This window comes from Rana temporaria, chromosome 9 (genome assembly GCF_905171775.1).
Source record: "Rana temporaria chromosome 9, aRanTem1.1, whole genome shotgun sequence".
NCBI classification, from domain to species: Eukaryota; Metazoa; Chordata; class Amphibia; order Anura; family Ranidae; genus Rana; species Rana temporaria.
In genome coordinates, this window is record NC_053497.1 from 168,160,978 (window position 1) to 168,282,659 (window position 121,682).

At 47.3% G+C, this 121,682-nt stretch overlaps 1 protein-coding gene across 2 annotated transcripts; it reads left to right on the forward strand.

Annotated features, from left to right (window-relative positions):
- Positions 1-13,249: 13,249 nt before the first annotated feature.
- LOC120914307 (chromosomal protein D1-like) lies at positions 13,250-81,517 on the forward strand. Of its 2 annotated transcripts, XM_040324950.1 has the most exons (11): positions 13,251-13,375; positions 28,074-28,184; positions 30,509-30,700; positions 34,532-34,651; positions 43,661-43,750; positions 47,646-47,789; positions 52,050-52,220; positions 55,635-55,796; positions 62,926-63,126; positions 65,993-66,139; positions 81,369-81,517. In XM_040324950.1, exons 2-10 carry the CDS (start codon positions 28,080-28,082, stop codon positions 66,113-66,115), a joined length of 1,308 nt encoding a protein of 435 aa, XP_040180884.1. In that variant the 5' UTR covers positions 13,251-13,375; positions 28,074-28,079; the 3' UTR covers positions 66,116-66,139; positions 81,369-81,517. The 2 variants fall into 2 exon arrangements, with proteins under 2 accessions (XP_040180885.1, XP_040180884.1); XM_040324951.1 differs by lacking the exon at positions 55,635-55,796 and having other exon boundaries at positions 13,250-13,375.
- Positions 81,518-121,682: the final 40,165 nt, after the last annotated feature.

Here is a 121,682-nt window from a genome sequence, read left to right on the forward strand (position 1 = left end):
GCAGACATGTTCGGTCGTGTGTACGACCAACCGGACAGCCAACGGCCGACGGTCGTCTGTACAGACTCACCGTACATGTCCGAGTGGCCGCCATCCCTCGCATGCGTCGAATCACTTCGACGCATGCGTGGAAGCATTGAACTTCCAGGGCCGCGCACGTCGCCGCGTCATCGTCGCGGCCTCGTCACCGGGTATCGTGTACGCGCGGATTTCTGTATGATGGTGTGTACAACCATCATACAGAAATCTCCGGCCGGACATGTCCACTGAAAACGGTTTGGCGGACCGTTTTCAGCGGACTGTCCGGTCGTCTGTACGAGGCATAAAGGGGAAAAAAAGTAATTTAAAACTACTCGCGGCTATAATGAATTGTTGGGTCTCGGCAAAACAGAAAAAAATCATTGAAAAAAAATGGCATGGGGTCCCCCCAGGCCATTACCAGGCCCTTTGGGTTTGGTATGAAAATTAAGGGGAACCCCGAACCAAAATTTAAAAAAAAACTGCGTGGGGGTCCACCCGAATTCCATACCAGGCTCTTCAGGTCTGGTATGGATATTAAAACGGTAGTAAACACGCTGTTTTTTTTTTTCTTTACACCTGTAAGGGAAAAGGCATAATGAGCTAGTACTAGCTCATTATGAAATACTTACCTTAGAACGAGGTGTCAGTGTCCCTCCCGGGCCACGCCGAGGCAGCTGACATTTCCCCTCTGTGTGTCTTCCGGGTATCGCGGCTTCAGCGCTGTGAGTGGCAGGAGCCGTGATGTCGTCACTCCCGCGCATGCTCGTGGAAGACTTCTTTCCGGCAAGGTCTGGCGGCTGCCGGGCCTTAAGCCGAGAATCCCCTGTGTGTATGCGCCGCTGCATTCAGCGGCTCATTGCGAGGGGAATATCTCCTAAACTGTAAAGCATTAAAGGCTTACCTGTAGGTAAAAGTAAAATAAATAACTTTACTACCACTTTAAGGGAAACCCTGCTCCAATTTTTTTTTTAAATGGCATATGGGTCCCCCTCAAAATCCAAACCAGACCCTTCAGGTCTGGTATGGATTTTAAGGGGAACCCTGTGTTAAAATGAAAAAAAAAATGGCATAGGGGTCCCCCCAAAAATCCATACCAGACCCTTATCTAAGCAAGCAACCTGGCAGGCTGACAAAGATTCTAAAAGTGAATAAAGCAAAAAAGGTGAATATGTGTATAATGTCCATACAGATGGATAAATATCATGGCAAACAGTCCAAAGAAGATGGAAAATCCCAAAGAATAAGAAGACACGCTTCAAAGTGAGAAATCACATCACCCACATGTAAGGTTAACTACATACCAGAAACACTGATACCAGAGGACACGTGACGCCTTGCTGTCCCATGGTACCAACTGTTTAGACACACCACTCTAGGTATGATCCAGTGTAGATGTGCTCAGCACAGAGGGATGATTAAGAGCAAGAAGGGACCACCAAAGTACAGTAATTTTCAAAACATGGGGCCGGATTCACGTACAGCCGCGTAAAATTGTGCGGGCGTAACGTATCTGATTTACGTTACGCCTCCGCAACTTACACGGGCAAGTGCTGTATTCTCAAAGCACTTGCTCCGTAAGTTGCGGCAGCGTAGCGTAAATCGGCCGGCGTAAGCCCGCCTAATTCAAATTTGGATCAGGGGGGTGTGTTTTATGTAAAACTACTGTGACCCGACGTGATTGACGTTTTTGCGGAACGGCGCATGTGCCGTCCATGGAATTTCCCAGTGTGCATTGCCCCAAAGTACGCCGCAAGGACGTCATTGGTTTTCGACGTGAACGTAAATGACGTCCAGCCCCATTCACGGACGACTTACGCAAACAACGTAACTTTTTAAAAATTTCGACGCGGGAACGACGGCCATACTTTTTTTTTTTGAAAATTATTTTTATTGAAGAATTTTGTCATACAAAAAACACAACAATAGACAAGACATGACATAAACAGCTCAACTCCGTACATTACTCAAGGGAAGATGGCTGATATAGCAGGTTAACATTACCCTCTGCAGTGTATACATGTTGTCAGGATAGTGCATACAATAGCCGGCATACATAAATTCGAACAAAACGAGAATAAAACAAGGGGGAAAGAAGGGAGGGGGGCCCGGGGGGAGGCGGAGGGTGCCATCCCAGCAACTATGTTTTAACCAGCAGTCTCGGATTCCTCCACCCAAGCCCGCCAGACCTTATCGTATTTCTGTGGGCATCCGCGATTGGCATATGTGTCTCTGTACAGAGGAAGGCTGGCGTTCACCAGTCGCCGCCACTGCACCAAAGATGGGGTTGAAGGTTTTTTCCAATGCATGGTGATGTTTTTACGGGCGTAGAAGAGCAATAGGCTGACTAAAGTACGTTTGGCTGAGGTTCGGACGATGTTCTCCACTATGCCTAAAAGACATATCTCCATATTTAGAGGCAATTGTGTCCCAGCAATTTTGTTAGTCAATTCCAGCACCGCCTCCCAGTAATGTACCGCCTCTGGGCACTTCCAGAAGATGTGGGCGAAGTCACCTGGGGATGCGCCACATCTCCAGCACTCCTGGGGGTGCGTGGGGTTCATTTTGTGTAGTCTGTAGGGGGTGAAGTATGCCCTGTGTACAATTTTGTATTGCACCAACCTGTCTCTAACTGACACCAAGGTAGTGAAGGGAAGGTCCCATATCTCATCCCAGTCGTCCGTGTCTAATGTAGGGATGTCAGTGTGCCACCGGGATCGCAGTCCGTCAAGGGGAGGGAGGGACACAAAGAGTAGATAGGAATACAGATGCGAGGTGGGTTTCACAGCACAATCAAATCTGAGTGTCCTCTCCAACTCCGACTGGGCCACGATGCAGGAGGACTGAGGGAATTGAGCTGAAAAGGCATGGGACAATTGGAAGTATCTGAAAAGATAATGGGCAGGCAAGTTAAACTCGGACGAGAGCACGGTAAAAGGTTTAAGCGCGTTCTGCGACACAATATGGGAGACTAGTTTCACACCGTACTTCGACCACGCAGAGGGATCTAGTAACCGAAAGAAATGGTCTAAGGTGGGGTTTTTCCAGATCGGGGCATTGGGTGAGATTTCAGTGGGCTTACACTTTTCAATGGCGAGACCGGTTCTCCACGCCCGCAGGGTGGTGAGCATAGAGGGGGTCAGGGAGTAAGGCGCGCGGGGGCCCCGGAACAGCAAAAGCTGGAGGGCCTCCAGCGAGCCAACTACCGAGGCCTCAAGGGCGGTGGAGGCATTTGTACCATCAGGCCGCAGCCACCAAGCCGCCGTTACCAGCTGGGCAGCGAGGTAGTACTTGTAGCAGTCTGGAAAAGCCATCCCACCCTGCGTCCGCGGCCTCATTAGCGTAGTTAGTTTATACCTCGGCGGGGCGGATCCCCAAATAAAGGAGGAAAAAGTTTGGTTCAACTTATTGAAAAAAGACTTGGGCACCCACTGCGGCGAGTGGCGGAAGAGATAAATGAGTTTGGGGACAATTTTCATTTTGAGGAGATTTACCCTTCCCCAGACCGATAGAGGGAGGTTGCCCCATGCCCTGAATTTGGATTGAGCTTCTACTAGAACCGGGGAGAGATTCTGGGGGATAAAGTCAGAGGCCAGGGCAGAGACATGAACTCCCAGATATTTAAATGTATCTACCCAGCAAAGGGGGCTATTAGAGGGGGAGGTAGATCTGGCCGCTTGGTCTATCGGGAAGAGGAGGGATTTGGACCAGTTCACTTTAAGGCCGGTGACCGGGGCGAATGTGTCCAGGACAGTTAGCGCGCCCTGCAGGGAGGGGCCCGCGTCGTTCAGGAAAAGCAGCATATCGTCTGCGTATAGGGCCACCCTTTCCTCCAGCAGACCCAACCTGAGCCCCCTAATATGGGGCGATGTACGGAGAGCCTCCGCCACTGGTTCTATGGCGAGGGCGAAAAGGGCCGGGGAAAGAGGGCAACCCTGCCTAGTGCCACGAGAAAGCTGAAAAGGGACGGATAAACCACCACCCAAACGCACCGACGAAGTGGGGGCCTTGTAGATCACCTGGAGCCATGTTATGAAGAGCAGGGGGAATCCCATCCGACGCAAAGTTTCCCATAAAAAAGGCCACTCGACCGTGTCAAAGGCCTTTTCTACATCCAACGAGGCCACAGTCCTCGTTCCTGTATTAATGTGTTGGGTATGGATATTAGTAAAAAGCCTCCTAAGGTTAACGTCCGTAGACCTCCGGGGCATGAACCCCGTCTGGTCAGAGTCTATGACCGTGGGCAGCATGGGGTATAGCCGAAGAGCTAGGAGCTTAGTGAGTATTGTAAAGTCGGTGTTTAGTAGTGCAATGGGGCGGTAGGAGGCACAAGAAGTGGGGTCCTTAGGGGGTTTGTAAATCAGTGTCAAGTGGGCATGGTACATGGAGGCGGGAAGACTTCCCTCGGCCAGGCACGTGGTGTAAAGCTGTGCCAGCAGGGGGGTTAGGAGGCCCACATGGGCTTTGTAAAAATCCAATGGGAGCCCATTCGGCCCGGGCGCTTTGCCCGGTGGAAAGGACTGGATGGCACCCTGGACCTCAAGAGCTGTAAATGGTCGTATCAGGGCCTCCCTCTCCTGGTCAGAGAGCCAGCCCAGCGCCAAGGGATCTAGCAGGTCATTCAACGTCTCAGGCCGAAAATCTGTGGGCAACCCAGAGGAGTAAAGGGTCCTATAGAAGTCATTAAAAGTCTGTAGTATGTCTCGAGGGGAGGACACAGTCCCCCCCCCCCCGGGTCTGGAGAAGAGATATTGTTGTGAGAGGCTGGTCATGTTGGGCCATCATGGCCAGAAAGCGGCCGTTCCGGTCACCCTGTTCAAATGCCCTCTGTCTGCCCTTATGGATTTCTAGGCGCGTCGCCTCCGCTATGTGCAGGTGTAAGTCACGCTGAGCTGCCATCATCAGATCGAAATGTTCCGATGAGGGGTCAGAGTTATATGTGTCAGTGCGGTCAGCAACCAATTGCTCCAAGTCACCCGTTTGCGCGGAATGTTGTTTTTTAACGCTAGCTATGGAGGAAATGTATTGTCCCCTAGTGTATGCCTTGAAGGCGTCCCACACTATGTCAGGAGAGGACGAGCCAGTATTCTGCTCCCAGAATTCAATCAATAGAGGGGGTACCACAGCTGCTACGTCTGGATGAGCCACCCACTGCGCACCCAGTCTCCAAAGCGCAGCACTGCGCGATGCTGGAGAGCGGAGCACCACCATCAATGGGCTATGATCAGACAGACCGCTGGGAAGATAGTCCGCCTCCAACACATCCGCTAACAGTGCAGGGTTAGAGAAGGCCAGATCAATCCGGGAGGCGGTCTTGTATGAAGCCGAGAAGCAGGAGTAGGCTCGCACATCGGGGTGTTTCCATCTCCAGACCTCCTCCAGGCCCACCGCCTGAGCCCAGGCCAGCAGGTCTGAACAACGGGACTTCGGCGGGGTAGGTCTGTCCAGGTCCTGGGATAGGGTGGCATTGAAGTCCCCCATCACCAGTACCCTCCCCGGGCAGAAGGGCGTGATTTTATCCAGGACATCATATAATAAGGCGGAGGAAAAGGGAGGGGGGATGTACAAATTAACAACAATGTACCTCTGCGACCACAGTGTAAAAACAAGTATCACATATTTACCCAGGGGGTCCGTACGGATCTCCTCAATCACACAGGGAAAATTCTTATGGACAAGGATTGTAACACCCCTGGCGTATGTGGAGTATGTAGCATGTATCGCCCGCTGCACCCAGGGCTTTTTAAGTGTCAGGACCTTGCTGCCCATGAGGTGCGTCTCCTGGAGTAAAATGAGCTGGACCGAGCGGGACTTCAAATATTGGAATAGGGTGGCGCGCTTAAACTTGGAATTGAGGCCCCTAACATTCCAGGAGAGAATGGTGAAGGAGTCAGACGAGTGGTCAGCCATCAGGCAAAGGGGGCGGGAAGAGGAAAGGATAACAATTTGGGTGCACCATTAGACACCCCAGGAGCAGCAAGACCCCAAGTACACTGCATATCATAAAATTCACACCTGAGCATATCTTCAACAGTAGAAAGTACAAGACATTGAGCTTTTCAGACACACTAAACACACTAAACATAGAAAACAACAAATTTCCCAGGCACCAGGTGCCTATCCTACTATGTCCCATCCCTTCAGCAACGGCTAGAGGGGTGGGAATAGTTTTTCCCCAAAACAGAGTCAAAAAAAGGTGTAAATGGGCCCCAGTAACTGGGGGCCCTACACAATGGCCGCCAGGGCGTCCTCGCTTGGCGAGAGACCTGCGGTCAATGTCCAGGCTCAGGGAGCCAGCATGGGCAAGGGCCAAAAGAGGGTAAAAGGGGGGCACAGAAGAAAAAAAAAAAAAAAAAAAATTGCAGGACAAAGCAAAATGGGGGGGGGGGGGGGGGGCAGTGGTTCTTGCGTGTCGCAGCGTCCGTGAGTCGGGGTGGTGCGTCTCAATAGCTGCGTGCTGAGCACCCAAACTCCCACCAGTGGTTGTTAGGCAGATTCCATACCCGGCCGGGCACAGAGGTCAAATTGCGGGGGGGTAAAACATCGGGATTGGGAGGCCACAGTGGAAGGGCAGATCAGCTGAAGAACAAGGGGGGAGAGGGGGTGGGAGGCAGCGGGTCTCAGTTCTCAATCTAGGAGAGGAAAGGATAAAAAAAAAAAAAAGAAGACATGTTTACTCCCGTCCCCCTCCAGCAACAGGATCTGGGACCAAAGGCAACGGCGGCCATCTTGAAAGCGGAAGGTAGTGGCATGTTGAAAATAAAGTTTCAAAAAGGAGAAAAGAAAAGTAAAATAGGCAAACCAGTACCAGAATCACCAAAAAAAGGGGGGATTAAACTCCATCCTCAGTCTAAGGGGCCATAACCCCATCATCAACATCGAAAAACGAGATGGGGAGGAAAGAGTAACTCAGGGGAGCGGTCAGGGAACCGGGTTGCAATACTTGCCACGAGGTATGCTCCATCAGCGGGCCTCCAGCCACGACATAGCCGCCTCCGGGTCAGTAAAGAAGCGCGTGCGGTCTCCGTCTATCACTCGCAGCTTGCTGGGATACAGGAGGCTGAACTTGAGGCCTTGGTCTCGTAGGCGCCTCCTCACCTCAGTAAAGGAGCGGCGTTGGCGTTGTACCTCAGGAGAGTAGTCTGGAAATAGCATGATCCTAGCACCCTCGAACATCAGGTCCCTCTTCTCTCTGGCAGCCGCCAGGATTCGATCCCTGTCACGGTAGTTCAACAGGCGAAGCAGGAAAGGCCGTGGGGGGGCCCCCGGGACCGGAGGCTTAGGGGGGACTCTGTGGGCCCTCTCCACCACGAACGTGGGTGGCATAGCTGGTAGGCCCAGGAGGGAGATCAGGAAAGTTTCTGTAAATTCCGCGGGCCTGGGGCCCTCCACACGCTCCGGGAGGCCCAGGATCCTGATGTTGTTTCTCCTGAGCCTATTTTCGGTATCAATGGACTTCTCCTGTAGGGCTCTGACCTGCAATTGTAGGGCATGTAGGTCCCTGGAGTCAGCTCTGGTGGAGTCTTCCAGCTGCGATATGCGGCCCTCTGCCTCGGCGAACCGGGCCCTAAATTTGTCCATATCATGCCTGATTAGGCTCACATCCGCCACAAGGTGGTCTATCTTGACCATGACGGAGTCCCGACCCTCCTTGATAGCTGCCAGGAGTTCAGCATGAGAGGCAGCCTGGGATGCCGATGGATTAGGTAGGGCCGGGAAGTCAATCGACATGTCGAGTGCGGGGAGCCTCGTGGGTAAGATGGCCGCCGCGGCCCGGGGACCAGGTGTCGAGGACGAACGGAGCTTACCCGGCGACAGCGGAGGAGCCCTCGGGGTACCGGGTGCCTTCTTTCGCCCCAGGGTGCCTGACAGACGGGTGCTGGAAGGTGGAATCTGCGCTGGAATTAAGTCAGGATAAGGGTAGGAGCGGAGCTCAGCTAACACACGTCTGCTCCCTTTCACATCCCGGCCACGCCCCCAACGACGGCCATACTTAACATTCTTACGCCGCACTTATGCCTCATATAGCAGGGGCAACTATATGCCGGGAAAAGCCTAACGTAAATGTCGTAACTTCACTGCGTCGGCCGCGCGTACGTTCGGAAATTCGCGTATCTAGCTAATTTGCATACTCAACGCGGAATTCGACGGAAGCGCCACCTTGCGGTCAAAAAAATTGCAGTTAAGATCCGACGGCGTAAGAGACTTATGAAAGTCATACGGTTGGGCGGACATACACATGTATATGTCCTCTGTCCCCTACACCCCAACATAGTGTCCTCTGTCCCCTGCACCCCACCCTAGTGTCCTCCGTCCCCTGCACCCCACCACACAAACACACACTGTAGGTAGAACTCTACTACCTTACACAGGTGTACAGCAAGCAGAGAATCTGAGATCGGCATCAGAGGGCTGGATGGGGGCCGGAACTACTGAAGTTAACTTTCCACATTAACAGGCTGGTGATTGGTTGGTAGGATTGCCCGGCAACCAATCACCTGCTGTTTAATGGAAAAAAAGTTAACTCCTGCGGTTCCCGCCCCCATCCAGCCCTGCGATACTGGCCGATCGCTGCTGTCCAATGAAGAGGACAGCGGTGAAAATGTCCGCAGGCCGGGTGAACACATTCAGCGGTGGTGGCCGGGTGCTGACCCCTGCCTCAATAGCTACCTCCTAGCGACACCTATGTGTCACATGTTTGGCCCCACCCAACTTGTTTCACTGTAAACAGCATCTTCAGGAAACAGAGATACTCTAGAGCAGGAGTCTCAAACTGGTGGCCCTCCAGCTGTTGCAAAACTACTAATCCCACCATGCCTCTGCCTATGGGAGTCATGCTTGTAACTGTCAGCCTTGCAATGCCTCATGGGATTTGTAGTTTTGCAACAGCTGGAGTGCCACCAGTTTGAGACCCCCTAAACTAGAGGCCTCTATCCCTGGAAGACGTTGTTTACAGTGTCCCCACCATCACCAGGAGCCATCAAACGATAGGGACAGCCGTGTACTGCTCAGCCTTCTCTCCGAACAGAGGTGGAAAAACTCTCTAAAGCTGAATTCCAGGCATATGCAAAGGACTTCTGGTGGGCTGACCATGTCACTTCTGGTGGTTGGAATGCACACCGACAACTATTAGTCGTGCATTCCACAAATCTGGCCTTTATGGAAGAGTGGCAAGAAGAAAGACATTGACCCAAAAAGACTTACAGCTGTAATTGAAGAGAAAGGAGGTTCTACAAAGTACTGACCCGGGGGGCGCTATACAAATGTATCCCACACTTTTCACATATTTATTTGTAAAAAAAAAAAAAATGGAAAACCATTTATCATTGTCCTTCCACTTCACAATTATGTGCCACTTTGTGTTGCTCTATCACAGTTATGGCCAAACCTTAGCACCCCAGATGTTTTGGAACTACATTTCCCATGATGCTCACCTACACTGCAAAGTGCATGAGCATCATGGGAAATTGGGAAATGTAGTTCCATAACATCTGGGGGTGCCAAGGTTCTCCATTACTGCCCTATCACATAAAATTCCAATAAAAATTGGATTTTTGTACTCACCGTAAAATCCTTTTCTCTGAAGTTAATTGACGGACACAGCTCCTTATTCTTGACCTTAGGGTTATATATCTTCCTATCAGGAGAGGACTAGGCAGAATCATGTAACACATGAAAAACAGCAAAGCTGAACAGTACCACCCAGGGGGCGGTGCCACTGATTATAACCCCTCACACTGCATCTAGCAGCTCAGTTTGTCAAAAAGCAGTATAAACATAAAAAAGTAGGGGTGGGTGCTGTGTTCGTCAATGAACTTAAGAGAAAAGGATTTTACGGTGAGTACAAAATAACTATTTTCTCTTTTGTTCATGGACAGACACAGCTCCTTATTCTTGACCTTAGGGACGCCCCCAAGCAGTGTCAAAAAAACGAGGCGTGGGAACAGCAAGCAAACAACCTCCACCCAAAACAAGCAGAGCTCCTCAACAGGAGGAGTTGCACTCACATCAACCTTGTAAAATTTTGCGAAAGTGTGAACCGACGACCAAGTCACACACCTGGGAAACGGACGCCTGATGTCGGAAAGCCCAGGAGACACCAATCGCCCTGGTTGAATACGCCGTGACAGGAAAGGGAGGCGCCCCCTTTTAAGGTGTAAGCCTGGACCAGGATCTGTCTGATCCACCACAGAGCATGGGGAGGATGGAAAGGACAGGGAGAGAAGAGAGGGAGAGTGAGGGACCCCCTAATCGACCTCCCCAGAAATGCTTAGCTGTTCCAACCTGCCGAAACAAGTGGAACCGTACTTACCCGTCCTGCGGAGACTACTGGACACATTCCGGACAGACCCATAACCCAAGCAGTACGGGGTGGCTGTCGGCCACAGCACACTGTGACTCAGACAGCAGTAGCCCGGTCATATGTGTGCCCGGGAGCATATACAGTGCCTTGCGAAAGTATTCGGCCCCCTTGAACTTTGCGACCTTCAAACATAAAGATATAAAACTGTAATTTTTTTTGAAGAATCAACAACAAGTGGGACACAATCATGAACTTTATTGGATATGTCAAACTTTTTTAACAAATAAAAAACTGAAAAATTGGGCGTGCAAAATTATTCAGCCCCTTTACTTTCAGTGCAGCAAACTCTCTCCAGAAGTTCAGTGAGGATCTCTGAATGATCCAATGTTGACCTAAATGACTAATGATGATAAATAGAATCCACCAGTGTGTAATCAAGTCTCCGTATAAATGCACCTGCACTGTGATAGTCTCAGAGGTCCGTTTAAAGCGCAGAGAGCATCATGAAGAACAAGGAACACACCAGGCAGGTCCGAGATACTGTTGTGGAGAAGCTTAAAGACGGATTTGGATACAAAAAGATTTCCCAAGCTTTAAACATCCCAAGGAGCACTGTGCAAGCGATAATATTGAAATGGAAGGAGTATCAGACCGCTACAAATCTACGAAGACCTGGCCGTCCCTCTAAACTTTCAGCTCATACAAGGAGAAGACTGATCAGAGATGCAGCCAAGAGGCCCATGATCACTCTGGATGAACTGCAGAGATCTACAGCTGAGGTAGGAGACTCTGTCCATAGGACAACAATCAGTCGTATACTTCACAAATCTGGCCTTTATGGAAGACTGGCAAGAAGAAAGCCATTTCATAAAGATATCCATAAAAAGTGTCGTTTAAAATTTGCCACAAGCCACCTGGGAGACACACCAAACATGTGGAAGAAGGTGCTCTGGTCAGATGAAACCAAAATCGAACTTTTTGGCAACAATGCAAAACGTTATGTTTGGCGTAAAAGCAACACAGCTCATCACCCTGAACACACCATCCCCACTGTGAAACATGGTGGTGGCAGCATCATGGTTTGGGCCTGCTTTTCTTCAGCAGGGACAGTGAAGATGGTTAAAATTGATGGGAAGATGGATGGAGCCAAATACAGGAAGAAAATCTGATGGAGTCTGCAAAAGACCTGAGACTGGGACGGAGATTTGTCTTCCAACGTCTTGTTCCAAATGATCCAAAACTTAAAGCAAAATCTACAATGGAATGGTTCACAAATAAACATATCCAGGTGTTAGAATGGCCAAGTCAAAGTCCAGACCTGAATCCAATCGAGAATCTGTGGAAAGAACTGAAAACTGCTGTTCACAAACGCTCTCCATCCAACATCACTGAGCTCGAGCGGTTTTGCAGCAAGGAGGAATGGGCAAAAATTTCAGTCTCTCGATGTGCAAAACTGATAGAGGCATACCCCAAGCGACTTACAGCTGTAATCGCAGCAAAAGGTGGCGCTACAAAGTATTAACTTAAGGGGGCTGAATAATTTTGCACGCCCAATTTTTCTGTTTTTTATTTGTTAAAAAAGTTTGAAATATCCAATAAATTTCGTTCCACTTCATGATTGTGTCCCACTTGTTGATTCTTCCAAAAAAATTACAGTTTTATATCTTTATGTTTGAAGCCTGAAATGTGGCAAAAGGTCGCAAAGTTCAAGGGGGCCGAATACTTTCGCAAGGCACTGTAGCTCACCGGTCGCCCCTGGAACAAACGGGGCATGTCGTGGCTGACCCAGTGTATAGCTAAAGGTCTGCTCACACTCGATGGCCGGGGCTGGGGAGACTACCAGGATCTATATTATCCAGCTTGTCACCCAGCCGGCTGTTTATAGTAGATCACAGGATCAAAAAAGTAGAAAAAAGGTAGAAAAAAAGAAGAAAAATCCCAGGACCAATGGTCCCAACCGGGAGCCATGTCCTTCTCCTATAGTAGGCAGAAAAAAACTGAGCTGCTGGATGCAGTGTGAGGGGTTATAACCAGTGGGACCGCCCCCTGGGTGGCACTGTTCAGCTTTGCTGTTGTTACATGTGTTACGTGATTCTGCCTAGTGCTCTCCTGATAGGAAGGTATATAACCCTAAGGTCAAGAAAAAGGAGCTGTGTCCGTCAATGAACGAAAGAGAAATGCATTTACATTTTTGGTTGTAACATGACAAAATGTGGAAAATTTCAAGGGGTATGAATACTTTTTCAAGGCACTGCATGTCTCAAACGATTCTACCACCATTAATTAGAATTTTATTTTATTTTTAATTTAAAAAAAATTCATTTCTAACATGTCCGTTTACTCAAAAAAAAATCGGCCTTTGTTGCAGCTCCACTAATTCGAAGTTACGATTTTCAAAAAAGAAAATGAATTTGAAAAATCTGACCCACGTATGGCCATGGCTTTATGTAATCTTCAAACCTAAAATTATTTTTATATAATATAATTTTATATCATTTATATAATATCAATTTTATTTTTAAAGAATGTGTGAGGGAAAAAAATCCCACCAAAACCGTCTCCGGCAGCGAAAGGGTTAATGAACACTGCGACGGGGGCAGCCATATCTCTCCTACGCTACAGAGCCTGCCTTCGCCTTCATTTTTATTAGACGTTGGTTCCATTTTTTTTATATGATTTTTATTTTATTTTATAGGTCTGTATACATCAGAGGCAAAGCAGAGAGAGGTGAGGAGGGAGGAAGGAGGGAAGAGGAGAGTCCCCCCTGCAGATGGTGACAGCTCTGGCTGTGTGCAATGTGTGTGTGTGTGTGGTGAGGACACATGAACGTGCTTTGTGGCTGAGGAATCACCATGACAATGGCAGCCTGTGCAGAGAAGGCTCCCCCCTCCCTTCCCTTCCCTGAGCAGAGAGGAGGAAGGAGCGGAAGTGACGTAGGATGCACAGGATGAGGCGGGGCTCTACCATCAGCTTTGTGCATCGCTCTGAGATCCAGAGAGCCATCCGAGCTCACACTGAGCCGTGTGTGTGTGATTGACAGCTGAGGGAGTGTGGGTGAGTACGAACCGCTGCACCCCCCCACAGCTTGCACCCTCCTAAACATTGCACCCCAACTCCATGCAGCCCCCCTCCACTCCACAACTCATCACCTGCACTAAGGAGGAACTCTGCCCCTCCACTCATCAACTTTTCCTGCCTCAGCCCCCTCACCTCTCTATTATTCATCATTAGTGGAGGGGTGCTGGGATTGGGGGGGGGGCTCACCTTCCATAGAGGGGTGCTGATCAGGAGGAGCACCCACATATCATCTCTGCTCCATGTGTGAGACTGCATGGAGGGGGCGGGGGTGTTTATCTTCCACCAGGCCCATCCACAACACACTAGCTGCATGCACTCATTTATTGCACCGCGCAACGCGTTACCCCGCACAACGCATTGCACCGCGCCCCACCATGCTGCACCCGATAGGACGCCCCCTTTCTATTTTTTTTATTTTTTTGGGGGAACAATTTAATATATTATGTTATTCATTTCTGTATATTATAGTATTTTTTTTTATTATAATAATAATAATATTATTATTACGTATTATATTATAAAATGTGTGTGTATATGTATTTTATTTTTATATATATATATATATATATATATATATAAAAAATGTGTGTGTTGCACGATTCTGGCTAAAATGAGAATCACAATTTTTTTTTTGCCCAGAAGATAAATCACGATTCTCGCAGCGTAACATTATCTTTCACATTAAAACAAAAAAAAAATTGGACTAGCTTTACTGTCTGTCCTTTTTTTTTATTTTTTATTAATTGAAGTGTATTTCCCCCCCCCCCCCCCCCCAAAAAATGCATTTGAAAGACCGCTGGGCAAATACAGTGCGACGTAAAATATTGCAGCAATTGCTATTTTATTCCCTAGTCCAGCGATGGAGAATATGGATGAGCTCCGGCGTGTTCGCATAGAACACGTGCAGAGCCCGCCAGGAAGTCGGCACCCGCGCTGCGCTAATCACAGCCAGGCAGACATTTGCCGATGCTCGGCTGCAGAGATCGGCAAATGTCTGCCTGGCTGTGATTAGCGCAGCGCGGGTGCCGACTTCCTGGCGGGCTCTGCACGTGTTCTATGCGAACACGCCAGAGCTCATCCTTAATGGAGAACCTTGGCACCCCAGAAGTTTTGAAAACTACATTTCCCATGATGCTTAACCACTTGCCGCCAAAATGACGGCGGCAAAGTGGTTTCAATATCCTGACTCGACGTCATATACCGTCTTCGGGATATTGAGCTGCTGCACCCCCCCCAGTGGGCGTGCAATCGCGGTGATCGTTGTTGCGATGTGTCAGTCTGACACCCCGCAACACCGATCTAGGTAAAGCGTCTCTGACGGACACTCTTTACCACGTAATCAGAAGTGTCCAATCATGGCTGATCACGATGTAAACAAGAAGAGACGGTGATCAGCTTTTCCTCACTCGTGTCTGTCAGACGCGAGTAGAGGAGAGCCGATCGGCTGCTCCTCTGACAGGGGGGTTTGTGCTGATCGATTATCAGCGCAGCCCCCCCGAGGATGCCCACCACCAGGTATGCCACCCTAGACCACCAGGGATGCCAATCGGTGCCCACAATGGGCATCACTGATTGGCAGGCATTATTGTTTGGCACTGATTGGCATCCATCATTACAATTTATTACAGTACATCCATGCCAACTATCAGTGCCCATCCGTGCTGATCCATGCCTCCTATCAGTGCCCATCCTTGACGCCTATCAGTGCCCATCCGTGCTGCATATTGGTGCCACCTCATCGGTGCCCATCAGTGCCCGTTAGTGCAGCCCCATCAGTGAAGGAGAAAACGTACTTACCGTATTTATCGGAGTATTGCGCGTTCCGGCGTATAGCGCGCACCTCTAATGTGGACCCGCATTCCTGTAAAAAAAAAGATTTTAGTACTTAGTTTTGGTGTCTTGCGCGGCGTCCATCGGCGGGTCCGGCGTCCGTCTGCGGCTTCGGTGGTGTCCTCCTCGTCGGGGTCCGGCGTCCTTCTGCGGTGTCATCCCCGCGCTGAGTTTGAACCACTGCGCTGGCATATACCGAGCGCAGTACACTCGGGTATAGTCGGGCAGGCTCGGCTCCTCTCGCGGTCACGTCCTGTGCGTCCTGTACGTGACCGCGAGAGGAGCCTGCCCGACTATACCCGAGTGTACTGCGCTCGGTATATACCGGCGCAGTGGTTCAAACTCGGCGCAGGTATCGGCGTATATCGCACACCCACGATTTTGCCCTGAATTTAAGGGCAAAAAAGTGCGCGATATACGCAGATAAATACGGTATTTACAAAGTTTTTTTTTAACTAAAATAAAAAAAAAACATTTGTTTTTCAAAATTCTTTTTTTATTATTTTTTTTAGCAGAAAATAAAAACCCCAGAGGTGATCAAATACCACCAAAAGAAAGCTCTATTTGTGGGAACAAAATGATAAAAAATTTGTTTGGGTACAGAGTAGCATGACTGCGCAATTGTCATTCAAAGTGCATCAGCGCTGAAAGCTGAAAATTGGTCTGGGCAGGAAGGTGTATAAGTGCCCGGTATGGAAGTGGTTAACTACACTGCAGAGTACATGAGCATCATGGGAAATGTAGTACCAAAACATCTGGGGTGCCGAGGTTCGCCGTCACTGTCCTAGGGTCTCTGCTAAAATATATATATAATGTTTGGGGGTTCCAAGTAATCTTCTAGCAACAATCATTGATTTTTTTTTAAAGCGGGATTCCACCTGCAAATAAAAAAAAAAAAAAAGTCAGCAGCTACTAACACTGTAGCTGCTGACTTGTAATAAGGACACTTACCTGTCCTAGGCGCCAGCGATGATGGGCTCACGACGGCGATCGTTTTGTCCTGGCGCCTGTCCTCCACCTTGACTAAGGGAAACAGGCATGCGCGACTCGCACGGCGCTTTGTGAATGGGCGGCTGCCTCCTGTAATACACACAGTTCCCAGAAGGCAATGCGCCCCATTCACCAGAAGACACCGCGACGGAGGACGAAGAAGAAGAGGACCACGGTGGAGGAAGAGGCAGAAGAGCTACTTCCGCATAGCAACAGCCCTTTCTGGTGAGTATACATTTTTTTTTTTGGTATAAAAAAAAATCTTAAAGCGGAGGTCCGCCAAATTAATTTAAATTTTTTTAAAGCCAGCAGCTACAAATACTGCAGCTGCTGACTTTTAAAATATGGACACCCTCCTGTCCAGGGCACCCACGATATCGACACCCGAAGGCCGATGCGTGCCTCGGATGCCGCCGCCGCCATCTTTGTTAAAGGAATTAAAAATTAAGCCTTGCGGCTTCACTTCCCGATTCCCTACTGCGCTGCGCAATCGAAATGGTACCTCCTGTCTTCTTTCGACAGCAGGGGGGGGGGGGGGGGAAGTGGCGTAGATTATGCGCAGATTCTGCGGATATCTATGCCCGGAAGTGGGTGCAAATAGGAGGGTTCTGAAAAGCGGAGGTTCCATTTTTGTGTGAACCTCTGAACCTCCACTTTAAAGCGAAGCTCCACCCTAAAGTGGAACTTCCGCTGATCGGGTTCCCCCCCCTCGGGTGCCATATTTGCCCCCACTTTCGGCATAGACTCTTCAGGGACCTGCGGGTAGTGCGTCAGTTCCCGTCCCCAACCCGTTTTGTTCTGGGAAACACTCGGCTCCTAGAACACAGCGGGGAACAGTGAGGACGGCGCAGCGCAACTCGCGCACGCGCAGTAGGGAACCGGGCATGGAGGCCGCAACGCTTTACTTCCTGATTCCCTCACCGAGGATGGCAGTGGAGGTAGCCGAGAAACGAACGATTGCTCGTCTTCTGCTGCCGACGGCGCTGGACTCCAGGACAGGTAAGTTTCCATTTATTAAAAGACAGAAGCTGCAGTATTTGTAGCTGCTGTCTTTTTTAATATTTTTTTTTTTTTACGGCGGAGCTCCGCTTTAAGAAACAAGTGTCAGAAAAAGATTTGGACTTTTAAGTGGTTAAACTTCCTGCATTTACACACAGAAGTTTGCCTAACGCCCCGTACACGCGATCCGAATATCGTACGACTTTTTTCGATAATTGTTGCAAGTAGAAATTTAATAGGTTATTAAATCCATGAAAATTCTCGTACGAGAGAAAAAAATAATCGGAAGTGATGTCATGTGTTGTAATTAGGGTTGTCCCGATACCACTTTTTTAGGACCGAGTACAAGTACCGATACTTTTTTTCAAGTAGTCGCCGATACCGAATACCGATACTTTTTTTAAATGTGTCCCCAAATGCAGCAATGTCCCTCTAGCCATGTCCCTCACATATGCAGCCATGTCCCTCCAGCCATGTCCCTCCATACCTTTGCCGCCGAAAGCCGCCGCATGGAGAAAATCACAGCATTCATTTGAATAGCTGTTTTGCCCGCGTGTATAGACACTCCCCCTTGCTCAGGATTGGACAGATCACGATCACCCATCCAATCCCGAGCAAGGGGGAGTGTCTATACGCGTGGGAACACTACAGCTATTCAAATGAAAGCTGTGATGTTCCCGCACAGCGTTTAACCCATGCGACGGCTTTCGATGCGGCGGTGCGATGCGGCGGCTTTCGATGCGGCGGGGGGGGGGGGGGGGAGTATTCTATTTAGGTATCGGGGGTATTTGCGCGAGTACGAGTACTCCCGCAAATACTCGGTATCGGTACCGATACTGGTATCGGTATCTGGACAACCCTAGTTGTAATGTATTTGTATTGTATTTTCGGACGACAACTATACTGACTAAACGAAAATCGGGCGATCTGGTATCGCACGAGGAACATTTTCGTGCTTCTCTCCCCCCCCCCCACTACAAGTGTGGTGTAAAATATCTCTATGCCGTGGTAAATATAAATAATCAACTATATGGTTCAGTAGCAAAATCTCTAATCCACTCTGAGAATAATAGTCAGAAGAGATATATACACAGTGGTTACGGAAAGTATTCAGACCCCCTTAAATTTTTCAGGCTGGGTTCACACTGGTCCGACAAACGCTCCGCCATTGGGAGCGCATGACGTGTGAAAAACAAATGTTTCCCTATGAGAGCCGTCCTAACTGGTCCTACACAAGTCGGAGCGACTTTGAAAATGCTCCCTGCACTACTCTGGTCCACTTTGATCCTACTTCAGCCCATTGAATATCATTGAATTCGGATCAAAGTAGGATCCTTGTCCTTACCATCCGACATGGTGATTACAGCAGCAGTAAAAATAATTTATCTCACTCTGGGATTGTTTTGATTGGTCAAAGAACAAGTCAGACTATCACAAAGTCGAATCAAAGTAGTATCCTGTTCATGAAAGTTGGATTGATGTAGGATCAATGTAGGACAGATGTCGCAGAGCAAAGTAGGATGAAAGTCGTACTGCTGTTGTGTAGTATAGTGTGAACCCAGACTTACTCTTTGTTATATTGCAGCCATTTGCTAAAATCATTTAAGTTAATTTTTTTTACTCATTAATGTACACACAGCACCCCATATTGACAGAAAAACACAGAATTTTTTAAATTTTTGCAGATTTATTAACCACTTAAGCCCCGGACCAATATGCAGCCTAAAGACCCAAGGTGTTTTTACAGTTCGGGACTGCGTCGCTTTAACAGACAATTGCGCGGTCGTGCGACGTGGCTCCCAAACAAAATTGGCGTCCTTTTTTCCCCACAAATAGAGCTTTCTTTTGGTGGTATTTGATCACATCTGCGGTTTTTAGTTTTTGCGCTATAAACAAAAATAGAGCGACAATTTTGAAAAAAAAGCAATATTTTTTACTTTTTGCTGTAATAAATATCCCCCAAAAACATATATAAAAACATTTTTTTTCCTCAGTTTAGGCCGATACGTATTCTTCTACCTATTTTTAGTAAAAAAAATCGCAATAAGCGTTTATCGATTGGTTTGCGCAAAATTTATAGTGTTTACAAAATAGGGGATAGTTTTATTGCATTTTTATTTTTTATTTTTTTTTTACTACTAATGGCGGCGATCAGCAATTTTTTTCGTGACTGCGACATTATGGCGGACACTTCGGACAATTTTGACACATTTTTGGGACCATTGTCATTTTCACAGCAAAAAATGCATTTAAATTGCATTCTTTATTGTGAAAATGACAGTTGCAGTTTGGGAGTTAACCACAGGTGGCGCTGTAGGAGTTAGGGTGCACCTAGTATGTGTTTACAACTGTTTGGGGGTGTGGCTGTAGGAATGACGTCATCGATCGTGTCTTCCCTATAAAGGGAATGACGCGATCGATGCGCCGCCATAGTGAAGGACGGGGAAGCCGTGTTTACACACGGCTCTCCCCGTTCTTCAGCTCCGGGGAGCGATCGCGACGGAGCGGCTATAAACAAATAGCCGCGCCGTGGTCCCGGATCGCTCCCCGAGCGGACCCGACCCCCGCATGTAGCGGGGGGGGGGGTCCCGATCGGACCCCCCACCCGCTAATAGGCGAGGACGTACCTATACGCCCATGTGCCTGTACGTGCCATATTGTGGACGTATATGTACATGCGGGGGTCTGGAAGTGGTTAAAAAAGAAAAACTGAAATATCACATGGTCCTAAGTATTCAGTTCCTTTGCTGTGACACTCATATATTTAACTCTGGTGCTGTCCATTTCTTCTGATCATCCTTGAGGCCGGGTTCACACTATACTACATGACAGCAGTATGACTTTCATCCTACTTTGCTCTGCGACATCTGTCCTACATTGGTCCTACATCCATCTGACTTTCATGAACAGGATGCTACTTTGATCCGACTTTGTGATAGTCTGACTTGACATCATGAGCTCCTAATGTCGGAGCGTTTGTCGGACAAGTGTGAACCCGGCCTGAGGCTGGGTTCACACTACTACACTACTTTCATCCTACTTTGCTCTGTGTTCAATGTTTCCCTATGAGAGCGTCTTGTAGCGTCCTACACAAGTCGGTCCGACTTTGAAAATGCTCCCTGTACTACTTTTGGTCCTACATTGATCCTACTTCAGGCCCATTGAATATCATTGAAGTCGGACCAAAGTAGTATCCTGTTCATGAAAGTAGGATGGATGTAGGACCAATGTAGGACCAATGTAGGATAAATGTAGGACCAATGTAGCAGAGCAAAGTAGGATGAAAGTAGTGTAGTATTGTGAACCCAGCCTGAGATGGTTCTACACCTTCATTTGAGTCCAGCTCGGTTTGATTATACTGATTGGACTTGATTAGGAAAGCCGCACACCTGTCTATATCAGACCTTAGGCTGGGTTCACACTGGTCCGACAAACGCTCCGACATTGGGAGCTGTCTTAACTGGTCTGACACATGTTGGAGCGACTTTGCAAATGCACTGTACTACTTTGGTCCGACATTGATCCTACTTCAGCCCATTGAATATCATTGAAGTTGGACCAAAGTAGGAGCCTTGTCACAAATAAAGCTTTCTTTTGGTGGTATTTGATCATCTCTGCGATTTTTATTTTTTGCGATATAAACAAAAAAAAAAAGAACAATCTGAGAAAATTGTGAAAAAAAACACTTTTTTACTTTTTTGTTATAATATCCCAATTTTTTTTTTATATATTTTTTCCTCGGTTTAGGCCGATACGTATTCTTCTACATATTTTTGTTAAAAAAAAAATCGCAATAAGCGTATATTGATTGGTTTGCGCAAAGGTTATAGCGCCTTTCCATGGAGGATCGGATGAACACTGACCGTATGTCCGTGTTCATCCGATCCGGCAGACGGAAGAAAAATAGGATTTTCTTCCGTCCGCAAATGCAGATCTTTGCGGAGGCGGACAATTACGGGTGTCAGCGGATGGTCATCCGCTGACACCCGTAATCACATAGGGACCCATGTATGTCCCGTTTTCATCTGCCACGGACGGATGAAAATGCGGACATACGGTCCGTACGTGTGAAAGGGCCCTAACAAGTGCAGAGAGTTTTCACAGCTGAAGAAAAAATGTAAATCCAGGCAGCCTGCCAAGTGTGAATAAGTAGAAACAAAGTATCTTTTTGTTCTTTCATCAAAGGAAAGAACTGCGGCGTGTAAATGAGGGAGGTTTAACCATTTAAAGACCAAACCTTTTCTGACATTTGTTGCTTACAAGTAAAAATCATTATTTTCTGCTAGAAATTACTTGGAACACCCAAACATGAGAAATATATATATATATATATATATATATATATATATATATATATATATATATATATATATAGCGAGAGAGATAGATATCAGAGACCCTAGAGAATAAAATGGTGGTTGTTGCAATATTTTATGTCACACTGTATTTGCGCAGCGGTCTTTCAAACACAATTTTGTTTTTAAAAAATACACTTTAATGAATAAATAAAACAAAACCGAAAAGTTAGCCTTGTTTTTTTGTATAATATGAAAGATGTTACACCGCGAGAATCGTGATTCTCATTTTAGCCGAAATTGTGCAGCTCTATGCCCTGCCATACTATATCTGCGGTAGGCGGTCTTTAAAGCGGATGTGCCACTAAAAAAATATATAAAGCCAGCAGCTACAAATACTGCAGCTGCTGACTTTTAATATTAGGACACTTGCCTGTCCTGGAGTCCAGCGCCGTCCGCAGCAGAGCACGAGCGATTGCTCGTCTCTCTGCTGCTCCCCCCTCCATCCACGGTGAGGGAACCAGGAAGTGAAGTGCTCCGGCTTCACTGCCCGGTTCCCTACGGCGCATGCGCGAGTCGCGCTGCGCCCGCCGATTGGCTCACACGCTGTGTGCTGGGAGCCGAGTGTTCCCAGCACACAACGGGGGACGGACGGGAAGTCAGAAAAACCCGTCTTTTGCCCGTGACGTGTGGCCGGAAGTGGGTGCAAATACCTGTCTTTAGACGGGTATCTGCACCCCCCTCCCCCTGAAAGGTGTCAAATGTGACACCGGAGGGGGCCGATCAGCGCAACTTCACTTTAGGGTGGAGATCCGCTTTAAGTGGTTACATTTATACAATCTACAGTTGGATTTAAAATTCAACTCCACTTCTGTTGAGATAAAGAAAAAAATATTCCCCTCTGGGTGATCTATGTACAGAAGGTTTTACCCCCTTCATGACCAGGGTTTTTCTATTCAGCACTGCCCTATTTAACTGTTATTTGCACAGTCATGCAATGCTGAACCCAAATACATTTTCTTTCCAAAACCGTAGCTAAGAATTTTTCATTTGAATTTCGCACCATTAGTTGGGGCCGCAGCAACGGCTGATTTTCTAGGAGAGTGACAATATAGTTCAGGACACTGGCGTTTCAAATAGAATTTTCTCATTTGTTTTTTTAGCTCTTTTCTTCTGTCCCACTTTTAATAGCTTTTTGAGCAATATGCAAAATATGTAAATGTCTTTTTATATGGAGCTTTGCTGCAGCTTTTTTGTGTATTTCATGTAGACTTTTTAGATGTATTACCTTTTTATAAGAACATTTGGGTATATTATTATATTTTATCATTTAACGACTTTTAACTTGCATCTCTACTTTTATTTTTATAAAATATATATATACTTTGACCACCTTTTTGCTACTTGAAATAAACAACTACAAATTGTGTGTGTGTGTGTGTGTATGTATGTTCCAGCATCACGTCCAAACGGCTAAAGATATTAACATGAAACTTGGCACACATGTTACTTATATGTCAGCAACAAACATAGGATAGGTGGTTTAACCCTTACCCACCCCCATTTGCCATGGTCGGGGTTTTCCTTTAAAGTCCCATTCAACTCTATGGGAAATACATGTTACTTCATAACTTCCAAACGGCTGTAGATATTTCGATAACACTTGGTCACATGTTACTTATATGTCCACTTAAACTATAGGATAGTTAATTTATCCCTTAACTACCCCCATTTGTGAGGGTTGGGGTTTTTGTTTAAAGTCCCATGCAAATCAATGGGAAATGTATGTTCCCACATAACTTCTGTACGCCTGGAGATATTTCAATAATACCTGGTACACATATTACTTATATGCCAAATAAAAATATATGACAGTTAAATTAACCCTTACCTACACCCTTATATAAAAGATGGGTATATTTATATTACTATGATTTTCCTCCCCAAAAGGTTAAGATAGGAAGACCGGGCAACGCCGGGTATTCAGCTAGTATGTGTATGTGTATGTGTGTGTGTGTGTGTGTGTGTGTGTGTGTATATATGTATATGTGTATATATATATATATATATATATATATATATATATATATATATATATATATATATATATATATATATATATATATATATATTACCGTATTTTTCGGACTATAAGGCACATTAAATGAAACAAAACTCTGATAAGTCAAACTTTATTCAACTCTTTCACAATAACTCTCAACATTGTTCAGTTGTAACACATAAAATATTCCATGTTGTATAGCGTGACTGAAAAAATACTTAAAATTTAGAACAAAAAAACACATTTATCTCCGTTTCTGTTATAAGAAAATTCAAATAACCTTTCTTTATATAGTGTTTTTTTTTTTGTTTTGTTTTTTAATACTGTCCTCTTTAAACTGGTGTGGCAGTGATCATTGATATGAACTGGTGATGGTATGTAAACAAATTTATAATAAAAATGTAAATTAAAATTTTTCTTGCATATCGTCATCAGAGTAGTTCAGTGTGTGTGTGTGTGGGGGTGATGAGGAATCCATGTTTTTTTATTTTTTTTGTTCACATTTATTGCTTGCATTTTACAGAAAATTACAGCGCTGCATATTTAAAATGAGCCCTGGTTCACACTGGGCTGCGGGAGTGAAGCCGTGCGAGTTCAGCTGAACTCGCACGGCTTCACTCCCGCTGGCAGTCCCGATTTCGGCCGCGATTTAAGAGACATCTGTGCAGGTTTCTGCACAGATGTCTATGTAAATCGCGGCCCGAAATCGCAAAAAGTAGTACAGGAACTACTTTTTGAAATCGGTGCAGCGCCGCAGATGCGGCGTCGCACCGATTAGGACGGTGTCATTGCCGGCAAATGCCGCCGATTTGAGATGCGATTTCACATGTGAAATCGCATCTCAAATCGAAGGAAATCGTACCCAGTGTGAACCTGGGCTGAAGGTCATATGAATATGACTTTTTTTCACAATTGTATATGTTCAATTCTTTTTTTTACCCATGACAGTGGCGTTACCCTTTAATAAAAAACAAAAACAAAAAAACAGTGCAATGTGCCGCTAACATCCTTCTGTGGGCCTGCGACTGATGTTGAAAATGGGCCCTTGCACTAGCTTCATAACTTGGGTTACCTGCTGAAATGTGGGGGGGGGATTCCGTGTTTTTTTCTATATTGCACCACACCACGCAATTTGGCATGTGCGCAAGAATGTATTGCATTTTCGAATGACTAGGGGTGCCATAAAGAATTAATGTCACCTCTTCATATTGTCTAAAAAGCTTCTTTTTTTTTTTTGTCTGGCGTTTGGAACATTACTATTACATGTTTCCGACCTGCACATATGTGAACCTAGCCTTGTTAAACAAATAATAAAATAAAAAATAAATATAAAATGACTACAATGTACAGAGATGTGATGATGCTTTAGGGCTCACGCCCCCCCCCCCCCCCCCAACCTATCCCCTTTTAGCTACAGATGCAGCAGCTAAGGGTGCACATATGCCCTGAATGAAAATGTACCCCCTGTCACTTTTGGTGGGTGTAGCACCTGGCAAGGAAGGCCCGTTTAAGCACACTAGCAGGGTACAGCGATATACGTCAGCACAATGGCATGGCTGGGCAAATGGGCGTACCTGTACGTCCCATTTATATCGTGGCTTAGGGGGCGCTCGCCGCGTACTCCGTGAGCGACGTGACATGGAGCGGCAGATGGGGAGATGTAAACAAGGCATTTCCCTGTTCTGCCTAGCAACATGACAGGGATCCACTGCTCCCTGTCTTTGGGAAGTGATCTCTGTCATGTTGTAGTGAGCCCATCCCCCTACAGTTAGATCACAGTGAGGGAACACATTAAACCCCCTTAATCGCCCCCCAGTTTTTAACCCCCTTCCCTGCCAGTGTCATTTACACAGTAATCAGTGCATTTTTATAGCACCAATCGCTGTATAAATGTCACTGGTCCCAAAGTGGTGTCAAAAGTGTCCGATCTGTGGACCGCAATGTCGCAGATCCCCGCCATTACTAGTAATAGAAAAAAATAATAATAATAAAAATGCCATAAATCTATCCCCTATTTTGTAGACGCTATAACCTTTGCGCAAACCAACCAATAAACGCTTATTGCGATTTTTTTTTTTTTTTATTTATTTTGCCAAAAATATGTAGAAGAATACATATCGGCCTAAACTGAGAGAGAATTTTTTTTTATATTTTTGGGGGATATTTATTATAGCAAAACGTAAAAAAAAAACATTTTTTTTATTTTTTTTCCAAAAAAAAGTCCTGCACCATTTTGGTGTGAATGCGATGCAATTTCAGCCATGCAGTTTTTGTATGACTGAAATCACATGCGATCTGTACAGCAATGCGATGCAAATCAAATGCGATGTCTGGCATCGCGCTAGTGTGAACCGGGCCTACAGGAGAAGACTTACTTATTTACAATTTTAACCGAAACAAAGAAAAACCTTTGTTTTATTTTTCCACATTTTTGGTCTTTTTTTTGCTATTAAAAAAAAAACCCCCATGGTGATTGAAGTGGAGTTCCAACCACAATTAGCATTTTTTAAATGTATGTCCTTTCATCCTGCTTTTATAATATAAATCCGGTCACTTACTATTTTACTAGGGTTGTCCCGATACCACTTTTTTAGGACTGAGTACAAGTACCGATACTTTTTTTTATGTACTCGTGGATACCGAATACCAATACTTTTTTAAATGTGTCCCCCCACATATTGCAGCCATGTCCCCCCACATATTGCAGCCATGTCCCCCCACATATTGCAGCCATGTCCCCCCACATATTGCAGCCATGTCCCCCCACATATTGCAGCCATGTCCCCCCACATATTGCAGCCATGTCCCCCCACATATTGCAGCCATGTCCCCCCACATATTGCAGCCATGTCCCCCCACATATTGCAGCCATGTCCCCCCACATATTGCAGCCATGTCCCCCCACATATTGCAGCCATGTCCCCCCACATATTGCAGCCATGTCCCCCCACATATTGCAGCCATGTCCCCCCACATATTGCAGCCATGTCCCCCCACATATTGCAGCCATGTCCCCCCACATATTGCAGCCATGTCCCCCCACATATTGCAGCCATGTCCCCCCACATATTGCAGCCATGTCCCCCCACATATTGCAGCCATGTCCCCCCACATATTGCAGCCACGTCCCCCCACATATTGCAGCCACGTCCCCCCACATATTGCAGCCACGTCCCCCCACATATTGCAGCCACGTCCCCCCACATATTGCAGCCACGTCCCCCCACATATTGCAGCCACGTCCCCCCACATATTGCAGCCATGTCCCCCCACATATTGCAGCCATGTCCTACATACCTTGATGATGCCACACGTGCCGCCGTTAATCAGCATGCGGGGAACATTACAGCTTTCGTTTGAATAGCTGTATCCCCGCCGCGTATAGACACTCCCCCTTGCGCGGGATTGGACAGATAATCCGTCCAATCCCGCGCAAGGGGGAGTGTCTATACGCGGCGGGGATACAGCTATTCAAACGAAAGCTGTAATGTTCCCCGCACGCTGATTAGCGGCGGCTTTGCGGCGGGGAAACAAGTATTCTATTTCAGTATCGGGGGTATTTGCGGGAGTACGAGTATTCCCGCAAATACTCGGTATCGGTCCCGATACCGGTATCGGGACAACCCTATATTTTACAATCCGCCGCCGATCCGCATAGATATTAAAAAAAGATAGTTTATAAAACTATGTCTACACCGTTGTCATTTTGCTTGTGGGCATTGTGAAGCTCTCAAGCACTTACTTCCTGGAAGTCTTGGATGGGGAGTGATAATTGGACAGCGCACTGCATCCTGGGAAATGATGACACACATTTCCCAGGAGCATTAGAGGGAGATGATGTCAGAATCCTAGGTGGTTTCAAAGGCAGATTTCGTGGGACCGCATAGCAACAGGCATTTCCAGATGAGTAAAAAAAAAATAAAAATTTTTTTTTTCTTTTTTTAGTCGTAAGCTACAGTTTAAAGCAAAATAGTTATTTTTTTTATGGAAACTCCACTTTAAATGCCACCGAAAGAAAGCTCTATTTGTGTGAACAAAATGATAAAATGTCGTCATATACTCATATGACGACATTCTATCATTTTTTTTCACACAAATGGAGCTTTCATGCAGTGTAGCATGACCGAACAATTGTCATTCAAAGTGTGACAGTCCTGAAAGCTGAAAATTCGGCCTGGGCAGGAAGGGGGTGAAAGTGCCTGGTATTGAAGTGGTGAAAAAAAAAAAGTAGCTTTACAATCACTAAGCAGAACCCTGGGACTCTTCTGGGTCAGGTGTGTAAATCACTGAAGCATGGCAGCCAGGCATTTGGTATTTTTCAGGGAGCTCAGCAATGGACCTTCCCTCCTGTAATTCCAGTTGCTTACTGTGGGTGGTGATGTTGAGCATGAACAGTGGATTGGATATATACTGTGTGTGGGGGGGGGGGGGGCAGGAGAGATATACTGTGGATAGATGTTGCCGTCAGTCTCTGCTCACGTCTCTTGTCTCTCTGCAGGTAAATATGAGTACGGGCAGGTCGGATACAAGCTCCAAGCGGAAGAGGTCGACGCCACAAAAGTTCAAGAGCAGAAAGATATTTGCTTCTTCGAGACATGACATCTTAGAGGTAATCCAAGACCAGGTCCTCGCCGTTGTTGAACATATATGTCTGACGAATATTCAGTTTGCCCATCAACGTTTCCCAACTTCCACCAACGTGGGTGGCAAGGCCGGCAGGCAGCGAATCAGTCCATAGGAATCACGTCTTAAGCCCTGTACACACGACCAGGAATCCCGTTGTAGGCTTGACTTGAAAAGCCGTGTATGCACACGGCCACACAAAATCCAGCAGTTCTTTTGAATGGCAAGAACGCAGTGACGTCATCGAGCCGGTGTCTCGTCACATTCAATGCCGTCGCCGCCATCTTGCTATACCCCACACTAACCTTGTATGCTGTCACGCATGCGTCGAAGTGTTATCGATTTTTCACCCATACAGACGACCGGTTTTCTCGGCGGGAAACACTCTGCCGGGAATCCCGACGAGAAAATAGAGAGCAGGGTTCTCTATTTTCCCATCGGGATTCCCATCTGTTTTCCTCATGGGAAAACTGCTAGAGAGCATACACCCGGCCAAATGCTCTCCTGGCAGTAATCCTGCCGGGAAAACTAGTCGTGCGTATGAGGCTTTTACTGTAGATTTAATCACTTTACCACAAATTCAGCTGCTACCATTTGTCACCTGTTGAAGTATACTTGGTGTTATTTGTTACCTTTTTTTTTTTATATACTCCTATTGTTATGGTGCTACTGGCAGGATGTGGGCTCACCCAAGGTGCAGAACGACAGTTGGTCTTTACCAGAGCTCCTAATGCTCCATTCACATCTAGGCAGACAAATTTGCGTCGTTTTGTCCCGCGAATTGCGGTGGCAAATGGCGGCGTTTTGTAATGCGATTTGCGGCGACAAAACGCCATGATTGTCCGCCTAGATGTGCCCCTAGATGTGCCCCTCTATGGAGATGGTTCCCGAAAGCCGCCTGAAAAAAAGGTCCGGGACCTTTTTGCAGGCGGCAGGCGTGGAGATGTGAACCATCTCCATAGAGGGCAATGTCTTTTCATCCCTCTGGCGGCAGCGGCGTCGCACTACAGGCGACAAAACGCCTAGATGTGAATGTAGTCTGAGGCTCCATTCACACCTAGGCAGACAAATTCGCGGCGTTTTGTCGCCGCAAATTGCGGTACAAATAGCGGTGTTTTGTACCGCGATTTGCGGCGACAAAACGCCGGTATTGTCCGCCTAGATGTGCCCCAGATTGACCCCCTCTATGGAGATGCTTCCCATCTCCTAGCCGAACGCCGAAAGCCGCATGAAAAAAAGGTCCGGGACGTCAGGCGTTCGGCGTGGAGATGTGAACCATCTCCATAGAGGGACATGTGTTCTCATCCCTCTGGCGGCAGCGGCGTAGCACTACAGGCGTTAAAACGCCTAGATGTGAATGGGGGCTAAGGCTCCATTCACATCTATGCGACAACGGCGTACGCGGCGTATTTTGCCGCGAGTGTGAAACTTTTTTTTTTTTTTGACAAAGCATTCCCATTGCTGTCAATGGGCGAACGCCAATGTCGCCTGAAAAAAAGGGTCCGGGACTTTTTTTCAGGTGACAGGCGTTCGGCGTCTATGAGATGTGAACCATCTCCATAGACGGCAATGGGAATTCTCCCCTCTAGCGGCAGAAGCGTCCGGCGTCGGGCGTTTTGTCGCATAGATGTGAATGGAGCCTAATAGTAGAGATGGGCCTAGTGATTCTTCGCTGCAAACTGTCACCGGTTGCAGCTCTCAGTATTAGCCCACCAAGGAGGTTTGCTGGAACAGAAGAGGGTAGTCAGGTATAGGCAGAGGTTGTGGGCAGGTGACGGGTGGCAGCCAAGAGAGTAAGCGGGTAGAAGGTTGTATGCAAGAGAGTAGTCGAGTTCCTGTTCTTCTGTCTGTAACTCCACACAGTAATGCAACACTTTCTCTCTGGTGTGGAGAAAGCCTCTTGAGGGGGGAGGGGGCGAGCAGGAGAGTCAGGACGCTCTCTACTTTGCAGATAGAGAAAGGAGCTGTGTGTTGGTGGGCGTCCTGACACTCCTGCTTGCCCCCTCCCCCCTCAAGAGGCTTTCTCCACACCAGGAAGAAAGCCTTGCTTTACTGTGTGGAGTTACAGACAGAAGAACAGGAAGTGAGGAATTCTCAGAAGAAATAAGGACATTTGAAAGCAAAATGGAAGGATGAGGTAAGTGAAGGAAGATTGCACCAAGGTAAAAAAAGCTATTTAGGGAAAAATTATTTTTTTTCCTTTACAACCCCTTTAAGAAAAGCCCAATTTTTACATTTTGTAACTTTTCTACAACAGAAAGCCAGCCCAGGGAAATGATAAGCAACGCTGTTTCTTTTTGTTTATAACAGCAGCCAGAGTTCTCCCGGGCCAGAGATGGAGAGGCTCAAGAGAACCAAATGAGCTTGTCAAAACTCCCCGTCACTTTGCAGAACAAAGAGAACATGCCAGAGAAATGTCCGAATGGATCGGTGACATCACCCAGAGGGAGAGGACGGCCGAAAGGGAGCAAGAACAAGACCTTCCCTAGCTTACCTACTAAGGTGAGATGTTAAAGTAGAATTCCACATTTCATGTCGCTGTAAATCGGGGGTCTCAAACTGCCGACTCTCCAGCTGTTGCGGAACTACAAGTCCCATTATGCCTCTGCCTATTGGAGTCACGCTTGTAACTGTCAGCCTTGCAGTGCCTCATGGGAATTGTAGTTCTGCAACAGCTGGAGGGGCCACCAGTTTGAGACCCATGCTGTAATTGGTTTAAGCCAAGGTGACCCAAACAAACTATTACCATTATTTTAACCACTTCCCGACCGCCGCATGTATATGTACGTCCACAGAATGGCACGTACAGGCAAATGGGCGTACAGGTACGTCCTTACCTTTCCGCGGGTCGGGGTCCGATCGGGACCCCCCTCGCTACATGCGGCGGTCGGATTCCCTTGGGGAGCGATCCGGGACGACGGCGCGGCTATTCGTTTATAGCCGCTCTGTCGCGATCGCTCCCCGGAGCTGAAGAACGGGGAGAGCCGTATGTAAACACGGCTTCCCCTTGCTTCACTGTGGCGCCGTATCGATCGAGTGATCCCTTTTATAGGGAGACTCGATCGATGACGTCAGTCCTACAGCCACACCCCCCTACAGTTGTAAACACACACTAAGTGAACACTAACTCCTACAGCGCCCCCTGTGGTTAACTCCCAAACTGCAACTGTCATTTTCACAATAAACAATGCAATTTAAATGCATTTTTTGCTGTGAAAATGACAATGGTCCCAAAAATGTGTCAAAATTGTCCGAAGTGTCCGCCATAATGTCGCAGTCACGAAAAAAATCGCTGATCGCCGCCAATAGTAGTAAAAAAAAAAAAAATTATAAAAATGCAATAAAACTATCCCCTATTTTGTAAACACTATAAATTTTGCGCAAACCAATCGATAAACGCTTATTGCGATTTTTTTTTTTTTTTACCAAAAATAGGTAGAAGAATACGTATCGGCCTAAACTGAGGGAAAAAAACATTTTTATATATGTTTTTGGGGGATATTTATTATAGCAAAAAGTAAAAAATATTGCATTTTTTTCAAAATTGTCGCTCTATTTTTGTTTATAGCACAAAAAATAAAAACCGCAGAGGTGATCAAATACCACCAAAAGAAAGCTCTATTTGTGGGGAAAAAAGGACGCAGTGCCGAATCGCAAAACCTGGCCTGGGCATTTAGCTGCCTAAAGGTCCGGGGCTTAAGTGGTTAAAGTGAAGTGAGAGCTGGAATTCTAGATTAAAGTGGTTGTAAACCTCGGACATGAAATATGAACAAAGCAAATCTCCCTATAGAGTGTGCTTGTCTCAATCCAGAGCACTAATGGCCAGATTCAAGTACAGCGCCGCATCATTAAAGCGGGAGTTCACCCGAAAAACAATTTTTAACATTAGATTGAGGCTCATTTTGTGAAGGGGAATCGGGTGTTTTTTTTTAAATCGAAGCAGTACTTACCGTTTTAGAGAGCAATCTTCTCCGCCGCTTCCGGGTATGGGCTGCGGGACTGAGCGTTCCTATTTGATTAACAGGCTTCCGACGGTCGCATACATCGCGTCACGAGTAGCCGAAAGAAGCCGAAAGTCGGTGCGGCTCTATACGGCGCCTGCGCACCGACGTTCGGCTACTTTCGGAAAATCGCGACGCGATGTATGCGACCGTCGAAAGCCTCTCGGAAGCCTGTCAATCAAATAGGAACGCCCAGTCCCGAAGACCCATACCCGGAAGCGGCGGAGAAGATCGCTCTCTAAAACGGTAAGTACTGCTTCGGTTTTAAAAAAAACACCCGATTCCCCTAGACAAAATGAGCCTCAATCTAAGGTTAAAAATTGTGTTTTTGGGTAAACCTCCACTGTAAGGCGGCGTAGCGTATCGTATTTACGCTACGCCGCCTTAAGTCAGAGAGGCAAGTGCTGTATTCACAAAGCACTTGCCTCCTAACTTACGGCGGCGTAGCGTAAATGTGGCTGGGGTAAGCGCGCCTAATTCAAATGAGGATGTGGGGGGCGTGTTTTATGTAAATTACTCGTGACCCGACGTGATTGAAGTTTTTTTACGAACGGCGCATGCGCCATCCGTGTACATTTCCCAGTGTACGTTGCTCCAAAGTACGCCGCAAGGACGTATTGGTTTCGACGTGAACATAAATTACGTCCAGCCCTATGCACGGACGACTTACGCAAACAACGTAAAATTTTCAAATTTCGACGTGGGAACGACGGCCATACTTAACATTGACTACGCCTCCTAGGGGGCAGCTTTATCTTTACGCGGCGTATCTCTTACGGAAACGACGTATCTTTACTGCGACGGGCGCACGTACGTTCGTGAATCGGCGTATCTAGGGATTTACATATTCTACACCGAACTCAGCGGAAGCGCCACCTAGCGGCCAGCCTAAATATTGCACCCTAAGATACGCCGGCGCAGGCCGTCGTATCTTAGCTAGGTTTAAGTGTATCTCAGTTTGAGAATACACTTAAACTTACGACGGCGCAGATTCCGAGTTACGTCAGCGTATCTACTGATACGCCGGCGTAAATCTTTCTGAATCCAGCTATAAGTGTCATTTCTGTCTGCTGCTTCCTTCCTCTATCATAAATCACGTCTGACAAGTTTTCTTGACATTAAGAGAATAAAAAGTGACAGGCAAGGGAGCTCCAACACACAGCTTGTGATTGACAGCCTCAGCTCTGTTGCTGTGTGAAGGGGGTGTGTCCCTTCCCTCCAATCAACTAAAACAGGGCTCGACAAATCCCGGTCGCCATGGCGACTAGAAATGGTGTCCTCGCGACTTGGCTTGGAAGGTGGGCTGGCGCCATCTGGTGGTGAGCCGTTGGTATTACAAGTTATTACCACCAGATGTGTAAGCTGGCGCCATCTGGTGGTGAGCCGTTGGTATTGCAAGTTAAGAATTACAAGTTAAACAGCAATTCTAATGTCATTTTTCACTATATTCACTGCCATCTTCTTCCCTCTAACTAGAACCCCCAAACATTATATATTTTTTTTATCCTAACACCCTAGAGAATAAAATGGCGATCGTTGCAATACTTTCTGTCACACCGTATTTGCGCAGCGGTCTTACAAGCGCACTTTTTTGTGAAAAAATTACACTTTTTTTAATAAAAAATAAGACAACAGTAAAGTTATCCCCATTTTTTTTATATTATGAAAGATAATGTTACGCCGAGTAAATTCATACCCAACATGTCACGCTTCAAAATTGCGTCTGCTCATGGAATGGCGACAAACTTTTACCCTTTAAAATCTCCATAGGCGACGTTTAAAAAACTCTACAGGTTGTATGTTTTGAGTTACAGAGGAGGTCTAGGGCTAGAATTATTGCTCTCGCTCTACCAATCGCGGCGATACCTCACATGTGTGGTTTGAAGTTGAACACCATTTACATATGCGGTCGCTGCTCACGTATGTGTTCGCTTCTGCGCGCAAGCTCGTCGGGACGGGGTGCGTTTTCTGGCTCCTAACTTTTTTAACTGGCTCCTAGATTCCAAGCAAATTTGTCAAACCCTGGGCTAAAAGATCTCTTTACTGAGCTCTGCAGTGTTTAGTTCTTCACCCCCTTTTTCTTCCTTTTTTTTTTTTTTTTTTATAGTTCAAGCACAAGCTTTGAATGGCTTGTAGTGGGGAGAGGCTGTAGATAAACAGGTACAACTTATGTAGGAGGATTTGTTTAATCTCTGTATTACCTGAGGCCAGTCACTTCACTGGGTATAGGAGAGGGTGTACAACCATTTCAGCTGCCTGTACAGCGGTCTCTCACCAGTGTAGGTCTAATTATCTCCTAATATCACTTATTCCAGTAATTCTTTGTTCACAGGTATATGACGTCCGCGAGGGGAAGGCTGCTGCATACGCAGAGAGTGACTTTACAAGCGATTCTCTAAACATTGTGGTCATACCGCACAGAGGTAGAGGGAGACCTAGGGGAAGCACAAAGGTGAGACATGGTAACGTTACGGAGGCTAAAAAAGACAAATGTTGGGAATTTTCGAAAAAGATGAGGGTTTGTTTTTAGATACTTTTTAAAGTACAGTATCTCACAAAAGTGAGTACACCCTCACGTTTTTGTAAATATTTTCTTCTATCTTTTCATGTGACAACACTGAAGAAATGACACTTTGCTACAATGTTGTGTAGTGAGTGTACAGCTTGTATAACAGTGTACATTTTCTGTCCCCTCAAAATAACTCAACACACAGCCATTAATGTCTAAACCGCTGGCAACAAAAGTCAGTACACCCCTAAGTGAAAATGTCCAAATTGGGTCCCAAAGTGTCAATATTTTGTGTGGCCACTATTATTTTCCAGCACTGCCTTAACCCTCTTGGACATGGAGTTCACCAGAGCAGCTTCACAGGTTGCCACCGGAGTCCTCTTCCCCTCCTCCACGAAGACATGACGGAGCTGGTGGATGTTAGAGACCTTGCGCTCCTCCACATTCCGTTTTGAGGATGTCCCACAGATGCTCAATAGGGTTTAGGTCTGGAGACATGCTTGGCCAGTCCATCACCTTTACCCTCAGCTTATTTACCAAGGCAGTGGTCATCTTGGAGGTGTGTTTGGGGTCCTTATCATGTTGGAATACTGCCCTGCGGCCCAGTCTCTGAAGGGAGGGGATCATGCTCTGCTTCAGTATGTCACAGTACATTTTGGCATTCATGGTCCCCTCAATGATCTGTAGTTCCCCAGTGCCGGCAGCACTCATGCAGCCCCAGACCATGACACTCCCACCACTATGCTTGACTGTAGACGAGACACACTTGTCTTTGTCCTCCTCACCTGGTTGCCGCCACACACTTGACACCATCTGACACCAAATAAGTTTATCTTGGTCTCATCAGACCACAGGACTTGGTTCCAGTAATCCATGTCCTTAGTCTGCTTGTCTTCAGAAAACTGTTTGCGGGCTTTCTTGTGCATCATCTTTAGAAGAGGCTTCCTTTTGGGACAATAGCGATGCAGACCAATTTGATGCAGTGTGCAGCGTATGGTCTGAGCACTGACAGGCTGATCCCCGCCCCCCCCCCCACCCCTTCAACCTCTGCAGCAATGCTGGCAGCACTCATACGTCTATTTCCCAAACCTCTGTATATGACACTGAGCACGTGCACTCAACCTCTTTGGTGGACCATGGCGAGGCCTGTCCTGAGGGGAACACGTCCTGTTATACCGCTGTATGGTCTTGGCCACCGTGCTGCAGCTCAGTTTCAGGGTCTTTGCAATCTTCTTATAGCCTAGGCCATCTTTATGTAGAGCAACAATTATTTTTTCAGATCCTCAGAGAGTTCTTTGCCATGAGGTGCCATGTTGAACTTCCAGTGGCCAGTATGAGTGAGTGAGAGCGATGACACCAAATTTCACACTTGCTCCCCATTCACACCCAAGACCTTGTAACACTAACGAGTCGCATGACACCGGAGAGGGAAAATGGCTAATTGGGCCCAATTTGGATATTTTCACGTAGGGGTGTACTCCATTTTTTTGTTGCCAGCGGTTTAGACATTAATGGCTGTGTGTTGAGTTATTTTGAGGGGACAGCAAATTTACACTGTTATACAAGCTGTACACTCACTACACAACATTGTAGCCAAGTGTCATTTCTTCAGTGTTGTCACATGAAAAGATAGAAGAAAATATTTACAAAAATGTGAGGGGTGTACTTACTTTTGTGAGATACTGTACATTTAAACCCAAACAATTAAAAAATATATATTGAAAGAACCCCTGAGCTGCACTGCTCTGATTTCTCTATTGAAAAGCTGCTCACACCTCCTGTTAAACCACCAATACAAGATTGTAATCCAATAAATCAATATAGTGAAGCATTTTTTTCAAATAAAGCTACTGATCCTAATACTACCATGAAATTAAAGAACACTGCATCTGAGCGCCGCAAACCCAAAACGCTTTTAAATTAATTTTTAACCACTCAAGGGCCGCCCTATAGCAGTTTTACTGCTACAGCGCAGCACCTCAGCGCCGTATGTATGTACCGTATTTATCGCGGTATAACGTGCTCCCGCGTATACGGCGCACCCCTAAAGTGGCCCCCAATCCTGTGGAAAAAAAGTTTTTTTTTTTTGTACTTACAGTTTTGGTTTCTTGCGCGGCATGCATCGGTGGCCTCGTTGGGTCCGGCGTCCGTCTGCGGCTTCGGGTGTCCTCTTCGTCGGGTCCGGAGTCCTTCTGCGGCTTCGGGTGTCCTCTTCGTCGGGTCCGGGGTCCGTCTGCGGGCTTCGGGTGTCCTCTTCGTCGGGTCCGGCGTCCTTCTGCGGCGTCCTCCCCGCTCGTTTCCCACGCCGAGTTTGAATACTGCGCCGACATATACAGAGCGCAGTACACGTGTATTGTCGGGCAGGCTCGGCGACACTCGCGCTCACGTCCTGTACGTCCAGGACGTGAGCGCGGAAGGAGCCGAGACTGGCCGACTATACCCGAGTGTACTGCGCTCGGTATATGTCGGCGCAGTATTCAAAACTCGGCGCGGGTATCGGCGTATACCACGCACCCACGATTTTGCCCTGATTTTCAGGGCAAAAAAGTGCGCGGTATACGCCGATAAATACTGTGTGTGTGTGTGTGTGTGTGTGTGTGTGTGTGTGTGTGTGTGTATATATGTATATATGTATGTATATGTGTGTGTATATATATATATATATATATATATATATATATTACACACACACAAATATATATATATATATATATATATATATATATATATATATATATATATATATATATATATATATATATTTGTGTGTGTGTAATATATATATATATATATATATATATACACATACACACACACACCCTTGAAAAAGTTTATACTCATTGAAATTTTCCACATTTTGTTACAACCAAAAACGTTAAAGTGTTTTATTGGGATTTTATATGATAGACCAACAAAGTGGCACATAATTGTGAAGTGGATGGGAAATGATAAATGGTTTTCAACATGTTTTACAAATAAGTATGTGAAAAGTGTGGTGTACATTTGTATTTAGCCTCCTTTACTCTGGTACCCCTAACTAGTAGAACCAATTGCCTTCAGAAGTCACCTAATTAGTAAATAGAGTCCACCTGCGTGCAATTTAATCTCACTATAAATACAGCTGTTCTGTGAAGTCCTCAGAGGTTTGTTTGAAAGTCTTTAAAAGTCAACAAACGGCATCACGAAGGCCAAGGAACACACCGGACAGTTCTGAGATACAATTGTGGAGATGTTTAAAGCAGGGTTAGGTTATAAAAAAAATAAAATAAGAAATATCCCAAGTTTTGAACATCTCACGGAGCTCTGTTCAATCCATAATCCGAAAATGGAGAGAGTATGGCACAACTGCAAACCGACCAAGACATGGCCGTCCACCTAAACTGACAGGCCAGTTAAGTAGAGCATTAATCAGAGAATCAGCCAAGAGATGCACCGCTCAGGTGGGAGAATCTGTCCACAGGACAACTATTAGTGGTCTCTCCACAAATCTGCCCTTTATGGAAGAGTGGCAAGAAGAAAGACATTGTTTGAAAGAAAGCCATAAGAAGTCCCGTTTGTGAGAAGCCATGTGGGGGACACAGCAAACATGTGGAAGAAGGTGCTCTGGTCAGAACGCTATGTGTGGCGGAAAACTAACACTGCACATCACCCTGAACACACCATCCCCACCGTGAAACATGGTGGTGGCAGCATCATGTTGTGGGGAGGGTTTTCTTCAACAGGGAAGCTGGTCAGAATTGATGGGAAGATGGATGGAGCCAAATACAGGACAATCTTAGAAGAAAACCTGTCGGTCTTCAAAAGACTTGAGACTGGGGAGGAGGTTCACCTTCCAGCCGGACAACGACCCTAAACATACAGCCAGAGCTACAATGGAATGGTTTAGATAAAAGCATATTCATGTGTTAGGATGTTCCAGTCAAAGTCCAGACCTAAATCGCATTGAGAATCTGTGGCAAGACTTGAAAATTGCTGTTCACAGGCGCTCTCCATCCAATCTGACAGAGCTTGAGATATTTTGCAGAGAAGAATGGGCAAAAATTTCAGTCTTTGGATGTGCAAAGCTGGTAAACATCCCCAAAAAGACTTGCAGCTGTAATTGCAGGGAAAGGGGGTTCTACAAAGTATTGACTCAGGGGGGCTGAATACAAATGTACCCCCCACACTTTTCAGATATTTATTTGGAAAACCATTTTTCTCTTCCGTTTATGGACGGACACGGCAGCATTCTTGACTTGTGGGTATTGGCCTTCAATCAGGAGTGGACTAGGCAGAAAACTAATCAGAAAGTGTTAATCGCATCAAACACTGTACAGTACCGCCCAGGGGGTGGTCCTCTGGGTACAACCTTTCTCCCTGCATCTCGCAACTCAGTTTTTTTTTTTTTTTTGTCTAGCATAGGAGAAGGCCATGGCTCCCTTCCCTGGAGTTTTTTCTATTTTTTCGGGTGCGGTTCAGGATCTGCTGGTATGCGGGGTGATCATACCTGTCCCAGTGCAGGAACGATTTCAGGGGTTTTACTCAAATCTGTTCGTAGTACCAAAGAAGGATGGGGTTCATCCAATCCTGGATCTCAAGGCCCATAATTGCTTTGTGAAAGTACAAAGATTCATAATGGAGTCGGTTCGCTCTGTTGACGCTGCTCTCCATCTGGGGGATTTTCTGGCATCCTTGGACATCAAGGACGCATATGTACCCATATGCATCAGAGATTTCTGCGTTTTGCGGCCGGGGAGGACCACTATCAATTTGTGGCTCTCCCTTTTGGCCTGGCGTCAGCGCCAAGGGTGTTCACCAAGGTGCTCGCCCCGATTCTGCCCCCGCTATCGTGGGCTACTTGGATGACCTTCTTCTGAGGGCCACTTCAAGCTCAGAATTAGAGGAGGACTTGTCAATAACCTGTCAGACCCTCCGAGACATTGGTTTGGTGTTGAACACTCAGAAGTCAGTATTGGTACCGACTCAACGCCTAGAATATCTGGGCTTGATTCTGGACTCCTCAGTGCCGAGGGTTTTTCTCCCAGGGGAGAAGCTGCAGACTCTTCAGACTGCAGTGCGGTGGTTGACATCCCAAAGTTGCTTGTCACTCCGTTTTTTGCATGCGGGTCCTGGGTCTCATGGTAGCCTCCTTCGAGGTGGTTCCGTTGGCTCAATTTCACACTCGAGTGTTGCAGAAGGAAATTCTGTCAGATGGGACCGGTGCCCATTATCCCTGGATTGTCAAATCCAGGTGAGCCGCCTAGTCAGAACCTCCCTGGTTTGGTGGCTGACATCACTGGCACTTCTGTCCGGGAAGTCGTTCCTTCCTTTTTCACTGGATGGTGATCACGACGGATGCCAGTGTTACCGGTTGGGGGGGAGTCGGGGGGGGGGGGGGGGGTTCAGTCGGCCCAGGGTTGCTGGACTCCGGACTAATCCCGCCTGCTGATCAATGTCCTGGAACTTCAGGCGATCAGGCTTTGCCTCTCCATGTGGTCTCAGAGGCTACAGGGGCATCCAGTTGGACAACACCACGGCGGTGGCATATGTCAACCATCAAGGAGGAACAAGAAGCTCGGCTGCAGCATTGGAGGTCTCTCACATCCTGAGGTGGGCAGAAAGGAGCGTACCGGCTCTGTCGGCCATATACATTCCGGGCGTGGAAAACTGGCAGGTGGACTACCTAAATCGCCAGATGCTGGACCAAGGAGAATGGTCTCTACACACGGATGTGTTTCAGCTCCTTTGCCACGGTGGCACCGTGGGGTCAGTATCGGCTAATTTATGCTTTTCCTCCCCTAAAGCTTCTTCCCCCCCATCTGCTTTGCAGGGTGGAGGCAGAGGGGATTCCTATGATCCTAATTGCTCCGGATTGGCCTCGGGGTCCCTGGTACACCGACTTAGTACGTCTGGGGGCAGATGTCCCCTGGCGTCTACCGCTGCGAGAGGACCACCTGTTGCAAGGTCCCATACTTCATCCTGCTTTACAGTCGTTGGCTTTAACGACATGGCTATTGCTTGTTTTGTCCCATGAGGATTCCCGCTGAAGCGTTGATTTAGCTTCCCATGCTTGCAAAGATATACTGCCATACGGTGAATTGGATCCACGCTGTCCGGTAAGAGTACCCATCTTTTATCCCCTAATTGGATGGTGGAGGCACTCCTGGGTGTGTTGTCAACTCACGCTGTTTCCATCCTATGTTGAAAGGCAATTGGATTACCTGTGGCCATAATCGGTCCATCTGTGTAGGCCGTGAGGACACATATTATTCCAACTTTGTGGACTTATCACATTGTTCACTTTTGTGGTGTTTGTGACACATATATTTTTCTAACCTTAAGGGTATTTTCACATTGTTTTACTGCTATTGATGTTTTACATTTTATATGTGGTTGGGATATAGATATTTTTGTTTGCAATTTTATATGCATCTGGTGATTCACATTTTTGTGTTACACTTCAATTATCACACATTCCTCTAAGGTATCACGCCCTATGAGGTCTTTTATGCTGTTATAAGGGAGCGTATTATCGTTAGGATTTATACATCTCTCCGTCACAGTAATAGCGCCACACTTTTATCATTTAATTTATCACAAAACTAGTCTGGCAGCTTTTTTTCAGAGGATTGGCGCAATATTTTTACTTTTTTCTTTTGGATTGTTTTGTACTGCTTTTTGACGAACTGAGCTGCGAGATGCAGGGAAGAGGGGTTGTACCCAGTGGGACCGCCCCCTGGGCGCTACTATACAGTGTTTGATGTGATTTAACACTTTCTAACAAGTTTTCTGCCTAGTCCAGTCCTGATTCAAGGCCAATACCCACAAGTCAAGAATGCTGCAGTGTCTGTCCATGAACTCCGAGAAAAGGATTTTACGGTGAGTACAAAAATCCTATTATAATTTTCCTTCCACTTCACAATTATGTGCCACTTTGTGTTGGTCTATCACATAAAATCCCAATAAAATACATTTACGGTTTTGGTTGTAACATGACAAAATGTGGAACATTTTCAAGGGGTACAAATACTTTTTCAAGGCTGTGTATGTAGGTAGGGGACCCGCATGCTGGCGATGATGGCTTACAGCGAGAGCTGAACGGACCCCCTAATAATCCAGCAGAGAGGCAGAATGGTAGTCTGCCTATGTAAACAAGGCAGATCGCTGTTCTATCAGTAGGGATGGTATGGGTCCTGTATCTCTGCAAAGCAGAGGCAATACTCCATGCCTTCCCCAAATAAAAGCACCTACCACACTGTAGAAAAACACTGGCTTTACGCACAGTTAACCCTTTGAATTGCCCCTGTTAACCCCTTCCCAGTGCGACCTATGTTAAATGCTTGAGGGTCCTCGCTCAGACTGTCAATGTTTGCTTAGTTGGATGCCGCTGACCAGTGAGCGTGCAGGCTGAGGAAAGGTCTGTCCAGACCCAAAGCATAATGCAAAACAAATAGCCCGACCGCAGCACACCTCACCCGGCCTGAGTGGTAAGCAAGTAAAAGCAGCCTAAGCTCGATTCATCCAGACCACAACTCCAACATGTTTCATCCCACCCCTGGTGCTTTATCTTGGAGTGGGGTGAAACATGTTGGAGTTGTGGTCTGAATGAATCAAGCTTAGGCTGCTTTTACTTGCTTACCATCTCGGGCCAGGTGAGGTGTGCTGTTGTCAGGCTACCTTTTTCTGTTAACCCCTTCCCAGCCAGTGTCATTAGTAGAGTGACAGTGCATCCTTTTTTTTCTTTTTTTATTGCCACTGGTTCCCAAAAAGTGTCGGAATGTCCGCCGCAATATTGCAGTCCCACTATAAGTCGCTGATTGCTGCCATTACTAGAAAAAAAAAATCCCATAGTTTGTAGACGCTATAACTTTTGCACAAACCAATCAATATACACGTATTGAGATTTTCTTTACCAAAAATATGTAGTGGAATATATAGTGACCTAAATTCATGAAGAAATTCTTTTTTTTATTGGATATGTTTTATAGCAGAAAGTAAAAATATTGTTTTCTGGGGGGGATTTCCAAAAGACTTCTTCTTCTTTTTCTTCGCCTTTTTCTTTTTCTTCGCCTTTTTCTTCGCCTTTTTCTTTTTCTTTGCCTTTTTCTTTGCCTTTTTCTTTGCCTTTTTCTTTGCCTTTTTCTTTGCCTTTTTCTTCGCCTTTTTCTTCGCCTTTTTCTTCGCCTTCTTCTTCTTCGCCGTCTCACAAAAAATGACCTGGTCATAAAGGGGTCAAATCTTCTGAGGGTGAAATGAATATGAATTTATTTTTGGCCATTATCTGCACTTTTTTGTATCTGCAAAATGCAGATAACCCTATTTTTGGACGATTATTTTCAGCAGCCGATATATCCATGCATCTCAATTTGAAAATTGCTTCACTATATTGCTTTATTGAAACCCAAACAATTGTTTCCTCTTATTTCATTTCTTAAATATAGTGTTTAAAAGTGTTTTTTTTTTTTTTATAAGGGAAAAAAAAAACACTTGTAGATCCTTCCAGAAATCTTGGAAGCTGATGACTTCCTGTCTTTGCTGCATTCCTATCAGTGATCTAGTTCCCAGCTGTCTCTAAGGACGACAAAACACCTCCCTTCTGTTATGGTGATGAGAAGGGGTTGCGGGGTTCTGTAGTCCTGTCCTAGGATGACCACGCTTCTTCCCCATAGATACAATACATTGAGCTAATGTTGTCACCCTAGGACAGAAAGTGTGTTACTGGCAGGATTACCAGGTAAAAATGAATGAAAACAACCTGAAAAAAACAACGCAGCCCCTACATCTAAGGACTGGTAAGCTGCAATATATTACATTTTTATTTTGGGTTAGATACACTTTAAAGTATTTGTAGCTCACTGGTTGGGTACATTTATTGCCTGGAATTTATTTTTTGTTTTCCAGCTTGGTAATTTTTATTAAAGTTACGTCCTTTGAAGGTGTTTCTATTTTCTGAGATGTGTTGCTTCTTTATAGGTGAAACCGGACGGTGAAGAAGGTGCAAAGAGATCCAGAGGGAGGCCGAAGGGAAGTAAAAATAAGAAGCCATCAAAGGCCACTCTAATGGTGAGAATGAGAATTACACTGTAAGATTAACCACCTCGGCCCAGGAAGATTTACCCCCTTAATGACAGGCTATTTTTTACTATACGGCACTGCATTACTTTAACTGACAATTGCACGGTTTTGTGACATTTTACCCAAATAAAATTAATGTCATTTTTTCCCCAACAATAGAGCTTTCTTTTGGTGGTATTTGATCACTTCTGCGGTTTTTCTTTTTTGCGCTATAAGCAAAAGAATATTGACAATTTTGAAAAGAATAACAATATTTCTCTTTTCGTCCATGGACAGACTCGGCTCCTTAAATCTTGACATTTGGGTTATGTTCCTGTTCATAGGAGAGGACTAGGCAGAACATGTTAGTTATCTTAAAATATGTAACTTTAACAGAGTTGAACAGCCCCGCCCAGGGGGCGGTCCCTCCGGTCATAACCCCTCACCCTGCAGCATGCAGCTCAGTTTTTTTCTGCTTGGCAGGGGAGGAGGACGTGGCTCCCTTTGGGCCCAGAGTTCTGAGGAGATTTTTAATTTTTATTTATTTTATTTTTGTGATTCTTCTATCAACTGCCGGCTGGGTGACAGGCTGTATATTGTAGATCCTTGTAGTTTCCCCAGTCCAGCTATCGGGCGTGAGCAGACCTTAGCTACGCGCTGGGTCCGCCACGACATGGCTCCAGGGGTGGCCGGTGGGCATATGCTCCGGGGTCCACATATGACTGGGCTGCTGTTGTCTCACTCACAGTGGACCGGGGCCGACAGCTACTCCGTAACATCTGTTGTGGGTCTGTTCAGGGACACGCCAGCAAGTCCTCGCAAGGACAGGTAAGTACGGTTCCTCCTGCCTCGGCGGGATGGAACAGCTGCATCAGTTGTGTTGGTGGCCCCGTTCGGTCGTTATCGGTTGATTTATGCCTTTCCCCCCACTGAAGTTGCTTCCTCGTCTGCTCCGCAGAGTGGACACAGAGGGGATCACAGTGATTCTCATCACTCCGGATTGGCCCCAGAGTCCTTGGTACGCCGACCTTGTGTCCCTGGAGGCAGATGCACCCTGGAGGCTGCCCATGCGGGAGGACCTTCTATCTTGAGGTCCCATACTTCATCCTGCTTTACAGTCGCAGGTTTTAACGGCATGGCTATTGAAAGCCAGGTGCTATGGGACCTGGGTCTGTCAGATTCGGTAATTTCCATCATGTTGAGGGTGCAAAAGTAATCTTCGCGGAAGATCTACCATCCATCGCACTTGGAAGGCTTACATCTCTATGTGTGAAGAGATGGAGTGGCGTACAAGAACATATTCGGTTTCCAGGGTCCTGCTGTTTTTGCGGCGTGGATGAGAGACCTGCCTTAAGCACCATTAAAGACATTGTAAAGGTGAACAAAAAAAAAATCCTAAATTCTAACTTTACCTTGGTGCAGTCCTCCTTCACTTACCTCATCCTTCCATTTTGCTTTAAATGTCCTTATTTCTTCTGAGAAATCCTCACTTCCTGTTCTTCTGTCTGTAACGCCACACAGTAATGCGAGGCTTTCTCCCTGGTGTGTAGTGTTGTGCTCGCAAGCAGGAGAGTCAGGCGGATGCAGCCACCAGGGTGCATCCGCCACCAGGCGCACAAGGTCGGCGTACCAAGGACGCCGGGGGCCAATCCGGAGCGATGAGAATTACCGTGATCCCCTCTGTGTCCACTCTGCGGAGGAGACAAGGAAGCTACTTCAGTGGGGGAAAGGCATAAATCAACCAATACCGACTCCACGGGGCCTGCCAACGCGTCTGACGCAGCTGTTCCATCCCGCCGAGGCAGGAGGAACCGTACTTGCCCGTCCTTGCGAGAACTTTCTGGCGCGTCCCTGGACAGACCCACAACCGATGGTACGGAGTAGCTGTCGGCCGGTCAACTGTGAGTGAGACAACAGCAGCCCAGTCATATGTGGACCCCGGCCACCCCTGGAGCCATGGGGTATGTCGTTGCCGACTCAACGTGTAGCTAAGGTCTGCTCGCGCTCGATGGCTAGACTGGGGAAACTACAAGGATCTACAATATCCAGCCTGTCGCCCAGCTGGCAGTTGATAAAAGAATCACAAACATAAAATAAATAAAAATTAAATATCTCCTCAGGACTCTGGGCCCAAAGGGAGCCACGTCCTTCTCCTCTGCTAGGCAGAAAAAAAACTGAGCTGCATGCGGCAGGGTGAGGGGTTATGACCGGAGGGACCGCCCCCTGGGCGGGGCTGTTTAACGCTGTTAAAGTTACATGTTTTTAAGATAACTAATATGTTCTGCCTAGTCCTCGCCTATGAACAGGAACATAACCCAACTGTCAAGATTTGAGGAGCTGTGTCCGTCCATGGATGACAGAGAAAAGGATTTTACGTATTTTATGTAAAAAAAAAAAATTTCTTCTGTATTCTGCTACATACTCTAGGTAAAGAAAATCCCAATAAGAGTATATTGATTGTTTTTTGCAAAAGTTATAGTGTCTACAAACTATGGGATAGATTTAGGGGCTTTTCATTTTTTTTTTTTATTGTTTTTTTTTCTAGTAATGGCAGCAATCGGCTAGTTGTAGCCAGACTGTGACATTGCGGCGGACAAATCTGACCCTAAGTGACACTTTTTGGGGACCAGTTATACCAATACAGTGATCGGTGCTAATAAAATGCACTGATTACTGTATAAATGAAACTGGCAGGGAAGGGGTTAACAGCGGCGATCAAAGGGTTAAAGTGGTTGAAAACCCATAATAAAAAATAAAAAAACCTGCAAGACAAAGGCATAATGAGCTAGTATGTCTAGCATCACTAGCTCATTATGAATTGCCTTAGATCGAAGCCATCCTCGTCTCTCCCTCCGGCCACAGACATCTCTCCGGAAAGCTACATTCCCGTGTATCGCTGCTCCGACGCTGTGATTGGCTGGAGTGACGATGATGTCACTCTGCGCATGCGCGCGGTAGCCGTCAAAGCCGGCATTATCGATTCATAAAACCGTGGAGGTTTAGGAGATATTGCAAACACCTACAGGTAAGCCTTAATCTAGGCTTACCTGTAGGTGTAACTAACCCCAGAGGGTTTACAGCCACTTTAAATGTGTTTTCTCAGCGTGCTTCTAACTGTGTGGGGGGAAGTATTGACAGGAAGAACACAGAGATCGCTGTTCCTGATTACTAGGAACATACAATCTCCATGTTCTCCCCTGTCAGAATGGAGATCTGCCTTGTTTACATAGGCGGATCCCAGTTCTGCCTCTCTGTGAAGCAATTGCAGGTGACCGGCAAATTCGATGTGCACTGGTCTAAATCATTTGGTGGGAGGAGGGGTTATGTGTGGGGTTGTCTTTCAGGGGTTGGGCTTGGCCCCTCTTAAAGCATCAGTATACCAAGACATTTTGGACAGGTTCATGCTCCCAACATTGTGGGAAAAGTTTGGGGACGGCCCCTTCCTGTTCCAACATGGCTGCACACCAGTGCACAAAGCAAGGCCTATAAAGACATGGATGAGCGAGTTTGGGGTGGAGGAACTTGACTGGCCTGCACAATCCGATAGAAAACTTTTGGGATGAATTCGAATGGAGCCAGGCCTTCTCGTCCACATCAGTGCCTGACCTCACAAATGCGATTCTGGAAGAATGGTCAAACATTCCCATAGACACTCCTAAACCTTGTGGACGGCCTTCCCAGAAGAGTTGAAGCTGTTATAGGTTCAAAGGGCGGGGCCAACTCAATATCGAACCCTACGGACTAAAACTGGGATGCCATTAAGGTTAAGTATTTGTATTATTATTGCTACACAAGAAATGTCTAACACAATGTAATATTATATACATGCTTATCCTAGTTATTATGTATTTACAGGTTTTATTGCGCTAGAACCTTTCTTACATTTTTTTTCTCTGTTCTGTAGAAAATGATTGCATCAGGAGGCAAAATAGGAAGGGGTAGACCTCGAAAAACCTCATATACCAATGATATGAATGAAGGCCTGACCCCGAAACGTGGAAGAGGCAGGCCAAAGGGGAGTTTGAACAAAACTATAACTTCGAAAAGGGTGAGACGTTTGTTCTTTCTTCATCTGTTGTCAGGCGCTGTAATACTGACAGGGCCGGTGCTACCACTAGGCAAATTAGGCAGCCGTCTAGGGCACACTGCTGCCTAGGGGCGCCCGGCCACTGGTGTTCCTACTCTCTTCTCTCTGCAACGAGCAACCAAGCCTCAGCAGGCAGCCACCGCTCTGTAAGAGGCGCAATGGCGGGCGGAGGACTGTGTCTGTTTACCAACTCCTGAATGAATGGAAGCAAGCAAACATTCATTGATGGGCGCTGGTGAGGCTGCATTTCATGGGCGCTGGTGAGGCTGCATTTGATGGGCGCTGGTGAGGCTGCATTTGATGGGCGCTGGTGAGGCTGCATTTGATGGGCGCTGGTGAGGCTGCATTTGATGGGCGCTGGTGAGGCTGCATTTGATGGGCGCTGGTGAGGCTGCATTTGATGGGCGCTGGTGAGGCTGCATTTGATGGGCGCTTCATTAAAAAGGTGGGGTATACATGGGCAGGGCAAAGGGGGTGGGGCAGGGGTGGAGCCAAGGAGGGGGGGGCGGAAAAATTAGGTTTCACCTAGGGCAATGATGGCGAACCTTGGCACCCCAGATGTTTTGGAACTACATTTCCCATGATGCTCATGCACTCTGCAGTGTAGTTGAGCATCATGGGAAATGGCAACCCAGATTTTTTGGAACTACAAGGTTTGCCATCATTGGCCCAGGGTGTCAAAAATCCTTGCACCAGCTCTAAATACTGACAGGTTTGAGTGACAAGGATAGGTGAGGCACTGCTGGTCACCAATAAGTATATAGACCCGTGTGGAGCAACCTTTTGCCTGCTAACTGCAAACTAATGTAGAACAATGTCCCAAACCGTCTACTTCACTAGGGCTGCTAGAACATGCAAAGACCTAGATTAAGCACTTGCCAACCGCTGGCCGTCATATGACTTCCTCGTCTTTGTGGTAGTATATCTGATTGATGCCTGCAGGCATCATTCAGATATGGGCATTTTCAGCCGGCGATTCCCTACACCATAAGAATGGTCATAGCGGCTGTTCCGCCGCTTCTACCGACTCACCTGTGCGAGTCGTGACAGGATCTGCTGGCCCCGGATGTTGATCATAGAGATTTCTGGCGGAACCAGATGGTCGCCGGAGTCTCTGATCGGTGGATGTCGGGCGCTATGTTATGACGTTCAAAAACACGGCGCCGCTTCGGCTGTGAAGTGGTGATCCTTTTTTTTTTTTTTTTGGGGGGGGGGGGGGGATTTTAGGCTTCCCAGCCTAGGGGTGAGACGTGGGGTCTTATTGACCCCATATCTCACTTAAAGGAGGTCCTGTCATGCCATATTCCTATTACAAGGGATGTTTACATTCCTTGTAATAGGAATAAAAGTGATCAATAAAAATTTTGTAAGTAAAATTAACAATACTGTCCCGTGTGCTCGCATGCAGAAGCGAACGCATATGTAAGTCCCGCCCACATATGAGAACGGTGTTCAAACCACACGTGAGGTGTTGCCGCGAATGTTCGAGTGAGAGCAATAATTCTAGCACTAGACCTCCTCTGTAACTCAAAACATGTAACCAGTAAAAAAGAATTCAAGCATCGCCTATAGGGATTTTTTAAGTACTGAAGTTTGGTGCCATTCCACGAGTGTGGGCAATTTTGAAGCGTGACATGTTGGGTATCTATTTACTTGGCGTAACTTCATCTTTCACATTATGCAAAAGAATTGGGGTAACTTTACTGTTTTTTTTTTTTTTCTTAAAGCATGAAACTTTTTTTCCCCAAAAAAATCGTGTTTGAAAAATTGCTGCGCAAATACCGTGCGAGATAAAGTTGCAAAGACCGCCATTGTATTCTCTAGGGTCTCTGCTAAAAAAATACATAATGTTTGGAGGTTCTATGTAATTTTCTAGCAAAAAAGTGATGATTTTTACATGTAGGAGAGAAATGTCAGAATTGGCCTGGTTGGCAAGTGGTTAAGTTTACTTTTTGGCAGTAGAAAAAACAAAAAGTAAAAAACAATGCAGCGCTACCCTAAACCAATGAAGTGACCATCAAGTGTTGGTGGAAGACATCCTATAAAAAATATTATGTAACGTGAACAAAAAACTCAGATGACACAAAAATTAGTAATAACATCACAGCAGGATATTGAAACCTTAGAAGTGGACCTCCAATAAAATTTATGGAGTGGGCAACTAGATGGCAAATGAGGTTCAACATTGACAAATGTTAAGTAATGCCCTTGGGGGGGGGGGGGGGTGTTAAAACTATAAAAACGTTTAGTGCAGTATATTTCAGTGCGTTACTGCACGTTTAGTGCAGTATATTTCAGTGCCTTACTGCACGTTTAGCGCAGTATATTTCAGTGTGTTGCTGCATGTTTAGTGCAGTATATTTCAGTGCGTTGCTGTACGTTTAGTGCAGTATATTTCAGTGCCTTACTGCACGTTTAGCGCAGTATACTTCAGTGTGTTGCTGCATGTTTAGTGCAGTATATTTCAGTGCGTTGCTGCACGTTTAGTGCAGTATATTTCAGTGCGTTGCTGCACGTTTAGTGCAGTATATTTCAGTGCGTTGCTGCACGTGTAGCGCAGTATATTTCAGTGCGTTATGTGCTGTTTAATGCAGTATATTGTAGTGTGTCAGTGGAGTGTTTCTGTGTAGTGAGTACTCAGGTTAAAGTGCACCAAACACCATTTTTCCATTGATTAAAGTGCATCCACGTGCACATTTCTACATCTTTATTACATTTTGTTAATTCCCCCCCTCATGTCTGGGAGGATGACAAGGAGAGGCAGACGTTCCTATACACCGCTAATGGAGCGCCCTTTTAGCCCTTTGGTATAATGCATCTTGGTAAACCCTTTTCTCCCATATAAGTAAACAGACATGACCACCATCCTCACATTCTTGGCTCCACAGCCCGACTGCCTCTCTCCCTAGCACAGGCACTTGGTTTTTATTCATAGGCAACAAAAGGAATGACAAACAGGAAGTCATTCATGCCCCAACAGACAGTCGCTTCCTCCATGTGAAATGACAACACAGGAAAGGGAAGGGCATCCACAGGAGTGGGTGGGAGAAGTGCACGTCTCATCCACTTGAGGCATGTACACTGCCCCCCCCCCCGCCCAGCCACATGCATGCACATCCACCATCTTGGTCATCATGGAGCCCATTCAATACTGCTCAGAGTAACCAGTATCTAGTAAGATCATTCTACTTGTTCCTACAGGCTTTAGAAGATCTGCGGGGACATTGCTAATACTGTAGCTGCTGATTTTTAATATTGGGCACTTACTTGTCCAGGGAACCCACGGTGTAGGCACCACAGCCGATCTTCGGATTGACTCTCGGGTGCTGCTGCCGCCATTTCTGGTAAGGGAATCGGGGATCACTGCTGGTTCCCTACTGCGCATGTGCGAAGCGTGCTGCGCTTTCTAATTGGCCCGGCAGCGGGGGAAGGAGGAGGGGTGCCGAACTTCCAGGACATGTCTCTGGAAGTGGGGAAGGGGACCTGTCGGGAAAAAAAAACGTTTAAGCGAGAGTTCCAATTTTGGGTGGAAAGCTGCTTTAGGGAAATTCTCCCCAATGAGACATAAAAAAAACACAAACATTTATTTGGTTTTTATCCATTAAAGGGTTTGTAAAGGCAGAAGTTTTTTTTTTGTATCTTAATAAATTCTATGCATTAAGATAAAAGGCCTTCTGTGTGCAGCAGCAGCCCCCCCCCCCCCCCCAAAACACTTAGCTGAGGTCCCTCTGTATCCAGCGATGTCCAGGAGTGTAGTCCAAGATTCTCCTTCCTGATTGGCTGAGACACAGCAGCTGCGCCATTTGCTCCTGCTGCTGTCACTCAGTCAACTAGACAATCGGGTCAGAGGGGGTGGGTTGGGGCCCATTATCTGAATGAACACGGAGCGGTTTCTTAGCTCGGGTTCCCCCATAGCAAGCTGCTTGCTGTGGGGGCACTAAGCAGGAGGGAGGGGCCAGGAGTACAGAAGAGGGACCTGAAAAGAGGAGGATGCAGGCTGCACTGTACAAATCCACTGCAACAGAGGAGGTAAGTATAACATGTTTCTTGTTTTTATAGGGGGGGGGGGGGGAAAGTGAGCCTTTGCAATCACTTTAACTACTCTACCCAAAACCAAAGCAAGTTTGCTCTTTAGATATAAATGTCCCCCAGGCTATATCACAAGTGTTCTTTTTAAATATTAACGTCTTTTAATTATTTATTTTTATTTTTTTGTTACAGGTAGCTCCTTTGTCAGGGACCCTTGGGTTAAAAAAGAGAGGACGCCCAAAGAAGATGATTATATTGCACCACTCTGGTATATTGTCTCTAACTCCAAAAAGACCAAGAGGGAGACCGAGGAAGAAGGGGAGCTTTTCAGAAACTCCAAGTCAGGATAATCAGGATGATCAGGTAACCAATCGGATGCCTCCACAATGCACACTCTCTGCACACATTAGTCTCGTGAGCAGTGGCGAAGCTACCCATTACTCACTGTGTTGATTCAGAAAAGGAAGGGGCTGGTGAATGACATATTTACCGGCCCACTCCCCCATTCTCCATCCTGAAACAATCGCCTGAAGCAGCTGGCGGGAAAGGAGGGATGCCAGCAGTACTGGAGGGGGAGTCTGTGCAGCAAAAAGAAGTGCAACCTGGACGGGAGGGGTGGAGGGAGTGGCATTTACTAGAACCCTGGACAGGAGGGGCGATGGGAGCTCTATTTACTAGAACCAATTGGCTGTATTTTTCCCCTGCAGCCCCTGAATGCCAGAAGGAGAAGTTGGCTGTCAGCTGTTGCGGGAGGAAATTACAGCCAATCGGTGTGTGTGTGTGGTTGTGTCTCCGCCCATGGTGTGACAGGGAGGCCACACGGGCCCCCTGGAACATGGGGGTGGCGCCGCCTCTCGATGCAGGGCCTGGGGCACATGCCCCCTTCCCCTAGTTTCGGATAAAAATTGGAAACTTCAGTCGAGACTTTTTATTTTTTGGGAACCGAGTGGGAAAGGGTTTAACCACATCAGGAATTATTATTATTGTAATACAGGATTTATTTAGTGTCAACAGTTTACGCAGCACTTTACAATATAGAAGTGGAGGGGGCAGTACAATTACAATACAGAAGGAATAACAGGGCCCTGATAGTGGAGCTTACAATCTAAAGGGAGGGGGTGGTAGAAAAGGTAATAGCTGCAGGGGGGTGTTCTGCTGCAGGTGACTTGGGTACAGTTCTTAGGAGGAGGTGGGGTAGGCTTCCCTGAATAAGTGAGTTTTCAGTGATCACATAGTATAGGGTAGGGGCTGACCAGAGATACTGGGGCAGGGAGTTCCAGAGGATGGGAGAGGTTCTGGAGAAGTCTTGGAGGGCAGCATGGGGGGAGGAGACAAAGGAGCTAAAGAGCAGAGAGGTCCTGAGAGGAGCGGAGGGAACAATTTGGGCGATATCTACAGATGAGGTTGGTGATGTAGCTGGGGGCGATGTTGGCCTTGTATGTTGTGGTTTATATTGATAATTTTATATGATGAAGCCAGGGAAGGGATTGGCAGAGAGGAGCGGCAGTCATGGAATGGTTAGGAAGGTGTATTAGCCTGGCAGCAACATTCATAATAGACTGAAGAGGGATAGCCAGGGCTGTCTTAATGAGAGGGCACACCTGGGCACTGCCCAGCTGCATGGGGGGCCCCTGCACTTTCCCCAAAGCAGCTGGTCCTTGAGCCCACGCTGCCCATAATTGGGGGCCCCATGATGGCACTGAGAGTGATAGATACACAGGGGAGGCAGTCTGCCTCCTACCTACTTGATGTCTGTTTACCTGCACTGTCATCATTGTAGGGGCCCCAGAGCATTACTTTGCCCAGGGGCCCATGATGCTATTAAGAGGGCCCTGGGGATAGCCTGTGTAAAGGTAGGGTAGTGAGGAGGCAGTTGCAGGAGTCAAGGCGGGAGAAAAACAAGGAGGGAATACGTTGTTTTGTGATGTCGTTGGTCAGTAAGGGGCGAATTCTGGAATTGGTGCGGAGGTAAGGCGGCAAGAGGTAGCCAGGTAGGAATTTAGTGCTTGCTGTATACAACTTTTCCTGGTAGCCATACAGGATCTTGGTTAACCGGAAGGTTTTACCCCCCCCCCCCCTTAATGACCAGGCCATTTTTTCCGATACGGCACTGTGTCGCGTTAACTGACAATTGCACGGCATGTGACGCTGTAATAAAATTGTTGTCTTTTTTTTTTTTTTTTTTCACACAAATTCTTTTGGTGCTATTTGATCACCTCTGCGGTTTTTATTTTTTGCACTAGAAACAAAAAATTTAGACAATTTAGAAAAAAACGGAAGATCTCCATGTTCTCCCCTGTCGGTACTGGGATCTGCCTTGTTTACATGGGCAGATCCCCATTCTGCCTCTCTGTGGTGCAATCGCGGGTGGCCGGCGGTTCTGCCAGACCTGCAAATTGGCTCCCCCTCCCTCCTTGCATTGAACACGCACGCCCACAGTATCTAGTGCATAAAACCACGTACAGTATAATAGAGATGCCCTGCCACAGAATATATGCGGTAGGCGGGTTTTAAGTGGTTAAAATCTCCAACAAGGATGGAGAAAGCACTACAATCATGAGATAGAGGCGTTGTAACCCTGGTCCCCCGTGTACCGAAATAAATGCTTTTATTGTTTCTCTTTTGGGGAGCTTCTAATAATTTCCTGGAAATAAGAAATAATAAAATATACTACAGTAAAACCCTGGATTGTAGGCATAATTCGTTCCGGAAGAATGCTTGTAATCCAAAGCACTTGTATATCAAAGCAAATTTTCCCATAAGAAATAATGGGAACTGGGATGATTCGTTCCACAACCATTTATTCATAGGTCCTTCAATTTATAGTCCATATAAAAAGATTATAGCAATGTGACTAGAAAATGTCCATCCACAAATGGAAGCCTCCCCAAGGGGATTAGAAGCAAAATCCAGCAGGAGCTCCAGAGTATAAAGGAGATGAGAGGCGCCTCTAAGTGAAGCAATATAGTTAGATTTAATGAAGGTACAACATTTAGCAACTCACATGGTTGATTAAATGAGGCACATCTAAATATGCAGGCATCCTGGGGTAAAGTGATCCACATAGACCATCCCCCACACCTCTGACTCTCACCGCCGTCAGTCTGCAATCATGACCGGGAAGGCTACCCTGCAGTAGAGCGATCGGAAAGCGAGGCTTGAACCGCTCGTGGAAGGGACGACATCAATGGCGGTGCAGGGGATTGGTCTAGGTCAGGGATAAGCAATTAGCGGACCTCCAGCTATTGCCAAACTACAAGTCCCATCATGCCTCTGCCTCTGGGTGTCATGCTTGATGCTGTCAGAGTCTCGCTATGCCTCATGGGACTTGTAGTTTGGCAACAGCTGGAGGTCCGCTAATTGCATATCCCTGGTCTATGTGGATCGCTTTACCCCGGATCCCTGCATACTTAGATGTGCCTCTTTTAATTATCAACCATGTGAGTTGCTAAATGTTGTACCTTCAATAAATGTAACCATATTGCTCCACTTAGAGGCGCCTATCTTCTATTTTATACTCAGTTGTGACATGACGCTACTCTTATATCAAGACATCGCTTGTATATCAAGGTGTAAAATTTATAAAAAATGTTGCTCATCTTACAAAATGCTCTCAAACCAAGGTTTTACTGTAATCGTTTTGCAACTGAAAGGGTTGTGTCTACTATCCTCGTCATCCCTCTTTGAAACCTTGCTTTCTTTAAAACAGGTACACTTTTTTTATATGTGATTTGGCTAGAAAATGTGCATCAAACTATTTTTTTTTTTTTTTTTCAGTCCGCACTTATGTCAGGGACCTTTGAAGTTAAAAAGAGAGGACGCCCAAAGAAGAATAAATTGCACAAATCTACTTTAATAATGTCTTTAACTCCAAAAAGACCAAGAGGTAGACCAAGGAAGAAGGGGAGCTTTTCAGAAGTACCAAGTCCAGATCAAGAGGTAACCAATCAGAGGCCTTCACTGCGCACATATTAATTTGTTCAGCTCCAGAAGGTACCCCGGTACTGCGTTGCTTTAACCGCTTAACGACCGCCGCATGTATATGTACTTCCACAGAATGGCATGTACAGGCAGATGGGCGTACATGTACGTCCCCGCCTTTCCGCAGGTCGGGGGTCCGATCGGGACCCCCCCCCCCCCCCGGTTCATGCGGCGGTCGGAAATCGTCGGGGAGCGATCCGGGATGAGGGCGCGGCTATTCGTTTCTAGCCGCCCCCTCGCGATCGCTCCCCAGAGCTGAAGAACGGGGAGAGCCGTATGTAAACACGGCTTCCCCGTACTTCACTGTGGCGGCGTCATCGATCGAGTGATCCCTTTTTATAGGTAGACTCGATCGATGACGTCAGACCTACAGCCACACCCCCCTACAGTTGTAAACACACACTAGGTGAAACCTAACTCCTTCAGCGCCCCCTGTGGTTAACTCCCAAACTGCAACTGTCATTTTCACAATAAACAATGCTGTGAAAATGACAATGGTCCCAAAAATGTGTCAAAATTGTCCGAAGTGTCCGCCATAATGTCGCAGTCACGAAAAAAATCGCTGATCACCGCCATTAGTAGTAAAAAAAAAAAAAAAAAAAAGCAATAAAACTATCCCCTATTTTGTAAACGCTATAAATTTTGCGCAAACCAATCGATAAACGCTTATTGCGATTGTTTTTTACCAAAAATAGGTAGAAGAATACGTATCGGCATAAACTGAGGAAAACATATTTTTTATATATATATTTTTGGGGGATATTAATTATAGCAAAAAGTAAAAAATATTGAATTTTTTTCAAAATTGTCGCTCTATTTTTGTTTATAGCGCAAAAAATAAAAACCGCAGAGATGATCAAATACCACCAAAAGAAAGCTCTATTTCTGGGGAAAAAAGGATGTCAATTTTGTTTGGGAGCCACGTCGCACGACCGCGCAATTGTCAGTTAAAGCAACGCAGTGCCGAATCGCAAAACCTGGCCTGGGCTTTTAGCTGCCTAAAGGTCCGGGGCTTAAGTGGTTAACTGACAATTTTGCGGTTGTGTAACACTGTACCCAGATAAAATTTATGTCCTGTTTTTCCCACAAATAGTGATTTCTTTTGGTGGTATTTGATCACCTCTGCAGTTTTTCTTGTTTGCGCTATAAACAAGAACAAATACATTTGGGGGAAAAAAAACATAATTTTTTACTTTCTGCTATAAAAGTTTTCCAAAAAAAAAAAAATAGAATTTCTTCATTTAGGTCAAAATCTATTCTATATTTCTTTCGGTTAAAAGTTATCGCATCTACAAACTTTGGGATCGATAAATAGATTTTTTTTTACTAGTAATGGTGGCAATCGGCAATTTTTGGAGAGACTGCAAAATTGCGATGGACAAATGTGACACTAAGACCCCATTCACACCTAGGCGTTTTTACGCCTGTAGCGCTACGCCGCTGCCGCCAGAGGGCTGAAAACAGATGTCCCTCTATGGAGATGGTTCACATCTCCACGCCGGACGCCTGTCGCGTGAGAAAAGGTCCCGGACCTTTTTTTCAGGCGTCTTCGAGCGTTCGGCTAGGAGATGGCAATCATCTCCATAGAGGGGGTCATCTTGGGGCACATCTAGGCGGACAATACCGGCGTTTTGTCGCCGCAAATCGCGGTACAAAACGCCGCTATTTTTACCGCGATTTGCGGCGACAAAACGCCGCGATTTCGTCCGCCTAGATGTGAATGCAGCCTTAAGGGCCATAAACACGATGGGACCTTTTTGACAACAAATGTCTGACGGACCTGTTTAATCGGACAATCCGACCGTGTGTACGCTCCATCGGACATTCTTTTTTGCCTTTTTATCGGACAAATGTTCGCTGTGAGAACAGACAAACTTTCCGGCAACAAATGTCCTACGTCGGCTAATTCTATCGTGTGTACAAAAGTCCATCGGATTAAAGTCCAAAGTACGCATGCTCAGAACCAATGCTAAAGATCAGACAACAATAGCAGAATTTACCCACAGGATGGCGGTAAAGAATGTTGGCTGAAAAAGTCCTGCCGTGCGTATGCAGAACAAGTTCACGGCCAACGCCCTTCAGACAAAAATCCACGGAAGAGTCGGATGGAAGTCCGAGCGTGTGTATGAGGCTTAAGGCTACTTTCACACTGAGGCGTTTGGGGGCGTCGGCAGTAAAGCGCCGCCATTTTTAAGCTTTACAACCACCATAAATGTTTAAAGGGGTTGTAAAGGTACATTTTTTATTTTTTTCCCCTAAATAGCTTCCTTTACCTTAGTGCAGTCCTCCTACACTTACCTCATCCTTCCATTTTGCTTTTAAATGTCCTTATTTCTTCTGAGAAATCCTCACTTCCTGTTCTTCTGTCTGTAACTCCACATAGTAATGCGAGGCTTAGTCCCTGGTGTGGAGTGTCGTGCTCGCCCCCTCCCTTGGACTACAGGAGAGTCAGGAGGCTCTCTACGTTGCAGATAGAGAAAGGAGCTGTGTGTTAGTGGGCGTCTTGAATCTCCTGTAGTCCAAGGGAGGGGGCGAGCACGACACTCCACACCAGAGAGAAAGCCTCGCATTACTGTGTGGAGTTACAGACAGAAGAACAGGAAGTGAGGATTTCTCAGAAGAAATAAGGACATTTAAAAGCAAAATGGAAGGATGAGGTAAGAGAAGGAGGACTCCACTAAGGTAAAGGAAGCTATTTAGGGGGGAAAAAAATGTACCTTTACAACCTCTTTAATATTTGCAGAGAGAAACTCCTTTTGAGTTTTGTTTCTGTTGTTGTATAATCCTCTTGTACTATGTAAGTGACAATCTTTCTTCTTAAAGCGGTGGTTCACCCTAAAATGCAAGTTTCTACCATGTTTTCCAGCATAGTAGCGTAAGCTACAGTATGCCTTTATTTTTTGCGCCGCACTCGCTGTTTAATGCCGGAGTTAAGTTTCCGACTCCCCGCGGGGAATGGGCGTTCCTATGCAGAGGGACAATGATTGACGGCCAGCTATGGCGCGTCACGCTTCCCGAGTAGGACTCGGCGCTTTACGGCGCCTGCGCACAGACTAGGAGCTGACTGCGCAGGCGCCGTGAAGAGCCGAGTCCTATTTTGGCTATTTCCGTGAAGCGTGACGCGCCATAGCCGGCCGTCAATCATGTTCCCCCCTGCATAGGAACGCCTACTAGACTGAAACTTGACTACGCGATTTAACAGTGAGTACGGCGCAAAAAAATAAAATAAAGGCATACTGTAGCTCGCGCTAGTATGCTAGATGGCATGTTAGAATTTATTTTTTTATTTTTAGGGTGAACCCCCGCTTTAATAAAATTAAAGTAAAAGAAAAGTACTTGGTATACAGGGAAGTATAACAAACAGAGTGGCATTAGTTCCAGGGTACCACTTAGGGATTGTAAATGACCCTAACAAAATGTCAAGAGGTCGTAAAGGCCAGTGTTCTTAATTTATTATTATTTTAGGAGTTGCACATTCTGCTCCCACAATATTAACCCCTTCCCATCCACGCTATATACAACGAAGACCTACATTGCCGGGAGGGTGTCAGTAGACGTCCTCCCCTATGCTTTCTTTCCCTTACCACGTGATCAGCTGTCAGCCAATGACAGCTGATCACGTGATGTTAACAGAAGATCTGTGATCATATTTTTTTTTTTTTCCTCGCTCTGACAGTGCGAAGAGAAAAAAAAAAAAGCTGATCACCGGCTTCTGTGAAAGGGACGTCGGTCCCGAAAAGGATCTGGGCCCACCAGTGCCAACTGCCAGTGCATATCAGTGCCACCTATCAATGCCCACCAGTGCCACCTAGCAGTACTGCCATCTATCGTGCCATCTATTGGTGCCAATTGCTGCCATCACTGCCATCTATCGGTGCCATCTATCGGTGCCGCCCCATCAGCATACATCAAAGAAGGAGAAAAATAACGCCCCGGATTCACATACATCGGCGCATATTTATGCCGTCGTAGCGTATCTCCTTTACGCTACGCCGACGCAGCGCAGAGAGGCAAGCACTGGATTCACAAAGCCATTGCTGCCAAATCTGCGCTGGGTTTCCTAGGCATAAGCCGCCGTAGGTGGAAGTGGGCGTGAGCCATGCAAATGAGGCGTGACCCCATGCAAATGATGGGCTGAGTCTCAGACAGATACGTATAATGAACGGGGCATGCGCCGTCCCGTGGACGCATCCAAGTGCGCATGCTCACAATCACGTCGGAACGACTCCCTAAGATACGCTGGATCACTGCCTATGGCGTGAACGTAACCTACGCCTAGTCATATTCACGTCCTACGTAAAATAAATCGGCTTGTGTTCCCTGGTACAGCCATTTGCATGGATGCTGCTGAGTTGCACCTGCTTTATGGGGCATAACTTTACGCCGGACGTATGACTTTACGCGCACTGCTTCGGACGTACTTTCGTGAATCGGCGTATGTCCCTCATTTGCATATGTGAATAGAAGATCAATGGGAGCGCCAAATACGTCCAGCGTAAATATGCGCCGGCGTAGGCAAGTTACGTCGGTCGAAAGAAGCCTATTTTCAAGCGTATCTTGGTTTCTGAGTCCGGCGCATAGATACGACGGCGCATATTTGCACTTGCGCAGCGTATCTGGAGAGACGTCGGCGTAAGTGCTTTGTGAATCCGGGCCTACCTGTTTACAAATTTATATAACAAAATGTTGAAAAAAGACCGGAAATAAAAAAAAAATATTTAATTTTTTTTTTAAATACAGCAGTAATTAAATACCACCTCTCTTTGTGGAGGGGAGGGGGGGGTGATAAAAATGTCATTTGGGTACAGTGTTGTATGACCGCGCAATTGTCATTCAAAGCGTAAGAACGCTGAAAGCTGGAAATTTTTCCCAGGCAGGAAGGAGGTTTAAGTGCCCAGTAAGCAAGTGGTTAAAGGGAGAGCTGTGGGTGTGCTCATGTAATATTTGCCTCTACTCATTTCAAGTCTTTGAGGTTCAAAGCTAAAGCTGGAGATGGAAGCAATGGTTTTATATCCGTGTTCAGCTGTAGGTAGTCGATTAGTTGTAATGTAAACGGTGAAAATGGATAAAATAATAATGGCGGCATATACTGTGACTGAGGATAAGGGACTACCCTTTTATCAGCTGCAAAGGTGTTGGTGTATTTCCTAATGCTGGTCATAGATGGATTACAAGTCAGCCAGTTCAGCAGGGACCTGTCAAATTTAATCAGTCTGTGACTGTCCCTGTTTGACAGAAGCCGATTGGTCAGTAGTGTATTCTGACAGCACTAAAAACCACTTTTTCGGCAAAGCGGGGAAGGGTTCTATCCCTGTCAGGGTTGTATGCCTCTCTCTCCACCTGTTGCTGCTTTCTTAGCCTTATCAAGCATTAATGTCTTTTTAAAGGGGTTGTAAAGGTTTTTTTTTTTTTTTTTAATTGGTTCCTTTAACCACTTCCCGACCGCCGCATGTAAATGTACGTCCACAGAATGGCACGTACAGGCAAATGGGCGTACATGTACGTCCTTGCCTTCTAGCGGGTGGGGGGTCCGATCGGGACCCCCCCCCCCCCCGCTACATGCGGCGGTCGGATTCCCTCGGGGAGCGATCCGGGACGACGGCGCGGCTATTCGTTTATAGCCGCTCCGTCGCGATCGCTCCCCGGAGCTGAAGAACGGGGAGAGCCGTATGTAAACACGGCTTCCCCGTGCTTCACTATGGCGCTGCATCGATCGAGTGATCCCCTTTATAGGGGAGACTCGATCGATGATGTCAGTCCTACAGCCACACCCCCCTACAGTTGTAAACACACACTAAGTGAACACTAACTCCTACAGCGCCCCCTGTGGTTAACTCCCAAACTGCAACTGTCATTTTCACAATAAAGAATGCAATTTAAATGCATTTTTTGCTGTGAAAATGACAATGGTCCCAAAAATGTGTCAAAATTGTCCGAAGTGTCCGCCATAATGTCGCAGTACCGAAAAAAATCGCTGATCGCCGCCATTAGTAGTAAAAAAATAATTAATAAAAATGCAATAAAACTATCCCCAATTTTGTAAACGCTATAAATTTTGCGCAAACCAATCGATAAACGCCTATTGCGTTTTTTTTTTTTTACCAAAAATAGGTAGAAGAATACGTATCGGCCTAAACTGAGGGAAAAAATTTTTTTTATATGTTTTTGGGGGATATTTATTATAGCAGAAAGTAAAAAATATTGAATTTTTTTCAAAATTGTCGCTCTATTTTTGTTTATAGCGCAAAAAATAAAAACCGCAGAGGTGATCAAATACCACCAAAAGAAAGCTCTATTTGTGGGGAAAAAAGGACGCCAATTTTGTTTGGGAGCCACGTTGCACGACCGCGCAATTGTCTGTTAAAGCGACGCAGTGCCGAATCGCAAAACCTGGCCTGGGCATTTAGCTGCATAATGGTCCGGGGCTTAAGTGGTTAAGCTAGTGCATTGTTGGTTCACTTACCTTTTCCTTCCATTTCCCTTCTAAATGTTTTTTTTTTCTTTGTCTGAATTTCTCACTTCCTGTTCCTCCTCAGTAAGCTGTTCTGGCTGACTAACCCGCAGCCAGCACAGGGGGCAAGCTTACTTGAGGAGAAACTGTCTGAATTTCTCACTTCCTAAGAAAAAAAAATTATAAGGGAAATCGAAGGAAAAGATAAGTGAACCAACAATGCTCTAGCTCAGGGGTCTCCAAACTGTGGCCCGGGGGCCAGATGCGGCCCTTTGATTGCATTTATCCGGCCCCTTGGGGCACTCATTGCACTTATATGAGACACTATTTTGCCCTCTAACTCCAGAAATGGAGCATAATTCCTGCCACTGACATCACCAATGAGACACTGTTCCTCCCCCTAATACCAAAGATGGGACACGGTTTACTCCCACTGATGCCAGCATTTTTTTTTTTCCTGCTGGCCACAGTCCGGCCCCCCTAAATTCTGAAGGACAGAAAAACTGACCCTTTATTTAGAAAGTTTGGAGATCACTGCTCTAGCTTAAAGGAACCTATTTAGAAAATAAAAAATTAACCTTTACAACCCCTTAATTCTTTTTTTTTTTCTTTATTTTTTTTTTTTTTTTTTTTCAGTTGGCTCCTGTGTCAGGGTCCTTCGAGGTTAGAAAGAGAGGTCGCCCAAAGAAGATTTCATTGCACCACCCTACTATTGTACTGTCCTTCGGCCCAAAAAGACCAAGAGGGAGACCGAAGAAGGGGATCTTTTCAGAAGTGCCAAGTCAGGATCAAGATCAGGATCACGATCAAGATCAAGACCGGGATCAGGATCACGAGGTAACCAATCGGATGTCTCCACACTGCACACATTACTCGGATGAGACCAAAAACGTAAATTTCTAGTCAAGTCCTTTTTCTTTTCTTTCTGGATAGTGGGAAGGGTTACACCACATCGGGGTCTTTTTTTTATGATGCGTTTATTGGTGAAAGCAACAACACATGTGAGGTATCGCCCCAAAAGTCAGATCATGGACTGTAATTCTAGGCCTCCTCTGTAAATCTGAAGCTGTAACCTGTAAAGGCCTTTAAAGCATCGCCTATAAAAAGTAAAGGGGTTGTAAAGGTTTATTTTAAAAAAATATCAAACATACTATACTTGCCTCCACTGTGCAGCTCTTTTTGCACAGAGTGGCCCTGATCCTCGCCTTCTGGGGTCCCTCAGCGGCTGTCTCGGCTCCTCCCCGCAAGAGCTAACCCCCCCTCTGGGAAGCGCTCTCCCAAGGGGGGTTAGTCGGCGGCCATAGCAGCCGACTGTATCACTCGGCCCGTCGCCTCAAGCTGGGGGAAAGCATCGCGGGATCACGCCCACGGGGATCAGATAAGTAAAATGAGGGGCTGGGGGGCCAGAGAGTGCAAGGTGTTTTTTAACCTTAATGCATAGGTGAATTAAGGTGAAAAAACACAAAGCTTTACAATCCCCAACCTTTACGTCGTTTGTCGCCATAGCACAGGTGTGCGCAATTTTAACCACTTAAGGACCGGACCAATATGCAGCTAAATGACCCAAGGGGTTTTTACAATTCGGCACTGCGTCGCTTTAACAGACAATTGCGCGGTCGTGCGACGTGGCTCCCAAACAAAATTGGCGTCCTTTTTTCCCCACAAATGGAGCTTTCTTTTGGTGGTATTTGATCACCTTTGCGGTTTTTATTTTTTGCGCTATAAACAAAAATAGAGCGACAATTTTGAAAAAAATGCAATATTTTTTACTTTGTGCTATAATAAATATCCCCCAAAAACATATCTAAAAAAAAATGTTTTCCTCAGTTTAGGCCGATACGTATTCTTCTACCTATTTTTGTTAAAAAAAATCGCAATAAGAGTTTATCGATTGGTTTGCGCAAAATTTATAGCGTTTACAAAATAGGGGATAGTTTTATTGCATTTTTATTATTTATTTATTTTTTTTACTACTAATGGCGGCGATCAGCGATTTTTTTTTTTTTTTTCGTGACTGCGACATTATGGTGGACACATCGGACAATTTTGACACATTTTTGGGACCACTGTCATTTTCACAGCAAAAAATGCATTTAAATTGCATTCTTTATTGTGAAAATGACAGTTGCAGTTTGGGAGTTAACCACAGGGGGCGCTGTAGGAGTTAGTGTTCACTTTGTGTGTGTTTACAACTGTAGGGGGGTGTGGCTGTAGGACTGACGTCATCGATCGAGTCTCCCTTATATAAGGGATCACTCGATCGATACGCCGCCATAGTGAAGCACGGGGAAGCCGTGTTTACATACGGCTCTCCACGTTCTTCAGCTCCGGGGAGCGATCGCGACGGAGCGGCTATAAACGAATAGCTGCGCCGTCGTCCCGGATCGCTCCCCGAGGGGATCCGACCGCCGCATGTAGCGGGGGGGGGGGTCCCGATCGGACCCCCGACACACGTCTAGGCAGGGTCGTACAGGTACGTTGATGTGCCTGTCCGTGCCATTCTGCCGACGTATATCTACATGAGGCGGTCGGGAAGTGGTTAAAGCGTGACATGTTTGGTATTTACTTGGCTTAAAGTGGAGGTTCCCCCTAAAAAAAAAATCTAACCATACATTGAGAAGACTGATTACACTACGGGTATGCTGTTTTTTTTTTGTACATACCTCGATATCGCTGTTTCATCCCTCGGCTTCCGGGTATGATTCTAGCGGGGCTGGGCGTTCCTAGTTGATTGACGTTCCTCCGACCGACGCATACTTGACGTCACGACTTTCCGAAAGAAGCTTAACGTCGCTGCGCAGGAGCCGTATAGAGCCGACTCTATACGGCACCTGCGCAATGACGTTCGGCTTCTGTCGGAAAGTCGTGACGCGCAGTATGCGCCGGTCGGAGGAACGTCAATCAACTAGGTCCAGCAAGAATCATACCCGGAAGCCGAGGGATGAAACGGCGATAACGAGGTATGTACGAAAAAAAAAAAAAAAAAAAAAACAGCATCCCCATTCAGTCTTCTGAATGTATTGTTAGAAACATTTTTTTAGGGGGAACCTCCACTTTAAGATCTTTTAGATTTTTACCCAAAATTGGGTTATGTATTTTGTTTTGTTTTTTGCAATAAAATGTAATTTTTTTTATTTTTTTTTATCTGAAACAGATTGTGTTTGAAAAACTCCTGTGCAAATACCGTGTGACATAAAAAATTGCAAAACCAACCAATTTATTCTCCAGGGCCTCTGCTTTAAAAACATATAATGTATGGGGGTTCTAACTAATATTCTAGCTAAAAATACTGATGCATATAAACAAAAAGTGTCAGAAAAGGGCCCAGAGCTAATATATTCTTTAAATTGCTTTATATTCTTATTACAGTGTTCTGTCTCCCTGGGGACATCTAATAATTTGTCTCATCTTCCTGTGTGCTGTGGCCTCCTCCCTCCTATAGCCACCTGACAATGCAGCTAGCAAGGAGATGGCTTAATTGACAGCCGGCACTTGCCCCCGGCTCCAAGCATGCTCTTCTGAGATGAGCACTGGCAGGAGTAATGCAGTGTTAGGGAACATGTCGGCTATTTCCTTGATGGCGCCTTTCCCGGGGGCAGGGTGTCACTGTCCTGTCCAGCCACGTAGCTAGCAAAAGAACCTCTGTGTCTGAAAATGCTCTCTATTTGGCTTTGAGTAAAGTTTGCGGTTTTGTATTTTGCAGGTGAAAAGTTCGGAATCAAACACAGAGGATGAAGATGATATTGACAGCGAGGAAGGCAATGAAAATGACAATGACCATGGCAATGATCATGACGACGAGGAGGAGGAGGATGAGGATAAATAAGTTCACAAACTTGGCAGAGAACTGGTAGGGATTTTAGTATTTATTTCCATCAAGCTTCATATTTTCTAAAGTACTGGTACTTAATATATTAATGATTGAACTTCCGTTGTCCCACATAATGTTTAAAAAGTTAAAGTGGATGTAAACCCGATTATTTTTTTTTATTTTTATTTTTTTGCTGTCACAATGTAGAGTAAATGTTTCCTATCATCTGTGCCCAGTCTTGCCACAAAGAGTTAATCCAGCTCTGAGCAATCCTCTTTTATTGTGTGAAATAAAACAGACTTGCAGACAAAAACCTTAGTACGCCCCCCCGCCCCTGCTGTGAGTTACAGGTTATTTACATATCTCATGCACTAGCCTGGCATTATTTTTTAATTCCCACCCCCACTCCTTTTCTGAAGTCAAGTGGTTACTTTTCTGGATTTTGACTGGATGTTAGTGATCATAGAAGAATTCAGTGTAAGGAATACATAAAACAAAATGCATGCTGACAAGGGGAGTGTAGAGGTGGGCGGGGAGTCTCCTGACATCACGACTCCACCCACCGAGCTCCAGACAACAGATCCACCCAAAGAATCTGCAGTTTTTCAGTTCTTATAACAGACAGAGGGGAAACATTTGACAGGTAAGGATACATGCAGGAAGCATCTATATCCTTATAGATCAGCACTATGGCAGTAGTTCAGAAAGGATAAGAGTGGGTTTAAAGCCACTTTAAGCTTCACTTTTGTTAAGGAATAAAATCAAAAGAATTCTCCAGGACAGGTGTGTAACGGTCACCACCGTTTACGATATTCCCATTCCATCAGCCACGACAGCTTATCTGACACTCCAACCATCCAACAGACACGATCGATACCAATTCCCCAGAAAGACGAGACAAGCTCCGTTCTCTGAGTCAAAATGTATATGAATGAACTTTAATGGTATCTTGGCTCTCTTTTATATACAGTACAGCATGTTTCAGTTAATCACAGGGACAAAGGAACTCTCCACCCACACATCACACAATGGGGCTTCAATCACATTCTTTTAGACAATGACATTCAGTTGAGCTAATTATTCCCCAGACGTCCGGACTCCGATACTAAGTGATTCACCTGCATAATACACATTTCTCTTCCGTTCATGGACGGACACAGCAGCCTTTGACTGTAGGGTTATATCCGCTTCCTTCCAGCAGAGTTAGGCAGAAATACAGCACTTAAAGTGTTAACAACTTTTCTTCAGTGCAGCTCCTCCCTGGGGGCGTGGTTCCCTGGGTATAACCCACACCCTGCTCTAGCAGCCTCAGCCTCAGTTTTTCTCTGCCTAACGTCAGGAGAGGACAGGCACTCTGGAGTCCGATTTTTTTTTTTCTTGCGATTTTTTTATTTTTTTTTTGCTTTTTATTGTTTTTGGATCCTGAGATTCTTCTATCAACTGCCGACTGGGTGACAGGCTGGGTCTTGACTCTTGTAGTCTCCCAATGTTCGGCCATCGAGCGTGTGCTGGCCCTCAGCTCAGCTCTGGGTCGTCCACGACAGGCCCCTTTGCTCCAGGGGCGGCCAGGGAACATCTTGTTCTAGGGCACACATATGACCGGTCTTTATGGCTTTGTCACAGTGTGTCTGGCCGACAGCCATGCCGTTTAGCGGACGTTGGTTCTGTCTGGGATACCTTCGGCTGGTGGTCGCAGGACAGGTAAGTAGTGGCCCCTTGCTCAGGTAAGGTGGTATGGCTGGAATTTTCCCCTGGGAGGTCGACTGAGGGTTTGCCCTGCTTTCCTCTCTCCTTTAATTACTCTCCCTCCTTTCCCATTTGGGTAGCGGCTGTGAGGGGGGGCTTTCTGGGGTCTCTTTATTACACCGGGGCCTGTGTGTATAGCGGGGGCTGTGTGTGTTCACTTGCTGGTCTTTTGTGTGCTGTGCTGTGTTAATCTGTGCTGCGCTTGGTGCTGTGTCACTTTGGGTGTTTTTAAAATGCGCAACGGCCGCCATTTTGCAGTGGTCGCGCTTTATATGGCTCGGCAGCCATTTTCCTGTGGTCCTATGGTGCTTTTTTTCCACATACGGCGGCCATCTTGGATTTCGTTTGGCCTCGTGTGGCCATTTTAGCGCTGCAAAAAGACCGCAAATCTCCCTGAGGTGACAGACGCAGCGCAGCCGGCTGCAGTGCACACCTCAAACTCGCGCTGCTCCGGGTAGGGTGGTGAGTTCCCTGGGGGCCTCTGCCTCTGTTGTAACAGCCAGAAGGTGACCGGTGGGTGTTTTTGCCTTGCAGTTTAGTATGACATGGCGGTGGGGCATTATGGAGCCTGAACCAGGTACTTCTTCACAAGCAATGCCTGAGTTAACCCTTGATGCCCCTCCCCCTGCCACATCTGTTGAGGCAATGTCGGCTGTCCTGGTGGCTTTTCTCGCCAGGTTTGAAGCAGCTAGTGCCCAGAAGGGGGGTAAAAAGCGCCCCCTCCCTGAGCCTGCTTCTGGAGATGTCTGACGCAGAATCGGGCCCTGCTGTTGCTTCTGCCTCTGATTCTGTAATGTCATAAGATGCAGGCTTTACCCACGCGGACAGTGAGGATGACTCTGCTTCAGGGTCAGTCGCTGATGAGGAATTTGTTGGAGCTCTTATTTCTGCGGTGCGTGATACTCAGAAACTTGAGGATGTGGCGGAGGCACCTGATGTGCCAGTCCCTTTTGGGTTCCGCCAACCACCGCAAGAGTGTTTCCTTGTGTTCCTTATTTGGACAAATTGTTGTACAAGGAATGGGATACGCTGCAAAAGGTTTTTGCAGTTCCAAAAAACTTTGCAACCCGTTATCCCTTTGAGGAGGACTTTTTAGAAAAGTGGGTCTCTCCTCCGTCTGTGGACCCTCCCGTGTCCAGATTAAGCAAGGCCACCACGTTGCCTGTGGAAGGGGCTCCTGCATTTAGGGACCCTGCTGATAGAGTGTAGGCTGTGGCCTGCTCCCGCCTCACTGTAGTGAGGCCGGTTCTGGCCGGGACTCTGGTGTCACAGACTCTGACCGAAAGGGCGAAGCTACTGCTGCAGGAGCTGGAGGAACGGGATGCTTCCAAGACCTGTAAGGACCTGGCTGAACAATTGGTTCAGGGTCTGAAGTTCGTCTGTGAGTCGGTCCTGGATACGCTCCCCTTGCTTTCCAGGGCTTCCGCCTATGCGGTGGTATTGCGCCGCCTTGTGTGGCTGAAATGCTGGTCTGCGGACCATTCCTCAAATAAGGCCTTAGTGCATTTGCCCTTTAAGGGTGAGCAGCTTTTTGGGGCATCCCTGGATGACATCACTAAGGATGCCACAGGTGGTAAGAGCACACTGCTCCCACAGTCTGGGAAGGGCAAGGAGCCACGCCGCATAAGCAAGGGCCCTCCTTTACTGCTCCCAAGCGTGTTTTTTTTTGTGCTCCCAGCGTGGCGGGAAAAGGACTGCAAGGTGCTAAGGCCCCCGGTGCGGGGCAGAAGCGCACCTGCTACCGCAAGCCCAACAAGCCTGCTTCCGCATGAAGGTCTGCCCTCGCCTGGGTCTCGGGCTGGCTTCGCGAATTCACGACTCGGTCTCTTCTTTCCGACCGTTGGGTTTGCAAAGTAGTTGCCTCAGGGTACAAGATAGAGTTTCTCTCTTGTCCACCAAACAGATTCTTTCCTTCCAACCTCCAGCTTCCTCCGGATCGCCGGCAGGCTCTGACAGGAGCTGTCCAGGATCCATTGGGCGGGGGAGTGTTTGTGCCAGTTCCCTCGCAGGAGCGGTTTCAGGGGTTTTACTCCAATCTGTTCGTGGTCCCCAAGGAGGACAGGGTCCGCCCAATCCTGGACCTCAACTGTTTTGTCAAAGTGCAAAAATTCAGGATGGAGTCGATTCGCTCGGTGATAGCGGCACTCCATCAGGGGGACTTTCTGGCGTCCTTGGATATCATGGACGCATACCTACATGTTCCCATATGCACAAAGCACCAGAGATTTCTGCGCTTTGCGATTGGGGGAGGACTTTCAATTTGTGGCCCTCCCGTTCGGCTTGGCCTCGGCACCGCGGGTTTTCACCAAGGTGTTCGCCCCGATACTAGCCCTGCTGAGACAGCGTGGGATCACTATCTAGGGATATCTGGACGACCTTCTCCTGCGAGCTTCCTCAGGCTCAGAATTAGAGGAGGACGTGTCCATCACGTGTCAAACTCTCCAAGAGTTCGGCTGGCTTCTGAATGTCCAGAAGTCAGTGTTTGGTTCCGTCCCAGAGGCTGAAATACCTGGAACTAGTCCTGGATTCCGCGGAAGCGAGGGTTTTTCTCCCAACGGGAAAACTGAAGACCCTGCTATCTGCAGTGAAGCAGTTGTCGACCCAGAAGTGGTCGTCTTCGTTTCTGCATGAGAATTCTGGGTCTGATGGTGGCCTCCGTCGAGGCGGTCCCGTATGCCCAATTCCACACCAGGGTAAGTTCTGTCTTGTTGGGACAAGCTCCTGTCTTCTGGATTACCAGATTCAGTTGAGCCATCTAGTCAAGTTTTCCCTGGTGTGGTGGCTGGCGTCTCCGGTGCTTCGGACCAGGAAGTCTTTTCTACCGTGCTTCGGTGGGCCGTGTACATTCCGGGAGTACAGAATTGGCAAGCCGACTTCCTAAGTCGCACAACTCTGGATCAAGGGGAGTGGTCTCTCCACCCGGAGGTGTTTCAGGGTCTGTACCAAAGATGGGGCACTCCAGACGTGGACCCCCTAGCGTCCGTCTCAATCGAAAGGTGCCACGGTTCGTGGCCAGGTCAAGGGACCCATGGGCGGATGCGTCAGACGCGTTGGTGGCACCTTGGGGTCGCTATCGCCTGATTTACGCCTTCCCTCCTCTGAAGCTTCTTCCTCGTCTGCTGCGCAGAGTGGAAGCCGAAGGGATTCCAACATTCCTGATCGCCCCAGTCTGGCCGCGCCACTCCTGGTACGCGGACCTGGTGCGTCTGGTGGCAGACGCCCCCTGGCGTCTACCCCTGAGAGAAGATCTTCTGTCGCAGGGTGCGATCTTCCACCCTGCTTTACAGTCACTGGCTTTAACGGCATGGCTATTGAGAGCCAGGTATTGAAGGACCGAGGCCTGTCAGGCTCAGTGGTTTTTACCATGCTGCGTGCACGGAAGTCTACCTCACGTAGGATTTACCATCGTACGTGGAAGGCCTACATCTCTGTGTGAGGAGATGAAGTGGCACCCCCGTACATACGTGGTGTCCCGGATTCTGCTGTTTCTACAGCGGGGAGTGGAACAGGATCTCGCTTTGAGTACGGTCAAGAGTCAGATTTCTGCTCTGGCTGTTTACTTTCAGAGACCCTTGGCTGCGCACTCCTTGATACGCACATTTGTGCAGGGGGTCCGGCATGTGGCCCCTCCGGTGCGCCCTCCACTGCCCCCGTGGGACTTGAATTTGGTCCTCTCGGTGCTTCAACAAGCTCCCTTTGAGGACATTCGGAAGATCCCCTTGTTGACTCTGTCACAGAAGGTGATTTTTTCTGGTAGCGATTACCTCGATCAGACGTGTATCTGAACTGGTGGCCTTGTCCTGCAAGGCCCCCTACTTGGTCATCCATAAGGATAAGGTGGTGCTGCGTCCGCAGCCTTCTTTTCTCCCGAAGGTTGTTTCGGCTTTTCACATTAATGAGGACATTGTTCTTCCATCCTTATGTCCTCACCCGAAAAACCAGAAGGAGGCCACTTTACATTCCCTGGATGTGGTTCGGGCCCTCCAAGTGTACTTATCGGCGACGGCTCCATTCCAAAAGTCGGACTCACTGTTCGTGTCGGTGACTGGTCCTAGAAAGGGCCTGGCAGTCTCGTCGGCCACCATTTCTAGGTGGATCCGACAGGTTGTGCTTCAGGCCTATGCCCTGAAAGGGCGGGCGCCTCCTTTTCGGGTCAAGGCGCATTCGAACAGGGTGATCGGTGCCTCTTGGGCTTTCCGACATCAAGCCTCTGTGTTGCAGGCGCGACCTGGTCGTCGGTCCACACCTTTTCAAAGTTTTACAAGGTGGATGTGAGTGCATCTTCTGATGCCTCCTTCAGCCGCAGGGTGTTACAGGCGGCAGTTTAAGGTTGGAGTTCCTACATTGAGTAACTACGGTTTTGTTGGGTGGTAAAAACAACACAGCTTCACCCCACTCGAATTTTTTGACACTGCTTGGGGACGTCCCTACAGTCAAAGGCTGCTGTGTCCGTCCATGAACAGAAGAGAAAACAGGATTTTTGTACTCGCCGTAAAAATCCATTTCTCTAAGTTCATGGACGGACATAGCACCCACCCCTCCTTTGCTTTTTACTGCTTGTTACGAACTGAGGCTGCTAGAGCAGGGTGTGGGTTATACCCGGAGGAGCTGCACTGAAGAAAAGTTGTTAACACTTTAAGTGCTGTATTTCTGCCTAACTCTCCTGGAAGGAAGTGGATATAACCCTACAGTCAAAGGCTGCTGTGTCCGTCCATGAACTTAGAAAATAGGATTTTTGTACTCACCGTAAAATCCATTTCTCTATGTCAGACGTTTTGGCACCGATTTAACATGACCCAATTACTACAGCTGAGAAGTCACATTCCTTTACTAAACATAATTGACATGCTAATTCCCTACCCCTGAAAGTAGACATCTGACCCTTAGACTGCTAACTCACAACACATCTATCATCAATGGCCTCTTCACACAAAGAGTGTTATTAGCATACATAATGAAAGGTCTTGGAGCAGACCCAATTAACACCTCAAAAGCATGTGTCCTCACATTGAAGGAGACGCTCTTATTGACCGGTTGGGGGTCAGAATGAAATTGCCTGTAATATGTCCAGATCTCCTGCAATACATGAATTAACAGTAATGTCCCATCTCATGTAATTAATATTTCTCAGTCATCCTATGCCCAAAGAGTCATTAGTGACGCTGGCACAGGAGTACCCCCCATCCTTCAAAAGTCTCTGGATGTCACGGGCTGTTCCGTTACAATGTGTATACTGTACAATGCAGTTATGTACAATGTTTGGGATTTAGTAAAATTCGTTCCAAATTGTTACCTGCTTGTCTTTTTGAAGTACAGTAAAACTTTGGATTGCGAGTATAATTTGTTCCAGAAACATGCTTGTAATCCAAAGCACTTGTATCTCAAAGCATTTTTTTACAGAGTATAAAAGAGAAGAAAGGCGTCTCTAAGTGTAGCAATAAGTTGCTAAATGTTGTACCTTCATTAACCACTTAAGCCCCGGACCAATATGCAGCCTAAAGACCCAAGGTGTTTTTACAGTTCGGGACTGCGTCGCTTTAACAGACAATTGCGCGGTCGTGCGACGTGGCTCCCAAACAAAATTGGCGTCCTTTTTTCCCCACAAATAGAGCTTTCTTTTGGTGGTATTTGATCACATCTGCGGTTTTTAGTTTTTGCGCTATAAACAAAAATAGAGCGACAATTTTGAAAAAAAATGCAATATTTTTTACTTTTTGTTATAATAAATATCCCCCAAAAACATATATAAAAACATTTTTTTCCTCAGTTTAGGCCGATACGTATTCTTCTACCTATTTTTAGTAAAAAAAAACGCAATAAGCGTTTATCGATTGGTTTGCGCAAAATTTATAGCGTTTACAAAATAGGGGATAGTTTTATTGCATTTTTATAATTTTTTTTTTTTTTTTTTACTACTAATGGCGGCGATCAGCAATTTTTTTTGTGACTGCGACAATATGGCGGACACTTCGGACAATTTTGACACATTTTTGGGACCATTGTCATTTTCACAGCAAAAAATGCATTTAAATTGCATTCTTTATTGTGAAAATGACAGTTGCAGTTTGGGAGTTAACCACAGGTGGCGCTGTAGGAGTTAGGGTTCACCTAGTGTGTGTTTACTAGTGTAGGGGGGTGTGGCTGTAGGAATGACGTCATCGATTGTGTCTCCCCTATAAAGGGGATGACACGTTCGATGCGCCGCCATAGTGAAGCACGGGGAAGCCGTGTTTACATACGGCTCTCCCCGTTCTTCAGCTCCGGGGAGCGATCGCGACGGAGCGGCTATAAACGAATAGCCGCGCCGTAGTCCCGGATCGCTCCCCGAGCGGACCCGACCTCCGCATGTAGCGGGGGGGGTCCCGATCGGACCCCCCACCCGCTAATAGGCAAGGACGTACAATGACGCCCATGTGCCTGTACGTGCCATATTGCGGAGGTCGGGAAGTGGTTAAATGTAACCATATTGCTACACTTGGAGGATCCTCTTCTTCTTTTTTTATACTCGGTTGTGACATGACGCTACTCTTATATCAAGTCATCGCTTGTATATCAAGGAAAATCAAGTTACTCTCAAACCAAGGTTTTACTGTAATTGTAAATCCCCAACTGAATGTCATTTGGTTTGCATATGTGTGGTGTGTCAAACAACAAAGTTTCACACTTTTTGAAATACTTGCTTACTGGGCACTTTTAAATGACAATTGCACGTCATTTTCATTCAACACTACAACTCAAACTAAATTAATTATTTTTTTTCCCACACACATAGCTTTCTTTTGGTGGTATTTAATCGCCACTGTTTTTTTTTCTAAATACCGTATTTTTCGCCGTATAAGATGCACTTTTTCTTCCCCAAAACTGGGGGGGGGGGGGGGGGGGGGGAGTTGGTGCGTCTTATACGACGAATACACATTTTGCCTGCATTAAAACTGCATGTACTGCGAGCTGTGGGGACTTCTCTGACCCCCCCTGCACGGCCAGGCTGTGTGTGTTCGGGCTTCCCTCCTGTAGCGCGCCTTGTCCCCCCCTCCTGACAGTCTAACCACGTGCTGCCCCGGCTGGGCTGAGCTTACCTTCTCCATCAGTGCGGGCTGTGCCTCCCCATGTCTCCCCAAGCAGACGTACGGTAATCCTTGCTGGGCAGTGGACAGCCTCAAAGGCAGCACAGGAAAAAAAACCACGGCTCTGAAATACAGCCCCCATCAGCCGCTTCTACTAGCTTAGGAGGGGGTGTGTTACTGCTGGGAGTGCAGGGACTTTTTTCTCATTTTCGGGCGCATGCGCACTGCGTCCTGCGCTGATGCAGTTGCTTATTCTCCTTCCCTGGCGGAGTGATCTGCATCTGTAGTCGGCTCGTAAGAGAGTGTGAGGTAAGACAGCTGACAGGATTCTGAGGCAGAGGAGGAAGAATTTGCCAGGTGTGACTTAATATAATTAAATACCTTACAAAGTGCACTGTACATTCCTACTACGGTATATCACACAAGCAGATAGTAGGTTCTCTCTCAGTGTGTTACTTGACATGGCTGTTGGGTTTTGATTTTGTAGCTAATTGGTCATAAGTTAACAAGGTCAGCACCCTACAGCCATGTCATGTAACAGTGCCATGATAGTGTGCCTGTGTGTTTTTAAGCTGATGATTTTAAACTCCCTGTGTTGCATTTTGCTGTGTGGAGTGGGATGATGACAGGTTGGTGTAAAAAAAACTACACCATCTGTCCATTTACACCTGACTGCCCTCCAATTCAATCCGCTAGATGGAGGGGAACGGATCCCTTTCCGTTTTTGTTTAGCGGATCGGATTGGAGGTAGGCAGGCAGTGCCATTAATTGTCACCACTGTGCCATGCCATCAAACGCAGCCACTGTGCCATTAATTGTCACCACTGTGCCATGCCATCAAACGCAGCCACTGTGCCATTAATTGTCACCACTGTGCCATGCCATCAAACGCAACCACTATGCCATCAATTGTCACCACTGTGCCATGCCATCAAACGCAGCCACTGTGCCATTAATTGTCACCACTGTGCCATGCCATCAAACGCAGCCACTGTGCCATCAATTCGCACCACTGTGCCATGCCATCAAACGCAGCCACTGTGCCATTAATTGTCACCACTGTGCCATGCCATCAATTCGCACCACTGTACCATGCCATCAAACGCAGCCACTGTGCCATGCCATCAAACGCAGCCACTGTGCCATCAATTCGCACCACTGTGCCATGCCAAACGCAACCACTGTGCCATCAATTGTCACCACTGTGCCATGCCATCAATTCGCACCACTGTGCCATGCCATTAAACGCAGCCACTGTGCCATGCCATCAAACGCAACCACTATGCCATCAATTGTCACCACTGTGCCATGCCATCAAACGCAGCCACTGTGCCATCAATTCGCACCACTGTGCCATGCCATCAAACGCAGCCACTGTGCCATGCCATCAAACGCAGCCACTGTGCCATCAATTCGCACCACTGTGCCATGCCATTAAACGCAGCCACTGTGCCATCAATTGTCACCACTGTGCCATGCCATCAAACGCAACCACTATGCCATCAATTGTCACCACTGTGCCATGCCATCAAACGCAGCCACTGTGCCATCAATTCGCACCACTGTGCCATGCCATCAAACGCAGCCACTGTGCCATGCCATCAAACGCAGCCACTGTGCCATCAATTGTCACCACTGTGCCATGCCAAACGCAACCACTGTGCCATCAATTCGCACCACTGTGCCATGCCATCAATTCGCACCACTGTACCATGCCATTAAACGCAGCCACTGTGCCATGCCATCAAACGCAGCCACTGTGCCATCAATTCGCACCACTGTGCCATGCCAAACGCAACCACTGTGCCATCAATTGTCACCACTGTGCCATGCCATCAATTCGCACCACTGTGCCATGCCATTAAACGCAGCCACTGTGCCATGCCATCAAACGCAGCCACTGTGCCATTAATTGTCACCACTGTGCCATGCCATCAAACGCAGCCACTGTGCCATCAATTCGCACCACTGTGCCATGCCATCAAACGCAGCCACTGTGCCATGCCATCAAACACAGCCACTGTGCTCTTTAATTGTCACTGCTGTGCCCTTTAATTGTCACCACTGTGCCCTTTAATTGTCCCCATTGTGCCCATTGATGTCGCCGCTGTGCCCTGTAAAGTGCCCCTTTCCCCCCACCGCCCGGCACTTACAGTACCTTTACTGGAGTAAGCCATCCACGTCCCTCGATGTCTTCTACCGCCCTCGATGATGGACCAGGGGCGGAGTTGAGGGTGGGGCTGCAAAAGGGGCCCCGCCAGGTAGGCTGTACGGGGCCCCATGATTTCTATCAGCGGCCCTGACTGTATCAATCCACCATATGCTGCCCTGAAATGTCTGCACGTCTGCCCCTCCTGCTCCATACGTTCCGCCTCCTCCGGCCAATGTTTACTGGGCTCTGCTCCGCCCCACTCCTACTTGATTTGATGCCCATGATTGATGGGCAGAAGAATTGATCCGCCAAAGCTCTGCCCCCCGAATCCCAGGGGGAAGACACCGCCCTCCCTACCTCCGCCCCCACTTTGCCTACCACTCTATTGGATGCCCATGATTGATGGGCAGAAGAATGGCTCCACAAGAGCACCAGATGAAATATGGCTGGATAAGAGAGCACCAGATGAAATATAAGGGGGGAGGGGAAATGAAGAACATATTGATAATATTGACAGTTCTTTCATTTCTGCATTTCTTGCAGAAAATTACCGTTACCTCCTTTTCAAGATGTCTAAGCAGAAGAGACTGGCATATAAAGTTGCTTTCAAGCTGGAAGTAATCAAATTTGCTATGATAAGGGAGTGGAGGAAACAGGAGGATCAGCTCCAAAAGTTGGATAAAAGCAAGCACACCTTACGTGGACCAACTGCAAAGTGGCCAGAGTTAGAGGTAGAAGTGAAGGAGTGGATCACACGTCACCGGCAAAATGGACTTTCTGTCTCAACAAAAATGATAATCTATGAGGCCAAACGCATTGCTGTGGAGAAAGGCATCCAGGATTTCACCGGATCACCATCGTGGTGCTATAGATTCATGAAGAGATCTGGCCTTTCTATGCGCACCAAAACCAGAATTGCACAAAAAATGCCAAAGGAGTACGAATCGATGATTCTGTCTTTTCATAAGTTTGTTATTAATGCGAGGAAGAAGAATAACTTTGAAATTAGCCAGATTGGGAACATGGATGAAGTCCCGCTAACGTTCGATGTGCCATCTAACAGAACCGTAGATAACAAAGGAGCCAAAACCCATAACCGTAAAAACCTCAGGGCATGAGAAAACCCACTACACGGTTGTGTTGTCCTGCTGTGCAGATGGTACCAAACTGCCTCCGATGTTGATCTTTAAAAGGAAAACATTCCCAAAAGAAACAATTCCACGGGGAGTCGTCGTGCACGTTCATGATAAAGGGTGGATGGACGAAAATGGCATGAGGCTGTGGATTGACAAAGTGTGGTCCAAACGTCCTGGCGGGCTTCTGAAGAAATCTTCCTTGTTGGTGCTTGACCAGTTCAGAGCACACATTACGGAAACTACTAAAAAGAACTTTAAGGAAGTTAAGACCCAAATAGCGGTGATTCCTGGTGGTCTTACCAGCCAGCTGCAACCTCTGGACGTTTCTATTAACAAACCGTTCAAAGTTCTGATGCGAGAGGAGTGGAACACCTGGATGGCAGCTGGGAACCATGATCTGACGCCTACTGGGCGGATGAAGAGGCCCACTATCACACAAGTGTGTGAATGGGTTAAAAGGTCATGGGACTCCGTGAAGGAGGACATTGTTGTAAAATCCTTCAAGAAGTGTGGCATTAGTAATGCCTTGGATGGAACAGAAGACAACGTCTTATTTGACACCAGTGAGGAAGAAAGTGATGACAATGACTGCGTGGATCTGTCCTTCCTCATTTCTGATAGCAGCGAAGAAGAGGAATTGTTGGGGTTCGAATAAAAACATTACAGCCTTATTTTTGTTACTTTCACTGTTTACTGACTTTACTGACTGTTCATGAGAGTAAAGATAGTTCTTAATATGTTACATGGTTGACATAAAATTGTTCTTAAACTGCTGTTAACTTTATACAGTTGATATAAAATATTTTACTACAGTATTTGGTTCAGAATCTTTTTTTTCTAGATCTTCCTCCTTAAAAATTGGGTGTGTCTTATATTCCGGTGCGTCTTATACGGTGAAAAGTACGGTAAACAAAGCCTGGAAATTTGGGAAAAATGAAATCTTTTTCGTAGTTTTGTTATAAAGATTTTTGGTTATTTTTCTCTTTCACTGATCTGCACTGATGAGGCTACACTGATGAGGAGGCACTGACGAGGAGGTGCTGATGGGTGACACTGGTGAGGAGGCGCTGATAATCGGTGTACTGGCCCCTTTAAGAGAAGCCAGTTATTGTCTCTTCTCCAATCCTCACGCTCTCAGCATGAGGAAACTAGTGCCGATAACTGGCTTCTATTTACCATGTGCAAGTGAAGAGAACTACCGGCTCCAGGTGTAACCCACTACGCCCACTGGAACACACACATGATGAGTGCTAGAAAAGAAAGGGACAAGATGCGCCAATCTAAGTGCAGTAAGCCCAAATTTAATGGATGAAACAAATAAAATAAATATACATGTAAAATGCCTACTCACAAACAAAGGTAGATGGTAGGTAAAAGACCGGGATGGAGAGATGCAGATAATAAATGATGAGATGCGTGCCTGGAGTCATACGGTGGTCTCGACTTGCGGGCATCCAAAACACAAACTGCAGCAAGCTGATGGTAATCGATGTCCGGGGACAGGAACACCGGAGAGCCACAGAGGATTCGGCGTGCGCTTCACCGTGGAGCGCAGCGTCCTGTCGTCGCACCGGAAGTGACGTGGGAGTCCAGGCCAGCCAATGGGATTAATTTTTTAATCCAGGACTTTCATGGACATTATTATTATTATTATTGGACTTCCTTAGACTTTTATATACCTCAGCTTATTTTGTTTACTCTATTGGATCGTGCGCCACATATCCACTCTTTTTTGCATAATGAGTGCTAGCCCCATCTCGCCTCCGTGGTATATAGTCATTGTAAAAAGCGGCTGCACCTCACGTGGGCTCCAAATAAAGTTTATTGGAATATTGAAAATAACACCAACAGACGCCATTAACCACTTCCTGACCGCCGCATGTATATGTACGTCCACAGAATGGCACGTACAGGCAAATGGGCGTACAGGTACGTCCTTGCCTTTCTGCGGGTCGGGGGTCCGATCGGGACCCCCCCCCCCTGCTACATGCGGTGGTCGGATTCCCGCAGGGAGCGATCCGGGACGACGGCGCGGCTATTCGTTTATAGCCGCTCCGTCGCGATCGCTCCCCGGAGCTGAAGAACGGGGAGAGCCGTATGTAAACACGGCTTCCCCCGTGCTTCACTGCGGCGGCTGCATCGATCGAGTGATCCTTTTTATAGGGAAACTCGATCGACGACGTCGGTCCTACAGCCACACCCCCCTACAGTTGTAAACACACACTAGGTGAACCCTAACTCCTACAACGCCCCCTGTGGTTAACTCCCAAACTGCAACTGTCATTTTCACAATAAACAATGCAATTTAAATGCATTTTTTGCTGTGAAAAGGACAATGGTCCCAAAAATGTGTCAAAATTGTCCGAAGTGTCCGCCATGTCGCAGTCACAAAAAAAATTGCTGATCGCCGCCCTTAGTAGTAAAAAAAAAAAAATAATAAAACTATCCCCTATTTTGTAAACGCTATAAATTTTGCGCAAACCAATCGATAAACGCTTATTGCGATTTTTTTTTTTTACCAAAAATAGGTAGAAGAATACGTATCGGCCTAAACTGAGGGAAAAAAAAATTGTTATATATGTTTTTGGGGGATATTTATTACAGAAAAAAGTAAAAAATATTAATTTTTTTTTCAAAATTGTCGCTCTATTTTTGTTTATAGTGCAAAAAATAAAAACTGCAGAGGTGATCAAATACCACCAAAAGAAAGCTCCATTTGTGGGGAAAAAAGGACGCCAATTTTGTCCGGGAGCCACGTCGCACGAGCTCGCAATTGTCTGTTAAAGCGGCGCAGTGCCGAATCGTAAAAACGCCTTTGGGCATTTAGCAGCATATTGGTCCGGGGCTTAAGTGGTTAAATAGCCAAAAACGCATATAAACAAAACGGAAGATATACCCCTCCTTCATGACCAGGCCATTTTTTGCTTTTTGGCACTGCGTTTCTTTAACCGACAATTGCGCTGACATGCAACGCTGTACACAAATAACATTTTATATTGTTTTTTTTTCTCACACACAAATAGAGCTTATTTTTTGTGGTTTTTTATCACCTTTTTATTTTTTGCTCTATAAACGTAAACAAATGGTAATTTAAAAAAACTATTTGACTGATAAAACATATCCAATATTTTTTTTTTAATAAAATCCAATTTCTGTTTGTTTCTCTGCAGGAATCCCTCTGATGACCAGCCCACAGCAACGTGAATTTAGAGCTGAAACAACTTGTCCAAAGAGACAACTTTTTGTATTAGCGGGGCAGTGTAAAATGATGTACATTTCCATGTGTAGTGACGTTTTTAAAGTTGTGCGATTTCCAGTTGCCGGTTTCAGATTTTCATTTTTTATTATGTTAACCAAGCTTAAGCGTAACGACCTGCGGGAGGGAAAAAAAACAAATATTTTTACAATGTGAATTGTATCAAGGCAGACTTTTACATGTTACCTGTTTAGCATAATTTAGCTTTAATGTAGTCAGGATGTTTTTTTTTTTTTTTTTCTATAAAGTGATACTTAAAAGGGTCACTAAAGGATTTTTTTTTTTTTGCCAAATAGCTTCCTTTACCTTACTGCAGTCCTGGTTTCATGTCCTCATTGTTTGTTTTTGCTTTGATGTTGCTGTAAATCCTCTCTGTTCTGGACACTTCCTGGTTGTCTGTTTCCTAATCACCACAGTACTGGGAGATTTCTCTCTGGTGACTAATCAAGGAGGTGTGATTTACTGTGTGTGAAACGAAACTGGATTGGTGCTGAGGAGTTTTAGACAAAGTATCACTGCCCTCTATTGGCTCTCTGTACATCAGAGAACCAGGAAACAACAGCAAAAATGAAACTAAACCGCAGGCACATTATATGATTGATTTTTATCTATTTTAATCATTTTTAAAAGCAATCAGCTAACTATTATGTCTCTATACCCTGTAAACAGTTTTCCTTTAGTGACCCTTTAAGCTCTCGCCTTACAGAAGAATATTGAATTCAGTTTTGTTGTAGGAACAAAATGGGTTCATTTTACAGATTTGCAAATAAAAGGCAGAGGTGGATTAAGGCGCAATGGGGGTGTAGGCAAAGTGGCAGCTTGCCCCGCCCCCTTCGGATCTCTACAATTGATAAGGATTGCAGAGAAGCTGCCCCTTTGTACATTGCCCACTCCATCAGACGCAAAAGGCCCACAAGTGCATCTTGCCTTGTGGGGCGACAGGCAGTCTGACTTTTCTAAGGTCTTCCCTTATTTTACTAAAGGTTGTAGTTGGGCCCCATTGGCGCTCACCAGACCTGAGGCTTCTGACTAGCTTTGGATCTGGCTCTGCTAAGAGGAAGCTCAACCTTCAAACTCCACTTGGTTTACCCTTTTTGTATGCAAATACCATGATTTACCAAATTGTTTCCTAGCAGGACTGTAGCAACTAGTCACATTTCTGTGCTATGCAACCTTTCTCTTGTGCTTTGGTGTGTGTGTGTGTGTGCCTGCATTGGGCTGGCAAAGGGGGCATCGCTAGGACCAGGTAACACACTGGGGCTGCATTTTTCCCCAAGCTTAGACTCAGAATACAACGACATTGAGGACTTTAGCTATCAGAGTAGCTAGTAACACAGAATGAAATTTAGAATCCTTTTTAACAGTTGTGCTGAGTCAGTAAAAATACCAATGTGTGTGTCTGAATGTATTGCGCCTTTAATTTTGCATCTGCCTTTAATATTCATGGCTCGACTGTAATGTCATTGATTATCCACTTGCCAACCACTCATGTACTTGGTACATCATTTGTCTTGTATTGGGATGGTGCCTCCATCTGCATTCATCATCCCAGTACCTTTTTTATTATTTATTTTTTTAGAGCCAGTGTCCTGTCGATCTGGGTGCCCCGTCGCATAATGCCCGGGCTGGACTGTGCCGGTGCAGCACATGCGCAGAGCTGCCGAAAATCTCTGAGGATGAACAGCCTTCATCACCTGTACACGGCGCATGCGCAATCAACACCCCGCTCGCTTTTGATGCTCGGGCGGGGTTACTCATTAAATACAACAAGGGGCGAATTCTGCTCGGGGCGGGTTATTCATTGAATACAAGGGGCGGATGCTATGGTTATACATTGAACACAGCAAGGGGAAGAGGCTGCATGATGGGCAGTGCTTTTCACAAAGGGGCGGATGTATTATTGAGCAGCGCTCATGAGCGCTGCCCATCATGTGGCCTCCTCTGTATGCATCCACCCCTTGTTGTGTTCAATGAATAACCCCGCCCCGAGCATCGGGAGCGCGTGGCAGCGTATTGCGCAGGCGCCGTCTACAGCTGATGATTTGCAATTTTCGGCTGCTCTGTTTGCGCATGCGCTGCACCTGTGCAGTCTAACCCAGGCATTATTCCGACGGGGGAACCATCTCGTCAGAACACCGGCGGTCGGCTCTCTTTTAATAGCAATCAAAGCGGCTAACTAACCATTTAATTGCTATTGCAAGCAGTGGGAGGGGATTTGCTCGGACTGTTCTGTCCCACTGGGGGACCTGAGCTGCCTGCCAGCCCATCCGCTACCCAGCCAAACAAAGCCGGGATCTGCTATTCGGTATAGTAGAAAAACTTTTTCTAGTAAAGAAAAAAACACTGCGCAGAATAAACCAAAAAATAAAATAAAAAAAGTGCTGCCAAGTACCAAAAAATTGTAGATACAAAATTTTAAAGATGAGTGAATAAGAAAAAGGTACAGCGCAATGAAATAAATAAAAATAAATAATATTATATATATATATTTATTTATTTTTATTTATTTAATTGCGCTGTACCTTTTTCTTATTCACTATTCGGTATAGTAACCCGGAAAAGGTGGTTTGACATCACTTCCGGTTTACCCGGATGTCAACAGTGCCATTTTCAAATATCGAAAGCATTCAAAAACAGCGATCTCTGAATGCTTCATGTGAGGTGGGGAATTTTGCAGCTGATTGGGCTTGGTAGCCTTCTGTCCTATAGGATCGGCCTGAACTCATCACTAACCCACACCAAACTCATCAAATCATGTCTTTATGATGTTGGCTTTCTGCACAGGGGCACAGTCCTGCTGGAACACAAACGGGTCGTCCCCCAAACTGTCTATGATGTCCTTATTAACAGTACCCTTCATTGGAAATGCCTTGAATCAATATTTTGGAGGGGAGTCTGCATCATTTTTGCCATATAGTAAAGCACTTACTGATAGAAGTTTGTTTCACATCCAATATAATGGAGTATTGAACAAACTACAGAGCAGTTCACACATATGTGTCCATTAGGACCAAGGTTTCTTTGCTGAGAGCATGCTCATTGTCAACAAGCTGTCACAGAACGCTCATGGTCTCTTGTTTATGATTGAGAGCCAGCAGGGTGGGCTTCTGCTTATGTGATCACCGTGACAGCCTATTACAGTGATCTCATGATACGTACGTCCGTCCTGACATTCGGACTCCCTTAAATGGCCATTGGGAAGGGGTTAAAACGTATCTGTTACAATCATGGCTGACTTGAAAATATATGCTCTGATTCTGATAGCCCGGTACGATGAATTGATGAGATATATGTGGTATAATTGCCTCCCTAAGAAGCATTGACATTTGCTGTCATACTATGAAAGTCACCCTCATTATTACACCCAACTATTTTTTTTTTAACTTGCTGGACGTAGTGCTAAGTTGCGCTGACGATTGAAGTATATACCAGCGGGTTTGAAAGCAAATGGTGTCACTGCCCGTTATTGGGGGTAAAACATCTGCCCATCTCTGTTCAAACTTTAAAAAAATGCTCTTCTTACTCTTCTACTTTTGTCAATGACCCTCCACTGTCAAGAAAACCATGTTTTTTTTTTTTTTTTTTGCTTTTAGATATAGTGTGGTGTTATGTAATCAGTTTTACAAAATAAAATGTTGACTACATTTATTTATTTTTCTTGCTTTAACCTTGTTTCTTTAATGGATAATTGAACCTTTATTGTCGGGGGAGCAGTGGCGTATCTAGGGTATGGCAGCCATGGCAAGTGCCATGGGCGCCTATGTGGAGGGGGGGGGGGCGGCAAAAAGCCACCCACCGCACAACAAAAAAAAAACTCTCGTCTTTCTCCCACACTAATGTAGCTCCCGGCGCCGCGGCCGGCCTGCTGGAGCGCGGCGCCGACACAGCAATTGCTAATATTGCTACTTGGCCTGGGGAGGGGAGTGACAGGCGCCCCCATGACGGCCGAAGGACTTGCTAGACCGGATCTATGTAGGGTATGGTAACAGTGGCGGAGGCAGAGCCTAATGCTCCGCCTACCCTTCTCTGCGCGTCATCCTCTTTTTTCCCATAGCGGGGAATGTGGCGTAAAGTGGGGAGTAAAAGAGAGGACGGGACAAGGAATGTATGGCGGCCCGATGGGGAACCCCCAGCAGCAGCACCAAGGATAGCAGCAAGGTACTACTTCTTGATCCTCGTCCTCATATTTATGTGTGCCAACCAGAAGCAAGTAGCAAAATATAATGCTCAGTGGATTAAATAAATATGCATAGCCATATCATAAACCTGTAATAAAAGTGATTTGTGAACAGCTGTTGCACAAATCACTTTATTACACTTTATTAACCACTTAAGACCCGGACCAAAATGCAAGTAAAAGACCAGTCCCCTTTTAGCGATTCGGCCATGCGTCGCTTTAACTGACAATTGCGCGGTCGTGCGACGTGGCTCCCAAACAAAATTGGCATCCTTTTTTTCCCACAAATAGAGCTTTCTTTTGGTGGTATTTGATCACCTGCGGTTTTTATTTTTTGCGCTATAAACAAAAATAGAGCGACAATTTTGAAAAAAATTCAATATTTTTGCTATAATAAACATCCCCCAAAAATATATAAACACTTTTTTTCCTCAGTTTAGGCCAGTGTTTCTCAATTCCAGTCCTCAGGCCCCCCCAACAGGTCAGGTTTTCAGGATTTCTATTATTTTGCACAGGTGATTTGATCAGTTTCACTGCCTTAGTAATCACCACAGCCTTTTCATCTGAGGGAAATCCTGAAAACCTGACCTGTTGGGGGGGCCTGAGGACTGGAATTGAGAAACACTGGTTTAGGCCGATACAAATTCTACCTATTTTTGGTTAAAAAAAATCGCAATAAGCGTTTATCGGTTGGTTTGCGCAAAATTTATAGCGTTTACAAAATAGGGGATAGTTTTATTGCATTTTTATAAAAAATAATTTTTTTTACTACTAATGGCGGCGATCAGCGATTTTTCTCTTTCGTTCACGGACGGACACCGCAGCTTTGACCTTAGGGTTATGTACCCTTTCTCTAGGAGAGACTAGGCAGAAAAAAACAGCACTTTTAGTGTTAAAAACACTTTTCAGTACAGCACCTCCCGTGGGGGCGTGTCCCCTGGGTACATCCCACTCTCTGGAAGCATCCAGCCTCAGTTTTCATCTGCCTAGCGTCAGGAGAGCTTGGCCTTTTCTGGAGTCCATGTGCTCTGGTGTTTTTTGAGATTTTTTTCGCCTTGATTATTTTTTGTTCCTGCTTTTTGGATCCCAGGATCCAAAAATCAACTGCCGACTGCGTGACGGGCTGGATTTTGAATCCTTGTAGTCGTCTCATGTTCGGCCATCGAGCGCGTGCCGGTCTTTCACTAGGCCGTCCACGACATGCCCCGTTGCTCCAGGGGCAGCCAGTGAACTACATGTTCCAGGGCGCACATATGACCGGTCTCTATGGCTGTGTCACAGTGTGCCGGGCCGACAGCCATGCCGCAAGCGGACGTTGGTTCTGTCTGGAATGCCTCCAGCCTGTGGTCGCAGGATGGGTAAGTAGTGTCCCCTTGCTTCGGCGGGGGAGGTCGACTGAGGGTCTGTCCTACTCTCCTCTCTCTCTCCTTCCCCCGCGGCTGGGAGGGGGCTCTGCTGTTGGGGGTACTGTACTGGGCTGGTATTTTTTTTACTGAGTGCTCTGTCTGTGTTGGGCTGTGTGTTTTTCACTACTGTGTAATGCACGTGTACAGCCGCCATTTTGCTGGAGCCGCGGCTCTATACATCAGCGGCCATTTTCCTGTAGCCCGCATGCTGTTTTGTGCATGTCGGCGGCCATTTTAAAAATTCTTTGGCCTCTAGTGCCTGTAATAACGATGCGCACCGCAGCTTCTTCTCTGAGGGAGAACGACACAGCACCTTTCTCAGCTCTGCACAGCGGTAGAGCCTGTCCTGGGTGGCGAGTTCCTGGGGGTCCCTGCTTCCTCATCGGCCAGGAGGGTGACCGGTGGGTCGGTTTTCGGTCTGCAAACTAAGTTGGCAATTTTTTGTGGTGGACAGCATGGAGTCTGAACCACCAGGGCCCCTCATGTGAGGCTTCTTCCCCAATCATGCCAGAGTTAACCTTTAGTGCCCCTGCGGCCTCGCTGGATGCTGTGACGGCAGTCCTGGAGGCGTTTGTGCCAGGATAGAAGCGGCTAGTGGCCAGAAGGGGGGTAAAAAGCGCCCCCTCCCTGAGTCTGCTTCTGGGGATGTCTCTGACGCAGAATCAGGTACTTCTTTTGCTCTTGACCACACTTCTGTCATGTCAGAGGATGCAGACTTAACCCACGCGGACAGTGAGGATGATTCTGCTTCAGGGTCAAAGCAGGATAAGGAATTTGTTGGAGCTCTTATCACTGCGGTGCGGGATACTCTTAAAACTTGAGGAGTTGGCGGAGGCATCAGACAGGCCGGTCCCTTTTTGGGTTCCGCAAGCCACCCCGCGAAAGTGTTTCCTTGTGTTCCGTATATGGACGACTTGTTATACAAGGAATGGGATCGGCCGCAGAAAGCTTTTGCTGTACCAAGGTACTTCGCGGTCCGTTACCCACTTTTTTGGAAATCCTCCCCAAAAGGGTATCTCCTCCGTCAGTGGACCCCCCTGTGTCCAGGCTGAAAAAAGCTACCACCTTGCCTGTGGAAGGGGCTCCCGCCTTTAAGGACCCCGCAGACGGGAAAGCTGAGGCTGTGACCCGCTCTTTATTCACAGGGGGGTCGGCAGTGAGACCGGTTTTGGCCGGGGCTCTGGTGTCAGACACTTACTGAACGGGCTAAGTCCCTGGTGCAGGAGCTGGAGGCGCAGAATGCTTCCGAGACCTGCGTTTACCTGGCCGAACCAGTTGGTCCAAGGTCTAAAGTTTGTCTGTGGATCAGCCCTGGATATGCTTTCCAGGGCCTCCGCCTACACGGTGGTACTACGCCGCCTTGTGGGGCTGAAGTGTTAGTCTGCGGACCAGTCCTCTAAGAAGTCCCTGGTGGACTTACCCTTTAAGGGTGAACGGCTCTTTGGGGCTTCCCTGGATGGCATCTAAAGGATGCCACAGGCGGTAAGAGCAGTCTGGGAAGGAAAAGGAGCCTCGCTGCAGGCAAGGGCCCTCTTTTACTACCCCCAATCGCTAAGTGCGACAGGAAAAAGTTTTCAGGGTGCTAAGGCGTCCGCTGAAGGACAAAAGCGCACCTGGTACCGCAAGCCCAACAAGCCTGCGGACAGCTGCCTCCGCCTGAAGGTTTGCCCCCACCTCAGGTGGGGGGGTCGGCTTCGCGAATTCACGGCTCGGTGGAGGTCTCTTCTTTCCGATCGTTGGGTTTGCAAAGTAGTTTCCTCGGGGTACAAGATATAAATTCTCTTGTCCGCCAAACAGATATTTTCCCTCCAACCTCCGGGTCGCCTGAGGGATCTGTCAGGGGCTGTCCAGGATCTGCTGGTCAGAGGAGTGATTGCGCCGGTTCCCGCACAGGAACGTTTTCAAGGGTTTTACCCCAATCTGTTTGTAATCCCCAAGAGGATGGGTCCTTCCAGTCCTGGACTTCAGGGCCCTCAATTGCTTTGTCAAAGTACAAAAGTTCAGGATGGAGTCTATGCGCTCAGTAATAGCAGCGCTCCATCAGGGGGTTTTCCTAGCGTCCTTGGACATCAAGGACGCGTACCTGCATATCCCCATATGTGCAAAACACCAGACATTCTGCGTTTTGCGATAGGAGCGGACCACTTTTAAATTGTGGCCCTCCCGTTCGGACTGGCCTCGGCACCGCAGGTTTTTACCAAGGTGCCTTCCCCCGATTCTGGCCCTGCTGCGGCAGCGCTTGTAGTGATCTAGATGTATAGTGTCCAGTACTGCGGTTAGATAATTGATATCTTAACATCTAAGTTGTTTCGCAGCAACACAGGTTCTCCAGAGAACGCAAATTTAATTAACTTCCAATAACATACAAAGTCCACCAGAATATAATTCAAATCTCTTCAGAGACCTATGTCTCCAAACTCATACAGAGAGAATACCGTGAATACATTCTCTGTCTGCTAACCAGAACTCTCAACCTTATATTGCTTGCTCATTGAATAGCTGAGCAACCCGATAGGCCACAGGTAATCTAATTCAAAGATGACCAAAGTAATGGTTTGATGTGTTAACTAGACTTCCTATCTCTTTATCCATTGACAAAGTCACTAATTAGTATTAGGGAGCTAACTAGAATATATCCTTGCATACCAATAATCTCCAATAAATAATTAGATTACCTGTGATCTGAGTAATGATTTGATATGTAAAAACGACTCCATCTTGTCTCTGCCTATTTGACAATAGACAAACCTCTTTTGACTTGTAACATGTAATTACAGGTCTGATGTGTAAACTAGACTTAATCAGTTGAATTAAATTAAATGATGAGTAATAGTTTGAGACCCTTCCTGTCTCTTTGAATTACAGGTTTGAAATCCGGCCTGTATATGTTGGACATATATATATATATATATATATATATATATATATATATATATATATATATATATACACACACACAACAGCCAACACATTACCACCTATACTACAACCACGCTATCGTGGGATACCTGGACGACCTTCTTCTGAGAGCTTCCTCAAGCTCAGAGTTAGAAGAGGGTGTGTCTATCACCTGTCAGACCCTCCGAGAATTCGGTTAGCTGCTGAATATCCAGAAGTCAGTACTGGTACCGTCTCAGTGGCTGGAGTATCTGGGGTTGGTCCTGGATTTTTCAGAGGCAAAAGTTTTCCTCCCAGCAGAGACGTTGCAGTCTCTGCACTCTGCGGTGCAGCGGTGGGTGACCCAGAAATAGGCGTTGCTTCGCTTTTGTATGAGAGTACTGGGTCTGATGGTGGCCTCTTTCGAGGCAGTCCGTATGCCCAATTCCACACTCGAGTGTTACAGAAGGAGATTCTGTCACGATGGAACAAGCTTCCTTCGTCTCTGGATTACCAGATTCGGGTGAGTCGACTGACCAAGTCCTCCCTAGTGTGGTGGCTGACGTCTCCGGTGCTCCGGACCGGGAAATCGTTTCTGCTGTGTCACTGGACCGTGATCACAACGGATGCCAGCCTCTCCGGCTCGGGGGGGGGCGTCTGGGATGTCCAGTCAGCCCAGAGGCTTTGGACTCAGGAGGAGTCCCGTCTTCCGATCAATGTACTGGAGCTCCGAGTGATCAAGTTGTCTCTCCAAGTGGTCTCTGGGCCTACAAGGCTGACCGGTCAGAATCCAGTCTGACAACGCCACGGCCGTGGCATACGTCAATCATTAGGGGGGCACACGAAGCTCGGCTGCGGCGACGGAAGTCGCGCACATCCTCCGGTGGGCCGAAAGCTACGTTCCAGCTCTGTCGGCGGTGTACATTCCGGGGGTGTTAGATAGTCGGCTTGCCAATTCAAGTCGTCAAAAGCTGGACCAAGGATAATGGTCGATACACCCGGAAGTGTTTCAGGCTCTGTGCCAGAAATGGGGCACTCCAGACGTGGACCTTCGTGACACCTTCCGATTGAGACGGGACGCTAGATTTGTGACCAGATCGAGGGATCTGTGGGCAGACGCGCTGGTAGCGCCTTGGGTCTACCGCCTAATATACACCTTCCCTCCCCTGCAGCTTCTTCCTCGCCTGCTACGCAGGGTTTAAGCCGAGGGGATACCAACAATCCTGATCGCCCCGGATTGGCTGCGCCGTACCTGGTGCAGCTGGTGGCAGACGTTCCTTGGCGTCTACCCCTGAGAGAAGACCTGCTGTCACAAGGTCCTATCTTTCACCCTGCTTTACAGTCGCTGGCTTTGACGGCGTGGCTGTTGAGAGCCAGGTGTTGAAGGACCGAGGCCTGTCGGGCCCGGTGATTTCTACCATGCTACGAGCACGGAAGTCCACGTCACGAAAGATCTACATCGTACGTGGAGGGCCTACATCTCTGTCTGTAGAGATAAAGTGGCACCCTCGTACATACGCGAATTTTGCTGTTTTTACAGCGGGGAGTGGATCAGGCTCTAGCCTTGAGTACGATGAAGAGTCAGATCTCGGCTCTAGCGGTCTACTTTCAGCGACCCTTGGCATCACACTCTTTGGTGCGTACGTTTGTGCAGGGGGTCTGGCATGTGGCCCCTGTGCGTCCTCCGCTACCTCCATGGGACTTGAATTTAGTTCTTTAGGCACTTCAAAAAGCTCCGTTTGAGAACATTCGGGAGATCCCCTTGTTGACTCTCAGAAGGTGGTTTTCCTGGTGGCAATAACTTCGGTCAGAGGAGTATCTGAACTGGCGGCCTTGTCTTGCAAGGCTCCCTAATTAGTCATCCATAAGGATAAGGTGGTGCTGCGACCGCAGCCATCATTCCTTCCAAAGGTTATTTCGGCCTTTCACATTAATGAGGACATTGTTCTTCCATCCTTATGCCCTCAGTCGAAAAACCTGAAGGAGACCACCATACATTCCTTGGACGTGGTTCGAGCCCTACGGGTGTACTTGTCTGCTACGGCTCCGTTTCAGAGGTCGGACTCACTGTTCGCGTCGGTGACTGGTCCTAAAAAAGGTCTGGCGGTCTTGTCGGCCACCATTTCTAGATGGATCAGACAAGTCGTGCTCCAGTCCTATGCCCTTAAGGGGCGGGCACCTACCTTTCAGGTCACGGTGCATTTGACCAGGGCGATTGGTGCCTCTTGGGCTTTCCGTCATCAAGCGTCTGTCTTACAGATTTGTAAGGCGGCGACCTGGTTGTCAATCCACACCTTCTCAAAATTTTATAAGGTGGATGTGAGTGCATCTTCGGATGCCTCCTTTGGCCGCAAGGTTTTGCAGGCGGCAGTTTAAGGTTGAAGTTCCTCCGTTGAGGAACTCTGGTTTGTTTGGGGTGAAGCCTGGTTTGCTGTGGTTTTTCCCACCCCTCTAAATTTTTGACACTGCTTGGGGACGTCCCTAAGGTCAATGCTGCTGTGTCCGTCCATGAAGGAAAGAGAAAATAGAGAAATGAATTTTACAGTGAGTACAAAAATCCTGAGTTCATGGACGGACACAGCACCCACCCCTCCTGTGTTTGTACTGCTTGTCTACGAACTGAGGCTGGATGCTTCCAGAGAGTGGGGTGTACCCAGGGGACATGCCCCCATGGGAGGTGCTGTACTGAAAAGTGTTTTTAACACTAAAAGTGCTGTTTTTTTCTTCCTAGTCTCTCCTAGAGAAAAGATACATAACCCTAAGGTCAATGCTGCTGTGTCCATCCATGAACTCAGAGAAATGGATTTTACGGTGAGTACAAAAATCCTTTTTTTTTTTCATGACTGCGACATTATGGCAGACGTTTCTGACAATTTTGACACATTTTTGGGACCATTGTCACTTTCACAGCAAAAAATGCATTGTTTATTGTGAAAGTTGCAGTTTGGGAGTTAACCACAGGGGGCGCTGATGGGGTTATGTGTTCCCTGAAGTGTGTTTACAACTGTAGGGGGGGGTGTGGCTGTAGGTGTGACGTCATCGATTGTGTCCCCCTATAAAATGGATAACACGATCGATGTCAGCGCCACAGTGCAGAACGGGGAAGCCGTGTTTACACGCGGCTCTCCCTGTTCTTCAGCTCCGGGGACCGATCGCGGGACTCCAGCGGCGATCGGGTCTGCGAGTTTTGGACCGCGACCCACGGCTGGGTACTAGTACAGGACGTACCTGTACGCGCCCAGCCGTGCCATTCTGCCAACGTATATGGTGGTTAATTATATCTATGGCTATGCATATTTATAATTTAATCCATATTGAGCACTATATTTGATTGGCTGCTTGGGCCTGGCACACACGCACAATTGCACATGATGACTTCAAGTTCAAGTCATCATCATGTGCAATTGTGCGTGTGTACCAGGCATCAAATATAGTGCGCAATATGGATTAAATAAATTATAATTATGCATAGCCATAGATATCATTAATAAGGTGATTTGTGCAACAAGCTCATTAAACAGTCCACATTCAGTGAAAGTTTATGTACTGCAAACCTTGCAGTGCATTCACTTTTGGACTGTTTAATGAGCAGAGGCTATTGATGGGCACAGTGGCTGCAATTGTTTGTTTTTTTTGTTTGTTTGTGCCCCTCTCAAAAAATGTTGAGCATCAGCCGCCAGTGGTCCCCAGTGTCCCTGGTTATCTGAAAGATGGGGTTCAAATGTTTTGACAGGGGCGCAGTTTCAGTGTTCGCCATAGGCGCCATTTTCACTAGATACGCCTCTGCAGTGGAGTACTATAATCTCTGAGAGGTAATAAACACCTGAAACCCTACATAGCATTGGCATACAATGCATGAACTTCCCATAAAATATATATATATATATATAATATTTGGTTGGAACTTTATATGAAGCACACAACTGGAAAATCGGTATACGAAAAGATGTTTAACTTCCCTGGCGGTATGCTTCTGTCAGATTTTCGATGCTGAAAGCGGTACAATTATTTTGCATGGAAATTTGGCATTTTATATTATAGGCCTGTAATTCTTGGGAATAACACACTTAAATCTGTCCAAACAAGAGTCTAGTAGACATGATAAAGTTTAAAAACCCAAAATCATAAATTATAATATAATAACTATACATTATTAAATAATTTGCACTCTGAATCAAGCGGAGGACACACAGCTCTCACATAGCGGGGAGACATTGTAGGATCCAGGGACAAGGTAAGTAACTTTGCCTGTATCCTGTGATGCGATCCTGAGTGTGGCTCGAGGGTTACCGCTTTTGATATGGAAAATTCACCCTGAGTCACACTCTGTATTGCTGCCAGGGAGGTTAATGATTCATATTATTATATATACATAAGAGCCATGGCAAAAATACACCAATACATTTTGATAACTATATGTAACACCTTAGTAATTTATGTACACGTATTTTGACATAATTCACAATGTATAATAATAAAAAAGTATTAATCTGTAGCACATTGCTCTGGTTCAAAACAAACATAAGTTTGTAATAAAAATGTTCATAATTCAAAAGGATCTTTAAACAATAATGTATCATAAAACAGAAGCTCTACATGTTTTCGATGATAACTTCCACTCATCAGGAGCAGATGCATTCATTATGAAATGGATAGATGTATGTACATATATGAATTATTTGGTATTCCACCATGTTGGTTATCAATATTTATTGGTGTATTTTTGCCATGGCTCCTATGCATATGTAATATTAATCATTAAACATGTTTTAGAATACTAATTTTCCAGTTGCGTGCTTCATATAAAGTCCCAACTAGGGATGAGCTTCGTGTTCGACTCGAACATTGTATGTTCGATCGTTTGTCGAATTACGAACGTTATGGGCCGTTCGCGCCAAATTCGAGTGGCGTGTCGCGGCCCCATAATTCACTACGGCATCACAGTGCATTGCTGGCTGATGATTGGCCAAGCATGCACTATGACCCGCATGCTTTAGAACAATCACAGCGCGCAAAAAACGGAGAGCCACAATTGGCCAAAGCCAGGGTGGCTTTGGCCAATTATGGCTCAGGAGGTTTAGTACACACCCCACACTATATAAGGCCGCCTCCGTGGTGGCCTTGTGTAGTTGTTGCGGTGGTTAAGAGAGAGGGAGAGAGTGTCATTTATTTTCAGTTAGATAGAGCAGGCAGGTAGGCGAGTCAGTTACAGTGTGTAGAGGATATATATGCATCCCAGGTGTTGTGTGTGTGTGTATATATATATATATAATATATATATATATATATACACACACACACTGTATTGAGTTTAGCTAGATCCGTTCCTGTATGCTCTTCCTCATATACTGAAAGGCAGGTGATTGTGCTAGCTGCAGTATTTTCACTTGGTGTACTATGTCCTCTGCACAGTGTGCACCTAAAGCTACGTGAATACATTTGCTGGTGTTCTAATATTAATACCACAGGCAGTGATCAGCAAGTTTTGTCAGTATTTGTGCAGCTACATCTCCCTGCAGGCCATTAGTATGTCTGGAAGGACAACAAGGAGAGGCAGAGAGTCACGAGCCGATAAAAGAGGGCAAGCAAGCTCTGCGTCTACTCTAGAGGCAACAGTGCTGCTGGTCATGGACACGGTGCATTCTCCTCATCACATGGCAGCTGGCCATGTTGAGCCGCAACATGCCGAAGACTTGGTAGAGTGGATGACCAAGCCGTCCTCATCCTCCTTATCCTCTCACCCAGGCTCAGGGTACTTTGGCAAAGCAGCTGCCAACACGGCCTCTGCTCAATGGCATCAGTCACTCCTTCCCTAGCCCCACCATGTCCTCCTGAGGAGTCCCCCGAACTGTTTGACCACAGTGTTGGGTACATGCTGCAGGAGGATGCACAGCATTTGAAGGCTCCGATGATGGTACACAGCTAGAGGAAGGCAGTAACGTGAGCCCATAGAGAGGGGGTGCCCAAGAAGGACAGCAATCTGGCAGTCATGTTCCCCCAGCTGCAGCATACTGCCAGGTTTACTACAGTGATGAGGAGGGAGGGGATGATGAGGTCACTGACTCCACGTGGGTGCCTGATAGGAGGAGGCATATCTCCAATGTGGCAGGATGCCCTCCAGGGGCCAGCTTAAGGGCAGTCTCCGACTGCACCACAACGCAGAGCTCCGCATGTGCAGGTCGTTGCTGTCTCTCCGCGTTATTCCAAAAGTTCTTTTGGTGTGGGCCATTTTTGAGACAAGTGCATCAGATCGCACTGCTGCCATTTGCAACATTTGGCCACGTGAGATACTCTTGCGACATAACATCACCCGCTTGGGCACTACATGCTTGACTAGACATATGTCGACCTGCCATGCAGTTCGTTGGCAAGCGTACCTCAAAGACCCACACCAAAGAACAAAGCGGACCTGTCCTTGCTCCTCATCAGCCTTCGATCTCCAATCCCACTACACCTTCAGTCCTCTTTGAAGCCTGCACTGATAGGATTGAAGGTGTAGAATTAGGTGTGTCACAGCCAAGCACTTGCGGGCAATCTACTATTGGTACACTGACGTTGGATTGTACCAGGCTAATTTCCCTGCCCCAGCTGCTGCAGCGACAAAAGAAGTTCTCTTCCAGCCATCCACATGCTCAGCGGTTGAATGCTAGCTTAGCTAAATTGCTAGCACTTCAACTGCTGCCTTTTCAATTGGTAAATTCTGCCCCCTTCCGTGAGTTTTTGGAAAGTGCGGTACCTCAGTGGCAGGTTCCCAAACGCCCTTTTTTCTCCCGGAAGGTGATTCCGTCTCTCTACCGACATGTGGAAGGCAATGTCCATGCCTCGCTGGACAGGGTGGTCAGTGGTAAGGTGCATAATATCGCTGACTCATGGTCCAGCAGGCATGGACAGGGACGTTACCTATCTTTCACGGCACATTGGGTGACTGCTGGCAACTGGGAAGGATGCAGGACAAGGTACAGTAGTATTGGAGGTTGTTCCGCCACCATGCCTCCAAAATGCTACTACTGGTTGTGACACACCTCTCTCCTCCACCCCTCCTCTGTGGCCTCTTCCTGTGCTAATGTGTCCTCAGAACCAGCGGTGCTCCGTAGGCGTTCAAGGGGCTACGCAGGCAAAGAGATGCCATGCAGTGCTTGAGCTAGTGTGCTTGGGGGACAGGGGCCACACTGGGCCAGAGGTATTGTCAGTTCTGCCGGGGCAGGCTCAGAGTTGGTTGACACCACGCCAGCTTAAGCCAGGAATGGTGGTTTGCCACAATGGCACCAACCTCCTCTCCGCCCTGCGACAGGGACAACTGACCCATGTACCCTGTTTTGCTCATGTCCTTAACTTGGTGGTGCAGCGGTTCTTGGGCAGGTACCCAGGCTTACAGGATGTCCTGAAGCAGGCCAGGAAACTGTGTGCATTTCCGACGGTCATATAATGCCAGTGCTCGGCTGGCAGACCTCCAAAATGAATACATCCTGCCCAAGAACCGCCTAATCTGTGACATGCCCACCAGGTGGAACTCTGCTGCGTGTGCAGCTGCTGCAACATGGCCATCAATGAGTGTGCCAATATGGTACCAGGTCAGGGGAGCTTGTTTTTTTCCCCACGCCAGTGGGCCATGATCAGGGATGCATGCACTGTCCTGTCACCATTTGAGGAGGCCATGAGGATGGTGAGCAGTGACATTGCATGCATCAGTGACACTGTCCCTCTTATCCACCTGTTGGAGCACACGCTGTGTGGAATAATGGACAGGGCCATTGAGGCAGAACAGAGGGAGGAAGAGGAGGACTTCCTTACCTCTCAAGGCCCCCTTTATCCAGACAGTGTTCCTGCTTGCCTGCCTATCACACAAGAAGAGGAGGAAGATTGTGTCAGCATGGAGGTGGAGCATAGTACTCGGCATCAGTCTTCAAGGGATCAATTACAGTCCCAAGAAACCCATGGACTTGTAAGTGGCTGGGACGAGGTGGCTGCAGATCATGTCATCCTCAGTGACCCAGAGGACTCTGCACGAAATGCCTCAGCAAACATACGCTGTATGGCCTCCCTGATCCTGCATAGCCTGCGTAAGGATCCTCGTGTTCGTGGTATCAAGGAGAGGGATCATTACTGGCTGGCAACCTCCTTGATCCACGTTACAAGAGTAAGGTTGCGGAGCTTATCTTGCCGGCGTAGAGGGAGCAGAAGATGAAACATCTTCGGGAGGCCTTGCAGAAAGGTCTGTGCAATGCGTTCCCAGAGACTGGGGGGTTACAAAATCCTGGTCTTGGACAACGTGTTGCTGAGGCTTCGGTCAGTCATAGAAGGAGCGGTGGAGAAGGTGGCCGCCTGACCGACGCGTTCAGAGAATTTTTTTAGTCTGCAGCCCCAAGGTATGACCGGTTCCAGCAACCATCGCCAGCGTCTGATCTTGCCCCTAGGTATTCCCGCATCATGTAAAACAGACTTGGACACCTTGCACAGTATGCAATTGAGCTACTGGCCTGTCCTGAATCCAGCGTTCTTTCGGAACACACATTCAGTGCTGCTGGAGGCTTTGTAACAGATCACAGGGTGCGCCTCTCCACCGACTCGGTCGATCGACTGACAGAGAAGAGAAACACTGGAACACTTGTCAGTGCAAAAGTGTATTTGCTTTGGAAGAATAAATCACCTCTAATGTTGGGTGTCCTACCTGTGTGGATGTTGCTGCATTATGTAAAACTATTACAATAGTTTTTACATTTTAGATTGGGATGCCTCAAATTGTCTATTTTTAAAGGGTGCCTTGACTGAAAAAAGGTTAAGAAACACTGGTCTAAGGTATACTTTTGCCTAAGGCCCCATTCACACTTGTACAACTTGTCCTGCGACTTGGGACTGCAAAGTCGCAAGACAAGTCATACTCTATGATTTCCAATGAGTACCATTCATATCTGTGCGACTTCCAGTTGTACCGACTCCAAAGTAGTCCCTGTACTTCTTTGGTCCCACTTTGATGCTAGTTACACAGCCATTCCCTGAAATCGCGGCAAAATAGCACGACTTTAAGCCCCTTTCACACTGCCGGGACATCAAAGTATATGTAAATACTCACCTTGGTAAACAAAAAGAAAAACAGAAAAAAAAACATAGTATTTACAGTATAATATTAACACATTCCCTCTGTTCGCAGCTGCATAGAGCGGTGAGGGTGGAGGAACAGTAGAAAACTGGTCTTCCCAGTGAATAGCTGTGCAGGGTCGAAGGAAGTCAGAACAAGTCCAATCATTGGAGAAGAGCAGGCTGAGCATAGCTAGAGAACTGACCATGCTGTGCTCTCATGCCTAGTGTGGTCTGTTTTAATAGGAAAGCAAAACAAACTACTCGCTAGTGTAGAACCTCTGGGGGAATCAAGGATGGAGAAAGATCTGGAGGTCCTAGTAGATGACAGCAGAATATTAGCATGCATAAAAAGGGGATATACTCCCAGGATAAAACGATAATTCTGCCACTTTATAAAACTCTAGCCCAGCCACATCTGGAGTTTTCTGTCCAGTTCTGGTCACCAGTCCTCAGAAGGGATGTGCTGGAACTGGAGAGAGTCCAGAGAAGGGCAACAAAACTAATAAGTGGACTGAAGGGCCTCAATTATGAGGAACGTCTGCAAATACTAAATGTATTCTTGCTGGAGAAGAGGACATGATGGCGATCTACAAATACCTCATTCCAGCATAGGAAAAAAAAAACATTCAGTCTCAGGGAGTGTAAGACGACACAGGGCCACACAATGAGATTGGTTGGGAAAGGGTTTAAGGTTAAACCGCTTCTCCTCCAGCCACCGCAGTTGTTTCGCCCAGGGGAGCCAACCTGCCGCAGTACAACGTTACCTTACGTTGGTTCGCCTTTTGTCCACTAGGGGGCGCATGCACGGCTCACAGCTTGAGACTATGCGAGTGCTCGGCAGGCGATGACCGCAGAAACACTGGTCTAAGGTATACTTTTGCCTAAGGCCCCATTCACACTTGTACAACTTGTCCTGCGACTTGGGACTGCAAAGTCGCAAGACAAGTCATACTCTATGATTTCCAATGAGTACCATTCATATCTGTGCGACTTCCAGTTGTACCGACTCCAAAGTAGTCCCTGTACTTCTTTGGTCCCTCTGTTCGCAGCTGCATAGAGCGGTGAGGGTGGAGGAACAGTAGAAAACTGGTCTTCCCAGTGAATAGCTGTGCAGGGTCGAAGGAAGTCAGAACAAGTCCAATCATTGGAGAAGAGCAGGCTGAGCATAGCTAGAGAACTGACCATGCTGTGCTCTCATGCCTAGTGTGGTCTGTTTTAATAGGAAAGCAAAACAAACTACTCGCTAGTGTAGAACCTCTGGGGGAATCAAGGATGGAGAAAGATCTGGAGGTCCTAGTAGATGACAGCAGAATATTAGCATGCATAAAAAGGGGATATACTCCCAGGATAAAACGATAATTCTGCCACTTTATAAAACTCTAGCCCAGCCACATCTGGAGTTTTCTGTCCAGTTCTGGTCACCAGTCCTCAGAAGGGATGTGCTGGAACTGGAGAGAGTCCAGAGAAGGGCAACAAAACTAATAAGTGGACTGAAGGGCCTCAATTATGAGGAACGTCTGCAAATACTAAATGTATTCTTGCTGGAGAAGAGGACATGATGGCGATCTACAAATACCTCATTCCAGCATAGGAAAAAAAAACCATTCAGTCTCAGGGAGTGTAAGACGACACAGGGCCACACAATGAGATTGGTTGGGAAAGGGTTTAAGGTTAAACCGCTTCTCCTCCAGCCACCGCAGTTGTTTCGCCCAGGGGAGCCAACCTGCCGCAGTACAACGTTACCTTACGTTGGTTCGCCTTTTGTCCACTAGGGGGCGCATGCACGGCTCACAGCTTGAGACTATGCGAGTGCTCGGCAGGCGATGACCGCCAGGCACCCACGATCACTCGTGACAACAGAGTATGAACACACGATCGGTCTCCTCTCCTCTGGCCTTCCTAAGTATGAACACCTATCTCTCTCTCTCTCCTCCTAGTCAGTCCCATCCCCCACAGTTAGAACACACATGAGGGAACACAGTTATCCCCTTGATCACCCCCTAGTTTTAACCCCTTCCCTGATGGTGACATTTATACAGTAATCAGTGCATTTTTATAGCACTGATCGCTGTATGATTGTCACTGGTCCCAAAAATGTGTCAAAAGTGTCCGATCTGTCCACCGCAATACCGTAGTCCCGATAAGAATCGCTGATCACCGCCGGTACTAGTAAAAAAATAAAATAACTGCCATAAATCTGTATGGCTGGGAATCTACACTTACCGGTCACTTTATTGGGGACACCTGTTTAAATGCATTGTAACACAAATTATAAATCAGCCAATCACATGGCAACAACTCAATGCATTTAGGTATTTAGATTTGGTGAAGACGACTTGCTGAAGTTCAAACCAAGAATCAGTGTAGAGAAAAAAGAGGATTTAAGTGACTTTGAACGTGGCATGGTTGTTAGTGACAGATTGGCTGGTCTGATTTTTTCAAAAACTGCTGATCTCTTGGGATTTTCACACACAACCATCTCTTGGGTTTACAGAGAATGATCCTGAAAAGGAGAAAATATCCAGTGAGCGGAAGCTGTGTGGAGTAAAATGCCTTGTTGAGGTCAGAGGAGAATGGGCAGACTGGTTCCAGATGATAGAAAGGCAACAGTAACTCAAATAACTCGTTACACCCAAGGTATGCAGAATTCAATCTCTGAATGCACAACACATCGAACTGTGACGCAGATGGGCTACAGCACTCCTGTCAGCTCATGCCTCGTACACACAACCAATTTTCCCGTCGGGAAAACTGCCATGACAGCTTTTGCTTTCTGGCCGTGTGTATGCTCCATGGCAGTTTTCCAGACAGAAAAAACGCCGGGAATCGCGGCAGGAAAAATGAGAACATGTTTTATTTTTTTCTGCCGCAATTCCCGGCGATCCTTTTCCCAACAGTTTCCCTATGGGAAACACTGTGGTGGAGCATACACACAGCCGGGATTCCCAGCCAAAGTTCTCACCGCAGGAGAGACGGGAAAACCTCTGGTGTGTACAGGGGGAAATCCCCAAAATGGTTCAAAATTAGTAAAATCAGAAATATGATCCAGAATGGTTCAAAATCTAAGCATGGTGATCTGATCATGCTCAGGCACTGATAATCATCAATAGAAAAAAACCAAAGGGCTGACGCTGCGCTAGCATAAAGTGATACTGAAATTAACCATAAGAGCCCATTCACACCTAGGCGTTTTGTCGCCTGTAGCGCGACGCTCACAAACGCCAGAGGGACCAAAATATATTAAAGTCTATGGGGATGGTTCACATCTGAACGCTGATGCGCCTGACGCCCATCGCCTGTAGCCAAAAAAAGTTCCGGACCCTTTTTTGTCGCGCGTATCGGGCGGTTTGGGCGTATTTGAGCGTTTCCATTTCCCATAGAAAGTAATGAAAACACTCGATTCAAGGGACTTGCGCGACAACGGGCGTTTGCTACGGGCGTTTCGTCGCTTTAATCAATAGAACTTGTCGCCCATGCAGAAGATTAAAAAAAATCTACCAACATAGCAACAAGTGATGAAAAGATGATAGTTTTTCCTATTGGCTAAAATAAAAAATGTCAAAGTACAAAAACGTCGGACAACGCTGTATGCAAACGCGCAAATAAGCATGAATACGCGCGACAAAACGCCGGAAAAAAACGCCGAACGACCGACGCTCAGGTGTGAATGCAGCCTAAACAGTGAGCTGCTAGCACTAAAATTGTGTACAACAACTTAACAAAATATAAAAACAGAGAAAAGTGCAGCGCTAATAAATGATAAATGTAGGATTCATTAAATGAAATTAATAAATAAAAAGTTTGTTTCTGGAATGAAAATTGAAAGCCAGAAAGATAAGAGAAAAAATTGGTGTATTAAAGAAATAAGTCCACAGAAGCCGTGAAGTAAAAGAATCAAGTGACTTAGACCCCATTCACACCTGAGCGACAGCCGCGTTCGGCGGTAGCGGCGTATTTTGCCGCGGGTGTGAAACTTTCAATTTTTTTTTTTTTTTTCAAAAGTCTTCCCATTGCTGTCAATGGGAAAACGCCACTGTCGCCTGAAAAAAAGGGTCCGGGACTTTTTTTCAGGCGACAGGCGTTCGGCGTCTATGAGATGTGAACCATCTCCATAGACAGCAATGGGAATTCTCCCCTCTAGCGGCAGAAGCGTCCGGCGTCGGGCGTTTTGTCGCTCAGGTGTGAATGCAGCCTTAGTCCAGCATCGTTTCTTGTGAAAAAAAAGGGCTGCTATACAAACAATGTGATGAACTCCTGGTTGCTGTTTAGTGAGATAGATTTCAACAGTACACCCGTGTGATACAGGGCCAGATTAAGAACATCATGGGCCTGGTGCTGAGGATTTTGGTGGGGCCTTTTAGGCTGCATTCACACCTCCGCGACAAGTAACGCCGCGTACGCGGCGTATTTTGCCGCGAATAGTGTAACTTTTTTTTTACAAATCCTTCCTATTGCTTTGTATGGCCGAACGCCAATGCCGCCTGAAAAAAAGGGTCCGGGACTTTTTTTCATGCCGCAGGTGTACGGCGTCTATGAGATGTGAACCATCTCATAGACAGCAATGGGAATTCTCCCCTCCAGCGGCACGAGCGGCCGGCGTCGGGCGTTTTGTCGCGGAGGTGTGAATGGGGTGTAATAAATAATAAATAAATGCGTGGGAATGACATGAACGCAGCCCAGCCAAGGCAAGTGACCAAAGGCACAGAACCCAGAAGGAAGACCGGGTGAAGATGGAAGTGTCCAGGCCCCGCCTGATTCATCGCAGCACTGGAGGGCTCAGTCTGAAAATGTAAGTGTACACTAATGTGCTAATATGCTGTGCATACTTGTACACTGTGGCATAACCTACCCCAGGGCCTCTAAAAAGTAGTAATGTCAGGAAAGTTTACTACCGCTTTATTATCACAGGATCCCAGGAGCCTCTCATGGGGCCCCCTACTGACCCGGTGGACGGTGGCCCTTGGGCAGTGCCTAAGTGCACAGTTGCCAACATTTAAAAAATATTTTCAGGGCCACTTTTTTATATAAGTGCTATATTTAGAGTACCTGAGATCCCCGATGTTCCTCTATACATCATAGTAGTAATCACAAAATTAAATGAGTACTAATAATGAGGCAGAACAAAATATGAGAACTGATATTTCCTTTAGTTGAACTAACAAAAGTGTGTCCATTCTAGAGCTGGTAACATTGAGGACATTCAGTATAATTTTAAAGAACTGTTTTTGTGGGTAAGCGACATAGGGGAGGAGTATGGACGGTATATAAGTGGGAAGTATGTGCAGGTGAGGGAGAGGAATGTGGAGGGTCTAACAGTGGGCACTATGTAGAGGAGAGGAGTACAAAGGGTACGGAAAAAAGCACTATGTACAGGAGAGGAGTGTGAAGGGTATGACAATGGGCAGTATGTACAGGAAGAGTGAAGGGGTATGACAGAGGGTAGTACGTACCAAAAAGAAGTGTGGAGGGTATGATGGGGCAGTATGTACAGGAGAGGAGTGTGGAGGGTATGACAGTGGGCAGTATGTACAGGAGAGGAATGTAGACGGTATGATAGTGGGCTCTATGTATAGGAGAGGAGTGTGGAGGGTATGACAGTGAACACTATGTATAGGAGAGGAGTGTGGAGGGTATGACAGTGAGCAGTATGTACAGGAGAGGAGTGTGGAGGGTGCGACAGTGGGCACTAAGTACAGGAGAGAAGTGTATGACAGCAGGCACTATGTACAGGAGAGGAGTGTGAAGGGTATGACAGTGGGCGCTCTGTACATGAGAGGAGTGTGTAGGGTATGACAGTGGGCACTATGTACAGGAGAGGAGTGTGTAGGGTATGCCAGTGGGTACTATGTATAGGAGAGGAGTGTGTAGGGTATGACAGTGGGCACTATCTATAGGAGAGAAGTGTGGAGAGTATGACAGTGAGCACTATGTACAGGAGTGGAAGGATATTTAGGGACTGAGTAGTGGTTAAGCGGGTCATACATGGATTGAAATTACGCCAATTATGCAGAGACCAGCCATAGTCAATCTATGTATGGGCTAGCTGGTTTTACACAAGTCAATCTATTAATCAACTTGAGTACAACCAGCCTGTTTTTTTTTTCTTAAAACAATCAGTGCTGCCAGCTAAAGTTAGCAACACTGATCATTGTACGCACTGGCAGAACACAATAACACTGCAGGAGTGATTCCCCCATTCACAGGTCAGCAGGTGAGAGGGTGTGTGGGGACAGGCTGGGAGAGATACTAGTCAGTGGCTGGGTAGGCACTGGTAGTATCAGAGCCAGATACACACAGGTTACATACGCCACGATCGTTAGAGCGAGAACAATAATTCTAGTAATAGACCTCCTCTGTAACTCTAAACATGTAACCTAAAAAAATGTAAAGCAACGCTTAGGATACCAAAAAAAAATGTGCTAACTTAACTAACTAACTGTTTTTTTAATGAATGAAATTTTTTTTTCCAAAAAAACATGTTTGAAAAATTTCTGCGCAAATACCGTGCTAGAGCTGCACAATTAATCGTTAAAAAAATCGTGATCTCGATTCAACCCCCCTGACGATCTTCAATGCAGAGTTTGCTGATTCTTTCATATAACAAGTGGAGAGACTTTCAGCTGTCAAAAAAAAATATCTGGGCAGTCTGCCAAGTTTTTAACAGGAAACATTGTAACTGACACTTCCTTCTTAGATCAAAGGGATACACTTCTGTGTGTAAAGAACAAATTTGGGCAGTCTGCGAAGTTTGTAAACAAAATGAAACATTGTAACTAACTAACATTGTAACTAAATTTAACCACTTAAAGTCCAACACTTGTTTCTTAAAGCGGTGGTTCCCCCTTAAAAACAACTTTTTTTTATTCCACTGCCCCCCCACATTCCATCACGATTAAGGCTATTATTTTTTTTTCCCTGCTGTACATACCTTAGTACAGCATCTTCACCCGTGCATCCGGGTTGCGAGTCCCGCGGGAGTGGGCGTTCCTCACAGGCTGTTGATTGACGTTTTGCTCAAAAACGAGCTCCCCCCTGTTGCGTAAGCCGCGTCACGGTTGGCGAAAGGAGCCGAACGGCGAGTCGGCGCTATACTGCGCATGCGCATCGCCGTTCGGCTCCTTTCGCCAGTCGTGACGCGGCTTACGCGACGGGGGGAGAGCTCGTTTTTGGGCAAAACGTCAATCAACATCATGTGAGGAACGCCCACTCCCGCGGGACTCGCAACCCGGATGCACGGGTGAAGATGCTGTACTAAGGTATGTAATAAAAAATAATAGCCTTAATCGTGATGGAATGTGGGGGGGCAGTGGAATAAAAAAAAGTTGTTTTTAAGGGGGAACCACCGCTTTAAGTTGGAAAGCAATATTATTTGCTAGAAAATTACTTGGAACTGCCAAACATTATATATATTTTAGCAGAGACTCTAGGGAATACAATGGCTATTGCTGCAATATGTTATGTCACACTGCATTTTCCCACTTCAATGAATAATAAAAACCATAAAAACAAAACAGTGAAGTTAGCCCATTTTTTTGTTTTTTTTGTTTTAATGTGAAAGATGATGTTACGCCGCAAGAATCGTGAGAGAATCGTGATCTATCTTCTAAGCAAAAAAATTGCAATTCTCATTTTAGCCAGAATCGTGCAGCTCTGTACCGTGCAACATAAAAAGTGCAAAGACCACCATAGAGTAATTTTCTAGCAAAAAACAAATGATGATTTTTACATGTAGTAGAGAAGTGTCAGAATTGGCCTGGGTGGTAAGGGGTTAATCACCATGAGTAATATACAAATAATTATTATAAGCCCTGTGATCCTATCAGTCTGCTGTAGTGTGTCAGCTTGTATTTATATTGGCCGCTCTGAATGTAGCTTCTGACAGGCTGTGCAAGCAGGCCCGTACATCCGGAACCATAAATGATAGCCGTCCCATATTTTAACCAGTTGTGGGGTAGCTCTTCCCATGCCTACCCCCAAATGTGGGGTTTCTGTGACCTCTGGTCATCGAGCTACAACCCCCCAAATTCGATCTTAAAAAAAAAAAATCTTAAAAAAAAAAAAAATTCTTTTTTTTTTTTTTTTTGGCAAATGGGCCTATCTTGAGAAAGGGGCCTGGAGCTGCAGCTCCATCAGCCCCATTGTTAATCCGGCCCTGGTGTGATAGGATTGCCTGCTTACCGAAGGAAAAGACTGCTTTGCATCAGTCTCATGGAGCCTGTGGGAAGTATGGTCTCCCAATACCCTGTCCGTCTAAATAATCTCAGTGGAACTCAGGAACTCAGCATATGATCCAGGATAACGTGAACGACAAGAAAAGAGGATTTCTCATAGCGTATAATGTTTAACAAGGAGAAAGGTTTAATAGATAATGCACTTACAGTTATGCAGTGAAATTAGGCATGAGGTGGTGGACTGGAGAAGTGCCTATGCTCTGCTGTTCCGATGCTTCTCGCTACTCGATCAGAAAACACACTCGATCAGAAAACAAGCAGTTGATTTCAGTTGATTTCTATCTCCAGCAGGAATCCGACACACCGCCTCTGGTCGGCGAAGTCCTCGGCGGCACCCATGACGGCATGCACTGGGGCCCATCTGAGGTCTGCCGGCGCATGCACTGGGGCCCATCTGAGGTCTGCCGGCGGATGCACTGGGGCCCATCTGAGGTCTGACGGCGCATGCACTGGGGCCGAATACACTCAGTTGCACGAATAATAGAAAATTAGACTTGGACCCCTTTCACACTGAAGCGTTTTTTACAGCGTTTTAGCATTAAAAATAGCGCTATTAAAACGCTCTCCATGCATCTCAATGGACCCTTTCACACAGAGTCCTGCAAGCAGCATCTTTGGAGTGCTGAAAAAAAACGCTCCAAAAATGCCCCTCTCCATTGAAATGAATTCAAAGCGCTGTAAAAACGCCTCGCCCTTTCACACTGAGGCACAGCAAAAGCGCCCTAAAACGTTAGGATCTTAGCGGCGCTTTACCAGCACATTGGGATTTCAGTGTGAAAGGGGCATTATGGATTATTAAAAAAGCGTTAATTAGTAATATTGAAGACTAGGTGACGATCGATCACCGTCACAGTTTCTCTTCCGTTCATGGACGGACACAGCAGCCTTTGACCTTAGGGGTTATATCCGCTTCCTTCAGGAGAGTTTAGGTAGAAACAAAGCACTTTAAGTGTTAATAACACTTTCCTCAGTGCAGCTCCTCCCAGGGGGCGTGGTTCCCCGGGTATAACCCACACCCTGCTCTAGCAGCCTCAGTTTCTCTGCCTAACGACAGGAGAGGTCAGGCACTTCTGGAGTCCTGTACTCTGGAGATTTTTTTTTGCTTTTTTTTTTTCGCTTTTTCTTATTTTGTTCCTGCATTTTTGGATCCTGAGATTCTTCTATCAACAGCCGACTGGGTGACAGGCTGGGTCCTCGATTCTTGTAGTCCCCCCCATGTTTGGCCATCGAGCGTGTGCCGGCCCTCAGTTCAGCTCTGGGTCGTCCACGACAGGCCCCTTTGCTCCAGGGGCGGCCGGGGAACATTTTGTTCTAGGGCACACATATGACCGGCCTTTATGGCTTTGCCACAGTGTGTCTGGCCGACAGCCATGCCGTTTATGCGGACGTTGGATCTGTCTGGGATACCTCCAGCCGGTGGTCGCAGGACAGGTAAGTAGTGGCCCCTTGCTCAGGTAAGGTGGTATGGCTGGAATCTTCCCCTGGGAGGTCGACTGAGGGTTTGCCCTGCTTTCCTCTCTCCCTTATTCCTCTCCCTCCTTTCCCATTTGGGTAGCGGCTGTGAGGGGGGGGGGGGGTTCAGGGGTCTCTTTATTACTCCAGGCCTGTGTGTTAGCGGGGGCTGTGTGTGTTCACTGCAGGGGGCTGTGTGTGTTCACTGCTGGGCCTTTTGTGTGCTGCACTTAATATGGCTGCACTGTGGTGCTGTGTCACTTTTGGTGCTTTTTAAATGCGCAACGGACGCCATTTTGTCGTAGTCGCGCTTTCTGTGGCTTGGCGGCCATTTTCCTGTCCTATGGCGTTTTTTTGCCATACGGCGGCCATTCCAGTGCTGCAAAAAGACCGCAAATCCTCCTGAGGGGACAGACGCAGCGCAGCCAGCTTCTCAGCACACCTTAAGCTTCTCTCAGCTCGCGCTGCACCGGGTGGGGTGGTGAGTTTCCCTGGAGGCCCCCATACTCTGTTGTAACGGCCGGGCGGTGACCGGTGGGCGTTTTCTGCTTTGCAGTGAGGTGACACAGCGGTGGGGCATTATGGAGCCTGGACAGGTACTTCTGCCCCAGCAAAGCCTGAGTTAACCCTTGCTGCCCCTCCCCCTGCCGCATCTGCTGTAGCAATGTCGTGGCGTATTTTCTCACCAGGTTTGATGCGACTGGTGGCCGGGTGGGGGGTATATTAGCGCCCCCTCCCTGGCCTGCTTCTGGGGATATCTCTGACATGGTATCTGTATTGTCAGATGATGCGGGCTTAACCCACGCGGACCGTGAGAGCGACTCTGCTTCACGGTCGGTTGCTGATAGGAATTGTTGGAGCCATTTTTTCTGCGGGCGTGATACTCAGTACTTGAGGATGTGGCGGGGGCACCTGGTGTGCCAGTCCCTTTTGGGTCCCGCAAACCGCCACGCACTGATAATGTGTTTCCTTGTGTTCCTTTTTTGGACAGTTTGTTGTACAAGGAATGGGATATGCCGCAGACAGTTTTTGCCTTTGCAACCTGTTATCCCTTTGTGGAGGACCTTTTTAGTAAAAGTGGGTCTCTCCTCCGTCCGTGGACCCTCCAGTGTCCAGGTTGAGCAAACCACCTCATTGGCCTTTGGATGGGCTCATGCCTTTAAGGACCCCGCGGATGGGAGAATGGAGGCTGTGGCCCGCTCCATCGTCGCAGTAGTGGGTTCGGCTGCGAGACCGGTTTTGGCCGGGGCTCTGGTGTCACGGACTCTGACTGTACGGGCAAAGCTTTTTGCTGCAGGAGCTGGAGGAACAGGGTGCTTCCGGGACCTGAAAGGACCTGGCTGAACAATTGGTTCAGGGTCTGAAATTTGTCTGTGAGTTGGTCCTGGTTACGCTCTTGCTTTCCAGGGCTTCCACCTATGCGTTGGTACTGTGCCGCCTTGTGTGGCTGATATGCTGGTCTGCGGACCAGTCTTCAAAAAAAGGCCTTGGTGGATTAACCCTTTAAGGGTGAACATTGTTTTGGGGCATCCCTGGATGGCATCATTAAGGATGCCACGGGTGGTAAGAGCACACTGCTCCCACAGTCTGGAAAGGGCAAGGAGCCTCGCCATAAGCAAGGGCCCTCCTTTACTACCCCCAAGCGTTTTTTTCGCCCGCCCAGTGCGGTGAGAAAGGGTTTGCAAGGTGCTAAGACCCCCGCTGCGGGGCAGTAGCGCACCTGGTACCGCAAGCCCAAAAAGTCTGCGGACAAACCTGCTTCTGCCTGAAGGTCTGCCCCGCCCGTGTCTCGGGTGGGGGGCCGGCTTCACGATTTCGCGGCTCGGTGGAGGTCTCTCCTCTCCGACCGTTGGGGTTGCGAAGTAGTTTCCTCGGGGTACAGGATTTCTCTCTTGTCCGCCCAACAAGATTCTTTCCTTCCAACCTCCAGCTTCCTCCGGTTCGCCGGAGGGCTCTGTCAGGGCCTGTCCAGGATCTTCTGGTCAGGGGAGTGATTGTACCAGTTCCCTCGATGGAACGGTTTCAGGGGTTTTACTCCAATGTGTTTGTAGTACCCAAAAAGGAAGGGGTCCGTCCAATCCTGGACCTCAAGGCCCTCAATTGTTTTGTCAAAGTGCAAACATTCTGGATGGAGTCGATTCGCTCAGTGATAGCTGCACTCCATCGGGATGTTCCCATTTGCACAAAGCACCAGAGATTTCTGCGCTTTGCGATCGGGGAGGACCACTTTCAATTTGTGGCCCTCCCGTTCGGCCTGGCCTCGGCACCACGGGTTTTCACCAAGGTGCTCGCCCCGATGCTGGCCCTGCTGAGACAGCCAGGGATCGCTATCGTGGGATATCTGGACGACCTTCTCCTGAGAGCTTCCTCAGGCTCAGAATTAGAAGAGGACGTGTCTATCACGTGTCAGATTTTCCAAGAGGTCGGCTGGCTTCTGAATATCCAGAAGTCAGTGTTGGTTCCGTCTTTGCGTCTGGAATACCTGGGGCTAGTCCTGGATTCCGGAGGCGAGAGTTTTTTCTCCCAACGGAGAAACTCCAGACACTGCATTCTGCGGTGCAGCAGTTGTTGACCCAGAAGTGGTCATCTCCTCGATTCTGCATGAGGGTTCTGGGTCTGATGGTGGCCTCTTTCGAGGCGGTCCCTTATGCCCAATTCCACACCAGGGAACTACAGAAGGAGATTCTGTCACGCTGTGACAAGCTCCCGTCTTCTCTGGATTACCAGATTCAGTTGAGTCAACTGGTCAAGTCTTTCCTGGTGTGGTGGCTGACGACTCCGGTGCTTCGGACCGGTAAGTCATTTCTACCTTGCCACTGGACCATGGTCACGACGGATGTCAGCCTCTCCGGTTGGGGGGGCGTTTGGGGCACCCAGTCAGCCCAGGGGCGCTGGACTCAGGAGGAGTCCCGCCTGCCAATCAATATACTGGAGCTCCGAGCAATCCAGCTGTGCCTTGCCCGGTGGTCCCTGGATCTGCAGGGCCGTCCGGTCAGGATCCAGTCCAACAACGCCATGGCCGTGGTGTACATCAATCATCAGGGGGGCACACGGAGTTCAGCTGCAGCGACCGAGGTCGCGCACATCCTTCGGTGGGCCAAGAGGTCCGTTCTGGCTCTATCGGCCGTGTGCATTCCGGGGGTACAGAATTGGCGAGCCGACTTCCTAAGTCGCCAAACGCTAGACCAGGTAGTGTGGTCACTCCACCCGGAGGCGTTTCAGAGTCTGTGCCCAGAGTGGGGCACTCCAGACGTGGTCTTTCTAGCGTCCGTCTCGATTGGAAGATGCCACGGTTCGTGGCCATGTCGTAGGACCTGTGGGCAGACACGTCGGTGGCACTTTGGGGTCACTATCGCCTGATTTACGCCTTCCCTCCTCTGAAGCTTCTTCCTCACCTGCTGCGCAGAGTGGAAGCTGTAGGGATTCCAACAATCCTGATCGACCCAGACTGGCCGCGCCTCTCCTGGTACGCAGACCTGGTGCGTCTGGTGGCGGATGCCCCCTGGCGTCTACCTCTGATAATAGATCTTCTGGTCGCAGGGTCCTATCTTCCACCCTGCTTTACAGTCGCTGGCTTTAACGGCGTCTGTTGAGAGCCAGGTACTGTAGGACCGGGGCCTGTCAGGCTCGGTGGTCTCTACCATGCTGCGTGCACGGAAGTCTACCTCACGTAGGTTTTACCATTGTACGTGGAAGGCCTACATCTCTATGTGTGAGGAGATGAAGTGGCACCCTCATGCGTGGTGTTTAGGATTCTGCTGTTTTTTTTTACAGCGGGGAGTGGATCAGGCTCTCGTCTTGAGTACGGTTAAAAGTCAGATTTCGGCACGTGAGTAGGCCGTAGGCCGCACTTTCAGGCCTCCCGCCCCGAACTGCTCACCACCCCTGCCACACGATACCCCCCATCGGCCACTCACACTACCCCCTTTGACTTTGGCCTCCCTGGGACACCCGGAGGCTTCCATGTGCTGGATGGGGCCCCCTGTGCGGGGGCCTCCCCCCGTCTCCTGTTGACGCCGTTCATGGCCGCCCCGTTGTCGGGACATTGCCTGATATGATGCTCCTGGCGGTCCCCCCCCCTTGTTCCGGGACTACCAGGCAGAGAATACCCCCCTTGTTGGACGGGGGATGCGAGTCTCCCCCCCCCTCTCACCCTTCACTGGAGGGACCCCCTGAGGCTCTGGCCCGACCATTGTGATAGCCCTGCAGCCATTGAGGCAGCTGATTATATGGTCTCCCTATGTGAGGGGAACCTGTTCGAGACGTGGGGAACTACAGACATGAGGCTCGGGTTTGACATTCCCTCTCATGGGGGGGGACGTGGGCCCCGGCATTGTGGGGGGTGGGGACTACACTTCTATGCGGGGGGGGCCATTATCCCTGGTTGCACGCCCTATGGCCGGGACGGTTGGGGTGACCATTTGGGGGGGGGGGGGGTTGCTTGCCGGGCGGCGGTGGTGGGGGGATTGGGGAGAGGGATTGGCCCTTGACACCCGGGGGATGACGCCCTGGGCTAGTAACACCCCTGGGTACTTTATTTTGCACTTTCTGCACCATGTTGCCATACTTAATTTTATATATTTAAACTGCTCCTGTTGATGCCAGTTTCACTGTTATTGTTGTTTATGATGTATCATGCAGGTTTGTGTCATATTTATATCATATTATTGTATGAGATTGCATGCCATACAGATTTTGGCCGGGGTTGGGTGGGGAGGGTCGGGAGCCCGATTCCCGTCCCTGTCTAGCCCATTTTCCCCAACTAGGGTTGCTCTCGATATCTGGGACTATCCCAGAGAGTGCTTATAGCCGATTCGGCTAGCTTAGTAGACGCCTATTGGAGGCCCCACCTGGGGCCTACCCTTTGAGCTCTTTTTTCTCTCTATCCTGACCTAACTGTCTCCCCCTCTCTTTCTATTCCGCTACCCCCCCCCCTTTTTTCCCTCTCCCTGCACCCCACCCTCCCCCTCTAACCGGTACACCACCCTACGTTGCTGTAGGGTGTCGAACGTCACCCAGCACTTGGACACACCCGTTTATCCTCCCCCCCACTACTGCACGAGCATGGACTCGCTTACGGTAGTCTCGTTTAACGTTAAGGGCCTTAACACCCCTGAAAAAAGACGCATGCTACTCCAAGACATGCGTCGCACAGGAGCGGATGTGGTACTCCTTCAGGAGACACACTTTAAGAAGTCTAACCTACCGCTCCTGAAGAACAGGTTTTACCCCACGACACACCACTCTCAATATACAGAAGCGAAATCCAGGGGCGTCTCCATCCTTATTTCTGCGGGGGTGCCCTGGACACCCCTGGACACCTTGGCAGACAAAGAGGGACGCTTCCTTTTCCTGAAAGGTAGGGTAGGGGATAGGACGGTGACGCTGGCCAATCTTTACGCCCCCAATGCCCAACAGGACGTTTTCCTTAAGAAAACCCTGACACAGCTCAGACGGTCCACGGAGGGTCATTTGATACTAGGGGGAGACCTAAACATATCCCTGATCCCGACTGAAGACACATCCATCGGAAAGACACCCCTGACCCGAGACGCACGAAAACGTATCGACGCTGCCCTACATTCAATGCAACTGATAGACGCCTGGCGCCTCTTGCACCCTGGAGACAGGGATTACACTTTTTTTTCTAAACCACACCAAACGTACTCGAGGCTCGACTACTTTCTTATCCCACACGGACAATTGGACGCGATCCGGGACATTACTATTGGCTCAATCACGTGGTCTGACCACGCTCCAGTTACCTTGAGGTACTCCATCTCAGATCTAAACGGGGGCCAGAGACCAATGTGGCGACTTGTAAAGGAGAAGGGCCTATTTTACCATGCATATAACGTGCAGTGATACTGCGAATGCACCTATTGATAATGTGCCATCGCCCCGATATTGCAGGAATTTGAATGGAAAACTATTAAGTTGGGCTTTAAAGGCACACAATACAATTTGTATAGAAAACTAGAAATTTAATATGAAATATCATAAAATCAAACGGACATAAAATCAATTATAGAAATTAGATCAGTGACTGGTACTACAAGGATAATAACAACAACTATACAATCTCATTATACACAAGCTTCATTTGAAAAGCACAATTAACGATACGATGTTGAGTTGTATATCCCGTGTAGTAATCCGGAGGTTAATGGAGGGCTTGCTCTACATGTTACGCGCTTTGCGCTTCCTCAGGAGCATAAGATATTGCATCTAATAAAACATATATACACAAGAAACGGATTAGGTTTACAAGTATACATATATAGAAAACATGTATAGGTTATATTCATACAAACATAGCATGTATACAACAGAGTATATAGAAAAATACTACAGTAGTACATAAACAAATAAAACATGTTTGCATTGAACAATGTAAGTGCGGCAGAGCAGAAGGACAGCATGTCACCTTAGTCCCATTTAGAGGAAAGAAGAGGGGACATAACACAGTTGGGAACAGAAAAGAAAGGAGAAAGGGACAGGAAAGGAAAAAGGGGGGGGGGGGGAGAGATGATTTTAGAAGGAAGAAAAGAAAAAAGGAGAGGACAAGGAAAGGTAGGGAGAAATTATTCCTAGTAGATATGTATAAAGGATATATAAAACTTACAAATAGGCCGCGTTGGGGGTAAACAAGCGACAAACGTGCAGTTATCCCCACAGTGGCTGGGTATACAGTTCGTATTGTTCCAGCCTAATGTAGGTATATTCTCTGCAAATAATATGGAATTTAGATTAAGTTGAATATATATTGGTATACTACTATTTTTGCATAAGGAAAAGGTGGGCATGAAAATAGAAAGAAAAACACTGCACAGATGGTGTGTAAAAAAATGTTCACCCACCATAAGACACGAGTTTATAGAAATAATGATGTTGAGGCGATCAATTGCTGGTAAGCAATAAGAATTCGGGTCCGGGGGTGTATAAGCGCGGTAATTCAGTGCTAGATGTATTGGGCTAGGCACATTAGGTAAGTAAGTATGTCTATCAAAACAGTCCAGAAATCCTCAGTCAGTAAGGCAGAGGATATTATATAGGACTAGCAAGGCAAAAAAATCCTAAAAATGAAAAGAATATGCATATAAATGGGTAAGGAGTACACTAAAGGCTAAAGATGGCATTGAAGCCATAGTATTTAGACCTATATGATCGGGGTGTCAAAAATAGTATATGTACCTGAAGCCCAAATTAGCACACGAATCCGCGCGTGTCCCCGATGGAGAGAATGACGCCAATACAAGTGTATCTTTGAAATTACCGGGTATATATAGCTCCCTAATTGGTTGGAATTACGGAGGTCGGCCGCGTTGGCATTACCCGTCGCATCTGTCGTGACGTCATCACTGCTCATCCGTCACATGATCGGAGAGTCAGACGTGACGCAGTCTGGAGGGGTTGATGAAAGAGGCGGGTTCGAGTGACAGAGCGTCCAATGGGAGCTCTAGGAGGTAGTGGGAGGGCAGTCTGACGCCGCAGAACAGGCAGACATCACCACATCACATGGTGATCCCCCACGTGGGTAGCAACCAGGACGCACAGCGGCGCCGCACGGTACATACAGCCAGGAGAGTCCGCCGGGTCAGTTTGAATACCGGCCAATAGGCAAATAAAGGGGAGGACATCAGTAATGGGGAATAACACTGGTAATCGGGATTCCCAACGTGCAAGTGTTTAGAGAAGAGAAAAGTAATAAGCAATTCCAGCTCAAATGGGAATATTAAATTTCTAGTTTTCTATACAATGTGGCGACTTAACGAAGGTCTTTTGCAGAACACAGACGTCATGAAAGAGGTGACCACAGAACTGGGACATTACTTCTCCACTAACAGCTCCCCTGACAGTAACGTGGGAGTGGTATGGGAGGCGCATAAGGCGGTGATCCGGGGGGTGCTTATAAAGCACGGCGCTCGGTTGAAGAAGGAGCGTTCGGCACAACTGAATTCGCTCCTTGCTAGGCTACAGGGCTTATAATCCACTCATAAAATAAGTCCGAACAGACAGACTGGAGCGGAACTAGACGTCATCCGCTCACAGGTCACTGACCTTTTACACTTCAAAGCCAAAGCAGCACTCCAAACCTGTCGACACTACACATATGAATCGGGCAATAAATGCGGCAGATTACTAGCCAACACATTACGCTCGCACAGACTGGCCTCATATATCCCGCACGTCCAATCCTCAAGAGGGCAAAAACAGTCCACTCCACAGCAGATTTCACGCGAATTTAGAAATTTTTATAGCTCCCTGTACAACTTGGCCAAACCCCCGGCCCCCCGGGATTCGCTACGGGACTATATTGCTACGTCCCTTATGCCCTCCCTCTCTACTGAGGACCGAGATAGCCTAGAGGCCCCCATCACATTGTCAGAGATCCAACTTGCATTGAAAAATGCCAAACCGGGTAAGGCCCCGGGCCCTGATGGCCTCACCATGGCATACTACAAGGCAGTTCTGCCATCAGTGGGACAACATATGGTGAGGCTGTTTAACGAATTAGGCTCCGGGGAATCCTTCCACGCCACCACACTGCAAGCCCAAATATCCGTGATTTTAAAAGCCGACAAGAACCCAGCCCTCTGCGGGAGCTACCGCCCCATTTCCCTCCTTAACACAGACCTCAAATTGTTTACTAAAACCCTGGCATCTAGACTTCAGGGGCATCTCCCACACCTAAAACACCTAGATCAGGTGGGTTTCGTGCCCACTAGGGAAGCCAGAGATAACACCATTAAAGTGCTTAACCTCTTGCATATGGTTTCCTCCAGTAAGACACCTAGTCTGTTTGTGGGGACAGACGCCGAAAAGGCGTTTGACCGGGTAGACTGGCAATTCATGATGGCTACTCTGGAGCACATGGGTCTGAGTGAAAGGATGAGGAATTGGGTGACAGCAGTTTACAACGGACCGACGGCAAGGGTGAAGGCCAATGGGGTACTGTCAGACCCATTCCCGATAACCAACGGGACGAGACAGGGTTGCCCCCTGTCACCCCTCTTGTTCTCACTGTCATTGGAGCCTTTCCTGTGCCATGTACGGCTGAACCCCGACATTAAAGGCGTACCCACCTCAAAGACACAACACAAAGTCTCCGCATACGCGGACGACCTGCTTTTCACCCTTACGGAATCTGATTCCTCCCTTCCAACCCTATTTGAGGAATTCGGAACCTACGGTAGTCTCTCCAATCTAAAAATTAATTTAACAAAATCAGAAGCCATGGGCATAGGGATCCCACAACCACAGCTAACCCAACTTAAGACCGGGTTCCGACTGAAGTGGACGGAAGTCGCACTGAAATACCTAGGGACGTACATCCCCCCTACACTCACACGCTTATTCCAGTTAAATTCCCCCCCCCTGCTGACAGAGGTTCGGAGACTACTGACTCAGTGGACTGGTGGATTACACTCCTGGGTGGGCAGGTGTACCATTTTAAAGATGACAATACTCCCCAAATTTCTGTACCTCCTACAGGCCCTCCCGATTTCCATCCCGGGGAGTTATTTTAAAAAGGTCCACTCCACGTTCAACCATTTTCTCTGGGCGGGGAAAAGGTCGCGAATATGCAGAACAGTCCTCTCCCTCCCCAAGCTACAGGGAGGCCTAGCCCTACCAGACATCCGGACATATTACCGCGCAACACACTTGGTCAGATTAATCGACTGGTGCCGACATGGACACAATAAGCTGTGGACACAAGTAGAACAGAACCAGACCGAAATCCCCTTGCACCGCGCCCCGTGGTGCTCTGCCTCGCTTCCTCTCACAGTTAAACGCCACCCACTTGTGGGGATCACGATAAAGGTATGCTCATACCTTTTTACTCAATTCTCCCTGACCTCCAGAGATTCCCCTCTCAGACCCATTATCTGACACCCACTTTTCGGCCCGGGCTTACAAGATAGGAGGTTTTTGGACCTCGGGAAAGCGGGCCTCTATCAGGCCTCACACTTTAGTTCAGGGGGACGTTGGAAGACAGCAACTGAACTGACAGACCCGGAGGGCACTTTTCGTCTTGACTTTCTGAGGGCAAACCAGCTGACTCATTTTTTGAATTCCATACCGGCCCCCCCCAACCGGATAGGCACCATTGACAAGAGTTAGAGGAGCTGTGTGGGGACACGGGAGTGCTCCCACACGCTTTGTCCTTGCTGTACGCTATGCTGATCGCCCCCCCCTGAGGGATATCAGATCCCGGCCCTGACAAAATGGGAGAGATACCTGAACACACAGTTCTCGCCCACTAAACAACAGACCATACTCCGCTTCGCACACAAATCATCTCTTTGCGCGAAGACCCAGGAGACGAACTACAAGGTTCTTACTCGTTGGTACAGAACCCCAGACCTCCTGAATAGACTGTTCCCCCACACTACTGACACCTGCTGGAGATGCCAGCAGGATAAAGGTACCCTACTACATGTGTTTTGGTCCTGCTCACGGATCAGGGGCTTCTGGGGAGAGGTACGCCGGATCACCCAAAAGTTTACAGGGTACACGGTGCCGGATGATCCGGCTTATTTCCTCCTACAGGCAACCAATATACCACCTGGAACTTATAAAAAGTCGGTGGTGCGCCACCTTTTGGACGCAGCCAGGGCCTGCGTGCCTCTCCGCTGGAAGTCCCCTCATCCTCCGACCATTGCCCTCTGGCTGAATAAGGTAGATGAGATCAGTCGAATGGAAGACCTGATCCTCTCCAGCCAACAGCGTCAAGAGACATATTCGGAGACATGGCAGCTGTACAATGTCTTTAAGTACTCAGAAGAAGGTCAGAAGCTCAGAGAGACCGACTGCCAGACGCTTACCCAGCCACAGGTCTAATACCCGCTCCTCCTGGCAAACTATCTGGGACTAGAAGAGAAATACCCTACACCCGTCTAGGGCGCTTTATAATGACCCTGCTCGTGCAGCCCCCCACTACTTTTCACTAAGCTTCTCCCTGCTCTTTCCTATACTGCTCTTTAACCCTTAATCTATTTCTCCTTATTATGTAAATGGAAAACGGTTCTGAAAGCCAGACTGACCGGGCCTCACCACCGCGACATGAGACGTTAACTGTCGCCCCGAGGGGCACACCCTCATCGAGAACTAGTCGTACTCCAACCAGCAATGATGTTATGTGTTTGCGACTATAGTTTCACATATGTTGTTACACCTGTATATGAGAGCTGTTGTCTCTACTGTTATGTTTTGTATGTTGACGGTCCGCGAGGACTGGCTTTTTAGGTGATAAAAAAAAAAAGTCAGATTTCGGCTCTGGCCGTTTACGTTCAGCGACCCTTGGCGGCACACTCCTTGGTGCGTACGTCTGTACAGGGGGTCCGACATGTGGCTCCTCTGGTGCGCCCTCCACTACCCCCATGGGACTTGAATTTAGTCCTTTCGGTGCTTCAGGATACTCCCTTTGAGGACATCCAAGAGATCCCTTTGTTGACTTTGTCACAAAAGGTGTTTTTTTCTGGTAGCAATTACCTCGATCAGACGGGTGTCTGAACTGGCGGCCTTGTCCTATTTGGTCATCCATAAGGATAAAGTGGTGCTGCGGCCGCAGCCGTCTTTTCTCCTGGAGGTTGGTTTGGCTTTCCACATTTATGAGGACATTGTTCTTCCATCCTTATGTCCTCAGCCGAAAAACCCGAAGGAGGCCACTTTACAGTCCCTGGATGTGGTTCGGGCCCTTCGAGTGTACTTATCTGCTACGGCTCCGTTCTGAAAGTCGGACTCACTGTTCGTGTTGGTGGCTGGTCCCAGAAAAGGTCTGGCAGTCTCGTCGGCCACCATTTCTAGGTGTATCCGACAGGTTGTGCTTTAGGCCTATGCCCTGAAGGGGCGGGCGCCTCCCTTTCAGGTTACGGCGCATTCGACCAGGGCGATGGGAGCCTCCTGGGCTTTCCGACACCAAGCCTCTGTGTTACAGGTGTGTAAGGCTGCGACCTGGTCGTCGGTCCACACTTTTTCAAAGCCCCTGCGCCTTGGACCAGCGATCAGCTGTGCTCCTGACGTACGAGCACCGGAAGTGACGTGGTCCGATTTTTTCACAGGTCCGAGGATGGTGGTGGGGGGGGGGGGGGGTGATTCGTACAGCTGGGAGGATGGGGGTGGGGGGGGGTGATTCGTACAGCTGGGAGGATGGCGGTGGGGGGGGGGATTCGTACAGCTGGGAGGATGGGGGTGGGGGGGGTGATCCCTACAGCTGGGAGGATGGCGGTGGGGGGGGGGGTGATTCGTACAGCTGGGAGGATGGCGGTGGGGGGGGGGGGGCGATTCGTACAGATGGGAGGATGGGGGTGGGTGATTCGTACAGCTGGGAGGATGGCGGTGGGGGGGGGCATGATTCGTACAGCTGGGAGGATGGGGGTGGGGGGGGGTGATCCCTACAGCTGGGAGGATGGCGGTGGGGGGGGGTGATTCGTACAGCTGGGAGGATGGCGGTGGGGGGGGTGATTCGTACAGCTGGGAGGATGGCAGTGGGGGGGGGTGATTCGTACAGCTGGGAGGATGGCGGTGAGGGGGGGGGTGATTCGTACAGCTGGGAGGATGGTGGTGGGTGATTCGTACAGCTGGGAGGATGGCGGTGGGGGGGGGTTGATCCCTGCAGCTGGGAGGATGGCGGTGGGGGGGGGGTTGATCCCTGCAGCTGGGAGGATGGCGGTGGGGTGGGGGGGGTTGATCCCTGCAGCTGGGAGGATGGCGGTGGGGTGGGGAGGGGTTGATCCCTGCAGCTGGGAGGATGGCGGTGGGGGGGGGTGATCCCTGCAGCCGGGAGGATGTTGGGGGGGGGGTTGATCCCTGCAGCCGGGAGGATGTTGGGGGGGGGGTTGATCCCTGCAGCCGGGAGGATGTTGGGGGGGGGGGTTGATCCCTGCAGCCGGGAGGATGTTGGGGGGGGGGATGATCCCTGCAGCCGGGAGGATGGCGGCGGGGGGGGGGGGGTGATCCCTGCAGCCGGGAGGATGTTGGGGGGGGGGGATGATCCCTGCAGC

Excerpts from the sequence above, each read along its gene's own strand:
- LOC120914307 (XM_040324950.1), top strand. The coding sequence starts at position 28,080 with ATGAGTACGGGCAGGTCGGATACAAGCTCCAAGCGGAAGAGGTCGACG. Across the intron at positions 28,185-30,508 it reads CGAGACATGACATCTTAGAG|CAGCCAGAGTTCTCCCGGGC; the intron begins GTAATCCAAGAC and ends TGTTTATAACAG. Across the intron at positions 52,221-55,634 it reads AGGATAATCAGGATGATCAG|TCCGCACTTATGTCAGGGAC; the intron begins GTAACCAATCGG and ends TTTTTTTTTCAG.